At 46.0% G+C, this 144,179-nt stretch overlaps 1 long non-coding RNA gene across 1 annotated transcript; it reads right to left on the reverse strand.

The window, feature by feature from the left end:
* Window positions 35,585–97,037, reverse strand: LOC110256809. Its single transcript, XR_002338825.1, has 3 exons — window positions 96,541–97,037; window positions 42,814–42,969; window positions 35,585–36,579 (listed from the first exon to the last, which is right to left on the reverse strand). It is a non-coding gene; the product is annotated as an uncharacterized LOC110256809 (long non-coding RNA).

A 144,179-nucleotide genomic window follows, 5' to 3' on the forward strand; every position in this document is an offset into this window, starting at 1 on the left:
CCTTTCTCTCTTTCCCTCTTTCTTTTCCTTCCTTCCTTACTTCTTTGGCTTAAGAAAAGACCAGCTCCCCTAGACTGGGCATGTAATTTCTTTTTTCTTTTTTTAATATAATGATTTTTATTTTTGTCCTTATAGCTGGTTTACGGTGTTCTGTTAATTTTCTATTGTAAGGACATGTAATTTCTTTTCTTTTCTTTTTTGTTTTTTTGCCTTTTCTAGGGCCACTCCTGTGCCATATGGAGGTTCCCAGGCCAGTGGTTGAATTGAAGCTACAGCTGCCACCTATACCACAGCCACAGCAACACAGGATCCGAGCCACATCTGTGACCTACACCACAGCTCATGGCAGTGCCAGATCCTTAACCTACTGAGCAAGGTCAGGGATGGAACCCGCAACCTCATGGTTCCTAGTCGGATTCATTAACCACTGAGCCATGACAGGAACTCCTGTAATTTCTATTTTATCATGTCTTTCATTGTTTTCTCTTATCTCCCAGGTCCTAAGAGTAAATGTGGAATGTCACATATTGCCATGTGTATGCTGGTACATGTGTGTCTGTGCATGTGTGTGCATGTTTATTATTTAGTTATCATTAGTTTTATTATTTGTTATATTATGTGTTATATAATTATATTATTAGATTATCTAAATTGCTATATTAATGCTTTATTACACTGTTTTTAAAAACAGGAGAAAGCAAACCTTTTGCTTACTGATAATCAAATATTTAATGAAGAAACATGAAGCATATATCTAGTCTATTATTTAATGATTAGTAATATCTGTCACTGAATTAGAGGCTTCTGAAGCATATATCTAAATTAGGATGAGAGCTGTTATCACCTCTGCTCGGTTGCGGATAGAGTAGTTTCACATCTGGTCCTCATCATTTTTTTAAATTGATGTAAAATTGATATTTTACGTTATATTAGTTTAAGGTAGAACATAATGCTTTGATGTTTGTAATAGCTGACCCTGAATATGGGTTTGAACTGCATGGGTCCACTAATGCGAGACTTTTTTCTTTTCTTTTTAGGGCCACACCTGCTGCATATGGAAGTTCCCAGGCTAGGGGTCAAATCGGAGCTACAGTTGCCAGCCAACAACACCAGATCTGAGCTGCATCTGCAACCTACACCACAGCTCACGGCAATGCTGGATCCTTAATCCACTGATTGAGGCCAGGGATCAAACCTGTGTCCTCATGGTTACCAGTTGGGTTTGTTACCACTGAGCCATGATAGAAACTCCCCAGAGACCTTTTTCCAGAACATATACTATCGTATACATTTGTTTGCAATTCACAGTTGGGTGAATCTGCAGATGCAGAGCCTGCAGGTACAAAGTGCTGATTGTAGGACTTGAGCATAAGTGGATTTTGGCACCTGTGCAGGTCCTGGATCCAATCCCCTGGGGATCCTGAGGGATGGCTGTATACCGTGAAACCATCACCACAATAAATCCAGTCAACATCTGTCACCACCCATAGCTACAAAAGTTTTTTTTCTTCCCTTGTGATGAGGACTTTTAAGATCTACTCTCTTAGCAACTCTGCAGTACTCAATGCCGTGTTATGATTATGGCCATCAGGCTGGACCTTACCTCTCATCTGCCCATGACTGACTTACTTACAACGGCAGATTTGGCCTTTGACCCCCTTTCCCTTTCTTTACGTAGATCCAAGTTCCTAACCTTCACCCTTTCCTTCTCTCTAAAGAATTTTTTAACATTTCTTTCAAGGCTGGTCTACTGGCCACAGATTCCCTTCACTTTTGTTTGTCTGAGAAAGGCTTTATGGCCCTTTCCTTTCCTTTTTTTTTTTTTTTGCTTTTTAGGGCTGCACCCATGGCATATGCAGGTTCCCAGGCTAGGGGTCCAATTGGAGCTATAGATGCCAGCCTCCACCACAGCCACAGCAACTCCAGATCCGAGCCACACCTGTGACCTACACCACAGCTCACAGCAACACCAGATCCTTAACCCACTGAGCGAGGGCAGGGATTGAACACACGTCCTCATGGATGCTAGTTGGATTCATTTCTGCTACACCATGATGGGAACTCCCCCGTCTCCTTCACTTCTGAAGGATGATCTCACAGGGCACAAAATTCTAGGTTGGTGGTTTTTTCTCTCAACACTATATTTCAGTCCGCTCGCTTCTTCTTTGCATGTTTTTGAGGAGAAGTTGGATATAATCCTTATTTTTGCTCCATCACAGGTACGGTTTTCTTTGGTTACTTGCAGGATTTTTTTTTTCTTTATCTTTGATTATCTGTAGTTTGAAAATGATATGCCCTTGATGTCTTTTGGGCATTTTTCCTCCTTGGTGTTCCCTGAGCTTCCTGATTGTGATTTGGTGTCTGGTATTTATTTGGGTAAAATTCTTGGTCATTATTGCTTCAAATATTGCTTCTGAGGAGTTCTCGTTGTGGCTCAATGGTTAACGAATCCAACTAGGAACCGTGAGGTTGCGGGTTTGATCCCTGGCCTCACTCAGTGGGTTAAGGATCCGGTGTTGCCATGAGCTGTGGTGTAGGTTGCAGACGCAGCTCAGATCCTGCACTGCTGTGGCTGTGGCGTAGGCCGGCAGCTACAGCTCCGATTAGACCCCTAGCCTGGGAAAGTCCATATGCCATGGGTGCAGCCCTAGAAAAGGCAAAAACAAAAACAAAAAAATATTGCTTCTGTTTTTTTCTCTTTTTTCTTCTTTTGGTATTTCTGTGATTCATATGTTACTTTTTTTTTTTTCTTTTCTCCCTAGGGCCACACCCAAGGCATATGGAGATTCCCAGGCTTGGGGTTGAATCGGAGCTGTAGCTGCTGGCCTATGCCACAGCCACAGCAATGCCAGATCTGAACCACATCTGTGACCTACACCTCAGCTCACGGCAACACCGGATCTTTAACCCATTGAGCAAGGCCAGGGATTGAACCTATGTCCTCATGGATACTAGTCAGATTCGTTTCCACTGAGCCACAGTGGGAACTCTGTTACATCTTTTGTAGCTGTCCCACAGTCTTTTTTTTTTTTTTTTTTTTTTTTTTTTTTTGTCTGCACTTGTGGCATGTGGACATTCCTGGGTCAATGATTGAACCTGGGCCACAGGAGTGACCAGAGCCTCAGTGGTGACAGCCAGATCCTTAACACACTGTGCCAGGAGGGAATTCCCCACAGTTTTTCGATATTCTGTTTTTTTTTTTTTAATTGCAATCTTTTTTCTCTTTGATTTTCAGTGTTGGAAGTTCCTATTGTCATATCCTCAAGCTCAGGGATTCTTTCCTCAAGCTGTGTCCAATCTATTAATAAGCCCATCTCAGGCATTCTTCGTTTCTGTTATATGGTTCTTAATCTCTAGGATTTCATTTTGCTTCTCTCTTAGGATTTCCATCCCTGTGCTTACATGGCCACCAGTTCCTTCCTTCCTTTCTCACTCTCTTCCTCCTTCCTCCCTCCCTCTCCTTCCTCGCTTTTCTTTCCTCTCTCTTTCTTTCTTTCTCTCTTTCTCTTCCTTCCTTTCTTTCTTTCTTTCTTTTCTTTTCTCTTCCATCCTCCCTCCCTTCTTTCCTCCCTTTCTCTTCTTCTCTTTCTTCCATCCGAGTGGTATGAAGTGTATCTCACTATGGTCACCCCAGGTAATTTTAAGCACGTTCTTAGAAGAAGCCAAGTCCCCTAGAAGCTGCTTCTAGACATCTCCACCAGGGCCACCAGGACTCCCAGACCCGTTAAGACAGCAGAGGCTCATTTTGCAGAGGGGAGGTGAGGAAGCCCAGGTGGGCGTTGTCACCAGAACCATAGCCCTGGTTCCATCACAAATGAGTATGGGCTAACTTTCTGTTAGTTTCCTCATGGCATTTCTGCTTGTTACTACAACGTGGAAATACAGCTTTGTGGACATTCACCAAAGCTGAAGTCATCTTACTTTGCTTGGAGTCATCTTACTTTGAGGCTGTGGAGCTGAGGTAAAATCTACTTTGGGGGCCACCAGCCGACTCCCTCAAATGATTGATCAGTGAGCCTCTGAAGAAGCTAAAATCAGAGTCAGCAGGCCCCTGTGGTGACTGCTAGGGAAAGGCCTGCCTATTAGGACATTGTGGCCAGGGAATGGGACCTGAGTCCAAACTCATAAGACAGAGGCTGCAAGTGGCATCATGCTGCTTCTCCCTGGGTGTCTTCAGGTGGGGGGCCTTAGGTAGATGGGGGATGCTGTTGAAGGGGTAGGTTTTATTGGGTGGAGGTCAGCCAGTCTGGAATTCAAGAAGTTGGAGTCCACCAGCTAGGGCTTCTCGAAGTGTAACAAGCACGTGAATCACCAGGACTCTTGTTAAACTGCAGATTCTGATTCAGCAGAACTGGGGCGGGGCCTGAGAGTCTGCATCACTGAGAAGCCTTCGGGAGATGCTGACGCTGCTGGTCACTGATCCACATCTGAGTCATGAGGACCTGGGTGAAGTGAGGTGCTGCCTCACCCCCAAAGCCCTCAGCCCCTTGGGGGCTCCCCCTGTACCCACCTCCAGAGCTATTTCTGATAATTTTTTCTTGCAGCCCCACAGAAAAGCTTGGGATTGTGGTTTCTTCTGCAGATGAAGGATGGTTTTGTTTAACTGCATAAACCTTTCCCCGGAGGCCGGGGAATACACCTCACACAATCCCTGGTACCCCCTCGCACACTTAGGACCGTGCAGAGCCAGTGATGTGTTCTCAGTACTCTTTGTTGAAGGAATAATCCCAAAAGCCCTTCATCTGAGGTTAGACTTATTTATTTATTTATTGCTTTTGAAGGCTGCACTCAAGGCACATGGAAGTTAGGGGCTGAAGACGAGCTGCAGCTGCCGGCCTACACCACAGCCACAGCAATGCCAGATTCGAGCCACATCTGTGACCTACACCACAGCTCATGGCAACATCGGATCCTTAACCCACTGAGTGAGGCCAGGGATTGAACTGGCAACCTCATGGTTCCTAGTGTGATTTGTTTCCACTGCGCCACGATGGGAACTCCTGAGTTTAGACTTTAAGGTTCACAAGCCCCTCCGCATGCTTCATCCACTCTCCACTGCTTCCCTTCCAATGAAACAAACAGTTCCTCCTGGTCCATGTGCAGGACCTGGCTTTTCTTCTTCGCCATCACGGCAAACCCTGCAAAACTTACCTGCTTGCAAAGCAGACAAACTGATTGTGTGGAGCAGTGGTAAGTGTGTTGCCTGAGGTATCCGATGGCAAGACGGATCTGTCTCCGGGTCGCTGCCACTGCCCCCTGGAGGAGAGCGGGGACCAGCAGCAGGAGTGGGCATGCTCCTCACTGGGCCCCCCCAGTAGGGGCTGGCACTCAGTGACAGCATTTCTGAGCTCCAGTTCTTTGGGACCCCTCCCCTGCTCCAGCCACCCGGCCTGGGCCAGGGCCTTGTGGCACAGGTGACTGAAGGCCCTTGCCCTGCAGAGAACAGCTCTGAGTTCTGGATTCTGCTCCAGGCTCCATCGCCCCTGACCATGGCGCTGTGTGTGCCAGGCAGCCGCCCACGGAGGCTTGGTTTCCTCTTCTGCCACATGGGGCCCTGCTGCCTGCCCAGCTGGGCCCACGGGGCTGCAGGAAGCCCACACCAGCAGCTCGGTGTGAAAACGCTTTGAGTGTTGTGAAGAGACATACACGCCCCTGATCCATCAGGAGTTGATGTTGGGAAGCGGAATTGCTTTTTTGGTTTTTAAAGTTGGGTGTTGACCCAGCGGCATCTTCACAGGCATGATCGTTTCAGTGGCGCGTTTATTTGTCTTGCTGTGTGAAAAAAATAAGCCGCGACCCCTGCGGAAGCCACCAGCACATGCCTTCCAGGTCGGAAGGACTGATTTCCTCTGTCACCTGTCCATTTCCCAAGGGTTGGCACAAGTCGACCGATACCAGGATGGCAACTTCAAGTCAAAAGTTATCTTTTCCTTATTGTACTGAGGACACTTCATGCTTCCAGTGATTTACTCTTCTTTATAATTATAGATGAGATGATCCGAATGTCTGGGATGCAAGAATGTCTTGTGTTCCAGATTCTTAAATACGATTTATCCCCGTCACCAATTCAAACCTTTTCCTTGATAAGTTTCTATTCCTGTCTCCGAGATGGTACTTAGGGACTATGACGGGGCCCAGAGCCTCTACGGGGGCTATTAGAGTCACTGTGTACATATATAATTAAGGAATTTCAAAACACAAATTACCGCCTTTGGGGCCAATAGCCAGCGCAGTTACCATCTATCACGTCAGCCCTCGAGACGGCTCTGTGTGTTTGGTAAAGTAAATTAACATACTACAACTTTGCTTAAAGTAATGCTCAAATTTAAGATGTAGCAAGAAGCAGGAAAAAAACAAACAATCAAGGGATCCAGGGAGAATCAAAATCACATATTTAAATGAGGAGTAAATTTCCCTCCTGGCACCCTGCCTCACCTGTAGCTGTCAGACTCCTCTCTGAGTCCTTCTTGCCCTCCTTCTGTTTTCTGGCCAAACTTCTGCTGGATTTGCATCATCTCTGAGTAGACCCTGGGCTTGGAAGGGACCTTTGGAGCCTCATCTGTGTCACATATTTTAGCCTTTGGGAATGTATTACTGTAGACAATGGACTAGCATTTCAGAGTTTGGAAAACACTCATCCGTCTAGCAGCCGAAGACGAGCTGTCTCACATACCAGCCCGATGGGAGGCCTGCCTCTGACTTTTATGTCCAAGCTGGGACTGCTGGCCTCAAAAGCCTACTTCTGGTTTTGAAAGTTGGTCCCTTCCCAGCATTTATAACATTAAAAAAATTTTTTTTTCCTACCAATAAAACCATGTTCAGAACTACTATTAATGCTTTAAAACATACAATTGTTCTTTGGAGCCCAGTTAACAGAAGCAAATCCTCTAAAACAGATGTGTTTGCGGTCTGCTGTTGATGTGGACAAGGCACTAGCCATTTGGAGAGGTGAGAAGTTTCCCCATCTCCAAAGAAGAGGATGAAATGATGGTTCTTCACACACAAAAGCCAAACATGCACCACTGTTCTCCTTCCCAGCACTAATTACTGGTAATATTTTTTTAAATGACTGTTATTTTTTCCATTATAGCTGGTTTACAGTGCTCTGTCAATGTCTACTGTACAGCAAAGCGACCCAGTCACAGACACACACATTCTTTTTCTCACATTATCCTCCACCCTGTTCCATCACAAGTGACTAGATAGAGTTCCCTGTGCTATTCCGCAGGATCTCATTGCTTATCCACTCCAGATCCAATAGTTTGCATATATTAGCCCCAGACTCCCAGTCCATCCTACAACTACTGGTACTATTTTGATGCATGTCCTTTTTTTTTTTTTTTTTGTCTTTTTGCCATTTCTTGGGCCGCTCCTGTGGCATATGGAGGTTCCCAGGCTAGGGGTCGAATCAGAGCTGTATCTGCCGGCCACAGCCACAGCCACAGCAATGCGAGATCCGAACCGCATCTGCGACCTACATCACAGCTCACGGCAACGCCGGATCCTTAACCCACTGAGCAAGGCCAGGGATCGAACCCACAACCTCACGGTTCCTAGTCGGATTCGTTAACCACTGAGCCGCGACAGGAACTCCGATGCATGTCCTTTTAGACCTGCTTGGTGTACATTTTATATATAAAGATCAATCTATTAAAAGCAAATTGGATCTAATCCTTTTGCCCTTTTTTTCCTTGCTTATTCTACTTTGACCGCTTTTCCAAGTCAGTGGATATTTGAGCACATGATTTTTAATGGCTGCCAAAAATTCCCTCACTCAGCTGAGCCCCTGTTTCTGCGGTCTTTTCAATACTCATGAATTTAGGCTCTTCGTTTTTTTTTTTTTTTCTTTTTGCTGTTAAGTATGATGCTTCAGTGAGCGTCCTCCTACACGCAACTCTGGGCATGTGTACCGTAATTCGCTCAAGGTAAATTCTTAGAAATGGGGTTACTGTGTCAAAGGTTATGCCCATGGACATTGCCACTGCTTCTTCTTAAAAGCAGCATCTTCCTTGGTGGAAGAAGCAACCTGCTTCAAGACAACCCCGCTTCACTGGAAGGACTGAGGTAAAACATCTTGGCTGGAGGTGAGGTTGACCCTCCCCAGAGAGAACAGAAAATGACGAAGGGGAGTTCCCACTGCGGCGCAGCCGTACTAAACCCGACTCGTATCCATGAGGATGTTGGTTCTATCCCTGACTTCACTCGGTGGGTTAAGGATCTGGCATTGCCGTGAGCTGCAGTAGGTTGCAGATGCAGCTCAGATTTGGTGTGGCTGTGGCTGTGGTGTAGGTCGGCAGCTGCAGCTCTGATTCGACCCCTAGCCTGGGAACCTCCATATGCCACAAGTGTGGCCCTAAAAAGCCAGAAAAAAAAAAAAAAAAAAAAGAGAGAGAGAGAGAGAGAGAGAGAGAGAGAGAGAAAGGGTTCCAGAAGCCATAGCTCCCTGGACAAGCGCCTCTTACTTCCTCCCCAAACCACAGGAAATCCTCAGTGGGGAGGGGGCACAGCCAAGGTTCTCTATGTGTAAAAGATGATTCCGTCGAGATAGGGTAATGGGATTTGGAGCTTTGTAAAAGAAGTGGCTGTTGCATAGAACTGGCTGCAGTAGCACCGTGGCCAGAATCATGATCACAGCAGGCTCTAGATGCTTTGTGCAGTCAGGTTATAGAGTGTCAGGTTTTCACTGGGTAGAATTCTGCGGGTTATCAGCACCAGAAAGTGAGTGGTATATTGGCTGAAAGGTGTTTCTTTTCAGCTTATTAGAGGACATTTGGGTCCCCAGGTGTAATTCACGAGCTGGCTTTGACCATGTATTTCCTTATGGCTCTCATTTCAACAGGAGTCTAGGATTTCTGACGTCTCCAAACGTCTCCATAGCCACCCGTGTCTTATGGTAGCAGCTCCCTAATTTTTCTAAGGAGACTGCTATTTCCCAGTCTTAGTCTGCCTGGTGTTTATTGGGTTGGTTCTATCCTTGGGATCCAGGAGACGGCTCATCACCTAGACCAGATAATCAGAACAGGCTACCATACCTGACCAAGTTCACTGGCTCAGAATGAATCTTGGAACTTTTGTTTGAGCAACTGTTGAAAGGTGCTCCTTTTTTTTGCCTTTGAAGTTATAGCTGGGAGGCTATAGCCTGGGGTTGCTGGGAACCCTTGCTGAGGGTGCTGCCCCTTGAATTTGTGTGTGTGTGTGTGTGTGTGTGTGTATACATATATACATTTCCTTAAGGCAGTGTGCTTTGGATTCTGCTATTTATAAACAAGGTTCTTGACCTCCAATATGATACTAAGTTTCAAGTGAAATAAGAGCTCTAGATGGGATAATGCTGTCATGAAGCCTGTGTGGATGGCTAAGGTCCCCGGTTAGCACTGCAGGTGGATGAATGAATCCTAGCTCTTCCCTCCGGGACCATGTAGTGTAGGGCAGGACCACAAAGTCTCATGGACAGACAGTGCAGGATAGATGGTCGGGGAGGGGAAAGATCACATTCCTCCTGTGGATTGAGGACTGGATTCATAGAGGAAGTGACATTTATTTTTTTTTTTGGAAGTGATATTTCTAATGAGACTTGGAACATGACCAAGAATTTGACAGGTGGGATTTGCAGGGGATGACAGTTACTGCAAAGAACATAGCAAGAGCACCTGCTGACAGGGAAAGCAGACTGCTTCCACATTTAAGAAGACGTTAGGAGATAAAACTAGAAAAAAAGAGTTGGGGTCATGTTCTTTGGATCCTGACTTCTGGGCTGAGATTAAAATGTAATGATTTCCTATTCTGTGGTTGATGCGGAAGCTTGAATCTGATCAACCATCTCATGGAACAACTACAAAATCCACATAAAATTAAGTAAACACCTAAAACCTAAAAAAAAAACACATCTGTTTGAGAGCAGCATAAAGCTGTCGCAGTAGCCAGGATTCGAGTGGCAAAGATCTTAAAGTGAAGGGATTATTGAGGGTAGATCAACATTCTATATGTCACGTTTACTTCTGGGTACTTTATTGATATTTGGTTGTGATGAGGCTGAGGAGCTTGGTGGAAGGCACCTGCTAAGAGGCAGAGAAACTAGCAGGAACTATGGTAACATTGTAGGGCTGGGCAAGCAAAGACTGGAGTTTGGAGTTGTGTAGGCAGCCAGAACTTAAGGAATCAAGATTACGAAGAGAAGAGAAGTGAAAAGAAGTGAGCCGAGCTATTGATGTTTTTCACTTTTTAGCATTTAGCAAATCATAGTTATACAGGGTAAGGTGCTAAAAATTCAAGGAAAAAGTTGGAGTTCTCATTGCGGTGCAGTGGAAACGAATCTGACTAGGAACCATGAGGTTGCAGGTTTGATCCCTGGCCTCCCTCAGTGGGTTAAGGATGTGGTGTTGCCATGAGCTGTGGTGTAGATCACAGACACAGCTTGGATCCCACATTGCTGCAGCTTTGGTGTAGGCTGGCAGCTGTAGCTCTGATTCTAGCCTGGGAATCTCCATATGCAGCAGGTGTGGCCCTAAAAATCAAAGAAAAAAAATTCCCAAGTTATTGGCAGTTTATGGTACTGAGGAGACAAATATTTGTATTCCGGAGCCACTGAAAAAGAGGGGCCGTAGAAAGTACTTCAGCCTCTGAATTGGACACTTACAGGGCTACAGCTTTAGATGGGGTAAACTGGAGCTTTACAAAGTCTGTACTCCAAGTATGGAGGTTCCTTAAAAAATTAAATCTAGAGCTACCAATGATCCAGCAATCCCACTCCTGGGCCTATGTCTGGAGAAAATCATAGTTCAAAAAGATACATGCACCCCGATGTTCACTGTAGAATGATTTACAATAGCCAAGACATGGAAGCCACTTAAACATCCATCAACAGAGGAATGGATAAAGAAAATGTGGTCCATACATAAATACAATGGAATATTGCTCAGCCACAAAACGAACAAAATAATGACATTTGCAGCAATATGGATGGACCTAGAGATTATTACACTAAGTAAGTCAGAAAAAGACCAATATCATCTGATATCAGTTATATGTGGAACCTAATAAAAATAGTACCAATGAACTTACTTACAAAACAGAAACAGATTCATAGATTTCAAAACCAAACTTATGGTTACCAAAAGGGAAATGTGGGGTAGGGGAGGGGTTAATTGGAAGTCTGGGACAGACACATACACACACCAGTATGTGCGGAATGTATAACTAACAAGGACCTACTGTATGGCACAGGAAAATCTACTCAATGTCCTGTGATAACCTACAAGGGAAAAGGATCTCAAGAGGAGTGGATATATGTATATGCATGGCTGATTCATTTTGCTGTACACCGGAAGCTAACACCACACTGTAAATCAACTATACTCCAATACAATTTTTTTTAAAAAGACTGTACTCTGCCCTCAGGTTAGAAATGTCCCTGATTGCTTTAGCTGTTTGCCAGATGACAGGGTTGAATCTTCTGCAAAGGATGATATTATGCACACCTTCTGTTTCTTCATACATCATGTCTAGCTCTCTGTGGAAAATTAGTAGGCATACAAAGAAATAGGATCAGAAGAAGAAAAGTAGGTGATAGAAATAGACCCATGGGTAAACAAAATATTACAGTTTTCAGACATGAACTTTTACACATGCTTAAAAAAGATAAATTTCAGTTTTCTGAATCGAATCAGAAAAAGAATCAAATGAAAATTATAGAACTGACAAGCTAATAATTTAAATTAAGAAATCAATATATTTCATAGCAGGTTTTATATAACTAAAGATGAGATTAATAAACTGGCAGATAGGTCAGTAGAACAAATCCAGACCATAGCTTGAAGAGTTAAAGGATGGAAATTATTTTAAAAAACACAAGAGGGAAGTGAAATAGTGGTGAAGAGGTTTAACTTATGAATAGCTGAAGGGAAGAAGAGGGAGCATTGTCATAAATAATATATGTATTATTATGTAATAATATAATATGGCACATGGAGGTTCCTAGGCTAGTGTTGAATCAGAACCATAGCTGCTGGCTTATGCCACAGCCACAGCAACATCAGATCCGAGCCACATCTGTGATCTGTACTGCAGCTTGTGGCAACATTGGATCCTTTAACCCACTGAGCGAGGCCAGGGGTCAAACTCATATCCTCGTGGCTACTAGTCAAGTTCTTAACCCCTTGAGCCACAGTGGGAACTCCAGAGATAGTATTTGAAGAGATTTTGAATTTTCCAAAACTGATGAAATACTCTGGACCAGGCATTCAAGAAGATCAGCAAGCCCCAAGCAGGATGAACACAAAGAAAACTACCTTAGTTACATCATAGTAAAACTGCAGGAAAAGTTAGGAAGAAATCTTAAAACAGCTAGCAAAGTGATACTGCCTTCAAAAGATCAGTAATAAGACTGAAAGATGATTTCTCAATGCAAATGATGGCAGCCAAAAAACAATGGAATAATAATTTTTAAATGCTATAAGAAAATAAACTGTCATCCCAGAATTCTATACATAGAAAAAAAACTTTCAAAAGTAAGAGTGAAATAAAAATATTTCGAATCAAACAAAAGTAAAAAGTTAGCTGTCAAGACAGTGGCACTAAAAGAAATACTAAAGGAATTTCTTAAGGTACAGGGAAGATAATCCCAGATGGAAATATGGAAATACAGGAAAGAATGAAGAGCAGTGAAAAGATAAAATGTAAAGAAATAGTGACCGCATGAAACAATAATACTTTCTTTTGGGTTTAAGATATATGTAGAATTGAAGTGCATGTCTCCTGACAGCAACACGATAATAGGGAACTTTTTTTTTTCCCTTTTTTGGCCACCCCATGGCATATGGAGTTCCCAGGCCAGGGATCAGATCCAAGCCACAGATGTGACCTAAGCTGCAGCTGTAGCAACGCTGGATCCTTAACCCCCTGTGCTGGGCTGAGGATGGAACCTGTGCTGTGGTACTCCCAAGACACTGCTGATCCCATTGTGCCACAGCAGGAACTCCAATAGTAGGGAAGTTTAACATCTTACTGACATCAATGGATAGATCATCTAGACAGAAAGCTAACAAGGAAATATTACCCTTAAATGAAACACTGGACCAGCTGTACTTAATAGCTATATATTGAACAGTCCATCCAAAAGCAGGAGAGTAAGAATTCCTGTCGTGGTGCAGCAGAAACAAATCCAACTAGGAACTGTGAGGTTGTGGGTTCATCTTTGGCCTCACTCAGTGGGCCTCACTCAGTATTGCTGTGAACTGTGGTGTAGGTTACAGACATGGTTTGGATTCTGCATTGCTGTGGCTCTGGCATAGGTCGGCTCTGATTTGACCCCTAGCCATATGCCACAGGTGTGGCCCTAAAAAGAAAAAAAAAACACCACCAACAAAAGCAGCAGAGTATATATTCTTCTGAAATGTACATGGAACATTCTCAGGATAGACCATATATTGGGGCACAAAACAAGTCTCAATAAATTTAAGATATCAAGCATCTTTTCCTACCACAGCAGTATGAAACTAGAAATCAGCTACAAGAAGAAAGCTGTAAAAATTACAGATATTTAAAGACTAAACAACATTTACTGAACTATTGGGTCAATGAAGAAATCAGAGGAAAAATTAAAAAATGAAGCCCAAAATCAAGAGATGGAAGGAAACAGTAAAAAAAATCAAAGTAGAAGTAAATGAAATAGAGATGAAAAGGATAACAGAAAAGATCAAAGAAATTAAAGGCTGGTTCTTTGAAAGTATAAACAAAATTGGGGAGTTCCCATCATGGCGGAAACGAATCTGACTAGGAACCATGAGGTTGCAGGTTCCATCCCTGGCCTCACTCAGTGGGTTAAGGATCTGGCTTTGCTGTGAGCTGTGGTGTAGGCTCCAGACATGGCTTGGATCTGACATTGCTGTGGCTCTGGCATAGGCCAGTGGCTACAGCTCTGATTAGGCCCCTAGCCTGGGAACCTCCATATGCCACGGGTGCGGCCCTAAAAAGACAAAAAAAATCGACCAATCTTTAGCTAGACCTACTAACAAAAGTAGAGAAAAGACTCAAAAAAAAAAATCAGAAATGAAAGAGATGAAGTTACAACAGATACCACAGAAACACAAAGGATTGTTAAGAGACTGCTATGAACAGTTACACACTAACATACGTGGACAAACTAGAAGAAATGGATAAATTCTTAGAATCGTACAAGCTTCCAAGACCGAATCTTGATGAAATGGAAAACCTGAATAGACTGATCTCTATTAAGGAGATTGAAACAGTAATCAAAACCTCCCCCCAAACAAATGTCCAGGATCAGAAGGCGTGACTAGTGAATTCTATCAAACATTCAAAGAAGATTTGATACCTATGCTTCTGAAACGCTTCCAAAAAAAAATCACAGGAGAGGGAATGCTTTCTAACTTATTTTATAAGGCCAACATTACCCTGACACCAAAACCAGACAAAAAAAGGAAAACTAAAGGCTAAAAAAAGGAAAGTTAAAGGCCAGTGTGTCTGAGGAACACAGATGCAAAAATATTCAACGAAATATTACCAAACCTAATATAATATATTAAAAGGATCATACATCATGATCAAGTGGGATTTATTCCAGAGATGCAAGGATGGTTCAATATCCATGAATCAAACTGTGTGATACACCACACTAACAAAAAGACAGATAAAAATAATATGATCACCTCAATAGAGTCAGAAAAAGCATTTCACAAGATTCAATATCCATTATGATAAAAAAATCTCAATAAAACAGATATAGAAGGAACATACTCAACATAACATAGGTATCAGCAAAAGGATAAACAAATAGTCCAAAGGAAGATAATAGAATCTGGAAATAGACCCAGAGTGCCAGAGTGTAAGGTTAGCTATTTTTTTTTTTTTTTAAGACCTGCACCCATGGCATATGGAAGTTCCCAGGCTAGGGGTCTAATCAGAGCTACAGCTGCTGGCCCACACCACAGCCCCAGCAACACCAGATCTGAGCCACATCTGTGATCTACACCACAGCTCATTGCAATGCCAGATCCTTACCCGCTGAGAGCGAGGCCAGGGATCGAACTCGAATCCTCATGGATACTTGTCGGGTTCATTACTGAGCCACAAGGGGAACTCCAGATCAGCTGATTTATATCAAAGGTGAGTGGCACTGCAGTGCATTAGGGAAAGAATAACCTTCTCAACAAGTGGTACTGAATCAACTGGATAGCCACATGGAAAAAGTGAAACCTGATCCTATCGTCTACCATAAATAAAAAATAATTCCAGGTGGCTCATAGACCTAAATGTGAAAATTCAATTAATAAAACTTCTAAAAGAGTATGTAGAGAATATCTCCTTAATCTTTGGGCTCAGAAAAGATTTCTTTCTTTCTTTCTTTCTTTCTTTCTTTCTTTCTTTTTCTTTCTTTTTTTGTCTTTTTGCCTTTTCTAGTGCTGCATATGGAGGTTCCCAGGCTAGGGGTCTAATCGGAGCTGCAGCTGCTGGACTACACCACAGCTCATGGCAATGCTGGATCCTTAACCCACTGAGCAAGGCCAGGGCTCAAAACTGCAACCTCATGGTTTCTAGTCGGATTTGTTAACCACTGCGCCATGACGGGAACTCCAACATTTCTAAACTAGGACATCAAAAGCACTCTTTATAAAGGACAAAATTAATAAGTTGGGCTTATTATAATTAAGATTTTGTTCACCAAAAGACACCAATAATAAGGGAATAAGAAGCGTGCCTCAGAGTGGGAGACTATGTTTGCAATGATAATATTTGACTTAGGACTCATACCAGAATTACAAAAAAAATCCCATAAACCAATAAAATAGACAAATAACAAAATGGGCAAAAAATCTGAATAAGTGTTTTAGAAAAAAGAGTAACAAATACCCCAACGACTAATAAATATCTGAGAAGGTACTCAGCTTTCTTAATCACAAAGGAAATGGCTATTAAAGACACAGTTAAATACCTAATTGAATGTTTAAAATTAAAACAAACTGGAATGGAGTTCCCGTTGTGGCTCAGTGGTTAACGAATCTCACTGGGAGCCGTGAGGTTTCGGGTTTGATCCCTGGCCTTGCTCAGTGGGTTAAGGATCCAGCGTTGCCATGAGCTGTGGTGTTGGTCGCAGACACGGCTGGGATCCCGTGTTGCTGTGGCTCTGGCATAGGCCGGTGGCTACAGCTCCGATTCGACCCCTAGCCTGGGAACCTCCATACGCCGAGGGTGTGGCCCAAGAAATGGCAAAAAGACAGAAAAAAAAAATCAGAATGTGTTATGTATTGATTTGGTTGTGTGCTGCCTTTGTAAACATCCACTGAGCTGTGTACTTTTTGTTATTTGTATTACACATTTTTTTTTTTTTTTAAAGGCTGCACCCACGGCATATGGAAATTCCCAGGCTAGGGGTTGAATCGGAGCTACAGGTGCCGACCTACACCACAGCTATAGCAACTTGGGATCCGAGCTGTGTCTGCCACCTACACCACAGTTCATGGCAACGCTGGATCCCCGGCCCACTGAGTGAGGCCAGGGATCAAACCAACATCCTCATGGATACTAGTGGGATTTGTTTCCACTGCGCCAAGACAGGAACTCCCTATACTTCATTCTTATGAATGACCCATGTATGACCATGGGAAAACCATGTCTGATTCAGTGGTGGGGGGAGGGCAGGGTTGCTGCCAGGAGGGCAGGGTGAGGGCAGCAAGGAGCAGATTTACTGGTACTGCCCAAGAGACACAGGATCTGAATTTTTGCCTTATTTCTGCCCTTGGCTGCAGGATCTTAGCTAGTTGGGATGGTTTTCTGGGCCTCTCTTGGTCTGAATCACAGGTTCTCATGCATGGGGCTTCAAGGGTGGGCTTTGTAGGTCTGTAGATCCCTGGAAGCTGTGAGTTAGTGTGTATGTGCATTTTTCTGGGGAGGGCCAGAGCTTCTTACCAGATTCTTTGAGGTGTCTGCAACCTAAAAAGGTTTAGCGTCACACAAGTGATAATCTCCAAGGCACCTGGGGCTTTGCCTGCTGTGATTTTCTGGGCTGCGGGCAATCGGGCAGAGGGCACATCTTAGACTGGGTGGCGCCAGGTCGAAAGCAGGATGGGTTTAGAGCTGTCGGTGGCAAGTAGAGAGTGGGTGTGTAGGGGGCATTGGAAGGGAAGCTGAGACCCCTCTTCTATCCACAATCACGGGGTTGTGTCACCTCAGAGAACGTGCACGGAGGGGGCCGTGAGGGCTTCCTGTGTCAGAGATGAGTCAGCCTCTCTTCTTGGGCAAAACTGTTACAGTTATACCATTTCGCGTTTCCTGACAGCATCTGCGAAAGCCTGTGCAGTAAGGATTCCTAGTTTCTGTGATGTACAGCTCTGGGGGCACCAGGAGCTTGTCACAATGGATCACATCACTCATAAGCACCACGGACAGCAGGAGCTCTGAGCCTCCATCCCAAAAGGGCATCTTTTCTCTTAGGAAACAGGTCACACTTGCCATGAACATCAGGAAGAATTAGAAGCAAGTTGCTGAGGCCAGAACTTAGCCCGAGGATCCGCTGAACACTTGCCGTTTGCTTGAGACGTGAACTGATGCGATTTCTTTCGGGGGGTGGGTAGGCATATATCTTGTCGTTGGTGATAGATAAACACATTTTATTAACATTTTAGAAACTTTAGAGGGTTTCACATTTGCCTGTTTCAGGCGGTGATGTCTCTTATTCTTCTCTTTTTGCCATTTCTTGGACTGCACCCGCGGCATGTGGAGGTTCCCAGGCTAGGGGTCGAATCGGAGCCATAGCAACTCCAGATCCGAGCCGCGACTGCAACCTACCCCACAACTCACGGCAACGCTGGACCCTTAACCCACTGAGCAAGGCCAGGGATCGAACCAGCAACCTTTTGGTTCCTAGCCAGATTCGTTAAAAATTGAACCACAACGGAAACTACTGATTTCTTTTTTTTCTTTTTGGCTGTGCCCATGGTATGCGGAAGTTCCTGAGCCAGGGATTGAACTCAAGCTACAGTAGTGACAACGCCAGTTCCTGAACCTGCTAAGCCACAAGGGCATTCCTAATGTGGCCATCTCTAAGTGGAAACAGGTCCCCAGGGGGCCTGGGGAGAGGTCCAGCCCTCTTTCTGCAGTGAGTTCGGAGAGGGGGGGCCCCCACTGCCCTGGAGGCATCAGGCTGCAGCCAGGGTGACCCTCCTTGTCGGGGGAACTTTCACGCCCTCCTCTCTCTCACACGGCAAAGGGCATTCCATTGGGTTTTATTTTTTTATTTTTATTTTTTTGGAGTCTATTAATATTTTAATTTTTTTTATTTTTTATTTTTAAAAATTTATTTATTTTTTTTCTGCTGTACAGCATGGGGGCCAAGTCACACTTACATGTATCCATTGGGTTTTAGAAGGAGGAAAATGTTTCCAAGTGTTTGAACCCACCGCTCACTAAGCCCTCTTCATGACTGTAAACTTGAATCGTGGCTTCCTCGTCTGCAAAATGATACAGATGATTTGGCAGCGCAGACCTGTCAGGAGAACACGGTGCTTGGCCCCCAGGAACCATCAGCACGCAGCGCTGTTCCCATTATCCTAAAAAGCAGCATCAAACTGGGGCCTCCATACCAAGGACTGTGTGAGCCCAGAAGGGAGTCATTCTACAGGGGAACCCGCAAAGGCATCTGAGACGAGCTTTGAAAGATAAACAAGACTTCTCTTCCCTCTTTTTGGCCTTGCCTATGGCATGTGGAAGTTCCTGAGCCAGGGATCGAACCTGAGCTACTGCAGTGACAACGCCAGATCCTTAACCTGCTGCACCACTGGGGAACTCTGATAAAGAGAATTTTGATGGAAGACAGAAGGAAGAAAACGCATTTGGGCAGAAGGAAAAGTCTTGAGAAGAGACGCAGAAATGTGAGCAGACGTTGGCTATCTGGGGGAAAAGGGGCTGCCTGCTGGGGTCAGAGCTCATAGTGTCTGGAAGGATGCAAGGGGCGTGGGAACATTAAGGTCAGCTCACAGGAGGCCTCGGTTTGTTGGGCTAAGCGGGCATTTTGCGCGAGTTCCCAAATACACTCGTCTCTCGCCACCGCGGTCCTGTCTTGCTCGTGCACTAGTGGTATCTGGAGCTGGGGAAGAAGATTCCTCGGGCCCCTCGAGAGACCACGGCATCACTCCTCTGCTCCATTAGCCAATTTTACCCTAATGCTTAAGCAAAGGCTAAATTAGACTGTGAAGGTAAATATACACAGAGAAAGCCACAAAATTAAAAACATAAGGGAGGGATTGAGTTGTTCATCATATTGCAGCATTTCACAAAGAACAGGCTGAGTTTTCCATGAAACGATGACTCCAGCATATAAATTAATCTTTTGTATAGAAAGAAATGAAAGTCATTAAATGTCATTGTCTTATTTTAAAAGCAGCAATATCCTGCCTGATTGCAAGTGCTTAGAGGAGGATGATTAAACAGAAACCTTATCTTCACTGTTCCAAGGAGAAAATTGGAGAAAAGTTATCCAATTATGGATGATAAAGCAGAGGAAAAATTCCGGGGAGAGGCAAACGTGGGTGGGCAGGTTATAAAGAAGGTGCTTCCTTGGTACCGTGATCCCTCATGGTCAACACCCCGCGACGTGTTCAGCCACGAAAACCATCTCATTGCGTTACCATGCTGTCGGACACCAAAAGTATTTGCAAATTCTTTCTTTAACCCAGTTCCAGGTTCCTGTTACTGGCTAATGATGGCCTTTTTTTTTTTTTTTTTTTGCTTTTTAGGGCTGCACTCGTGGCATATGGAAGTTCCTAGGCTAGGGGTCGAATCAGAGCTACAGCGGCTGGCCTACACCACCGCCAGAGCAACACAGGATCCAAGCCGCATCTGTGACCAACACCATAGCTCATGGCAATGCGGGATCCTTAACCCACGGAGCAAGGCTAGGGCTCAAACCCGCATTCTCATGGATCCTAGTCGGATTCGTTTCGGCTGAGCAGCAATGGAACTTCAATGATGGCTATTTCGTTTCCTATCCCTAGAGAGGAAACTAAGGATGTTCGAATTGCCGTGGGAACGTGCGCACATTATTTATTGTCCCGGAAACTTAGTCTCCTGATCTGTAGGCATCACTGGTGGACTAGGGTTCTCACCCTCATGCTATTGACATTCTGGGCTGGATAATTCTTTGGGTCGGGGTGGCGGGGGAGGGGGGGAGCTTGCTGCCCTGTGCATTGTAGAATGTTTGGCAGCACCCCTGGTTAAGTCACGAGCACTGCCCCCCATTCCTGACCCTGTAACTGTGACATCCAAAAATGTCTCCAGACACTGCCAAATATCCCCAGGGAGACAAAGCCACCCCTGGTTGTGAACCACTTAAGTAGGCAGAGCATCTGGCTTTGCCCTTTGCAGAGTCCACACTCAACAGTAGCTATTATTGTCACTCGGGCAAGAGTGGCTTATTTTTATTGCTGCCGTCACAATCTTCAAACAGTTGCTGTCAAGCCTAATGTTACTGCTAAACATACCCAACGCATGATGACTTTGAAATTATCCCCAGACTTCTTTCCTTTTTATTTTTTTGGCCAAATCAAAGTGTTGAATGTCTAACTTGGAAATCACCATTCCGATAAAACAAGATTGTTTTCTTCCAAAGGAATAAATATTTGTCCTCAGTTTTAAATTAAAATTTGGACTCTTCTCCCAGTGAAGAAGGCGATGGGGGCAGGTACCACCTCTGATGTGGAGACACCGGAACCACACCTGGTAAAGAATTACTGAGCAATTCCTGCATAGCGGGTACCAGGCGGTATATGCAACTACTCCATGAGGATATGTTTTATTAGGTACAGTGATGTGAGTGCACATTTCAAATATTTATCAGCCTGATTACAGAGATAAGAAAGTGGGACCAAGGCCACACAGAAACATCCTGCAAAGACAGGGAGAGAACCATCTTTTCCAAGTGTTTACATCTGTCTAGCAAGTGGGGATTCTGTTTTCTGGAGGAATAAGGAATTTAACCTCAATTATTAGCTTTCTTTTCTTTTCTTTTTTTTTTTTTTTGTCTTTTTGCTATTTCTTTGGGCCGCTCCCGCGGCATATGGAGGTTCCCAGGCTAGGGGTCTAATCGGAGCTGGAGCCACTGGCCTATGCCAGAGGCACAACCACGCGGGATCCAAGTATGGCCCCATTTTGTGTTCTGGTGAACATATTTTTTGGGGGGGCACAATTCAACCTAGTAAAGCATGATTTTCCCACGTGGAGCTTTGTAAGGGTAGCTGGACGGCCAATCACCATCAGCACTGCAATAAGCACTAACTCTTTGCAAATGGGGGGGCGTCTTCCTCCCTCTGGCACCCTTCGGGTTTCCTCTCCAAGACAAGGGGCAATGGGCAAAAGGGTCAGAGAAGAACATTCCAGCGTCCCAGGTCCGTCTTTGGTCCATCTCCTCAGGAAGCTGCCAGTGTGAAGGAGGGATCAGCTGTTGCTTTCGGCTCCACTGGAAACATCAGCAAAGGCTCCCAAGGCCTGGCCGGGCGGTCAAAGGCTAGAGAGAATAAATGTTCTTCAAATTCAAGCGCTTCTACATTTGCCAGTGGTGGTCAACGGACCCATCAAGATAGAACCTTTGAAAGGTTAACCTTGAAACTAGGAATAGAAACAGGACTTGTAGTTTGTTTGTCCTGCGTTGAATGTCACTTGATGTTTTACCTGTGGCTGCGGAGGACTCTCTATAAGCATCTCTGTGTGGGCGGCTCTTCATGGGAACATCTCTCTGCTACATGAAGATCTTGGGATTTGCATGTGTAGAAGTGGAGGGATTTGAGCTGCATGAATTTTGTTTTATTTTGGGGGGCTATACCCAGGGCATATGGAAGTTCCTGGGCCGGGGAGCGAAAGGGAGTGGCAGCTGTAATCTGTGGCACTGCTGTACACTTCATCAACCACACCACAACAGGGACTCCTTTTTCAAAATTTTTTTTAATTTTAAAATTTTATTTTATTTATTTTTTATTAAAACACTTTCGTCTTTTTAGGGCCGCACCCACGGCATATGGAGGTTCCCAGGCTAGGGGTTGAATTGGAGCTATAGCTGCCGGCCTACACCACAGCCACAGCAACGCTGGATCTTTAACCCAATGAGCGAGGCCAGGAATCGAAACCACAACCTCATGGTTACTCGTTGGGTTCGTTAACCACTGAGCCATGTCGGGAACCCCCTAAAAATTTTTTTTTGAGCCACATGATTTTTGAGGTCCTTTCCAGCTGAGATATTTTCTGACACTGTACCAGTTAAATTAAAATGGAACTCTTCCCCTTTAGTCAGAAGCTTTCAATTTCTCTTCAGTCCGAAACTGGCTATCACTGTTTCACCTGCACCCCCTTCCATCCACCCACCCACCCATCCACACATCCAACCATCCATAATCCCCAGTTTATCTCTATTACGCGTCCTTGCCTCCCTTCCTTCCTCCCACCCCACTTCTCTCCTCCCCGTCAACCAACTCGCCATTTACCCATCCATCCGTCCACCCCTCCTCCAACCATCCGCCCCTCCCTTCCTCCCTCATTTAGGCTTCCTTCCTCCCTTCCTCGCTCCATCCATCCGTCCTCCGTGCAAACCTCCTTTGCTCCCTCCACCCGCCCGTCTCGTATACAGATGGAAGTCACGTACAGTGTGCCAGGCTCAGTGCGAGTCGCTTTGAGGATACAGCGATGAATGAGGCAGTTGAGCAGGGGTGGCCCCCGGTTTATATGACCTGCAGCTCATCCACCTTGGGGCGCCCTCTTTGAAGAACACAAACTCACAACCACAAGGCTGCTAGAGCCGTCTCACCGCCTCGGAAGGCGCCATGTGAGTGAGGAGCCCTGAAGCTTCGTTGGCTTCTTGGCCAATCCTCCCTTGCAGCTGTGCTCCCCGCTTTCTTAGTGCTCATACGGGTCCCCTGATGAAGGATGGGCCTCTCTATCCGGCAGAGATTTAGGTAAACCCGGCTTGAAGCCCTAAGGCCACGCCTGTGAGAATCGGGGGCCTTCTCCCTGGTTTCTGTCATCATGTCCCATCTGAATCTGCACGTCGGGTTTCCGTTTTGTCCCCCTCACCTGCACACAAGCTCCACCTCTCTCACTGGTCTCCACGAAAGATGCATTAGGTCCAAGGGCTTTAGAGGTTACTGAGCTGCCACGTGGCGCTCTGCACAGGCCCTGCCGGCTCCTGCACCAGCCTCCGTCCTGCCTCTTCGCTCTCTGCTCCGTCAGGTCTCACCTTCACGGGGCAGCTCGAGCCCGTCAGGCTCTGGGACCTCTGCTCCTCTTCCCGTTTGCCCATTTTTCCCAGGGAAGCTGGGAGTCTCCGGGGGGAAACGCACATGTCAGCTGCAGGAGAGTATTTCCTTCACCTCATTATGTCAAGATCGTCCATCAGGGCAACAAAAGGTGCGGAGAGGGGCGCCCTGCTTGGGGCTCCCCTTGGCTTCCCTTCCATGGGAATGGGGGCAATGCAGATGAAGCTGTGGGAACGAGAACTCCGTGGTGCTGAGGGCCTTCCCGGGGTTCGTGGGGAGCAGCTTTGAGAGCAACAAAAGGGCTTCTGGTTCCAGATGCTTCGAGTCCAGGGCACGAGCGCTCCTCACAGCCGCTCCTGGACGGCCCGAGGCTCCGTCATTCCTCAATGCCCACGGACCGCCAGCCCCCCGCCAAGGGTCTCATTCATCTGAGCTCCATTTCGCTGGTGTTTCATTTTGGTTTGTTTTTGCTTTTGTGCTGGAATCTTCCAACTCTGCTGGGGCAGGACTTCCCTCTTTGCTTTAAAGCACCCCATCATCCACAGGGCTGCGGGGCACATGGTCTGTGCGGCATTGTATAAATAACAGCAGAAATAACCGCAGAAACCGAACTCCTAAGCGGCTCTTTTCATCATCAAAGCATTTTGAAAATACGAACTAATTAAGAAACAAGACGGAATGCCATAGTTAATAAGCGTATTTTGAGCAAAGCAGCCACAGTGCTTCAGGGTGGGGAGTCCTTGGCGAGTCTGCAGATGCTTTGGGTGTATCTGGTCCAACGGCTGCTTGATGAGCTTTGAGAGTCAGGAGGGAGCATGCCCTGCCTGCCACTGGGCACAATCACTGATTCTCTCCACTGTACCCCAGTGGAACCCCTACACCTGCCTCTCCTGATTGGCCAGGGCATATTTTTTTCATCTCCTGAAGCAAAAGTTTGGAGGGCCCAAAGGCTGGCTCTAGGTTGCCCCCAAACCATATATCTCTCAGCCTGAAATTCACAAATGGTACAGCTTAAACTGACCAGGCCCCCAGGAGAGCTCAGCTGAGAGTAGACCTGCTTCTCCTCACCTGATTTACCTGCATCCCATCCCGTTATCTTTCAGACATGCCATCTGGATCAAACTCAAATGACTTCCAGGTGCCTGGAATGACTGTGACAGAAAGACACATGCATAGCTTTTGAGGCTACATGTGCAGGTCACCATGAGCCTATTACCAGAGAGGGGACGGACAGCTGACGGTCCTGCAGCTAGGACACGGAGGGAGGGGCTCCAGCCTCCCTGTGAAGACAGAGTCTAGTGCTTATTGTTTCATAATTTTTTTTTTTTTTTGGTCTTTTTAGGGCCACACCTGCAGCATATGGAAGTTCCCTGGCTAGGGGTCAAATCAGAGCTACAGCTGCTGGCCTACACCACAGCCACAGCAACACGGGATGCGAGCTATGTTTGTGACCTACACCACAGCTCACGGCAACATCAGATCCTCAACCCACTGAGCGAGGCCAGGGATCGGACCTGCATCCTCACGGATACTAGTCAGATTCGTTTCTGCTGGGCCATGACGGGAACTCCTCGTTTCATGATGATTGATTCTTATAATGAAGCCCTGTCCCCACGCCATCTGGTTTGTAAAAAATACACATAATTTGATCACAAAATAAATTAAAAACCCCCAAAATGCAGCCACCTAAAACTTCCCAGATTTACTGTGGGCGTTATCATATACAAGTCAAGAGATTAAAGGAACCATTAAACTATTTAGAAACATTCAACATCAGAATCTTTGTACTCTTAACTTTTCATAGTTAACTCCTCAAAAAGCACAACCTGTATTTTTAAAAAAGCATTTTCTCTGCAGGAATCTTATGAGTTACGCAAAAATCCATACAGTTTTTGTACTGCAGCCATTTATTTTTTATTTTTGGCTTTTTCTTTCTTTCTTTTTTTCTTTTTGTCTTTTCAGGGCCGCACCCGCGGCATACGGAGATTTCCAGGCTAGGGGTCCAATTGGAGCGGGATCCGAGCTGCGTCTGCAACCTACACCACAGCTCACGGCAACGCTGGCCCTTAACCCACTGAGCAAGGCCAGGGATTGAACCTGCCACCTCATGGTTTCTAGTCGGATTCATTTCCACTGCGCCACGACGGGAACTCCTGCAGCCATTCATTGATGTGGAGCTGTGCTCTGCCTCTCCAGGTGGGTCTTTCACGTCTTCCCCCAGCATACACTTCACTCAGTGAAACAAAATTCTGAACCCTGCTCCCCATGTCCGGGCTGCTCCTATGCAGGGCCTCACCCTTGCCCTGGCATCCAGCCAGAAGTCCACGGCCTTGGGGAAAAGGCCTTCCTGAGCTCCCAGACACCCTTGTTCCCTGCTCTCCACACCTGTCCTGGCAATGACCATGCCCCCTCGAGTGGGGTGACTTATACACACTCCAGTGGCTCTTTCTGGTCTGGGTACCTCCTGAAGGCAGAGCCAGAGCCTCCTTCTTGGTCGCTCTTGCCCCAGCACCTCCCACAGGGACCCAGGAAGGAGGCATCCTGGTGGGCACAGTGGGTCACATGGTCCCCGCCCCGGTTCTGCCTCTCCTTGTGGTCACCCACCCAGCTGGTTGTTCAGAGGCCTGGGGCCATTTGACTCACAGGTCCAGAGAGTGAGCTATTGTTTCCATGACAACCCCTTCACACGTGGGCATTGGAGGTCATGGCTGCACAAAGGACGGAGCAAGCCTGGAACACTGACATGTGTGTTTCCTGCGTCTGTAGCATCGCACAGTTTTGTTGCCATAACATCCGAAAGTGGATCTGCTGGTGTTCCCGCTAAATCAACTTTAGCTGTCTTCTGACCTCTAAATGCAGTCTTAAGAGGGTCTATTTATAACAATTTCTTATGTCTCTCTTTCTAGAAAATTGAAGCTTGGTCCTTTAAATAGCTTTTATTTTTTAAGAGTGTTTAAAAGGGATCAGAAAAGTGAAAATAGGATGACATCCCTCTGCCTTAGTGATATGAGTAAAGGGAAGAGATTTCTATCTTCTAAATGTTTCTGGATTTTCCTAATGAGAACCTATCACCTTGTGGAGCTGAGAGGAAGCAGGGCTCTCTGCCACTGCTGAAGGAAGACTCCCCGTTTATCTCTTACCAACCCTGCTTCGCACCCTCGCCCCCACCAGCTTCATACCTACTTGCCATTGGCATGTTCATCTTTGCCAAGCTGACCGTCAAAAAAATGGTACCCGTATAGTTTTTTTTTTTTTTTTTGTCTTTTTGCTATTTCTTGGGCCGCTCCCGCGGCATATGGAGGTTCCCAGGCTAGGGGTCTAATTGGAGCCATAGTCACCAGCCTACGCCAGAGCCAGAGCAACGCGGGATCCGAGCTGTGTCTGCGACCTACACCACCGGACACCGGAGCCACGTCTGTGACCTACACCAATGACAACGCCGGATCCTTAACCCACTGAGCAAGGCCAGGGATCGAACCCTCAGCGTCATGGTTCCTAGTCGGATTCGTTAACCACTGCGCCACCACGGGAACTCCCCCCGTATAGTTTTATCTCTGTAAAACAAGTCCGTTCTTCCTTCCTTCCTCTCTCCCTCCTTTCCTTCCTTCCCTTTATTTATTTATTTAGGCTGCACCTACAGCCTGCGGAAGTTCCTGGGCCAGGAAGTGAAACTGCCACAGCAGTGACAATGCCAGATCCTTCACCTGCTGTACTACCAGGGAACTCCCAAACAAGCACTTTCTTAAACTGCGGTGGCAGGGATCAGCTCTGAAAATTTCCTTTTCAAGCCAGTGCATGATGCTCCTACTTCCCCATGGGCTATTGGTTTTCTTCAAAAGAGGGAAATTGATGGCTGTACTTATAAATTTGGACGGCAGTTTTCAAGAGGAGATAAGTTATACACACCTCCTAAAAGTCTTCGGATCTGAAAATCAGCCTGGTTCTTGCCCATACTCACCTCTCTGTCCGTGGTCCCAGTTCCAGCAGCCTGAGCCCCCTTTTTTCTTTTTGAACATGCAGGCTCCTTTCTGTCTTTGGGGCTCTTTCTACCCCCTCAGTTCTCAGAACAGGGCAAGCCACTGAGCAGATACTCAGGAACTTTTTGCTAAGGGATGAGTGAATTCCACAAATTCTAGGGGAGCCCATGGGACACAGACAAGCAACCGTACTTAGGTGGCCGAGACGCGAGCCCAGCTCTTCCAGATGAAGTTCTAGGGTTAAGTGGCTCAACATCAAGGGCGTCTGCTTTCCCCTCTGAAAAGTGAACAATGGTACCAGGTCTGATGTGAAGTGTGATGGAACCAATGGCAAAAGGCCATGCCGAGGGGAGGCCCTGGTTACCCTCAGATAACTGAGTCCTAAGCCAAGAGCTAGAATTAAGATCTTTGGGGAAAATAAGGAGCAATTTGCCTAGAAGATAATATTTCATTTAAATTTTTTTAAAAAAGTGCCTTTTGGGATCAGTGACAGAATGAAAAGTAGTACTTAATCCTTGACATTCACTTTCTAGCAAAGCTGGGCTGGCTGAGGACAGGAAGTGTCTGTTGTGTGGGTTGAGGGTGGCCGTGGCTGTATCTCTGGGAGGGGAGGGGCACCGGGCACCTCCGTGTGGCCTGGCCAGCCTGGGGCAGCTTCGCTCCATCCACTGAGTGTCACTCTCTTTGCACCAGGAACTGTGCTGGGGACAGAGGGGGCTTGATCCTGGGCCTGGCTGGGCTCCTGCTGGCATGTGGGCTGTCCACATTTCTCTGGCATGTCTGCCAGCATCAGTGCCATTTGTCCAGGCGGGTGCTGTACAGGTGATGTATCACCCTGCATGGACGTAATGCCCACATTCCGATAGTGTCAGGTACCCAGCAGAAAAGGGGGGGCGGGGCGGACCCAGGGGATCGCAGGTGCTAAGTGGGTGGGGTGGGCAGGGCCTCGAGAGTAGTGAAAGAGATGAGAATATGGAAGCCACCAACGGTCTGTTAACACGAGGACGGGAAGCACCCTAACAAAGATGTAAACTACCAGGTCTTCATCCATCCACCCATCTGTCTATTCATGTGTCCATCCTGTGACCATGGCCTGAGTGCCTACTCTGTGCCGAGCGCCACATCCAACGCTGACACTAGAGAAACCAAGACTCCATCCTCATCTTTGAGACCGCAGAGCTCAGTGGACAGAGACAGCTGCCGATGTGAACTCGATGAAAATGACATCGAGCTCAAAGTCAGGGGAGACTGTGCTTGTTGGTGAGTGTGCTAATCCAGAGGATGTGGGGGAGTAGTGTCTTCGGGAAGGGCCCAGATGGGGATGAGCAGGATTCAGGTGGGTGGACGATGACGGAGGGAGCCAGGGAGGAAGAAGACGTGTGAGCAACGGCAGGAGGTGAGACCCCTTTGCGCACATTTGTGGGCTGGAGAGGAGCTGGGTTTCCCTGGAGGACAGGGTGGCCATAAAGCAGGACTGGGAGATAATGGCTTAGGCGCAAGTGGGGCCCACCAGGTGCTAAGCCCTTTGTATCCATGACAACACACGAGCCCCCATCTACCCCTATGAAGGGGAGCCATTCTGCCGCCTTCCCCCTGCTTTACAATGAGAGCACCGAGGCACCTGCCTGGGGCAAACAGCTGGTGAGATCCCAGGGGCGCTGAGATTTAAACCCAGGTGTGCGGACTGAACTGTTCTTCCCAAATTCATTGGTGAAGCCCTAACAGCCAGTAGGTTGGTCTGTGGAGAAGGGGCCTGTGGAAGGTAATTAGGGTTAGATGGGTTCATGAGGGTGGGGCCCCTTGATGGGATCTGTGCCCTTCTAGGAAGAGGAAGAACGAGCGACCTCTCTGTATCCAACATATACAGACATAGTACAAAGGCAAAGCCAGAGAGAGGCTCTCGCCAGGCACCTAATGAGCTACACCTTGATCCTTGATTTATTTCTAGCCTCCAGAACTGGGAGAAATAAAGGTGTATTGTGCCCCCCCCACGCTGTGGCCAACATGCCAGGTTTGTCTGCGTCTGCTGACTCCTCTCAACCAGTCTGGGGCCACCCCAGGTGCAGGCCCTCAACAGGTGCTTGCCACGCTCTGTCACCAATGCCCACTCGAGAGAGAGCCCTTCATCCTCCTCCCTGGGATGCACTTGGCTTTGGGTTCCTCTGGGCGCTTGGACCACCCCCAGACAAAGCTGAGTATTTCCTCATGGCAGAGCTGGGAAGCCAAGCCCAGGCTGCGCAGCTCAGCTCCTCCCCAGGAGCACACACCACTCTCAGAAAATCCTTTCTCCTTGTTACCTTCACGCCAAGGTTATCTACTCAAGTATGTACCGAGTAAATGAGGTTGTTTGGCTTATAGATACAAATAGATATGGCTTTTTTGACTTGCAAAATGAATTCCACCGTGACTGACTCAAACTTAAGTATGCTAATGCTCAATGAACCAGTTGTCTATTTATTTCTGTTTATGCCTGCAGACCCATTAGCAACTTTTTCTTGTTTTCTTTTAGAATATTAAACGGTTCCAACATATTCTAAAAATTAGTTGATTAGCTTGTTAGGGCACATTTTAACTGCTAGCTGCGCCGAACCAAAGGAGAAAATGAAGGTAATTTTGTTTGCAAGGAATGTATGATTCGGAGCTGACTGTTGAAAGATGTGCCATGTCGACGGAACGCGGGAGTGTAATATCTTAGTTTGCATCAATATGGAAATAACCACGCGCTTTGACAGACCTGATGCTGAAGGCATCACCCGCCTGCTCATTACGCATGCCGGCTCTGATTATGAGAAATAGTGTGTTTTCTTTTAAAGAGGAATCTGCATTATCAATCAGACCACACCAATTATTTCAGAAAGGGATCACGGTGAAACAGACGTGGGGGCTTTTCAGCCAGAAGAGCGCCTGATGGGCAGGCAGATCTTAAAGAAGGTGATATTTTTATTCCATGACAGGGGTTAGTATTAATTAGGAACACTAACGAAGTATTTTGTGCCGTGGCACCCAGACAACCTGCTTTCCCTGTTATCATCTGGATCTTTATTATTTTGTTTTAATGAGCCCTGTCTTAAATAATTTCAGTGCACTTCTAATGACAGCTCTCATCCAGCCCGATTTTCCCAGCACTCTTCCAACAGGGTTGTCATATCAGGGACATAAGGAAAAGAAGGGATTTGGGAAAAGAAAGACAACAGGGAAATCCTCGCCTGTGACGTGCAAAAGCAAACAGGTTTGAAAGCAAGACGATGCTCGTTGCAATGGGATGTGCTCCTGTGTGTGTGTGAGAGACAGAGATGGGGTTTAAAGACCACCTACCCGTTATTCTCATTCCAACCTTTCAGACAGGTTAGAGGAAAAGCCCAGGGGCCAGAGCAGAAGCTCGTGGCCGTCCTGAGGATGTGGCCACTGGAACTGCCACTCTGTATTGATCCCCGCTGGACTGCCAGCTGCGTGGGGAAGGGACCGAGCTTGCTCATGCCCAGAGGCATTCTTGGCAGGTTATTCCCAGACCTGATGCAAAGCTGGCACTCAGGAACTGTTTGCCAATTGAACGACTCGAAGGTATACTTGCAGAGCATGCAGAAAGCAGCACATGTTTTTCCCGAATAAAACACAATGAAAAACCAGTAAGAGGCATCGGTGACACTGATTAAATGTGCGGGAATCAGACGGACGCAGACACACTGAAATTGTGATATGGGGCACGTAACAGCACGTTTCGCATCCTGTTTCCTATGGAACAGGCGTGGGTGTGAATCAGCCACAACACGGGGAAGGTGTTGGCAGAAGATGGCATCTCAGCCCTGGCGGGTCATCGTCAGTAAATACTTGTTGAATGAACGAACCCGGGAAGAACAGTGCCCCTCTTGGTGCTTTAGCCCTGGCATTCCCAGCACGGGGGCGCGTTGACCGGAGTGGGTGTGACGCTGTGTTGCTCCAGCGGTGGAACTGCTGGGTGGTCTGGGGTGTGGATTTGCACAGACCTGCGTGTGCATTCCATCGGCCTCTAGGATGGCAGCAGAGAAAGCCCGGGAGAGACACATGCACTCACTGAGTCCCTTCCTCCGCGGGCACCGAGCCCTGGCCAGGCTCCCACCAGTGCTGCTTCTAATGCCACGGCTCGCCCTCCCACCCCGCTGTGTTCCACCCAGGACCTTCAGGCCTGAGAGGGCGCCCACCCATGAATCAGGGAGGCTCTTCTTCCCCGACTGGCTTGTGTGTGCAGGGAGATGCCTGGTTCCCGGAGGACTGCTGCCGCCTTTGACGGGGCCCAGGCCAGGGCGGCACCGGGAGGTAAGGCTGGTGGATCTGGATCTTGGCCAGCATCGGGAAGAAGCAGGGATTTGTTTGGGAAGAGCTGGAGCTGAGAGCTAGAGCCTGGTGTCCTTGTGGGGACCTAGTCCAACTGTCTCTACTTGTTCAAGCTTTCCCAGATGCATTTGTTCAAAACAGGGGGTCCTACAACCTGCATAGGAATGTGCTGGGTAAGGCTCTGTTTCTGCCCTCTGGGAACCTGCAGTCCAGTGGGAGGAATAAAACGTGATTTGTAATCTGAGTCAGAAATGATTGGTGTTTTGGAGAGGGCTGCCCCAGGGCCGCAAGGGTTCTGAGCATTGAGGGATTATAGGCAGCTGGGGGGTAATCCGAGGACTTCTTGGAAGAGGTGGCATTATGTTCCTTCAACAGCACGCATTTCCCGAGCCTATCTCTTAGGACTCCCTGCTTGTCATCGGCTCTGGGATATAAGGTCCCCGCTCTTATGGAGTGTGCGTAATAGCGGGGCTGAGGAGCAGAGACAGGCAATGAATGAGGCCACAAGTAAACAGAAGGACACTCTGTGGAGAGTGCTAAGTGCAGGGAAGGGAAATGGTTCTTGAAGAATGTGTGGAACTGGGTCCTTGGAGAAAAGAAGGGCAGGACACTCCAGACAGAGCGGAGTGAGGGGACAAGCAGGGCAGGAGCAGAGGGCCATGAAAGAGAGGCAAGACTGGAACTGGGAAGTGGGGCTGGAGCGAGCCTGAGTGCCAGGCTCACGACAGTGCGTCTTAGCAGCAAGCAGCGGGGAGCCGAGGCAGGTGGCCGCACAGGGGAGTGGTGTGATGAGGGCAGCAGTGGGTGGGATGGAAGGTTTGCGGTGAGGCAGGAAGTAAGGAGACCCCACTGGAGGGTGCCAAGACCCCCAGGGATGAAGGGGTGAGGGGATGAGAGGGGACCACCGGGGGCAGCATGGGGCCCCTGGAGTGGGGAGGGCAGGGTGGCCTGCAAATGCGTAAGGACTGGACAATGAAGGCAGGGCAGAGCGGGGTGCAGAGGGGGTCTGGGGGAGGTGGGGCCAAAGAGGAGGGAAGGCGAAGAAGCAGGGGATGGAGCCCTTAGCAATGGGCCCTGTCCCTCTTCCTCTTCTGACGTTACCAAGGCCTGTGGCCCCAGATGGAGAGGCCGTGACGGGCGGTAAACATTTCTCGAGGCACTAAGGCTGCAGGGCGCAGCTCCCCAGCCTCTGCCCCTTCCAGGGCCACCTGCGCCTGAAATCATGGCTTTTTAGGGGGAGGGGGTGGTTGCCAAATCCAGTAAATCAAAATACAGGATGCTCAGTTAAATGTGATTTTCAGAAAAACAGTGAATAATTTTGCAGTGTAAGTATATCCTAGACAATATTTGGCATATACTTAGACCAAAAAAAATAATTTGTTGTTTATACGAAATTTAAATTGAACTGAACATCCTGTATTTTATTTGGCAACCCTAACCTTGGAAAACAATCTCTATGAGGAAGCTGCCAGCCACGAGCTAAGAAGGAATGTTTCTGTGAGTGTGTGTGTGGGAGAGAGGTGCGTGGGGGTGGCAGGGGAGAGAAATTATGTCTAAGTTTTGGAATAGAAGCAGTGAAAATTCAGAGCAAGTTGGGCTTGAAGCTATCTCATCAGATGGATGCTGAACTGCTCCTCCCTGGCCAGCCCGACCAGTGGGGTGATTCTGCTTGCTGGACGGGGCGTCAGGTTGGTGGGCTGTGGCCGTGGCCATGGCCGTGGGATCCCTTGTTGATGGGCTGCTGGCCAGGCCAACAAGTGCCAGGAGCCTACTGGAGCTCTGCTGCGCTCCTAAACTGGGGGGAGTCGTCTTAAGAAAAAGGTGGATTGGCCTGCTCATTTCCTCCCTCAAAATTCAAAAAGGCAACAAAATTCAAAGAGGCCCAACCCGGGGTGAGGCAGAGACGGTCTTGGTCCAGACAGTGGGTGGGACAGGGAGAACGTGGACCTCAACGCCAGCCGGGCCTGGGCCTGAGGGCCCCCGCCCCCCACTCCGCACATCTCTGGCCTGGGACAAGCACTTGACCTTGGGTGCCTGTTTCCTCCTCTTAATGCTGAGGGAGCTGACCCAGAGCGGACAGATTGGGCCCGTGACTCAGGCCTCAGTGACCCTTAAGGCACCGCGTGTGCCGCCTGCTGCAGGTGCTTTGCCTGTTAACTCATTTAACTCTCACAGCGTCCTGTGGCTGTGATTATACCCGTTCGCGCACGAGGAAACTAAGGGAGAGCAGCGACCCTCTTTTCCCTTGGGGATTATGATCTGGCGGGAGGTACTGACACGCACCCGTTCCCGTGAATAGGAGCGGGCTGGGAAGCCCGTCCCAGGGCCACACGGGGTCCTGGGAGGAGAGGGGGCTTCACTTAGATTAGGGGTGGCAGGAAGGCTTCTTGGCAGTGGAGGATTTTACCAGGGGGCCCGGAGAGACCAAAAGGGTGTTACTGAGTGGAGAGGGAAGAGGGCGGTTTGCTTGGAGCATAAGGCAGGGGGGTGAGGGCGCGGGAGGAGCAGCGTCCTGCTGGGATGCAGCTGGGTACCGGCTGTGCGTGCCTGAGTGTGTGCATGGGTGTGTGTGCATGCATGTGCACACAAGTGTGTGTGTGTGTGTGTTGGGGATGGGGGCGGTGGAAAGCTCGGCCAAGCCCTTTGAGATTGATTCTGCAGAAAGCGGTCCTAGCTCCCAGGTGCAGACTCTAAACCTAAACCACCTCTTAACTCTCTATTACCAAATCCGTCCATCTTTTTAATAAGATGTTTCAATGGAAGTGAGAACCTGTCCTTTCCGATCACAGTGGACCATGGGACTTGACATTTAATGGACAACAGAGCCCAGGTCTGCAAGAGAAGGTGAGCAAGACGAGCACACATCCTTACAGAGCTGATGCTGTCAGGGGGGTGGACAGGTCTGGCGTCTGTTTCGGGGACTTTGTTGGTGTCTGGCTGAGTCTATCTATAGATACAACCCAACCGCTGCCCCCCAGCAATGGCTGGCAGGTGGCAGGACAGTGCGGGCAGGCTCTAGCTTCTCCAACAGTCTGCTGACACATCACTCCTGTGGAGTTTAGGGACATCTGTGGAAATGCATGGGCATTGCCCTCTGGGGTCTAAAGGAACGGCTCTGAGGGGCAGGTGGGTCCTTAGCTTTGGGGTGGTCACCGATCGGCAGAAGCCGCCAAATGGGGTGACCCTCATCAGCCAGCAGAGGGAGTGGGCACTGATGAGACAGGAGGAGGGAGAGAGGCTGGTAAAGGTTGGAGACCTAGGGAGGGGGCTCGTGAGGAGGGGGCCCTTCTAGGGGATGGGACTTGCTGCTCTGATCCGGGAGGAAAAGGCTTTATTGCAGCCTTCCCAGGATTTCTCAGCAGCCTCTAAGGACCCTGGGAAAAGGGAGGGAAAAAGTGGGTCAGCTGCAGGGCTCAGGTCATAAGTAACAGAAGTTAACTCTGGACTTCAAAGGACATTTACGGTGAATGTGTGAGAATCAATGGGAAGATGGGAGGCATGGCTCAGAACGAGGCGGGAACCCAGGACGCTTGCTGGGGATGGGGGGAGAGGAAGCGGACAGTGGAACAGCCTTGTGCTGGAAACGCCAGGATCCCCATTGTTCCCGGGCAACTGTCTCCCTCAGTGAGGGCTCAGCCTCAGAGCCTCACAGGAGCCACATATCTACCCGAGGCTCAGGGAAAGACAGCCTGCCTACAACCCTACAGGTGCAGTGAGTTCTCCCAGGAGACAGGGATGCTGCTAGAAAGGAGGGAGGGGTGGCCCTGAGCTGCCCCAGAGGCCACCAGCACTGAATACTTGGTTGTAGAGGCTGTGACCCACACCTGGTTCCCAGAATATTATCAGCAGGGTGACAGTGTGTCCTTTGCCCTGGTGGCTCTCATTGTATCCACCTGCCCCACACTGGCTGGTGGCCTGGGGCTCTGGGCCAGGCTGCCCAAGGGCCCCCATGTTGCAGAAGGCTCACGTCCTAGCCACAGCAAACCCACATCAAACAGGGGACAATTGTTCCCAAGTCTCTGCGGAAGCAAAGACAGAACCACGTTTCAGCAGCTTAAAAAACAAAATTCTTCTAGCACAAGCCATTATTCTACCAGGAATACCGTAATAAAAGCTGGGGAAATATGACACATTCTGATAGACCAAGCCAGGCAAAAATGACAAGCCATGTGACAAGATGGTATTTTGGGGGCTGGGGACAGAGTTAGAAATAATTACAGTATCAGGGAGCACAGCTTTCCCACCCCTCTCGCTGCGCTGCTGGGGTCTTGTGTGTGTAGATTGAGGAGAAAGAGGAATCATTTGACTCTAATTTCCAGCCTTGTTCCTCTAATGGTTCCTTGTGGAATGACATTAAATAATGATAATTATCACGGAACCCTGTGCTTGGAGCCACTCTTGTCAACGACAGCTGTGGCCTCTGGGGTTTGCCATTTCTCTCTGAGATTGGTTGGCGAGGCTGGTCTACAGATGTTTACACATCATTTCCTCCTAAACTTTGTAACAATCACTTGGGTAGGTGTCACCCGATGAACACAGACATCTCGAGTGTGGCTTTACAGTTCCAACAGTTTGGACTTTTCACAGTCATGGGAAACTGGAAGAGCCCAGATGAACACACCGCCGAGACGCCAATGGTCGTCCGTGACAATGTCATTCCTTCCTCTGCTCCACCCCATCGACTCTGTTCCAGGCAAACCCCTAGGACTGTTAGGGAAGCTCTGCTCTGCTGCAGGTGTGCAGCCTGGGGCTGACTGAGGACGCACGGTGAGCAGGACGTGTGTCTCCCCTCCAGAAGTTCTTAGAAAATGAAACCATTGGTCATACGAGCGTGGAAGGCATTCTAATCAAGACGTGCATGAGGGGCTTAGGAACGAGGGAGCAGACTCCCAAGCCAGCTTGGAGTGGACGGGAATCAAAGGCCAAGGACACCTGAGCTGGGAATCGAAGGGGCTTCGGCGTGAGCCAGGAAAGAAGTCTGCTCCACGCAGGGGGGCTTCAGGGGTCATGGCGTGGAGGCACGCAAGCAAACTGCAAATCTGGGGAGACATAAGGGTGACAGCATGGAGGCAACAAGACAGGACCCTATGTTTCACTTCAAAACAATTCTGCTTTTCCGATTGTTATGATAATAAATATACAAAGATAACGATGGTTAACTTGCCAGTGTTCCTATAGGTTCTCCTTCTCTGCCACGTCCTCCCTCCTCTCGCCCCTCCTCCTCTCCTTCTGTGGCTGTGCTTCCTGCTAATCACTTATCTCCAGCCTCTGGCTCCAGAGTTGGGATGAAATTGAATGTATAGTTTTAGACCCTTTGATCACTTGCCGGTTCCAGTATGAACATTTCTCTCATCATGAAAGAGTCTTCAGAGATATTGTTTTACTGACTTTTAATATTTTATCATATGGATGTGCCAACATTTTCTCAACCATGTCTCTCCTGTGGAACATTTAGTTTGTTTTCAGTATTTTTTTTTTTGCCTTATAAATAGCACTGCAATGAACACCAAAATAAGAACTTCTGTCCAGATTTCTAGTGATTTCTTGAGGATAAATTCCTAGAAGTCTAGACGTGGAATTAAAGGGTATGAATGTTTCTAAGGTTCCTGAGCCACATCCATAGTCGCTTTTTTTTTTAAAGACGTTTGCACTAACTTCCAGGTAAAGGTGGCAGATTGAACACAGTACTTTTGCCTCCTCTCCCCAACCCCAGAAAGGGGATTTTTTTTTTTTAAAAAGGCATCAACTTGCAAGAACACGAAAGGAGAGCAGCAGCTCAATCTGGGAATCTGGGGAGCAGATGGACAAGTGGTAGCTGCTTTAGCAGATCTGAGAAGACTGAATCCCCAGCTGGTGGTGGAAAAATCAGAAAACCAACTCAACGTGTGCAGCCAAATCCTCAAAATATGCAGGAGTAGGGGACACAATGAGTCTTAGGGAAGATCAACACTGTTCCAGAAGCAGTCAGATCCCTAGATCTGGCCCCCTACTCTGTTGACTGGGTGAAGAGTGAACCTCCCACCTCTCCACCTTGCATAAGTGTAGACATTACTGTCTGAGCAATTCTGCTTTGGTCCATCAGACACAGTTAGGATGTGAGTGCTTATGCCACCAGATGGGCGAAGTGAACCTACACAGGGTGGCTGCTGGGACCCCCAGTTCTTCTCTCCCCCAACTCCTGGAACACGGACAGCCAGGCTGGGTCCTCTAGGATGGAGACTGAAGGAATTTTCTTTAGGGAGTTTGTCCAGTGCTAGAGGAAAGACTGCAAAGATGCTAATGCAGATATTCCAGATGCACTTACAGGGAAGTTCATATTTAACCTTCTTTACCCACATATTCAGGGTTTCTAAACAGATTTTTAGTTCTTCATGTTTAAGCATGTGAAGGCAACCAAAGATTACCAGACATCTAAAGACAGAGGCCAAAGCAAATGCAGAAATACTGACCCCTACCTCACACCACACATAAAAACCAGTTTGGGATGAATCATAGATCTAAACGTGAAAGGTACAATTACAAAGCTCCCAGACAAAAACACAGAATATTGTCATGACTTTGAGGTAGGCAAAGCTTTCTTAACAGGGTACAGAAGAGCACTAATTATAACATAAAAGATTAATTAATTGGAGTTCGTTAAAATTTGGAACTTCTGCTCCTCAAAAGACATCAGTTAGAGAATGAAAAGTTAGAGTGTGAGAGTAGATTTTTGCAGCTCATACATTAGATAAAGCTTCTATCCAGATTATACAAAGAACTCATAAAATAATAATTAAAAGCCAATCAATAAAAAAGACTGCTTGGGAGTTCTTAGTGTGGTTCAGTGGATCAAGAACCTGACTAATATCCATGAGGATGTGGGCTCGATCCCTGGCCTTGCTCAGTGGGTTAGGGATCCAGCATTTGCCACAAGCTTTGGCCATACATTGTAGATCCAGCTTGGATCTGGCATTGCTGTGGCTGGAAATAAATAAGGACTGGGAGATAAAGTTGAGGAATTTCACAAAAATAGAGCAACAAGACTAACAGATGAAAAATTAAAAAAGAAAAAATTAGTATCCTGGTTTAAAAAGTAGGAAGAGAGGAAACATAAAGGAGAAAATAATAAGTAAACTAGTTTCCAGAACATTTCCCAAATGAAAGGACATATGTTTCAGATTGAAAGAACTGATGAACTTACTATGCATCAAAGTAGAGCCACATCACGAAATTTCAAGGCACTGAGGACAAACAAGCTATGAGCTGTCACAGAGAAAGAAAACAAACTCATTACAAGGAAACAATGTACATCCCCAGGGACAGGTATCCAACTGAAAGCAACCCGGAAGCTCAAAGATGGTGAGCAGTGCCTTCGAAATACGGCAAGAAAATGATTTCTGACCCCCTATTCTCCTCAGCCTGTCAACTGAATCTGAGAGTAGAATAAACTTATTTTTAGACTTTCATTTTAAAGTCTGAAAAACTTTACATCCCATACGCCCCTTTCTCAGGAAGCCACTGCAGTTTATATTTTACCAAAATAACAAAGTTAAAATAAAGGAAGATTGGGAGACAAGAACCTGGAGATGCACCAAGGATAGAGGTGAAAGGGCCCCCAAATGATGGTGAAGGATGAACCCTGCTCCTGCTGAGGACCAAGCATGGATGACAACAGAGCAGAGCAGCGTGAGGTGAGACAAGGATGCAGGTTTGTCACTACCATGATGTCTTCTGCTCCTTCACTATTTTTTTATTTTCTGCACAAATATATAATATAAATATATAAATTATATATATGTATATATGTATATGTATGTGTGTGTGTATATATATATATATATTTGCTTTGTAGGGCCGCATGTACAACATATGGAGGTTCCCAGGCTAGGGGTCAAATTGGAGCTGCAGCCACCAGCCTATACCACAACCACAGCAACACAGGATCCAAACTGCGTCTGCAACTTACACCGCAGCTCAGGGCAATGCCAGATCCCTAATGCACTGAGAGAGGCCAGGGATTGAACCTGCACCTCATGGTTCCCAGTCGGATTTGTTCCATGATGGGAACTCTTGCACTAAAAATTTTAAAAATTGTGGCTACACACACACACACACACACACAACCATAAAAGTTGCCATCCTAACCAGTTTCAAGTGTACAATTCAGTGGCATTGATTATCTTCGCAATCTTGTGCAATGCTTGTTGCTATCTATTTCCAAAATGTGCCATCACTCCAAATGGAAAATCTGTACCCGTTAGGCAGTGATAACATTTCTTCTCTCCTCTCCCCCACTGCCTGGTAACCTCCACTCTACTTTCTGTCTATGAATTGATTACTCTAGGTACCTCATATAAGTGGATTCATATACTATTAGTCCTTCTGTGTCTGGCTTACCTCATTTAGCATATTATTACACGTTTTACCATGTCATAGCATATGGACTTCATTTCTTTTGATGGCTGAATAATATTCCATTGTATGGATATTCTGTGTTTGTTGATTCCCATTCTTGTAAACCTGATGATGTCTGATGAATCTTTTTTGTTTGGCATCTTGGACCATCCCTGCTGCCCACATCAGCTCAGAACATTCACTGCATCTCACAGAGATGTCCTGCTCTGACCACTCTCTCTCTCTCTCTCTCCCTTTTTTTTTTTTTTTAATTGGCAGTACCTGTGGCATGTGGAAGTTCCAGGCTCTGGGATCGAAATTGCGTTACAGCAGCCACTTAGGCTGCTGCAGTGACAACACCGGATCCTTAACCCACTGTGTGCACCACAAGGGAACTCCTCTTTGACCTATCTTCCACGGCTCAGGGTAAGTCATGGTGAGCTCAGGGGCAGAAAACAGAGCAACCCACTCCCCTAGACCTGTTGCTGCTGGATCCCCAGTATGTGCCCACACCTACGCCCTGCCTATACTCCGACTGCGGTGAGCCCTGTCTCCATGAATGACACATAGCCTCTCTCTCACTGACATCCCCCAAGGGAATCTTAACAGTCCTCCTGGAGGCTGGAGCCAGACAATGAGCCAGAGACTTGTTCATCTTACCAGCTCTTGGGAGCCTTCCCATAAGGGCGAGAATACCGCCCTTCCAGAAGACAGTGAGCTCCATGCCTGCTACTCAGTTTTCATGTTAATTGCCATTAAATTCATTAACATCCAATTAGCTGTTGATAAAGCAAGAAAACTATTTGATTGAGGAAAAAAGGTTCCATTAGCCAGTGTCTCGTTTAAGAAAGGTGGCTATTCACTTCATAATACACCTTTTCAGCATTTGCTGATTTCATGTGAGACATAAAGGTGGTACTGTTTTATTTTTCTTTGTTTTGATTCTTGGTGAGACTGGCCAATTTTTCTTACGTGCATTAGTTTTTGTATTTATACTATGTTCTCTAGCCTGTGCATGTAACATTTTTCACATGGGAAGCAACTCAACTTTTCATACCAATGCCTGCTTGCTTATGTATTTTGCCCGCCCATTGGCCTACTTGTAAAATGGGCTTATACACCTGGACCCAATGATTGCCAGCAACTGCACAACGCTGGTTATCTGTAAAGTTGAAGTGGCCGAAGAAATTAATAAGCAAAATGAGATCTTGCTACAAAACCAGATGCAGCATTTGCTTTTCTTCTAATCATATCCACAGCGAGAGCAGGGGTTCATGAATGCCCAGTCTCTGTGCTCTGGTGGCTGCAACCTGTGTGCAGAGACAGAAGGGTCTCTGGGGATCCCAGGTGGGGGTCCCCGGGGGATATTTTAACCTCTTGGCCTATGGCCCTAGGTCTCGTGATTTGGGAAATATCCTGCTGAGAAATGCTCAAGATCGCATCCGACGGCATGTGACCAAAGTTACAGATGACCAATTTATAGCTTCACTTGCTTGTCTGCCAAGGGGTTAGATCTCCCAACGTGCCTTTTTTTCCAAACTGAATCCCTCAGTCATCACCACGTATCTTTAAAGTAAGAAAGTCATAGATATGGACACATCCCGTTGCTGTTAATGACCTTGAATGTAACTTAGGTGCCCAGTGGGGGAGGCTTAAGCCAGGTCCCATTTACTTGAAGGAATATTATACATTTGTCAGAATTAGTTTACTGGGAGTTTGTAATAAGATAGAGAAGTGCTTACAGCATGTGGGTGAATAAAAGGAAAACAGGGGATACCCCGCTTACTTTACTGTATTATCACAACCACAAAGAAATGATCCGTCCCAGAAAAAAAAAAAAAAATCTTAGAAATGCTGTGAAATGGTACACTGGTGGTTTCTGGGGGTGGAAATATAGGTAAGCACCCCCCATGCAGTTCCTTCCACGTCTAGTTTTCTTTAATGTGAAAATTACTGCTTTTACGATGAGGATCATTTATTAGAAATAAGTTTGTGTAGACGAATTATCCTGCATTCAGTAAAACCACCACGAGTGTTGACCGTTTTTTCTCCCAAGAGCTGCCTCAACACCCCGAGCCTAGTTCTATCTTCAATACCAGTTGTGCAGACATTCGAGAATACCACAACATGCTTCTATGTTGGTTTTAAAAACCAGCGTGGGTGAGTGTGCCCGACGCGCGGATTCTGTGACTCTGCGGGGAGGTGTGTGAATGAGGCCAGTCTTCCCAGAGGACTATCTGGCACCACTCGAGAGAAGCCCTGCGATTCTGCACATCCTTGGAGGGAGCAAGTCTACAAATAGGGATTTCTTCTACGGAAACCACCCTGGATGTTCAGAGCGTTATAAGGTTGTCCTTCATAACAGAGCTTATCATGATGAACAATTGGAAACAACAAAAGGAGGCTGGTTAAATAAATTATGCTACAGTCACGTCATGACATATTATGTTTCTGGAGAATATTGAATAGAAGGGAAAAATTTCCATAATATTGTTCTATGACATGAGCTGATTACAGAGTGGTATATATCACAGCATGATCCATTTTGTACTGAAATACACACGTGCTAATTAAAAATAATGGGAAAAAACAAAATTAGTAACTATTGCTCTGTTCCTAGATGGCAGAATTAGGGGTGATCACTTACATTTTTGCTGATATATATATATATATGTGTGTGTTTTTTTTTTTTCATTTTTGGCCGCCCTGCAGCATATGAATCTCTTGGGCCGGGAATCAGATCTGAGCCACAGTCGTGAATTAAGCCGCAGCAGAATCTTAACCCGCTGTGCTGGGCGGGGATCAAACCTGCACCCCCACATTCCCCAGATGCCGCTGATCCCACTGCACCACAGCGGGAGCTCCAATACATTTTTGTTGATCCAACAAATGCATCTTACCTGTCTTGCTCTATGAAGCAGCTTTGGTCAGTGGGGTGTGTCCTGGGTGAGGCGTGTGCTGAGTGAGGTCTGTTGAACGGGCTGGTAAGCTGCTCAGTGCATGGGGCCCCGGCCATGCTGAGAATCCTTCGGCGTCCACGGTGAACGGTCTAAACCCTGGGGAAGCAAGTGATACAGCTGAAGGGCCAGCGCCAAGGGGGCTTTTAGGTGGATCCCTGCTTAATAAAGGGTTTGGGGAAAACAAGTTTTGTCCTTGTTCTGGCCTTCTTAAAAGTAGTGTGGCCTGAAGACTCTTTCAAATCACATTTTTCCCCAGCAGTGGTCTATCCATTCATCAACCCACCCATCTAACCACCTGTTCATCTACCTACCCATCCATCTATCTACCCATCTACAAACCCAACCTCTCATTTATCCACTTATCCACCCATCCACCTATCTATCCATCCATCCAACCACCATCCATCAACCCATCTATCTGCCCAAATATCTACTCATCCACCCCAAACACCTATTCACTCTCTCACCTACCCATTTGTTCATCACCCATCTATCCACCCACGTGAATGCTTATCCACCCATGCAGCCATTCACTCGCCCGCAGTCCATCTATTCACTCACTCCTGCATCCACCCACGTATCCATGCCTGCATCCATCCAACTGCCCTTTTTGTTTCTTCATTTGCGCCAAAAACACTGACAGGGAATTACAACTTGCCAGTACTTGGTTGGTGCCAAGGTATAGGACACATCCCCCCCCTCAAAAAGTTCACAGTAGACGCCGTCTCCATCCCTCCCCCAGAGAAGGAGTGCTGGCAGCTTGGGGCAGCCTAGTAACCCAGTGGCAATCTTGGGACTGCCACCCAGACTCATGGAGGGGTGTAAGGAGAGCTTTGGCTGAGAGGGTGTGTGGGAACATGAGAAACAAACTTCCTGGAGGGGGGGGGGGAAGGATTTGGTTGTTTGCTCTGACACTAGACAGCAAAAAAGGACTTTGTTCTGGGATCTAGACTCCATTCCCTCAGACTTCCTGTGAGGTAGCCCGCAGGGTGGACAGGGCTGCAGCCCTATAGAGCCCTTTATGCCCAAACTCTTTTTCCTGGGCCCATGAACTGCACCATAGAGGCCAACGTGGTCTGTAGATCAGACGGCTCTTCCAAGAATGTTCTAGATAATGCTAGACCTCTAGGGCCTTAGTGTCCCTAGGAAGAGGGTCAGAACTCCTAAAACGACTGAAAGTGAATTACCAGCTAACTCTGTCCATGGGGCTCTGACAAGACTAAATTTAACTCAGAAAAATAAAGACGATGACGTTTAACGAGTTTTTGTTGCTATGGACTAAAATTCTACCACCTACACCTGGTTTTCAGGCATCTTTCTCTTTCTGATCTCAGGGAGTGATTCAAACAGAGACCTGGGCCAAAACCTATTGATGCTTCAAATTTTAGTAGATCTGCAAGATTCCTTTCCAAAGACGTGGCAGTTCACACTCCCACCAGCTTCCCTGTACCCTCGTCAGCACTGGAAGGCATCAACATTTTAAAAGTTTTGACTCTACGATGGGTTAAGAACATTATTCTCGTGTGCATTTCCCTGACCACTGATGGGGTTGGGCATCTTTTCACGTTTACTGTTGCTCTGCCTCTTTCCTTCTGTGACTTGCCTGTTGCAATTGCAGGTGATTTGCCCACAGACTCTCCCCATTCCTGGTACGTCCCTGGGAAACCTTTCTCAGTCATTACATCTGGAATTAGATGTGCAGTCCTCTGGCACCTGCGGTTAGCCCGGACCCTGACTGTAGCATTTGTTTTGTTTGGTCTTGCATGTGGGAAATTCATGAATCTGTCCACTTCTTGTTTCCTTTGTCTAAGGTTAGGAGGCTGTATCATATGTAGTGTTGGTCTGTGTGGTCCCCCCGCCAAACCCCAGGGTTGCACCCATGGTGTGTGGAAGTTCCCAGGCTAGGAGTCGAATCAGAGCTGCAGGTGCCAGCCTACACCACAGCCGCAGCAATACCAGATCTGAGCCGTGTTTGTAACCTACACCACAGCTCAGGTTAACATGGCTCCTTAACTCACTGAGCAAGGCCAGGGATCGAACCCACATCCTCATGGAAACTATTCAGGTTTGTAACCCACTGAGGCACAATAGGAACTCCCTCTGTGTTTGATGCCAGGCTGGATCCTTGATGGCAGAGTTCGTGACCTATTTAACTTTAGGGTTATCCCTTCCAGTATGTAGCTGAGACCTCTGAACTGAGGTCTCAAAGCATTCCCCCAGACATTATTTAAAAATCATAATTTTTTAAAAAGTACCTGTACGGTGGAGAAATTTAGCAGATGGTGTCCTACCTCAGTGATCAGTACCAATGTCACCAACAGAGGGACGAGCTTATACGAGTTCTTAGGACCCATTGTCCCTTGTGTCCTGCTTCTGCCCAATATGCCTGGCCCGAATGTAATGACTCATCCAACAAATTCCCCGTGAGGAACACGCTACAAAACAACTGGTCTGTTCTCTTTAAAACTGTCAGTGTCAAGAGGGGCAGACAAGCTGCAGAGCTGGTCCAGGTTAGTTAATGGAAACCAGAGCCACGACAGCTAATGTAACATATGCCCACAGGCCGGCTCCTGAGTCAGAAAAATGCTGCTTCAAAAGACATTCTTGGAACATTCTTGAGGATCTGGGTATAAACTTCATGAGAGTAGCATTGTGTCAAGGCCAATGATTCCACATTTAGTAATTATACTGTGGTTACATGAGAGATGGTCTTTGTCCTGACGAATCTATGCGGAAATATTTAAAGGTGACAGGTCATGGTTCTGCAACTTATTCTTAGTTCAGAAGAAAACCCATTACATACGAGAGAGGAAGGGAAAGGGGAGGGAGAAAGAGAGAGCACACACAGATGTGGCTAAATAGTAACTGATGAGCACGGTTGCGTAGGGCAAAGGGTATATGAGTGCTTAGCATTGTACTGTTGCAATATTTTGTTGTTGTTGTTGTTGTTGTTGTTGCTATTTCTTGGGCCGCTCCCACGGCATATGGAGGTTCCCAGGCTAGGGGTTGAATTGGAGCTGTAGCCACCGGCCTACGCCAGAGCCACAGCAACGCGGGATCCGAGCCACGTCTGCAACCTACACCACAGCTCACGGCAACGCCGGATCGTTAACCCACTGAGCAAGGGCAGGGACCGAACCCGCAACCTCATGGTTCCTAGTCGGATTCGTTAACCACTGCGCCACGACGGGAACTCCATGTTGCAATATTTTTTTAAGAATAGCTTTGGTATTTTCCAAAATAAAAGGTTATTTCTTATGCTGGGCCAGGAGAGCACCATCTTCTCAAGCTGTGTTGAAATCAAGTGTCTGTTCTGGAGGCTTCCAGGGTCAGGGGATTCTTTAGCACCTCTCAGAGCAGGTGGTCAGTGACATGCACGGAGGCTCACAGCTATGTCTTGGCATCAACTTTCATGCGTGTCGGAGGGAAAGAGCATGTGGGACACTTCCTAATACTTCTTGAATCTCATCTCCTGCTCTACCAACCCAGCGCTGATTTATCAAAACCCAACTCAAACACAAGGCTGTTGCTTAAAGAGAAGCAGACCCCTTGGCCATTTTCCAGGGGGTTTGTCAGCTCAGGGTGGGGTGTCAGCTGCCCCAACATGAGATGCGAGTGATGTACCGGTTCTGTTTTCCGTTACCCTCAGTAGATGTCTGTGCTCATCACGTGAACTGATCCCTCTCCTTGATGCTGAGTTTTGAGGCCATGATCCACAGAACGGCCTCGGCCTGCCAGACACGGAGCAGAATTAAGATTCATGAAAGAAGTGTGACTGCCAGGGGCACCCAGGTAACAGGTGTAAGGTAAGTCCAGAATCCACAGGCATCTCACCTTGGTATCAACTGGATCTTCAACTGGGAACACAGAGCACATTTGTGGTCACTTTTTCTTGGGTTTCTAGGGCTGTTTCTAGAGCTGAGAGCCTGAACTTACACCTTGAGAATGTTCAAGGAAACTGCTGTGGAGCGCTGCACTGCATTAAGAGGCCTTCTCCTTACAGTCAGGATGGCTGGGGATAAGGGGGTGGGGGGACAGGGCTGATGGGTGGGGCACCGTTTGGTGGGGCTGGGGCAGCTCATGCAGTGCTGAGGAGGGAGTGTCTGGGAGGCTGGGTTGGACTGAGGCAGAGAAGGAGTTGGTGGTGACAGCGAAGATATAGAGGTGGCAGGAAGTGTGCCTGGGCCGTGCTGCTAGGGGCCTGCACTGGCTCAGCTCAGGGGCCTTCTAGCTCCCCCAGGAGCAAAGAATGAATCTGAAGCAAGGGCTGGAAGCTGTAAAATATGAACTAGCATCCTTGGAGTTTCCACTGCAGCTTAGCGGAAATGAAGCTAACTAGCATCCATGAGGACGCAGGTTTGATCCCTGGCCTCGCTCAGTGGGTTAAGGACCTGGCGTTGCTGTGAGCTGCAGCGTAGGTCGCAGATGCAGCTCAGATCCCGAATTGCTGTGGCATAGGCTGGCAGCTGCAGCTCCCATTTGACCCCTAGCCTGGGAATCTCCATATGCCACAGGTGAGGCCCTAAAAAGAAAAAAATCCCAAGCTCCCCTTCTCCACTCACCATCATTTTAGAAAACAGCGGACTTTCCGCCATGAAAGTAGGAGGGACCAGCCCCCATAACGGAGGACAGTGCTGTACGAGGAATGCGGTTAATTTGGCAGGAATACGTGTCTTTACTTCTTCTTCTCACTGTGCTTTAACCCAAAGCAAACTTGGTGGAGTGGCAGCCACCCCAGAGCGTGTGGCTTCTGTGGGGCAATTAACCCAAAGGCCCAGTGATGGGCGCCTGGCAGCCCCGAGATCACCCTCCGGAGGGCCCTGGCCTTCTAATGAACGGGGACAGGGATGTCCACGTGGCTCCCTAACAAAGGGACCCAGGTGACTGCTGGACCTAACGTGGTGATTGGTTTGTGACTTTTACTCCCCATTTTAAGCAGAAGAATGAACAGCTGTAATTGCGTCCGGCGTCCTTTTTTCTGTATTTACCCTTCGACAGCGCCAGGCGAACACCTGCTCTTCCCGGGACCCCAGGCCAGGGCTTCCTTGTTGCCTCCCCCTCCCTGTCTGAGCCGACGTCTTCAGCCGAAATGGAAGAAGGGAGAAAAGAAGGGAGACCTTAAGGCTCCCCTGCGTCTCGATTCCGAGCTGAAGACGCTCCTGCCTCAGGGGACCGGAGTCACCGGGCCACAGATACTTCAAATTTCCGCCCCACCTCCTTTAAGTGGATGGTTGGGGTGTGGTGGGGTGACTCCCCTATACCCACTCCACCCTCTCACAAGGTGCAGCTGCAAGCAGTGTTGGGAACTGTCTCAGCCCAAGGTGCGGCTTCCCCTTGGCCGTGACCGGGGACTCAATTCTGGCCAACGAGACTAGAGTTGTTTTCCTGGCAGCTTCTGTGGAAGTTCTTCCCGACTTGGAAGAGGGCCCAGATTGCTTTTTCCTGCTGAAGGCGAACAAAGGATGCTCTGAATGCCGCAGCCAACTGTTCTAGAACCAGGAGCAAACCCCTGGAGGACGACGGAGTTGATGATGAAGATGGGAGACCCCAGATTTGGGGGATGCTGTTGCTGCCTGGTCAACCCTACCTGGTGTCACGTCTACCAGGAGTTTGGTGTCCCCTGAGCCCATGACTTCCAGTTTGTAGAGGGGTTTTGTTTCTCGCAGCCTACTGGATTCCAGACCCTACTTCTTTTCTCTTGTCGGGTAGGCACTCTCTGGCTTCTCAGGAATTCTCCCACCATCCCTTCCTGCATTCTCTGGGGTCTTGTTGTTCCAGAACTGTTGGAAAAAACTGATGAATGAATTGTCCCTTCTCCATCCTGTGTCTCCCAGTTTCTTCCTCTCCCCCATTTGGGTTGTCTGAGCACTGAATCTTCCAAGACCCAGTTCAATGTCATCTTCCTGACTCCTAAGAGGGGAGTTACACTCTCTTTATGCCTTCACTGTGCATGATTAAGGCGAGGAGACCAGCCAGGCAGCTTCTAAGGGATCAGCATCATTAGGAAACTGTTTCAACTGTGACAAGACCCGATACCAGTGGCTTAACAGAGAGCGGGTATCTCTCACTTATGTGAAGCCTGAGCAGGAATGTGGTTCTGCTCCATGAAGTCGTCAGGGTACAAACTCCTTCCCTCTGTGGCTCCACAGCCCCTGGTGTGTTGCCTTTGTCCATATGGTCCAAGGTGGCTGACCACCAGGTCCTCATCTTGACCAGCAGGAGGGGGCAAAGGGAAAGAGGAGCGCTTCTCCCGTCCCTTTAAGGTACACCCTCACTCCGGCTCACTCCCTATTGGTTAGAACTTAAATAACCTTAGCTCACTGAAAAGCCGTCTAGGAAATGTTGTCTTCATATGCTCGATGGTTGTGAGTCCAGCTAAAAGTTCCATCACAGTGAAAGGACCAGGGACTAGGCATAGGAGCTACTTGCATTTTCTGCAGCATATCACTGGCATCAGTCACAGATCGGCGCTAGTTAATGCATATATCCAGATGCAACCCCTTCCCTGACAGCTGAACTGCAACTTGGTCCCACTCCTGCTAATGGAGAAAGCAAGCCAGTGTCATGGAAAACCCCTCGCTAGTGTCAACTCATGGAGCACAAGCAAGGGGCAGAGCAACCTCCAGCCATACCTCTAGCTTCAGGCTCATCAGTGACACAGCAATCTTGGGACACCAAGATCATGACACCAGAGCAGGTCCTGGCATAGTCCTATTTACCGTGAATGAGGGGTTTCTTTCATTCCCTGCATCTTACACAGCCTAATATGTCCCTGTTCCTCTTTAACACTTGTCTGACTTGGCAAATCACAGAACACACAGAACGTACATTGTAGCAGCAGCAGCAGCAATGCCCTCCCTGCGGGCAGCACGGCCTGGAGAACGTCCAAATGCATTTGGAGTAAAAGCCTTGGGTGCTGTTTTCATCTTTATCCTTAGTGCAGTGAGGGACTGATGCTTTCCAGCCTGGGGCAGGGGGCGTCTCAAAAAATCGGCTGATGCCAAAGAAGCTATAACATTATGTTCAGTACCCGCAACAAAGAGCTTGTATCAACCATAAAAAGCCATGCTATCCTTTTGCTTTTGCTTTTTAGGGCTGTACCTGTGGCATATGGAAGTTCCCAGGCTGGGGGTTGAATCCACAGCCTCGTGGGATCTGAGCTGCATCTGTGACCTACACCACAGCTCACGGCAATGCCAGATCCCTGACTCACTGAGCAAGGCCAGGGATCAAACCTGCGTCCTCATGGGTACTAGTTGGATTTGTTTCTACTGTGCCACAATCGGAACTCTCAAGCGATGCTATTCTTATTAATAGAATTTCTTCTAGCCCTCTCTTACACAAATATATAAAACGTGATGCTCTGAAGGAGGGGCTGAGTAATGAGCCTGCTGCCAGGTAAGCCAAGTCTTTATTGGGCTCCGATAGACTCTGGGTTCCCATCACTTGTTAATAAATCTTCCTTGCTCCCCACGGACTCTTAAGATTTTTGACAAGAATGTGCCTAAGACCTGTCTCCCCAGATACTGGTGAAGCCTGGAGAAGGCAGAACACTGGTCCGGGCTGCTCGGTATTAGGGTCTGGATGAAGGCTTCTGGGGTCAAGTCAGTGGCAGCATCACTGCCTACAACACTCAGGCTTTGGAAATTCAGAGCCCACATGTGAATGCCAGGGGCTCTGAGAAGGACTGCTATAAATCACTCGGCTTAACTTGGTTCACTCTAGTGTGTGGAAAACATATAAAACTACCCTTTCTTGGGGTTACGGTTTGGCTCCTTTAATAAATTATTACTGTGATGTATTCTGAGCAGGAGGGAAGTCTTGAGACTCGTGCGAGCACCCTGGTGTCCAACACGCTCCACGTTCAGGGTTCACATTTTCTCAAATCATTTCGGGTTAAAAAAAATTCAGCACCCTTTTCTCACATGACACTTTTTTGAGGTCCCAGGGAGCCCACGATGGGAAATGCTGACCCACCAGGTGGGCCCCCCCATGAGACACGGCCCCCACGTGCATGCTCCGCACCAACATGAAGCAGCTGTCCTGAAGCATTGCCATAGCAACGCCATCTATCCTCTCGACACCTTCACTGGGTCCCCACTGCGCCCCAAGGAAGGTCCCCCTTCCTCTGCCATTCTCCCTGGATCCTCATCCTCTGGCCTGAGAGGCACCTTCTGAGCCAGGGAGCCCTTAACAAACTGCACGGGCTGTTGCTCAGAAGAGCCGGGGTGACGCCATTCTCTTCACCCTGCCTGATCCTGCTCTCTTGCCTCTAAGAAACAGACCATGAAGCTGAGGGGCGGCCCGCTGCCCCCTGCCTCCTCCTGCTCTACTGGGCTGTCTCGGCCTCTGCAGTTGTAGGGGCCAATTTGTTTCAGGCCTCTATAGACCTTGTGTTGTATTCAACACTCCACTTTTGGAAGCAGGGACTCTGCATCCTACGAGTTGCCTTCTGCAGCCCTTGGCCCAGGGTGCAGCCTTGCTAGATGGTGGTGGAATGAATGAATGAGGGAACACAACGGGCTCCGTCTTTGGAAGGTCCCAGATGCTAGGATATGGAGAGCGGGGTGGGAGAAAAATCTGGAAGGACCGCAAATGTTGTGTTTCGAGAAGACTTGGCTGCTGCGAGGGTTTTAGCCTAGGAAGCTGGAGAAATGGTGGCCCCTGCTTGGGAAAGAACCACCAGCAGGAGCACAGGAAGGGGCTGGAGCAGAGGGAGCAAGGCTACCTCTGGACTCAGTGTGATGGGACAACGGGCCAGACCCCCACCGCGAGGACGTACACCCCACCTACCAAAGCAGACCCAAGGGACCAGACGAGGGCTGCCAAAGGGACGTGGGGGCACCTCAAAGAAAGAAACATAAGGAGTTCCTGTTGTGGCTCAGGGTCAACAAACCCGGCTAGTATCCATGAGGATGCGGGTGTGATCCCTGGTCTCGATCGGTGGGTTATGGATCTGGCATTGCCGTGAGCACAGAACATAGATTTGCCATGGGATCCTGGGATTCCATGCCTAGCTGCACACCCCAAAGCACTGAAGCCGGTTTCAAACAAAAACTTGTACACCCATGTTCACTGTCGCACCATCCTGAGAGTGAAACGGCAGAAACCACCCAAATGTCCATCGAGAGATGACGTGGTCCGTTTGCGTGATGCGGTATTACTCAGCCGTCCACCTCGGATGAACCTGCAAAACATTCTGCTGCTCAGTGACAGAAGCCAGACACAGAAGGACACGTGGTGTGTGAGTCCGTTCATGTGACACATCCAGAGTTGGTGAATCCATCACGACAGAAAGTAGATTCGGGGCTGCTGGGGTGAGGGAGTCGGGAGAACGGAGTGACCGCTTAGCGAGCGTGGGGTCTGCTCTGCGAGGGTGAAGATGTGTTCTGGAGTTGGATAGAGTGGTTGGTTGCATGACACCGTGAGCATCCTGAATGCCACCAACTGTACGCTGTAACATGGTCCCCCCCACTCCTTTTGGGGGCCAGGCCTGCAGCATACAGAAGTTCCCAGGCCAGGGATCAAACCCACACCACAGCAGTGACAAGGCTGGATCCTTAACCTGCTAGACCACCAGGGAACTCCCATGGTCCCTTTTATGTTACGTGAATTTCACCGCAATACAAAAATAAAAGTAAATTAAAAGGGGGCGGAGTCTGGGAATTACGGCGCCTGTCAAGAGAGCAAGAGAAGAAGAGAAGTGACCAGGGCAGAAGAGGCGGCAGGGGACGAGCGAGGGAAGCACAGGTGTGGCTAGAGGAGGAGAAGGGGAACCTCGAGCTTCCTGTCCCAGGAGCTGGGGAGGAGGCAGGAGTGGGGAGCAGGCAGCCGGCAGTGCTTAGCGCAGTAAAGCAGGTAGCAGAAGAGAGGCTGTGCCCAGCAGGTCCCTTGGTTTACCTGCCCAACATCTTTACTGGGCTCCTGAGCCAGGCCAGGCGCTGAGCTGGTTACAGGGATTTGGGCACATTCTGAGGAAGGGACTTTCAAGCATGCTGGGGAGGGAAGCCAGGCCTTAGTCCTTTGGGTGGGGACATGCAGAGAAGCAGCAGAAGCACCAGCTGCAAAGGGACAGGAGGCTGGAGGTGGGTCTGGCTGGGCCTGCAGGGTCCATGAGCATGTTCATGCTAAGATGGTGCATTGGGGAGTTCCTACTGTGGCTCAGTGGCTTAGGAAGCTGACACAGCATCCATGAGGATGCGGGTTTGATCCCTGGCTTCACTCAGCGAGTTAAGGATCCGGCATTGCTGTGAGCTGTGGTGTAGGTCACAGGTGCGGGCTGGATCTGGCATTGCTGTGGTTGTGGTATAGGCTGGCAGCTGCAGCTCCGATTCAACCCCTAGCCTGGGAGCTTCCATATGACGTGGGTATGGCCATAAAAAGAAAAAAGAAAAGGGGGAAAAAAAAGATGGGGGAATCATTAGAGATGGAGGAGAAAATATCCCAAAAAGAGGAGAGACGGGGGTGGGGGGGGTGATGGGGGGTGCCTTGAATGAGGAGCAACCAGGGCCTCTGAACCGGCTTGCCCTGTCCCGTGGCCCCCCCTCGGGGGCTACAATTTTGGGTGAGGCCAGTGGCTGGCAATCCCAGCTCTGCTGATTCCCGACTGGAGGGGAGGCAGCCCTGAAGGACGAACTGAGCATCAAAGCTCTCCGCTGCTTTGAGCTCCTTGGGGGGATCTCATTACCATCTGCCAGGCCTGTGTTCTCTCCCTCCAACCTCCAACCCAGGGGGCACCTGGCAGTCTGCAACCATTTCTAATGGGGCACCGAGGCCCAAATCCAGCCCAAAGGACTGAAGAATGTCATGACAGTTTTGATGTATCTCTGTCCCCACGCTGCTGGCCAACGAGCACTGGCACGTGTGACTCCGCTCTGCCCAAAACGAATTCAGGGCTTACAAACGCAGGCCCTTTCCAAAGACCATCTGTTTACACTTCTGCTTAAGGAACCCCCTCTCCCGCAGCCCCCTAGGGCTGGAGTCAATAAATCCTGACAGGGAGAGATATTTTTTTTTGGCGGGCCTAGAAACGGAATGTTTTCCAAATGGGACATTATTGATATTAAAACTGACTTGAGCATCACGAGCCATCAAAGAAATGTACTAAATAGTATCTCCAGGAATGAAAGGGAAGTTGAAGATGCTGTCCACGAGCGTTGAATGGCAGCAACACTTGCCTTGATGGTAAAACTCGGTAAGAGAAATCCACGGATCCCGAGGCCCAAGCAAAACTCCTCAGGTGTATTCAGACTTAAATCCACTGAGGTCCCCCTGAAACAGCCGACAAAAAGCAAGCTGACTCAGGCAGCCCCAGCTCCACCTCCTTCTCCCAGCCTGTGGCCACCAGGCACACAAAAAAATTGGTGATGAGAGAAACGTGAGTAGGAGTCCCTGTCCTCAACCCCCACCCCAGGAACCGCATGTTATCTTGCAGAAGTTACTCAAACTCTCCAGGCTCAGTTTCTTCATTCACATCCTCCCCACAAGATTGGGAGAATGGTAAATGACAATAGTACTAGGACAGCAGGTTGACACATCTTACTTTTTCTTTTCTTGTTAGGGCTGCACCTCCGGCATATGGAGGTTCCCAGGCTAGGGGTTGAATCACAGCTGCAGCCTACAGCACAGCCACAGCGATGCAGGAGCTGAGCTGTGTCTGCAACCTACACCACAGCTCACGGACCCTCAACCACAGAGTGAGATCAGGGATCAAACCCGAATCCTCACAGATACTAGCTGGATTTGTTACCACTGAGCCACAACGGGAACTCCCATGATACGTCTTACTTTTATTTTCCCTTCTCGACAGTTCTGTGGCCCCCAGCATGGGTGTGGAGGATGAGAAGCATCAGTTTAACCTGCCTTCGCCGGGGTTGGTTTGCTCACTGCCTGTTTGCTGTCCCCAAGAATGTAACTTCCTCATATTGAACACTGCACAGAGTCGTGGGTATTTAATCAACATTTTGCGGAAGGCATGAGGATGGTATTCGATATAATTCAGGGAGTAACTTAAGTTAAGCAATGGCATAAATGTTTAAAGCCTCATTGAGGATGCAGCTGTAAATCTGCATTGACTGTGCTGCACGTTTTCTAGAACGTTACAAATGTCTGTACATCATCACAATGAAGAAGGACAGATCTCCCCCTGATGTGAAGGCGGGCACGATTTCCATTGCTCGTGGAGAGTGGAGTCTGTCTTGTCATCTTCAGGGGTTTCCGGGCCAGTCGAGGGGCTTCCACGGAAACAGAGGAGACTGTTTTCATGACCCCGGGCTAGGCAAAGATCTCTTTGTTTTTGGCTGTGTCCTTGGCATGTGGAAGTTCCCAAAGAGAGAGAAAAGTCTGAGCAAGACTCTAGTTGGCCTGACAGTGTCCATCTCTGAACAAACAACCGTGGCCAGGGGTAAGCCCAGGTGGGGTATGCCCATCTTGGGGCTCAGGTGGGTGTGAGGGAGTCAGACCAGCCCCCTGGCATCACAGGGAGGCAGGCCATCTAGGGGGTGAAAGGAAGGTGGCCCTGCAGTGGGAGATGAGGGGCAGGCAGAGGTTTAGTGCCATACAACACAGGTAAAACATCAAACAAGAGTTCTGGCTGCTACACAGACATTTGGAAGACAAACACACAGGAAGAGAAGGAGAAAAACTCAAGTTAAAAGGAAGAGGTCTTGTGTTATATTTAAGTCTTTAAGCCATTTTGAGTTTATTTTGTGCATGGTGTGAGGGTGTGTTCCAGTTTCATTCATTTGCATGCAGCTGGTCCAGGTTTCCCAGCAATACTTGCTGAAAAGACTGTCTTTTTCCCATTTTATGTTCTTGCCTCCTTTGTCAAAGATTAATTGATCATAGGTGTCTGGGTTTATTTCTGGGTTCTCTATTCTGCTTCATTGGTCTATATGTCTGTTTTGGTACCAGTACCACACTGTCTTGATGACTGTGGCTTTGTAATATTGCCTGAAGTCTGGGAGAGTGCTTGGTTTTTGGTCCTCAGGGTTGCTCTGGCAATTCTGGGTCTTTTGTGGTTCCATATAAATTTTGGGATTGCTTGTTCTAGTTCTGTGAAAAATGTCATGGGTAGTTTGATAGGGATTGCATTGAATCTGTAGATTGCTTTGGGTAGTATGGCCATTTTTACAATGTTAATTTTTCCAACCCAGGAGCATGGAATATCGTTCCATTTCTTTACATCTTCTTTAATTTCCTTGATTAAGGTTTTATAGTTCTCAGCATATAAGTCTTTTACCTCCTTGGTCAGGTGTGTTCCCAGGTATTTGATTTTTTTGGGTGCAATTTAAAAAGGTATGTTTGTATTCCTTTTCTAATATTTCATTGCTAGTATACAGAAATGTGACTGATTTCTGAATGTTAATCTTATATCCTGCTACTTTGCTGAATTTGTTGATCAGTTCAAGTAGCTTTTGCATGGAGTCCTTATGGTTTTTTATATATAGTATCATGTCACCTGCATACAGTGACAGTTTTACCTCTTCTCTTCCAATTTGGGTGCCTCTGATTTCTTTTGCTTGTCTGATTGCTGTGGCCAGGACTTCCAATACTATGTTGAATAACAGTGGTGAGAGTGGGCATCTTTGTCTTGTTCCAGATTTTAGTGGGAAGGCTATCAGCCTTTCTCCATTGAGTATTATATTTGCTGTGGGTTTGTCATAAATGGCTTTGATTATGTTAAGGTGTGTTCCCTCTATATCCACTTTGGTAAGAGTTTTTATCATGAATGGACGTTGGACTTTGTCAAATGCTTTTTCTGCATCTACTGAGACAAGATAACATCAAACGCCGGGAAGAGAACATAGGCAAAACATTCTCTGACATCAAGCTTACGAACGTTTTCTTAGGTCAGTCTCCCAAAGCAACAGAAATAAAAGCAAAAATAAACCAATGGGACCTCACCAAACTGACAAGTTTTTGCACAGCAAAGGAAACCAAAAAGAAAACAGAAAGACGACGTACAGAATGGAAGAAAATAGTTTCAAATGACGCAACTGATAAAGGCCTAATCTCTAAAATATACAAACAACTTATATAACTCAACAGCAAAAAAGCCAACAACCCAGTGGGAAAATGGGCAAAAGACCTGAATAGACATTTCTCCAAAGATATATAGATGGCCAACAAGCACATGAAAAAATGCTCAACATTGCTGATTCTTAGAGAAACGCAAATCAAAACTACTACAAGATACAACCTCATACAAATCAGAATGGCCATCATTAATAAGTCCACAAACAACAAAAGCTGGAGGGGGTGTGGAGAAAAGGGAACCCTCCTGCACTGTTGGTGGGAATGTAAGCTGGTACAGCCACCGTGGAAAACAGTATGGAGGTACCTTAGAAAACTATACATAGAACTACCATATGACCCAGCAATCCCACTCCTGGGCATACATCCGGACAAAACTTGCCTTAAAAAAGACACATGCACCCACATGTTCACTGCAGCACTATTCATAATAGCCGAGACATGGAAACAACCCAAATGTCCATCAGCAGACGATTGGATTAGAAGGTGTGGTATATATACACAATGGAATACTACTCAGCCATAAAAAAGAATGTCATAATGCCATTTGTAGCAACATGGATGGAACTAGAGACTCTCATACTAAGTGAAGCAAGTCAGAAAGAGAAAGACAAATACCACATGATATCACTTATATCTGGAATCTAATATATGGCACAAATGAACCTTTCCACAGAAAAGAAATACATGGACTTGGAGAACACACTTGTGGTTGCCAAGGGGGAGGGGCAGGGAGTGGGAAGGATTGGGAGCTTGGGGTTAAGAGATGCAGACTCTTGCCTTTAGAATGGATTAGCAATGAGATCCTGCTGTGTAGCACTGGGAACTATGTCTGGTCACTTATGATGGAGCAGGATAATGTGAGAAAAAAGAATGCATACATGTATGTGTAACTGGGTCACCATGCTATACAGTAGGAAGTTGACCGAACACTGTAAATCAGCTATAATGGAAAAAAATAAAAATTATACGGAATTTAAAAAAAAAGGAAGAGGTCATGTGACTAAAGGTGGAAAAAGGGAAGAAAGTTTCAGGTGAGGGTCTGGGTGTCAAGGAGCAGGGAACCCACGAGGACCCCTGGAGGCAGCTGGTGGATGGATGCCTGCATCCAACCCCGCCAGGCCACTGCATCCCACCTGCACCCCTGGCAGACCCACCGTGAGGGCGGCCTCGCCAAAGCCAGGATGAGGGTACTGGATTCAGGAGACGGCGAGGACTCAGGGGACTGGTGGGAGAGAACAAGAGCTGAGTGATGTGGTTGGGGGTTCTTTAACCTCTCAGCCTCTGATTCTTCATCTGGAAAATGAGAATTATATTTGCCTTGAAGGTTCTTGAAAAGACTAGAGATAATCTACCACTGAGCCAGGTGACTGTGAACAAGTTACTTCAACTTCCCTGTGGCTCAGTTTCGGAATCTACTGAGTGGGACAAGTAATAGCACCACCTCACGGGGGGGGGTCATAAGTATTTAATGAGAAAATCCCTGTAAACCAGAAGGAACAATGCCTGGAACACTGCCTGCATGTCACAACAATAATTATTCCAGCCCACAGTGATGGCACCCTCCCCTGACCCTTGGCGGCACCTTCAGCCCCTCCTCCGGCAGTTCCCACCTTGTGTGACAGGTGTGGTCCATGTCTGGCTTTCCACCCCATCCTCTGAGCTCTCTGAAGCTAGAAACCATCGTCTTCCTTTGGCCTTGGTGCTTTATGCATAGCAGGTGGGCTAGAACGCTGCACTAAAGACTTGCATGAACAGAAGCTCACTCTGATGATGAGACTGAGAAGATGCCTTTAAGATACTGGTAAACCGAGAAGATGCCTTTAAGATAGTGATAACTTAACAAGGGAATTTTTCATCCGAGAAAGCAGAGCTGTGCTCATGATCTATACATGATCACACGAATGAACTTCAGTAAGAACCACAGAACAGCAGGAAAAGAATTGAGTTGGAAAATGACGACTATTCCATCACATCATTTATGTACATGTTCAAAGGCACAAAGCGTTTTCTCTAAGTGGACAGGTCGGTGGAAGCCTAACGCAAGACTGCAAGGGTCAGAAAGAAATACAAAAAAATAAAAATAAAAAACAAAAATAAGAGTGTAAGGGTCAACGCAAGCCATAGGAATGCCTCCTCTTTGGAGGTGGGAGGGAGGGTCTGGATGGGTTGAGGGTCAAGGAGTTTAGCTTTACCCAGGACATTTTAATTTTGTAAAAAGGTCAGTGAGTTCATATGGGTTGCATAATCTTCAAAAATAATAAACATAGGCCAAAAAACCAAACAGAAGCAAATATGTCAAAATGTTAATAAGTGGTTAATTCTGGGCACTGGAATTATAGGTGGTAATTATTTCTATTTATTTATTATTTAATCTAGTTTTCTATTACCTTTTCTATTATTTATTATAAATTAATGTGTTAAATGAAAACAAATTACGTCTTATTAACCAATTATTTTTTTCCCACAAGTAAAATGGCACACCATACAAATTCAAAGTTACCAACGATTATACAAAGGAAGATCATTTTCCCACTCTGCCTCCAGCCACAGAGTTTTCAGGATGAAAAATTCCCATTGCCGACTTCTCCCTACAGTTAACCAACTGTTATTAGTTTCTTAAGAATCTTTCCAGAGAGAAAGTCCAAGTTGATGCATGTGTATCTTGTGCATAAATGGAAGCATTCGACATACTCTTTCCCATAACTTACTCTTTTAAACTCAACAGAGCTCCTTTTTCATTCTTTTTTTTTTTGTCTTTTGTCTTTTGTTGTTATTGTTGTTGTTATTTCTTGGGCCGCTCCCGCGGCATATGGAGATTCCCAGGCTAGGGGTTGAATCGGAGCTGTAGCCACCGGCCTACGCCAGAGCCACAGCAATGAGGGATCCGAGCCGCGTCTGCAACCTACACCACAGCTCACAGCAACGCCAGATCCTTAACCCACTGAGTGAGGCCAGGGATCGAACCCGCAACCTCATGGTTCCTAGTCAGATTCGTTAACCACTGCGCCACGACGGGAACTCCCTTTTTCGTTTTTAATGATTTTAATTTTTTTCCCTTACAGGTGGTTTACAGTGTTAACTTTCTACTGCACAGCAAGGTGACCCAGTCACACACACACATATATACATTCCTTTTTCTCACGTTATCCTCCATCCTGCTCCATCACAAGTGACCAGACATAGTTCCCAGTGCAATACACAGGATCTCATCGCTTATCCATCCCAAAGGCAATAGTTTACATGTACTAACCCCAAATTCCCAGGCCATCCCACTCCCTTCCCCTCCCCCTTCGCAACACAAGTCTGTTCTCCACATCCATGATTTAACAGAGCTTCTTGAAGACAGGTGCATCTCTGCACACAGAGATTCTTCACTCTTTAAAAAGAGATGGACAGTATTCCATCTTATGAAAGTACCATAATTTTTTTTAACCAGTTCCCTGTTGAAGAAGGTGGCGTTTGCTTCTAATTGTTTGCTATTACAAACTGTGTCTCTGCAAATATCATTGTCCATATACCTTTTTGCACATATGTGCAATCAATCTGGAGGGGCAATCAGTGCAGGCAGAGCTGCTAGGTCAAAGGGGATGGACATTTCCATTTTTGATTGATGTCACCAAATTGTCTTCCACAGACATGGTTCCAATCCAGAGTCTATCATCAGTGCATGAGAAACTGTTCAGTATCAATAGGAGAGGTGCAAAGCCTTTTACCTTAAAAAATTAAAATGTAGCAGAACAAGGAGTTCCTGTCGTGGCTCAGTAGTAAATGAAGCTGACAAGCATCCATGAGGACACAGCTTCCATCCCTGGCCTTGCTCAGTGGATTAAGGATCCAGGGTTGCCGTGAGCTGTGGTGTAGGCTGTAGATGCGGCTCAGATCCTGCACTGCTGTGGCTGTGGGGTAGGTAACAACAAATCGGTTGCTATAGCTCTGATTCAACCCCTAGCCTGGGAACCTCTATATGCCTCAAGTGTGGCTCTGAAAAGCAAAAAAAAAAAAAAAGAAAAAATTAGCAGAACGAAACTCAAACATGGCATACATTTTTTTTTTTTTTGAGTCCCAGGAATTGCAAAGGTCTGTAAGAATCATGCATATCTACTTTTAGAGTTGGCGAGTGTTAACAGGCAGAAGAGAGGGCATATTTAAGGCAGTTATTATGGATGATAATGAATTTTGTTCTTGTTGGGCTTGAGTCCACAACAAGTACCTGCACGGCTAAAATTTAACAGTATTTTAAAATCACTTTATGTGGCGTAACATAAACAGCCTATACTTCACTCAGTCCGTTAGTTTATTTTAAAAATCCTTCCCCCTCTTATAACTGCCGTGCTTAATATACCATATATTTTAATTATCCAATTTAGAAGGTTTGGGAAGACCTAAAAAAAAGTCATGCATCAGAACATTAACAACCTATTTACCAAAAATTTGTTTAAAACCAAAGGCCTAGAGGATGAATTTATCACATATATATTACACATATAATTTATTTCAGTGTTTGTTTCTGCTCCATTTCAAGCATCCTCATTGTCTAAACGGATGGATTTTTATTTTAATTAGTCTTAAATTCCAGGAGAGTGATCTTAATGTAGAAGACGTTGCCAGTTGACCAGTGATAAACTACGAGCCTAGTTCTGTCAAGATGAAGCTGACAGCGACACAATGGTCTCTGGAGACCCAGCTCTGGCCCCAGACTTGCTGACCAAATCAAGGCCATTAAGAATTTTTGCTTTGGAGTTCCTGTTGTGGCGCAGAGGAAACAAATCTGACTAGGAACCATGAGGTTGGGGGTTCCATCCCTGGCCTGGCTCAGTGGGTTGGGGATCTGGCATTGCCATGAGCTGTGGTGCAGGTTACATACATGGCTCGGATCCTGTGTTGCTGTGGCTCTGGCGTAGGCTGGCAGCTACAGCTCCGATTAGACCCCTAGTCTGGGAACCTCCACATGCCAAGAGAGTGGCCCCAGAAATCGCAAAAAGACAAAAAAAAAAAAAAAAAAGAAAAAGAAAAATTTTTGCTTTGGTAAGAAATGGGAAGAGTCTTGCATTTTCTTCAAAAGTGCCTTTTTTCTAAAAATAAAAAAAAACATGGAAAAAGATGCAAGTAAAAGGATAAAACATGTGCAAAATGGACACTGAAATTCCAGCAAGTCATTTTGTGAACGGCAACTAAGTGTAGACAGGTTTAGATGGAGACGCAAAAGAGCCAGAGCAGCTGACACAAAACTGTAAGAGAAGAAAGTCGGAAGGTATTACCTGACAGCAAGACTTCTTAGAATGCTACAGACTGTGGTATCGGTGAAAGAAGAGACAAGGAGATCAACAGAGGAGAAACAGATGGAGAAACAGACCCACATAAATAAAGCCAAGTAATCTCTGACAAAGAAGCGGAGGCAAACGCTAGAGAAAAGGCAGTCTTTTCAAGGAGTTCCCATTGTGGCTCAGTGGGTTAAGAACCTGACTAGTATCCATGAGGATGCGGGTTCAATGTCTAGCCTTGGTCAGTGGGTTAAAGAGCCTATGTTGCTGTGAGGGTGGTGTAGGTTGCAAACCTGTCTTGGATCTGGTGCGGCTGTGGTGTAGGCTGGCAGCTACGGCTCTGATTAGACCCCTAGCCTAAGAACCGCCATATGCCTCTGGTGTGGCCCTAAAAAAAAAAAAAAAAGATAGTCTTTTCAACAAATGGAGCTGGAACAACTGGACATCCATAGGCCCAAAGAAAAAAAAGAAAAGAAAAAGAATCTAGACATTTGCAGGGGATGGAAGCAGCTTCTTAGATGCTGAAAGGCAGAGAAGTTGGATGACACGCTAGGGTAGGGCGAGGACGTCTTTCCGGAAGATGCTAAGAGGAGCGAGGACATCTTTCCGGAAGATGCTAAGAAACCCTGACTAATTGGGCAGGTTGGCCTGCCCGCTAAGCCTGCGGAAGTTCTATAGCATTTCTGACCCTCTGTCGAGGCTGCCTCTGCTGCTCTTCCGTTACGGTGCCCAGGGGTGACGCAGAGCAATCAGAAGGTGTCTGGGTCTATTACACCTGACCAGGGGGCTTCTGCTCCAAGCAATAGGAGGGCCAAAGAAATACTTGTTGGCTTTTTCCAGACTTACCTAAACAGGCTTGTTAATGGTCGCTTCCTAAAAATACATTTCGCCTTTGCGTAGAGGAAAATCAATAATAATATCAGGTTTATGTGCAGGTCAGTTGGTTCAACACACTCAGCTTCTCTCATCTGCAGGTTTTAAAGGAAGCAATGAAGGAACATTATTTCTGACAATCCTGCGTGGGAAATGTCTTGACTGAGATTCTTGGACTTAATAAAAGATTTATGGTGGAAATTCTGCAAGTAATATCTTGTTAAAATAACTTCTGTGCTAACCTCAAGTGACAAGTGATTGCTCAAACTTGTTCCTATGGCTCCTGGGCCTTCTCTTTAATCTTTTATTAGTTCTGCTCTCCAAACTTGAAATACAAGGGACGACAATTGTTTTGGCCCATTATCTTTGATATGAGTGTCTCGTTGCTGTATTCAGAGATGTTTCCTTTTTCTGAATTACAAATGAAGTAAATGTCACCATTTAATGGTAATGGATGGCATTTAAATACACACAGAATGTTGCCTTGCTTAAAAGTCAAGACCCCTGTAAGCAATATTAAGTGATAGGCAGAGGGTGTTTTCTGGGACAGAGCAGACAGTGGATGAGTTCATGGCTCTGGTGGCGAAAGCCAGAAGCACCGGCTGCTGCTGGTGCTCCTGGAAATCTGTTGTACCAGGATCTTTATTGTTTTTTCGTTTGTTTTTTTTTCTGTCTTTTTAGGCCTGTGCTGGCAGCATAGGGAGGTTCCCAGGTTAGGGGTCGAAGTGGAGCTGCAGTCACTGGCCACAGCAATGTCGGATCCTTAACCCACCAGGCAGGGCCCGGCATCGAACCTGTGTCCTCATGGATACTGGTCAGATTCGTTCCCGCTGAGCCACAGCGGGACCTCCCAAGATCTTTATTGTTATAAAATGAATCATCAAGAGCAGCCCAGTGCGTGAGGAACAGAAGCCAGAATCACCCGGTGGTGGCAGACGTTTCATCCCAGATGTCCACACCAGGGACTGCATTGTGTCCCCACAAATTCAGATGTGGATGTCCTAACCCCCAAGTGATTCTGTTTGGAGGCGGGGCCTTTAAGTTAGTAATCCGGGTTAAATGAGGTCAAAGGCGTGAGCGCTTGCCCACTGCGACTGGTGACCGTACAAGGAGACACCAGGGCTGCGCAGAGAGCAGAAAAGCCTGCACCAACACAAGGAGAAGGTGGCCGACTGCAAGCCTGGGGGTGGGGAGCTCACTGGCACCAGGCCTGCGGCACCTTAGGCTTGGATCTCCAGCTCCCAGGACTCCGGGGAAATTCAGTCCCATTCCTTAAGCCACCCAGGGTGTGACACCTCGTTACGGCAGCCCTAGCAGAGCAACAGATCCACCCGACCAGGGGATCCCAGCCCCCCTGCAGCTCAGGCACGAGCACGCGGCCCCAGCTCCCGATCACAGAGACACAGACGTGGAGGAGAACCCTGCACCCCTCTCTTCTTTCTTTCCAGTGTTATCGAGTGAGGACGCGGACCTGGAGCTGCTGCAGGCACCTTCGGGCCCCCTGGGGGAAGGCCGAGAGGGTCTCCAGGGCGCGGCCCCAGAGCCCTGATGCCATGAAGCCACTCCAACCCTGGCACCCACGCATCCTTCCACTCTTGGAGATTTGAAAGAAATCAACTCTGCATCTAAGCCACTTCACTTGAATATACGAACCTGAGCTGAAATATGCCAAGGCGTGCTGTGATGAACAACAATAACAAGAACAACAACAAAGGAAGTCCGTTGAAAAGTCCCAGTCCCCCTGGTCCCACACCAGAGACGCTGTCTCACTCTGGAGAAGTCCAGCCCGCCTGAGTCATCAGAAAGGTGAATCTTCAGCCTGGAGGTTTCTCAGCGTTGACATTACCCGCTGAGTGCGTGCGGGCTTCCCGCATAACTGGCGTGGACCGACACCCCACCTTTCCCAGTTTTTCCCAAACGTGCCCCCTAAATATCATTCGAATTTGCCCCCTTCTGGTTTCCTCCATGAGCATCCAACCCACCACCTCACTTTTGGATAGTCCCTACGGCTGCCCTCTTGGGCTGAATTATTTATCTCGTATTTAAAAAAATTTTCAAATCAAAGTACCACACGTACATGGTCAGAAAAGAAAGTTGTGCAGGGAAACTGAAACGCAGTCTTGCTCCTCAGAAGAAAATCACTCAAACCATTAAATCACCATTTATTAACTTTATACCCCCCTTTTCCCTTCCCGTTTAATTATAACCATTCCTTTACTTTTTAAAAAATAGTTTGGACCCTGTACTTAATTCTCTACAGTCTGGTAGTTTCTTAAAAAGTTACACATAAATTTGCCATGTGTTCGAAGAGTAATTCACTCCCAAGAGAAACAAACACGTTTGTCCACAGCAAGACTGGCCTGAGCATGTCCACGGCAACACCATGCACAACAGCCACACGGTGGACACAACCCACATGCAGATCAGCTCATGAAGGGATAACCAAGCTGTACCATATGCCTACAAAAATATTACTCACCAAGAAAAAGGAATGAAGTACAGGCACAGGCGTCGTCAACATGGATAAACCTTAAAACATTAAGCCACGTGGAAGAAGCCAGACCCGAGAGACCACATGTTGTATATGACTCCACGTGTGCCCAATGCCCAGAAAAGGCACCTCTACGCGACTATTGGTGGCTGCCAAGAGCTGGGGGTAGGATCATGGGATAACTGCCAGTGGGCACGAAGGCTTCTCCTGAGGGGATGGAAGCGTTGCACGGCCTTGGGCATTTATTCACAGGCACTGAATTGTTCATTGAGAGAGTGAATTTGATGGTATGTAAATGATACCTCAAGAAAGCTGTTAAAATATTAAAAAATGACATAATGGTTTGCTTCCTGCTCCATCAAACAGAAGCAGTGCTGTTTCCTCCTGTGTGAGGTGACTGTCAGTACTCCATCTCCCACCTCCTCCGCCCCTCTTCAACTTTTTTTTTTTTTTTTTTTTGCTTTTTTTGCTTTTTTAGGGCTGCACCTGCAGCATATGGAGGTTCCCAGCCTAGGGGTCTAACTGAAGCTGCAACTGCTGGCCTGCACCACGGCCACAGCCACGTCAGATCTGAGCCGTGTCTGTGACCTATACCACAGCTCATGGCAACACCGGATCCTTAACCCACTGAGGGAGGCCAGGGATGGAACCCACCATCCTCAAGGAGGCTGCGTCACGCCCTTAGCCTGCTGAGCCACAGTGGGAACTCCCAGATTCTCTTAGTTGTAATGTGATGTCCTTTGTCTGATTTTGTTCTGGAAACCACAACACAGTCATCACGCCTCCTCAGGCTCCTCTTGGCTGTGACAGTTTCTCAGATGTTCCTTGTTTGGTGACCTGGACAGTTTTAGGGACGGGTCAGGGACTTTGCAGGGTGCCCCTCTATGGGAATGTGTCTGATGTTTTTCTCATGATCACCCTGGGTTCTGGGCTTTGGGGGAGGAAGATAGCAGAGGTAAGTGCCAGGCTGATCACATCCTAGCGAGGGGACAGACCCCCAGCGTGACTCTCACCGTCGATGTTGACCTTGACCGCCTGGCTGTGGTTGTGCCGTCAGGTTTCTCTGCTGTCAAGGGACTTCCCCAGCCCCCTGGCTGTCCTCTTTGGGAGGAAGTCACCATGAGCAGCCCACACCAAACAGTGGGAGTCAGGCTCTGCCTCACTGAAAGCAGAATATATCTACAGGTTGTCTGGGATTCTTCCGCGCACGGACTTTGTCGATCTGCCCCCATGTATTTATTTATTCAATCATTCATTTTTATTAGTATGGACTCGTGAATACAGCACAGGGTTTCAATCTCCCTAAATCTATGTCAAAACAGAGAAATGATGTTAAATCTCAATCCACAAACATTTACAGCAAAACTAGCTAACACCCGGTCGCCTCTATCCACCCCAAACCCCACAAGAGTGGGAGAAACACCAAGAGCCTTAAGACTTGCAGGTTAGCAGTGTCTGTGCAGGGGGTGGTGGAGCGGTGCCACTGAGACCCCAAATACAGGAGGGACTCGTGGCAAAGGCAGCGGGGGTGCTGCGCAGCAGCAGCTGGAACTGTGGCGGGGGTAGGGTGGCCCTCTCTCAATAAGTCAAGGGCAAGGGCCGGTGGTAAGAACTGAAAGGAGGGGTCCCAAACGAGGGAGAAAATGCTGGGCATATCACAAAGACTGCGCAAGACAGGAACAAGAGGAAAGAGGGAAAGAAAAATCCAGGGCAAAAGTAGGGAGAGAACAGAGGCAGGAAAGCCCAGAAAACAAGCCATGTTGTTTTGGGCGCCACAGACGGAAAGGGAAGAGGGAGCTCTGGGAGGCTGGGAAAGCTGTTTGGGAACGTTCCTCATTCTAAAAGTTCAGGAGAATCAGAGTTCCCATCGTGGCTCAGAGGTTAATGAATCCAACTAGGAACCGTGAGGTTGCAAGTTTGGTCCCTGGCATCACTCAGTGGGTTGAGGATCCCGCATTGCCGTGAGCTGTGGTGCAGGTTTCAGACACGGCTCAGATCTGGCGTTGCTGTGGCTATGGTGTAGACCAGCGACTACAGCTCCGATAAGACCCCTAGGCTGGGAACCTCCATATGCCTCAGGAGTGGCCCTAGAAAAGACGAAAAGACAATAAAAGTTCAGGAGAATCAATTTCCCATAAAAATGAGTATCAGGGAGTTCCTGCTGTGGCACAGTGGGTTAAGAACCTGACTGCAGCCGCTTAGATCGCTGCAGAGATGAAGGTTCAATCCCCAGCCTGGCGCAGTGTGTTAAAGGATCTGGCGTTGCCACAGCTATGGCTTGGATTCAAGCCTTGGCCCGGGAACTAGGCCGCAGGTGTGGGCGTAAAAAGAAAATGAGTAACAGAAAATTATCAAGGCCGTATTCTAAAATTATCATTATTATTTTTAAAAAGAGAGTATACAGAGCAGAATAACAGCCCTACAGAGCTCTGCAAGAAACGCATACTCAGGACCAGGTCAAAACTGCAACCCAAGGAAAGAAAGTGTGAGCCAAAGATTTTATATGGAGCGAGCAAAGCTAACTCACAGGCATAAGGAACATGGACAAATGCTATCATTGCTCCCATGAGCCCTTCCTAAGGAGCCCCCTGGGAGCAAGCCTCAGACACCCCCAATGATGGGATCAGCAAAGGGCTGGCGTCAAGTAAGCATTAAATACAGAGTTACCCACGGGCGGTAGACTCAGTGAGGGGTGCGAGGAGGTGCATCCTGAGCAGAATGGCCACGGCTGCTCTGACGACGCAGTAAAAGTGTCAAAATGGGGGAGGGGATTAAAAATATGTAATATTCTTAGCATACTGGTGGTGCCATTAATATTATCCCGGGGAGCTGTCTGTACAACTGGGATAAAACAAGTGATCAATCGTAGGACGTTCTAATTCTATCACTCCCTCTGACTTTGAAAACCGGGGGTTTCGGTGGGGAAGGAAGGAGCCCAAGTCACGCAGAAGAGGAAGTAACAGTAAGAATTCCTGAGTTTTCATATCTGGGTGCATTTGTGTGTTTCTTTTCTTGCCCTGTCTGCTGAAAAGATCTAGTTGCAATGACCAACTGTACTAGTCTCCAGGGCTGGCCTAACGAACTACCCCTGCCCGGGTGGCTGGGACGAGAGGAATTTCCTCTCGCACAGTTCTGGGGGCTGGAAGTCTGAGATGGGGGGTCGGAAGGGCGCTTCCTCCCCAGGACTCTCCCTGGCTTGTGGGTGGTTGTCTTCTCCCTGTGTAATCTCTTCCTGCCAGGGGACATTAGTTAGATTAGATTAGCATCCACGCCCATCACCGCACTGAAACATTTTTACCTCTCTAAGGACCTTCTCTCTCAACACAGTTACACACTGAGGTAGTGGGAATTAGGACGTCAGCAGACGGATTGACAGGGGAGACACAATTCAGCCCGTAACACCAACCCAGCCCAGCAGGGAGGGGTCTCTCTACTAGAGCCCAGGCTCTGGTCCTTCACACTAAAGACACAAGGCTTTTCAAAGAGGCTCCTGGGACGGCGGCGAAGTTGTTTCTTGACTGGGATGGTGGTTACAAGGTGCTTACTTTATAATAACTCACTGTCATCTGTTTTCTGATGTGCTTTTTATACATGCATCTTTTTTTTTTTTTTTTTTTTTTTTTTTTTGCTTTTTAGAGCTGTGCTTGCAACATGTGGAAGTTCCTTCCCAGGCTAGGGGTTGAATCAGAGCTACAGCTGCTGGCCTACCCCACAGCCACAGTAACGTGGAATCCAAGCCCTGTCTGCAACCTACACCTCAGGGCAACGCTGGATCCTTAACCCACTGAGCAAGGCCAGGGATCGAACCTGCATCCTCATCCTTATGGATACTAGTTGGATTCATTACTGCTGAGCCGCAATGGGAACTCCATATGTTTCGGTTTACAGCAATGCTATAGACTGAATGTCTGTATGCCTTTGACATTCATATGTAGAATCCTAACCCCCACGGTAACAGTATTAGGAGGCGGGGCCTTTGGGAGGTGATTAAGTCGTCAGGGTGGAGACCTCCTGACTGAGATTAGTGTCTTTCAGAGAGCTAGCCTGTGCCTTCTGCCACTAAGGACATGGGAGAAGATGCCAGCTATGAACCAGGTGGCAGGCCCTCACCAAACACTGAATCCTCCCACGCCTTGATCTTGGACTTCCCAGTCTCCAGACCTACGAGAAATAAATTTCTGTTGTTTATAATCCAAGTTCATGGAATCTAGTTATAGCAGCCCAAGCTATGAAAAGAACTGAGAGAATTATAAGCGGAAAAAATGGAATGACTAGCAAAATTGATCAAACCTGCAAAAAAAATAAGGAAAATGTAAAAGATGCAACACTTAATTTATTTATTTTTTAGGGCTGCACCTGAGGCATATGGCGATTCCCAGGCTAGGGGGCTAATCAGAGCTGTAGCCACCGGCCTACACCACAGCCACAGCAATGCCGTATCTGAGCCACGTCTGCGACCTACACCACAGCTCACGGCAACACCGGATCCCCAACCCACTGAGTGAGGCCAGGGATCGAACCCGCAACCTCATAGTTTCTAGTCAGGTTCGTTAACCACCGCGCCATGACAGGAACTCCAGACGCAATACTTTAAATAGTAAAGACAGAGATAAAATCAGGTATTACATCAGTCATCATATTAAATATGAACAAACTAAATTCTACCATTAAAGACAAAGGTTGTCATATTAGGTGTTTAAAACTAATGCCAGCCTAATACAATGTATATGTATTTAAAGGTAAGTGATTGAAAAAGATCTAAAATAATGAGATAAAATAATAAAGTGATACGGAGCAAATACAATAAAGAGGAAACCTGGACTATCAAAATCAGGTGAAGCACAATTTAAATCCATGCTGCCACGAATGGCAGAACTTCCTTTTTATGGCTAGATAATATTCCGTGTGTGTAGGACATTTTCCTTATTCATTTGTCGATAGACACTTGGGTGTTTTCATGTTTGGATATTGCAAATAACGCTGCAATGAACATGGGTCTGCAGATATCTCTTCATGATAGTGGTTTTTTTTTTTTTTTTTTTTTTTTTTGTCTTTTTAGGGCCACACCACGGCATATGGAGATTCCCAGGGTAGGGGTCCAACTGGAGCTGGAGCTGCTGGCCTACACCACAGCCACAGCAATGCCAGATCTGAGCTGCATCTGCAACCTACACCACAGCTTACGGCAACCCTGGATCCTTAACCCACTGAGTGATGCCAGGGATTGAACCTGCATCCTCATGGATACTAGTCAGATTCCTTTCTGCTGAGCCATGACAGGAATTCCCCTATGATAATGATTTTATTTCCTTCAGATATATATCCAGAAGTACAATCTCTGGATTATGTGGCAGTTCTATCTTTAGTTTTTTGAGGCACCTCCATATGGTGTTCCCTAGTGGTTGCACCAATTTACATTCCCATCAACAGCACCCAAGGGTTGCCCGTTTTCCACCTCCTTGCTAGAACTTACCTCTTGTCTTACTGATAACAGCCATCCTAACAGATGTGAGGTCATCTCTCACGGTGGATTTGATTTGCAGTTTCCTGGTTACTAGGGATGCTGAACATCTTTTCATGTACCTATTGGCCATTTGAATATTTTCTTTGGAAAAACATCCATTTGGGTTCTTTGTCCATTTTTTCCCCTTTTAAATTGAAGCATAGTCGATTTACAATGTTGTTTTAATTTCAGGTGTATAGAAAAGTAATTCAGTTATATATATATATATATATATATATCCAGTCCCATCTAGGTTATCATAGGATATTGAGATTTTTAAATCAAATTATTTTTTGCTGATTGAGTTATATATAATATATATAATATTTTGGATATTAACCCTTTGTCAGATGTATGGTTTACACATTTCCTCTCATTCTGTAGGTTGCCTTTTCATTTTGTCGATGGTTTCCTTTGCTGTGCAGAAGCTTTTTAGTTTGATGCAGCTCCACTTGTTTATTTTTGCTTTTATTGCTTGTGCTTTTGGCATCAAACTGATAAAATCGCTGCCAAGCCCAGTGTCAAGGAGCTCTTTCCTTATGTTTTATTCCAGGAATTTTATGGTCTTGCATTTAAGTCTTTAATCCATTTTGAGTGCATTTTTTGTGAGTGATACAAGATAAAGGTCCAGTTACATTCTTTAGCATGTAAATATCTAGTTTCCCCAACACCATTTATTGAAGAGACTACCTCTTCTTCATAGAATATTCCTTTTTCCCTTGTTAAGTCCTAATGGATCATATATGAGAAGGTTTATTTCTGGGCTCTCATTTCTCTTCCATTGGTCTATATGCCTGTGTTTATGCCAGTACCATACTGGTTTGATGATAATTCCTATAGCTTTGTAATATAGTTTGAAATCAGGATATGTGATACCTCTATGTTTGTTCTTCTTTTTCAGAAGTGCTTTGGATATTTGGGGTCTTTTGTGATTTCATGTAATGTTAGGGTTGTCTTCTATTTCTGAAAAAAAGATGTCACTGGAATTTTTACAGTGATAAAATCCTTAAAATTCCACAAAAGAGTAAGTATTATAGAGTAATCAAGAACATAGGAGAGAGAAGCCTAACAAGGGGAAGTTTGCCTTATCTGGTATCAGAACATACAATAAAGTTCTGCAGTAAAATAATATGGTATTTATACAGAATAGACAAATTGATCAGTGAAACAGAAGAGTGAATCTGAGATTAGAGCTGAGAGAGAATTTCAATCATGGTTAAAGTGATGGTTCACTCTGATGGGAAAATAAAATATTTAATAAATTTTGCTGCTATGACTCATCATACATCTAGGAGAAAATAAAAGCGAATTCTTATGTCTTACTTAATAAGAAATTACAGGTGTATCATGGAATTAAACATAAGAAGCAAAACCTAGCAGGTGCCATGTGTAATTTAGAAGTGAGGAAACATTCTTTACCAGGCTGAAAATTCAAAAGCTTCAAAAGAAAATATCAACATATTTGAGTACATAAAAATTGAAAACCTTTGTATGGTAAATGATATTATAAACAAAGTCAACCAACAATAGATATGAAAAAGCATGTAACAGTGAGGACAAAAGTTATTTCTATATATTACACACAAAGAGCTCTTACAAATTGACAATAAAAAGCTAAAAGAAGCAATCCAAGAGAAAAACAGGTAATCTGAATGGGGAGTTCATGAACCAGAAAGTCCAGCAAACATACAAAAACCAGTGGTAAGGGAATTACAAATTAAAGTGTCATTATGATATTGTTTAAACCTGCCAGAATGTTTAAAATTAAAATGTGATCCATGTAAAAGAAACTGTCACCCTTTTTACATGTGTATGTATATATGTAAATGTGTACACATATGTGCATATTTAATCTGCATATGATTTTATGAGTATGGAGAATTAAGAAAGACATCATTTGAGATTGTGAGCATAGGTTACTTGGTGTTGAAGAGTGGACAGAAGTGGGAAGAAAAAGGAGGAGAAAAGCGAATCAAACAAGAAAGGTAAACAAAAAATAAGACATTCTAAAAAGCACTGATGATATGAGTATATTATTTATGCATTTATGTGTAGTTATGTATGTGAACATACTTTTTTGTTTTTTGGTCTTTTTGCCATTTCTTGGGCTGCTCCCGTGGCACATGGAGGTTCCCAGGCTGGGGGTCAAATCGGAGCTGTAACCACCGGTCTACGCCAGAGCCACAGCAACGCGGGATCTACGCTGCATCTGCAACCTACACCACAGCTCACAGCAACGCCAGATCCTTAACCCACTGAGTGAGGCCAGGGATCGAACCCGCAACCTCACGGTTCCTAGTCGGATTCGTTAACCACTGCACCACGACGGGAACTCCTGAACATACTTTTTTTTTAACAAAGACCTTTCCTTCATAATCTTGAAGCCACCGGTTTATTGTTTCCCCCTCCATTTTACTATAAATTTGAAACACATATAGAAAATTGGAAATAACAGTACAATAAACACCTGGCTATCCTTTGCCTAGATTCAATCATTGATAACTGCTTGATGTGTTTATCTGTAAGCTGTGGACCTGTCTGTAGAATGTGTATATCAGTCAGTATTCACCAGCACACATTTATTTTCTGAACCATCTGAAGGTAAGTTGCAGGCATAATGGTACTTCATCCCTAAATACTTCAGTATGTAACTCCTAAAAGCCAGGTCATTGCCCCCATGTAACCACAATACTATTATCACACCTAAGAAAATTAACACACATTTCACAATGTCATACAATATCTACTCCATATTCAGTTTTCCTAGTTGTCCCAAAATCATAATATGTTCATTTTCTTTTTTTGAACCAGGGTCCAATAAAGTTTTAGGCATTGCACTGTATTGTCATTCCTTTTCAGGTTAAGTCTAGATTTTTTTCCCCCAAGATATCCATCTTTGGAAGAGTCCTGGTTAGCTATTTAGTTCAATGTCTCTGCAGAACTTGGGTTAATATTCCCTGGTCTCATTTCACTACATCATATCTCCAGAGTTGCCTGGAACAGAGCATAGGCCTTGGGTCAAAGCTACAGACTGCACTAAATTCTCTATTTTTGGCGTCTATTTCTCTGTCCCACCCTCCATCATGCACATATCCCATTCTTGGGCATCCAGGGTCCTTTGGAGGTGGGCCAGCCTTTCCTGCTCCAGGGCTCTCAAGCCTCAGTGCTGTGCTCCTTGTGTAGCTCAGTCAGCTGGACCCCAGCAGTCACCACCTGGCCATCTGTTCTCTCCCTCCATCAATTTTGTTCTAGTCCAGGCTCAGCAGAGGCAAAGGCTAACAAGCCACCCCTTTATGAGGAAGTGCAGCCCAGGTACCAGGAGAGTGGCACAGGGATGAGGATGTGCCTGCCTGGTCTCACAGGACCATCTTGTGAAGGGTCTGATGGCTTCCACCCTCCGCTGGCCGAAACTTTATCCCATGAGACACTGACACCCCACACTTCCGGGTGGCATGGGTGTGGGCGCCCGAGGGGTCCGGTAGTATCCCACGCCTCAGCATCGGTAGGGAAGACGTGCTGCCTGCAGAAGCGGATCTAGGCCCTCCCAGTGCTGGCTGGTGCCGGTGTGTCTAGAACCAGGGTGCCTGAGGGGACTCCCACGCACGCTCTGGTGGATGGTCTGCCTCTCAGCCTCCTTGCCATCCTTCTTCTTCGGTGGTGTTTACTGTGATGTAGAGGCAGCAACAGGAGCGGGAAGACAAATGCAGAGTCGGTCCTTCACCACCAAGTGAGCGTTCCTGAACTATGAAGATGTGAACTTGGTACTGGGCTGGGGAGTGCCAAGCCACTGGCTTTCGGAGGAAAAAGCCCTGATTTGGGGCATGTGCCTATGCCGGTGGTGTAAATACTGCTCCCATGGCCAATGTCGGGCACACTGTGTAATGTCCTGAGTGCAGAGCTGGGAAGAGACGCACCCTGCCTAGCTCCCATGGGCCGGGGCCAGCTGGACCCAGCACTCTCTGTGTGACAACAAGGAATGACGGACAAAGTAAGTGTGGGAGGTCTGCTCCCCCGTCAAGATGTAAGAAGCAGAAAAATGAGCAACAAATAGAATCAAAAGAGAAGTCTTCCACGACCCTTTTTATACAACAAATAACAACTTACAAATGAAATACTGGAAAATAGCTGTTCCTATGATGGGAACTACTTATATTTCTCAGCTATGCCTGACTTTTTTTGGGGGGGGGGTTATTTCCAAATTCAAGTAAAATATCAGTAACAGCAACAACAACGACGGAGAGTTGGAGGAGGCTGCAAGGACAAAGTATATGCTCCATGCCGAGCCCAGGGGGCCACACCAAGCAGACCTATAGGATCTGATCTCCACTCCCACCCGAACTACTACAGAAATTCCAAAGGGCCCAGCCTTTCCAGCAACACCTGACCTCAGAGAACTCAGGCCCACACACTTAACTCTCATGACCTATTTCCCAGCAAAGGGATTTTCTTTGGTGACACCCATCCATATCTCCAGCTCAGCTTTCCTGGGCTCCCGTCTAGACAAATTCAGTAAAAATCTCCTTATGATTCTAGCCTTCCTCCAGGGTTGAGAATCACAGCTCCAGGAGAACAAACACAAAGTGACTTCATGGCGATGGCTGCCTTTTGGTGAGTCCTCCAGAGGCATCACTGAAAACTCAAAGCTCACCTGTCAAGGAAATGCTTCTAGTGGCCTCGGTCGTCACTAGAAGACCATGGAGGAGATGCTCTGAGGTTGCCCCACGTGCCGGTGCCCACACTGGATCCTGACGGCCCAGAGTCGTGGCACACCATGCAGGGGCTGGTGCGCCTCACCCCCGTTCTGTGGAGTCTAATACGCAGCTCCTGGAAGGTGGTTGGCAATCACCCAGATGCTTACAGGGTGGTGTGCAGGGAAGCTTGCTGCTCTTCTAAGACCCGGCTGGATGGAGAAGCTCGGAAGTCCAGGAAGGTCTCAGGGGCTCAGAGACTGCTTCCCCGGAACTCAGGCAGCCGACTCACTCTCAGCCCACTCACACAGGGCTGATGTTCGCACCCATGCTTTTTTTTTTTTTTTTTTTTTCCCTCTTCTCTTTCTAGGGCTGCAACCATGGCATACGGAGGTTGAATGGGAGCTGTAGCTGCTGGTCTAGGCCACAGCCACAGCAACGCGGGATCTGGGCTGCCTCTGCAACTTACACCACAGCTCATGGCGACACCAGATCCTTAACCTACTAAGTGAGGCCAGGGATTGAACCCGCGTCCTCATGGATGCTAGCCGGGTTCTTTAATCGCTGAGCCATGATGGGAACACCTTCACATCGCTGCTTTTGCTGCGCCGTGTTTCAGGATCTGGCACCCGCGTCCACTCCGATCTACCAATGATGCTTTTCCTTAATGGATTTTGATCCCATTTACTCAGAGTTTGCTTTTCTCGATCAAAGAGGCGCCCCGCTTGCAGCCTGATCTCAGTAGCACCAGCATCACTTCCGTGGCCCTTCTACAGGCGGCCTAGTCTCGGTCCCAGAGGCTCAGTTTTACACACATGCAGGTGGGTAAGTGCTGTCCAGTCTGATCTCACTGCTGAGACACACTGTTTCTCTGTCGGAAGTAACAGAAAACCCAGCGAGGAGTGACTTAAACAAAAGAATACTGATTACCTCACGCATCAGGAATTCTGGAGGTAGAATTCCGGTTCAGGCTGGGTTAATTCAGCAGCTCAGATATTATCAGAGAGCCAGGTTCCTTCTACTTTCCACTCTGTCATAATCCCCCTGTTGCCTGTTTTTCCCAGGCTTGTCCCCTGATGTTACAAGGAGGTACCCCGGTGCCCAGCTCCTTGGGCAGACACAGGACGTGCATGGCACAGGAAGAGCCTTCCTCTCTTGTGGGTTTCCTTTTATCATCTTTTATCATTCTTTTTGACAGATCTTGCTCTGGAGCTTTCTAGAAGTTTCCCTTAATATCTTAACAGGCCAGAACCGTGTCACACACCCACTCCTAACTAATCATTGGCAAAGAGAAAGCATTTACTGTGAACGATTTATTTTTTTTTATTTTATTTTTATTTTTTTTGTCTTTTTGTCTTTTTGCCATTTCTTGGCCGCTCCCGCGGCATATGGAGGTTCCCAGGCTAGGGGTTCGATCGGAGCTGTAGCCACCGGCCTACACCAGAGCCACAGCAACACGGGATCCGAGCCATGTCTGCAACCTACACCACAGCTCACGGCAACGCCGGATCGTTAACCCACTGAGCAAGGGCAGGGACTGAACCCACAACCTCATGGTTCCTAGTCGGATTCGTTAACCACTGCGCCACGACGGGAACTCCTGTGAATGATTTAAACTCACACTTAACCTTCTGAGCTGAAGACCTGAAGGTCACTGACATCTCAGAGTGAAGAAAACTGGGGTTCGTTAGCAAAGTAAGTGGGGAGACAGGGTTGTAGGGCAAGCGCCTAACCACATCTATGAGCCTCACACGTTTTGATCACAACAGTGAACTTAAGGAACATGATTATTTTGCACATGGCAGGATGCTCCACATCGCTAATTATTAGACAGGCAAAGGGACCCCCTTACAGCAGCCAGAATGGCCATCATCAAAAAGTCTACAATCACAAATGCTGGAGAGGGTGTGGAGAAAAGGGAACCCTCCTACACTGTTGGTGGGACTATACCTGGTTTAACCACTATGGAGAACAGTATGGGTGTTCCCTAAAAAATTAAAAAATAGAAGTTCCTGTTGTGGCACAGAGGAAATGAATCTGACTAGGAACCATGGGGTGCAGGTTGGATCCCTGGCCTCGCTCAGTGGGTTAAGGATCTGGCATTGCTGTGAGCTGTGGTGCAGGTTATAGACAAGGCTCGGATCTGGTGTTGCTGTGGCTGTGGTGTACGCCAGCAGCTGTAGCTAGGATAGACCCTTAGCCTGGGAACCTCCATACGCTGGAGGTGCGGCCCTAAAAAGTTAAAAAAGACAACAACAAAAAAACCCTAAAAAATAGAGTTACCATATGATTCTGGAATCCTACTCCTGGGCACATATCCAGAAAAGACAAAAATTCTAATTCAAAAAGATACCCGCACCCCAATATTCATAGCACCACTATTCACAAAAGCCAAGACATGGAAGCAACCTAAGTGTCCATCAACAGATGAATGAATAATGATGATGTGGTACATATGGGTAATGGAATATTACTCAGCCATAAAAAGAATGAAATAGAGCCATTTGCAGCAATATGAATAGACCTGGAGATTATCAGACAAAGTGGGGTCAGACTTAGAAAGACAAACATTACATAATATCACTTATATGTGGAATCTAAAAAATAACACAAATCAACTTATTTAGAAAACAGAAACAGACTCACAAGGAAAACAAACTTATGATTGCCGGGAGGGGGGAGGGATAATCTAGGGGCGTGGGATTAACGGGATTATCGTTTATTAAAACAAATAATAAGGATGTATTGTATTCCACAAAGAACTGTATTCAATGTTTTATAATAACCTATGATGGAAAAGAATCTGAGGCTGTATACCAGAAACTAACAATATTGTAAATCAATTATAAAGATACAATTTACTATTAAAAAAAATGCCTATCCTCATTCCCAGGAATTTTCTTGAGATCTTCATTTCCTGTATGATACACTGCTGACTCCTAGGGCACCCAAAGAAATCTTTATTTGCCCCGACCTTTCACTGGGTTCATAGACTCTCTCTCTCTCTTTTTTTTTTTTTTTTGCCATTTCTTGGGCCACTCCCGCGGCATATGGAGGTTCCCAGGCTAGGGGTCTAATCGGAGCTGTAGCTGTCGGCCTACGCCAGAGCCACAGCAACGCGGGATCCGAGCCGCGTCTGCCACCTACCCCACAGCTCACGGCAACGCCGGATCTTTAACCCACTGAGCAAGGGCAGGGATCGAACCCGCAACCTCATGGTTCCTAGTTGGATTCCTTAACCACTGGGCCACAACGGGAACTCTTTTTTTTTTTTTTTGGGTTCATAGACTCAAAGCGAAGGCACTGCCCCGTGGAACTCTGAGGTCGGGTCACTGTCTTTTAGCATCTGGCATGTCTGGCGAGAAGCGTCACGCCAGACTCTCATGCCTATCGGGGGACAACGTTCTGTTCTCTCTGCAACAGTTCTGAATTTCCTCTTTGCCTCTGCAGGTCTGAAATGCACCCACATATCCAGACGTGGCCCTTCTTTCATGCACCTCCTTGGGCACTTGGTGGGCCCTTATCCTCCGGACAGTCACTTTCACATCCGTTTTTATTTTCTCTGTTTCTGGAAGTCTAATCAAACAAATATTTTACCTTCGATCATATATGTTTCGTCACCTTTTCTAATTTTCTAACTGCTTGGGTCTGCTGTAAAGTATCTGAGATTTCCTTGGCTGAGCTTCTAGATCAGGAGTCAGCAAACTACAGCCCAAGGGGCAACTTTGGTCTACTGCTTGGTTTTGGATGGCTCTCAGGCTAAGAATGGATTCAATATTTTTAAATTGTAGAGAAAAAGAAAAATATTTCGAGGCAGGGGAAAAGTGAACAAAATTCAAATTTCCGACTTCATAAATAAAGTTTTATTGACACACAGCCTTGCCCACTCGTTTACATGTTGTCTGACTGCTTTGGGCTACCAAGGCAGAGTTAAGTGGTGGTGATAGAGATGGTGTGGCTTGCAGCGCCTAAAACATTAACTATTTGGTCCTTTTCAGAGCAAGTTTCCGATTAAGATGACCAGCCTGGGCTTTAGCCATGCTCCTCCTACTGTTCGGGTGGTCCCGTGAATTTTTCTGTAATGGTATTTTTATTTTCTAAGAACTTTATTTCTCTGGTATTCTTTTATCAGATGGATCAGCTATTTTATTAGGGCTTAACATTCATTTTTATTTTAAGAAAGCTTTTCACGCAAGTACAAGATAGAGCACAAAGTGTAAAACTCAATAAATTTTCACAAAGTGAATATATCCATTTACCAACCAAAAGATAAAGAAAAACAAAATTAGGAGCATCTCAAAAGCTTCCTTTGTACCCCCATAGAGATTTCCCACCAAAAGGGAACCGCTCTTCTGACTTTTAACCTGGTTTTGAACTTCTTATGAAAAGAACCATTTGGTATGTGTTTTTTTGTGTGTCTGGTTCCTTTCACTTAGTATTATGTTGGTGAAATTCACTTTGTACACACAGCCATCCTTTGTTCATTTGCATTTCTAAGCATTATTCTATTATATGACTATATCATAGTTCACTTAATTCTGCCAAAATTGTTTCCAACTTTGGGCTGTTAAAAATAGTACTGCTGGAGTTCCCGTCGTGGCTCAGTGGAAATGAATCTGACTAGTATCCATGAGGACACGGGTTCCATCCCTGGTCTTGCTCAGTGGGTTAAGGAACTGGCGTTGCTGTGAGCTGTGGTGTAGGTCGCTGGTGCAGCTCGGATCGGGTGTTGCCGTGGCTGTGGTGGAGGCCAGCAGCTGTAGCTATGATTCAACCCCTAGCCTGGAAATTTCCATATGCTGCAGATGTGGCCCTATAAAAACCAAAAAAAAAAAAAAAAAAAAAAAAGCACTGCTATGAACATTCTTGCACATGTTTTAAGGAACACATTGTATACATTTCTGTTAAGTGGGGGATAAGCTGCTGAGTCATAGAATATTCAGCCATGGTGGATCCTGTCAAATTCCCACCCGCGCTGTAAGAAAGATCCAGATCCCACCTTCACCAGCACTTGGTGGTACTAGTCTTTTTAATTTATATCACTCTGGTGGATATGTATTAATCTCCATCCTAGTTTTAACTGTATTTCCCTCGTGACTAATGAGTTTGGAAAATTTCCGTATGTTTCTGGGCCATTTGGGTAGCTTCTTTTTGTGAAGTTTCTGCTCAAGTCTCTTGCCCAATTTTCTATGGATTGTGCCTTTTTCTGACTGATTCATAGGAATTCTTCATATGGAAATGGTGTCTTTCTGACCTCCTCACAGCTTGCCTTTTTTTTATACCCTCAATGGTGTTTTTTTCTTTTTTAAAAAATTAATTTATTTATGTTCTATTGAGGTGTAGTTAGTTTACAAGGTTGTGATAATTTCTGCTGTACAACAAAGTGATTCAGTTACGCATGTACACACGTCCATTCTTTTTCAGAGTCTTTCCCACAGAGATTATCACAGAATATTGGGTAGAGTTCTCTGTGCTGTATAGCAAGTTCCCACTGGCTAATCAATGGTGTTTTTTTTTCTAATGACCAGAAGTCCTTAGTTTTTAGTGGTCTAACCTAATTTTTATCAATTAATTTATTTTGGGCTGTACCTAGGGCACGCTGAAGTTTATAGGCTAGTGACTGAACCTGTGTCACAGCAGGGATCTGAGCCACAGCAATGATAATGCTGGATACTTAACCACTAGGCTACCAGGGAGCTTCATAACTTAATTTTTGAATTAAAAATCTTTAAAAATGTTCCTTAAAGGTTAGCACTTTTTTTGGTTTGTTTGTCTCTTCAGAGCTGCATCCATGGCATATGGAAGTTCCCAAGTGAGGGGGCAAGCTGGAGCTGCAGGTGCTTTGCCTACACACAGTGGCAGCAATGTGAGATCCTGAGCCATGTCTGTGACCTACACCACAGCTGATGGCAATGCTGGACCCTTAACCCACTGTTCGAGGCCAGGGATTGAACCACATCCTCATGGATACTAGCGGGGTTCTTAACCCACTGAGCCGCAGTGGGAACTCCAAGGTTAGCACTTTTAATGTTATGCTTAAGAAATCTCAGCCTACTCTATTTTTTTTTCTAAAAGCTTTTTTACCTTCCCTTTCACAAACCGATCTTCAATTAACCTGAAATTAATTTTGTAACTGATGTGAGGTGGTGGTTATGATGCATTTTTCCGACACGGAGAACCAAGCTACTCAGCTTCATTTACTGAGAGGACCATCTTCTGCTGCACCGATGCATCTCCTCCGTCATAAGTGCAGTGCTTTACCTGCGTGGGTCCTGCCTTCTGCTCCACTGCCATTTGCCTATCACTGCACCAGCACTGCACTGCTTTCATTGCTGCAGCTTTGAAGAAATCTTGACGTCTGGTAGTGCAAGCCCTCTGCCTTTGCTCTTCAAGACTGTTCTGGTTCTTCGTCTTCATTTCTGGGGTCTTTTTGTCCTTTTTAGGGCCACACCCATGGCATATGGAGGTTCCCAGGTTAGGGGTATAATCAGAGCTGTAGCCACCAGCCTACGCCACAGCCACAGCCACACGGGATCTGAGCAGCGTCTGCAACCTACACCACAGCTCACAGCAACGCTGGATCCTTAACCCACTGAGCACGGCCAGGGATTGAACCCGAAACCTCATGGTTCCTAGTCGGATTCGTTTCCGCTGCACCATGACAGGAACTCCTGTTTTGGTTTTTCTTGACCCTTATCATTTCCTCATGAAATTCAGAGGGAACTTCTCAGTTTACATGCACCTTATAAATGTCTGAATCTCTCCCGGGATTGCAGTGAGCCTATAACTCCATGTGGGAAGACGTTACACCTTTATCCTATTGACTCTTCAAGCCCATGAGAGTGGCCCTCCTCTCTTTCTTCCCTCAGGTCTTCTTTCACACCCACTGATACTGTTTGCCTTTCGTGGTGTGTATAGATTTTGTACCATCTTTTGCTAAACTTATTCCTGGATATTTTGTTTTCTGATGTTGTTGTAACTGTTATTACTTCTGAGTTTCCTAGGTGTTTGTTGCTGGTGCAACCAATTCCTGTATCTTGACCTTATATCCAGTGACCTTAAATTCACTTAGCTGTTATCATCTTTTACGTTTCTAAGATTTTGACCCGTCTGTGAATAATGGCAGTTTTGTTATTTTCTTTCTCTATCCTTAAACTTCTTTTCCTTGACTTATTGCATCTCTTAGTGCAACGCTGAGGAAAAGGAATACTGGGCAATTTTGTCTCATTTCTAAACTCAAGGGAGGGAAAGATTTTAACATTTCATCTTTAAATTATGATGTTTGTTCTAGTTTTTTTTTTTTTTTTTTTTGGTTGGTACTCTTTCAGTTTAAAGAGGTTTCCTACTATTCTAATTTTTGTGATGAGTGGATGTTGAATTTTATTAAATGCTTGTTCTGCATCTACTGAGATGATTATATAATTTGATAATGTGGTACATTATTTTGATTGAACTTAGAATGTTAAACAACTTTGCATTCTTAGAATAAACTCTACTTAATGATGCATTATCTTTATCATTGAATTTGATACAGTTGGATTAATATCTACCATTAGACATTAATGTGTCTAACAGTTTTCTGTTCTAACAGTTTCCATTTGTTGCCCTTGTTCTTTGTTCCTCTTTTGGGGGGGAGGGCTTTTTTTATTTTTATTTTTTTCTTTTTCGGTTGTCCCGCTGCACATGGAGTTTCTGGGTCAGGGATCAGATCCAAGCTACAGTTGTGACCTAAGCCACAACTGTGGCAACACCAGGTCCTTAACCCCCTGTGCCAGGCTGGGGATCAAACCTGCATCCCAATACTTCCAAGACGCTGCCAATCCCATTGTGCCACAGCAGGAACTCCTCCAGGGGTGGCTTTTAACTTTATTATTATTTTTTCCTGTGTGTTCAAGTATTTTATTTTTTTCAATTTTTAATAAATTTTTTAAAGATACTTCTCATTTACAGAGATTACAAATTACAAAATATTGGTTATATTCCTTGTATTGTACAATACATTACAACTAATAGTTTGTATCAGCCACTCTCCTATCCCTCTATTATCCCTCTCCCCTGCATTGGTAACCACTAGTTTTTTCTCTAGATTCATGTGTTTGCTTTTTTATTTTTATTTTGCCACATCCACAGCATGCGGAAGCTCCTGGGCCAGGGATTGAACCCATGCCACGGCAGTGACCTGAGCCACTGAAGTGACTGTTGGACCCTTAACCCGCTAGCCACACAGAAACTCCTGCTTATTTTTTGTTATATTCAATAGTTTGTTGTTTTAGATTCCTCGTGTAAGTAATATCATACTGTATTTGTCTTTCTCTGTATGACTTATTTAGCTTAGCTTAATGCTCTTCAAGTCCATCCATACTGCTGCAAACGGCAATTTTTCTTTTTTATGGCTGAGTAGTATTCCATTGTGTATATGTATATTTCTTCTTTGTTTCAGTTTTTGTTTTCCATTCTTTTTCTGCTTTTTGTTATTTTAGTTGAACATTTTATAAGATTCCACTTTTCTGCTTTCTTAGCATGTCAGTTATACTTTTTTCCACATTTTTTTAAAAGGTAGCCCCTAGAATTTGCAGTATATACTTAAACTGAATTCAGTCCATTCATTTATTTATTTTAATGGCTGCACCCATAGTAAATGGAAGTTCCCGGGCCAGGGCTTGAATCTGAGCTGGATCCTTTAACCCACTGTGCTGGGCTGGGGACCAAACCCATGTACCCACAGCAAACTGAGCCACTGCAGTCCGATCCTTAATACATTGTGCCACAGTGGAAACTCCTCAGCCCACATTTAAATAACAGTATATCATTTCACTGGTTGTTTGAGAATCTTATAATAACAAAATAATCCTAATTCCTCTCTTCTAGCCTTTGTATCATTCTGTCATGCATTTCAGTTTTATGTAAAGATACATTATATAGATGATTTTACATATATATGATATATATCTAAGCACACACAATTGAATACATTGTGCCATTATTTTGAACAAACTGCTATTTTTTGGCTAAATTAAGAATAAGGAAAGTGGGCATAGAGGGAACCTACCTCAACATAATAAAGGCCATATATGACAAATGCACAGACAACATCATTCTCAGTGGTGAAAAGCTGGAAGAATTCCCACTAAGATCAGGAACAAGACAAGGATGTCTGCTCTTGCCACTACCATTCAACTCTCGACATTCAATTCTGAAGTCCTAGCCATGGCAATTGGAGAACAAAAAGAAATAAAAGGAATCCATATTGGAAAAGAAGAAGTAAAACTATCACTGTTTGCAGGTGACATACTATACCCAGAAAATCCTAAAGACACTACCAGAAAACAGAGCTCATTCAGGCTAGGGGTCTAATCGGAGCTGTAGCTGCCAGCCTACGCCAGAGCCACAGCAACGCGGGATCTGAGCCGCGTCTGCAACCTACACCACAGTTCACAGCAACGCCGGATCATTAACCCACTGAGCAAGAGCAGGGACCGAACCCGCAACCTCATGGTTCCTAGTCGGATTCGTTAACCACTGCGCCACGACGGGAACTCCAAAAAGAAATAAAAGGAATCCATATTGGAAAAGAAGAAGTAAAACTATCACTGTTTGCAGGTGACATACTATACCCAGAAAATCCTAAAGACACTACCAGAAAACAGAGCTCATCAAAATATTTGGTAAGGTTGCAGGATACAAAATTAATACACGGAAATTGATTACATGTCTATATACTAACAATGAAAGATTAGAAAGAGAAATTAGGGAAACAATCCCATTTACCATCAAAAAGAATAGAACATCAAAAAGAAAAAATAAAGCATCAAAAAGAATAAAACACCTACTTAAAGAGACAAAAGACCTGTACTTGAAAACTGTAAGATGCTGGTGAAAGAAATCCAAGATGACACAGACAGATGGAAAGATATACTATGATCTTGGATTGGAAGAATAAATATTGTCAAAACGACTATACCACCAAAGGCAATCTACAGATTCAATGCAATGCCTATCAAATTACCAAATTTACCAATAGCTGAAGCCATCCTGAGAAAGAAAAGTGGAGCTGGAGAAACCAGGCTCCCTGACTTCAGACTATACTACAAAGCTCCAGTCAACAAAACAGTATGGTAATGGCACAAAACAGAAATATAGATCAGTGGAACAGGATAGAAAGCCCAGAATTAAACCCATGCACCTACAGACAACTGATCTATGACAAAGGAGGCAAGAATATACAATAGAGAAAAGACAATCTCTTCAGTAAGTGGTGCTGGGAAAACTGGATGGCTACATGTTAAAGAATGCAATTAGAACACTCCCTAACACCTTACACAAAAATAAACTCAAAATGGATTAAAGACCTAAATGTAAGACCAGATACTATTAAACTCTTAGAGGAAAACACAGACTGAAAACACTTGACATAAACTATAGCAATATCTTTTCAGATCCACTTCCTAGAGTAATGACAATAAAAACAAAAATAAACAAATGGGACCTAATTAAACTTAAAAGTTTTTTGCATAGCAAAGGAAACCCTAAGCAAAACAAAAAGACAACCTACAGAATAGGGGGAGAAAATATTTGCAAATGAAGCCACTGACAAGGGATTAATCTCCAAAATATATAAATACCTCCTGCAGCTCAATACCAAAAAAAAACCCTCAAAAAATGGGCAGAATATCTAAACAGACAATTTTCCAAAGAAGACATGCAGATAGCCAAAAAATATATGAAAAGATGTTCAGCATCACTGATTATTAGAGAAATGCAAATCAAAATTACTATGAGGTACCACCTTATACCAGCTGGAACGGCCATCATCAAAAAGTCTACAAACAATATATGTTGGGGAGGGTATGGAGGAAAGGGAACCTTCTTACGCTGTCAGTGGGAATGTAAACTGGTGAAACCATTATGGAAAATAGTATGGTGATTCCTCAAAAAACTAAAAATAGAATTACCATTTGATCCAGCAATCCCACTCCTGGGCATCTATCCCGAGAAAACCATGACTCTAAAAGATACAGGTACACCAGTTTTCATTGCAGCACTATATATAAGAGCCAAAACATGGAAGCAACCTAAATGTCCATTGAGGAGTGGACAAAGAAGATGTAGTACTTCTACACAATGGTATATTACTCAGCCATAAAAAGGAAAGAAATAATGGCATTTGCAGCAACATGGATGGACCTAGAAATTATCATGCTAAGTTAGTCAGACAGTGAGACATGAATGTCACATGCTATCATTTATATGTGGAATCCAAAAAGGATACAATGAACTTATTTGCAGAATAGAAACTGAGCACAGACTTTGAAAAACCTATGGTTATGAAAGGAGACAGGTTGCAGGGGGAGGGATGGGCTGGAGGTTTTGGAATGGAAATGTTGTAAAATTCGGTTGTGATGATGGTTGTACAACTATAAATATAATAAAATTCATTGAGTTAAAAAAAATAAGGAAAATACAGAGTTCCCATCATGGCTCAGAGGAAATGAACCCAACTAGTATCTACGAGGATGTGGGTTCAATCCCTGTCTCTTCTTGGTGGGTTAAGGATCTGGCTTTGACACAGCGATGGTGTAAGTCACAGACACAGACCGAATCTGGCATTGCTGTGGCTGTGGTGTAGGCTGGCAGTTGCAGCTCCAATTTGACCTGTAGCCTGGGAACTTCCATACGCTGCACCTGCAGCCCTAAAAGAAAAGAATAACAAAAATAAGTTTTTACTTGTTCTTCACTTATTCCCTCTTTGATATTCTTCTTTTCTTAATGAAGTTCCGAGTTTCTAACTAACCTATATACTTTTTCTTCTCTTTAAAGATCTACTTTTAGTACTTTTTTGCAAGGCAGGACTACTGCAATAAATTCCCTTGACTTTTGTTTGTCTGAAGCCATTATTTCTCCTTCACAGGATACAGAATTCCAGGCTGATGGTTTTTCTCTCTCAACATTTTAAATATTTCACCCCACTCTCTTCTTGTTTGCATGATTTCTGAAGAGAAGTTGGATATAATTCTTATCTTTGTTCCTCTACAGGTAAGGTTCTTTTCCCCCTCTGACTTATTGCAGGATTTTTAAATCTTTTCTATAGTTTGAAGATGAGATGCTTAAACGTAGGTTTTTGGGTATTTACCAAGCTTGGTGTTCTCTGAGCTTCTTGGATCTGTGGTTTAGGATCTGATATTTATTTAAGGAAATTCTCAGTCATTTTTGCTTCAAACACTTATTCTGTTTCTTCTTGTCTCTTCTGGTGCTCCCATTACACACATATTATACCTTTTGTAGTTGTCCCGCTGTTCTTGGATATCGTCTTTCGTACATTCTGCTTTTAATTATCTGGGGACTCTACAGATAGATCCTCTAGCTCAGAGGTTCTTTCCTCAGCTGTGTCCAGTCTACTAGTCAGCCTATCCAAGGCATTCTTCATTTCTGTTACAGTTTCTGTTACAGTGTTCTTGATCTCTAGCATTTCTTTCTTAGGATTTCCATCTCTCTGCTTGCATGGCCATCTGTTCTTGCCTGCTGTCTGCTTTATCCATTAGAGCCTTTAGCATATTAATCAGAATAGTTTTAAATGCCCAGCCTGATCATGCCAACATCCCTGCCATGTCTGCTTTGATGCTTTCTCTCCAAATTGTGTTTGCCTTTTAGTATGCCTTATAATTTTTTGTATTTTTTTAAACTATAGTTGATTTACAGTGTTGTACCAATGTCTGCGGTTCAGCAAAGTGACCCAGTTTTATTTATACATATATATGTACACACACACATATACATTTTTTTCATATCATCCCCCTTCATGTTCTAGCCCAAGAGACTGGACACAGTTCCCTGTGCTATACAGCAGGATAGTATGCCTTGTAATTTTTAATTGAACATGTATTGGGTAAAAGGAATTGCTGAACATGGGCCTTTAGTAATGTGGTGGTGAGATATGAGGGGAGAGGAAGTGTTTTATTGTCCTCTGAGCCTCCAGCAATCCGTGAGTTATGATTCAGGTTTTCTTACCCTGACACTGGTTCCCTTGGTGGTTTCTGCTCTGAGTTCCTGCTCGGGTAAGCCATGACGTGCTGTATTTGCCTGTCTTTGTCTCCAATCTTGAGGGCAGAGGTTTGCCCTGAGTCACCCCTTCTCTTATGGATCCCAGAAGACTTGTTGATTTTTCATTCTATTCAAATTTTTACTTATTGTTGGGATAGAGCGGCCACTTCCAAACTCTTGACATACAGAACCAGAAGCTGGATGTTACCACTGAATTTGATTCATTCACATTTTTTTAGGTCTTTTGCATCTATGTTGATGAAGGATATTGACCTGTGATTTCCATTCCTAGCTAACTGTGGATTCTAACACAGCCTGCTTACACTAGTGTTTCTTTTCTTTCTTTCTTTTCTTTTCTTTTGTCTTTTTGCCTTTTCTAGGGCTGCTTCCCATAGTATATGGAGGTTCCCAGGCTAGGGGTTGAATCGGAGCTGTAGCCACCGGCCTATGCCACAGCCACAGCAATGCGGGATCCGAGCCACATCTGTGACCTACACCACAGCTCACGGCAACACCAGATCCTTAACCCACTGAGCAAGGCCAGGGATCGAACCTGCAACCTTATGGTTCCTAGTCAGATTCGTTAACTACTGTGCCACAACGGGAATGCCACACAAGTGTTTCTCAGAGGGAGACCTGCCCATGTATAAACCCCACGTATTTGATTCTGGGGAGAACACCTAACCTTCTGGAAGACCAGTCAGTATGTGTTTAAGCCCACCCAAGTCTTCCATGTACCGGTAAATTGTCAGCAACCATTGGTGGGTCAGGCCCCAAACAGTATTCACTACTGGTTCTTCTATTTACCTCACACTTGGCACCCAATATATTAGCAATTCCTATTGGTGGTACCTCCACACGTATTCAAAAGTCAAAGCACTTCTCGTATCTTCACTGCCACATGCTGTCCTTGCCACTGTCTTCCTTTGCCTGGATTACTGTAACTGTCTCTGAACTCATCTCCTGGCCTCACTCCTGCCTTCTGCCCCCATAATCCATCCTACACTCAGACACCAGAGAAATCTTTTAAAATATGTATCTAATGATGTCAGTTATCCGCTTTTATTCATCCACTGGGTTTCTGTTGCAACTAGAATAAAATCCAGCCTTGTTATGGGGTTTCAAATAGGAGGCAGCCTTTGTCTACCTTGTAAATCTAATTTCCTCCTCCTATGTCTCTTATTACTAGGATCCAAGCTTCTAAATACTCAAATGACCAGATGTTATTCTCTTTATAGCCTCAGCTGTATACAACCATATGAGTTTGTGCCCTGGTTATTTTCTGCCTGTCTTTCCCCACTCCCCGAGAGCTGGACATTGCTGACGGCCCACCCCGGCACTCTGGACGGTGCCTGATCCTAGAGGGTGCTGGAGGCATGTCTGTTGATAATCTGTTCTGTGTAACCATCAACATAGTTCCAACTGCCACTTATTTTCCAGAGTTTTCTCAAACCCTCTGCGTGGCTGCAAATGCCCTTTCTGGTTTTCCAAGACTACTTTTTCAAAGCTTAAAAAATATTCCTCTTTTTCATTTCAATTGAACCTTGCAAGGAAAGAGAGACAGATGTGTGTAGTTACCCTGGCCATGATTTCAGTGGTTTCAGTCCTCGTGGTCACATGGTTTTCTCTGGCACTATTTAAAGTATTTATGCATTTCGCTAGTTATTGAGAGCTTACTGTGAACCAGGCACTTGGACCATTCTGGGGAAACAAAACAAAGATTCCTGCCCTTGAAGCTAGGAAGACTGACAATAAATAATTAACATACAAAGAAAAAAACTATATAGTACGTCAGAAGATGATAAGTCATATGGAAAAAAGAATTAGAACAGGCTGAGGGGGCTGGAGGTAGTGGGCAGAGGTGAAAGCAAGGTTGCAGTATTTGCTAAGGGCATCAGGGAAGTAAAAAGGTGAAATTTGAGCAAAGACTTGAAGGGGGAGAGAGTTAACCAAGTAGGTATCTGGAAGAAGAGTGTCCAGGCAGAAGGAATATGAGGCTTTAAGGTGGGAGCCTGTCTGGAGTGTTTGAGGAACAAAGGAGCTGATGTGATAGGCACAGAACAAAGGGGAGAGAGATGATAGAAACACACAGGGCTGTTGCTATAGACTGAATGTGAGTGTCCCTTCAAATTCCTATGTTGGGATCCTGAACCCTAATTGATGTTAATAGAAAGTGGAGCTTTGGAGTTCCCATCTTGGCTCAATGGTTAATGAATCTGACTAGGAGCCATGAGGTTGCAGGTTCGATCCCTGGCCTTGCTCAGTAGGTTAAGGATCTGGCATCGCCGTGAGCTGTGGTGTAGGTTGCAGACACGGCTCGGATCCTGCTTTGCTGTGGCTCTGGCATAGGCTGGTGGCTACAGCTCCGATTGGACCCCTAGCCTGGGAACCTTCATATGCCACAGGAGCGGCCCAAGAAATGGCAAAAAGACAAAAAAAAAAAAAAAGTGGAGCTTTTAGGAGGTGATTAGGTCATGAGGATGGGGCCACCTTGATGGGATTAGTGCCCTCAGAAGAGAGACCCTGGAGAGCTCCCACGTCCCCTGGGAGGAGAGAGCCAGAAGATGACTATCCATGAGCCAGAAAGTGGGTTATCACAGAATCTACTGACACCTTGATCTGGGACTTCCAGTCTCCAGAACTGTGAGAAATAAATCTCTGCTCTTTAAGCCACCCAGTCTGTGATATTCTGTTAGAGCAACCAGAATGGACTGAGTGAGACAGGAGCCACTGGAGGGTTCTGAGCAGAGGACCACTATGATCTAAGTTATATTTTGAGAGGCCTTCTCTGGTGCTGTGTTGAAGGAGACTCTAGGGGGGCAAAGATGAGAACAGAAGATCCATTTGGAGGCTTGGGTACTGTTCCTGCCTGCCATTTTCATAGCGTCATGACAATGGAGGTGGGAAGATGTGATCAGATTCTGGAAATGCATATTGCTCATATTTTCCAATATGTTTACAAACATTTTTAAAATACAAAAGCAGCCTTTTAAAAAGTATCTTTTTTTAAAAAAAGAAAACAAATAAAAATTATCTTTTTTCTTCAAAAAATGGGTCACATTTTCCCTTTGGATGTTGAGTAATTTTGGATTGTACATATTGAGAATGTTGTGTTGTGGAGACACTGGGTTTCATTAAACTCCTTTGAAGAGTACATTTTCTTTTGCTTTTTACAGCCACATCCATGGCATATGGAAGTTTCCAGAACTCCCAGGCTAGGGGACAGATCAGAGTAGCAGCTGCTGGCCTGCACCTCAGCCACAGCCATGCATGATCTGAGCTGTGTCTGCGACCCACACCACAGCTCATGGTGACACCAGATCCCTGACCCACTGAGCAAGGCCAGGGATCAAACCTGCATCCTTATGGATACTGGTCAGAATCGTTTCCGTGCACCACAGTGGGAACTCCCAAAGAGTACCATGTTTTTGTAAGCAGGCCCTCAGCCTGGCTGGATTCCAAGTGTAACTGCCTGCCCCGCGGTGGACAGCTGCTCAAATATCACTGCAGTTCTTTCAGCCTCAGCTGGGCCTCTCGAATCTGCCTTCTCATGTGTGGTTTGGCATCAGCCAGGGTTCTGGGTTGAGTTTACATCTAGAATTTGGGGCTTCATTTTTATGATTCCCTCCAATCTTTCTCCTCTCATTTTCTATCAGATATAATCACCCTCAACTCTCCTAGTTCTTCAAATGGGAAAGACGAGAGGTTTTCTACTGGATTTTAACTGCTCCATAGGGTGTACATTGGAGCTCTCCCTTGGATAACACCCATCAATAGAGGGAAAGTCGCCCAGGGTCCCCCCCTCCTCCTAGGTGTTCCCTCTCTTCCAGAATCTGTCTGCTCTGGGTTGCTCTCCAGTGCTTTTCGATAAAAGAAAAAATATATATATATACATAAGAAATATATATATACACACATAAGAAATATACTTTTTTCTTTTTTTTTTTTTTTTTTAGGGCTGCACCTGTGGCACCTGGAAGTTCCTGGGCTAAGGGTAGCATCAGAGCTGCAGCTACCAGTCCATGCCACAGCAACATGGGACCTCATCTGTGTTGGGCACGCCAGATCTATAACACACTGAGCGAGTCCAGGAAATGGAACCTGCCTCCTCAGGGATACTGTGCTGAGTTCTTAACCCACTGAGCCACAATGGGAATGCCTAATTTTATTTTTATATTTTATTATCTGCACAAGTCTATTTGATTGGAACTTCTCAGCAGTAACCATAACTGGATGTATTTTGAAGTTAGAATGTGGGGATTGAGAGAAATGTTTTCCTCCAAGGAGTTTCAACTAGAAATCTGTAAGATGGATTCAGTACCAATTGAACTAGGGAAGACTGGGCATAATGCAGATTTGGGAGGGAAGATCAGAAGTTTGGTTTTGGACATGTTGAGTCTGAGATGTCTGCAGAGTTGGCCATTAGATGTGCAAGTTCTGAGTTGAGGATATACAGCTGGACTAGAAGCATGTATATTTTTGAGATTTTCAGCAAACAAATTTTATTTAAAATCATGGGACTGCATGAGATAATTGAGAGAGTGAGTGTGGACACAGCAGAGACCATCAAGGACAGACCTCTGGGCTCCAACATCAATTTGGGAGAAGAACCAGCAAAAGACTAAGAAAAAGCAATGAGTATGGGAGGGAAACCAAGAGAGACAGAGTGGTATCCTGCAAGCCATACAAAGAAAATGTATCACAGAGGAGGAAATGCTTCTAAGAGGTCAAGTAGGATGGGTACTGAGAACTGGTTTAGTCGCATGGAGGTCATTGCTGGTCCTGATGAGAGCCTTTTTGATGGAGTGCTGGTGGTGAACACCTGACTCCAGTGGGTTTCAAAATTAGAGATTAGGATTAGGGGTATTCAAGGGTTTATTTAGAAGTGGTTCATCAGGAGTGTATTGTAAGGATGAGGGCATTTTCAGGGCGGTGCTTAAAAGCACATGATGCTTGGAATTATTAGGGTAAAAGGGAAGCCAGATGAGACCCAAAGGTAAAAGTGCAATTAGCCTCCAGGTTCTTAAAGTGTGGAAGAAACTATCAGGTGGGATGAAGCAGGTCAGGAGGAGGGAAGGTGAGAGCAGTCAGAGTGGTACCCTGCCATTTGGTGTGATGAAAAGTTCTGGAATGTAGCCGTGGGAGAGGACACTAAAGGTGGATGGAGGTGAGTGGAGCCGAGGGAGCAGAGAAGTCCTAAAGCCTGAGATGGACAAGCACGAATGCAGATGAGCAAGTTCATCCACAGGTTGGAAAGGTCTGGGGTGGAGAGAAAGACTGGAACCAGTTGTCAGCACTGGATGAGCATGGGGATAAGAAGGTGACAGTGAGAGGACATGGGATGGGCTGGTACAGCTGGTGGTGAGAGACCCACAAGAGCGTTCATGGAGGTAAAAGAGTGATGGCTTTGAAGTCTTACCCCACATCCTTGTCCCTGTGATGTTGGCACATGGGGCATGAACATGCCCAAGAGATCAGAACTTGGGGGTTGGCAAGGCTTTGGCTTTATTACTCTTATGAACATTAGGGGGATTATTTGTGTCCATCATTTGAGCCTTCAATAAAACAGTCAACACCAATTACTTTGCAGTCCCAGAGCTGTTACTACTTGGCATTCTGCACTCATAATATTCTGTCCAAATTGATTGTTCAGGGTTTTGTTTTACTTAACTTCTCAGGGTTAGTGGTGAGCCAACACACAAAAGTGTTCCCTCCACAAAGCCTTCTCCAGCTTCTAAGCACTTCTATCTCCCACTCCTTCCCTGTCCCTCCCCTGGGGCTCAGCAGCCTTTGACCCTAAGTCCTTCTGAACATCCCAGCCTCAGCTGAGTGCCATTGTCCTGGATGATTTCCACCCCCACCTCCCCCCCCCGTTCCTTATCTCTTTATTTCATCACCCTCTGCTTTTCCATCACAGAAGACTCCAATTCGTAACCAATTTACTGATATGCTTAGTTTTAAAATAATCGCTTCCCTTGATTAGAACATTGTTTCTCCAGGAACAATGTCTTATTCGCCACCGTCTTTCCACTATCAACCACAGCGCAGGCATCTATCTTTGCAGGTAATAGTATCTCCGTTTCACAAAGACAAAAATGAAAGAAAAGGTGGTGAAGCCTGGATGCCAGCCCGGGTCACCGTACCCCCCTATTTGCATAATCCCTCCTGGAATGAGGGAGTGACTTATTCTCTAATTCATCCTGGTGGGTTAAAATGTCCACAAATTCTTCATCACACTGAGAAGTGGTACATCTATCCCGCTCCTCTGCTCCCGGCTGGTCCCGAATTGAGGACGAGGATGCTACAGAAGCGAAGCCGTGCACCTGTTCTGGGCTGGGCCTCCCCAGGGACTGGTGACCCTGACTCCTCCCTCCTGGAACACTTCTCTTGGGTGTCAGAACTACCACAGGAGAACGACCACACTTCTGGAGAGACCGCATAGCAAGACCATGTGGGGAGCAAGGTGGCTCAGCGGTTCCAGCATTTCAGTAGAGCCTCTGGATGATGCCAGCCCCAGGTGCCACTCGGCTGCAACTTCAGGAGATCTCAGGTGAAACCAACAGAAGAACCTCCTGGCTGAGCCTGTTAGCCCACAGCACCACGAGAGAACGTGGCTGTTGTTTAAGCAGGGTGAGGACTGGGGTGAGGCAAGAAGACTGGTAGGGCACTAAATATAAGGAGGTGCCCATCCTGTGCCTGCTGGACCTCAAAAATGAACATCCGCTTAAACCCGGTGCCGTAGGGGTTCACTCACTCACTTAGTCCTGGACCCTGGTTTTCAGCCATTCGGTTTGGGTGGTTTTCACCCAGCCCTAGAGAATTGAGACACTTGTACCTGGCACAGAGCAGGTGCTCAGAGAGCCACGGTAATTGGATCAATTACATTAGAATTCACTACTTCCAAATAAGGTAATTTCCATAGGAATCCCTGGTCCTGAATATTTTTGTTTGTTTTTTATCTTTTTGCCTTTTCTAGTGCTGCACCTGCAGCAAAAGGGGGTTCCCAGGCTAGGGGTCTAATCAGGGCTGTAGCTGCGGGCCTACACCACAGCTCACAGCAACAGCAGATCCTTAACCCACTGAAAGAGGCCAGGAATGGAAGCCGAAACCTCATGGTTCCTAGTCGGATTCGATAACCATTGAGCCACAACGGGAACTCCCTGAATATTTTTTGTCCAACCTTCTTTGGTACATCATTCTTTATTTCCGCACGTCTTTCCCTATTGTTCTAAACTCTGTCATTTTCTCTACTTCAGGAAACTTTCTTTTTTGGCCGTGCCCATGGCACGTGGAAGTTCCCAGGCCAGAGACTGAACCCGTGCCACAGCAGTGACAACAATAGATCCTTAACCTGCTAAGCCACCAGGGAACTCCCTCAGCAGACACTTCTGAGCATCTGCTTGGGGCTCAGCCCTGTCCAAGGCGCTCAGGGAAGTGTGGGGAGAGGGACAGGGAGCCAATAAGCAAGATGTGGTCCCCCGCTTCCAGGAGCTGAGCCCAGCACAAGGCAGCTCACTGTGGATGGCGGGAGCTGAGCGGGGGCGGGGGAAGATGTGGGGGGAGCTAGTCTGCACGAGCCTGAAGGATGATCAGGGTTCTGACTGGCAGCAACGAGGGGCCAGGGCAGAAAGATCACCTCGTGCACAGCGGTGATCTTGTCATTGGAGACACTCAAAGAGCAAGAGGACACTGTTTTGTCCTTCTGTTCTCCGGTTGCAGCCCCTCCCCCACCTTGTTGGAAGGAACTAGTAGAAAGGGTGTTTACGGAGGTCTTACCTCCATGGTCCTTCGGGCTGGCTCCAGGGCCGCTGCCCTTCTGGGCAGGACCGTGATGGTTTCCGGTCAAGGCTGGCAGCGAGGTCTCCGCGGCCCCCGTTCCACTCCATCGTCCTTTCAATGCAATGACCTCAACAGTCTTGAAGCTTGTGCTTTTATTTTCAGATGTTCTTTAAAACCCAACTCATTCCGAGCAAACTCGGGAAAGCCTGTGGGTGTTCAAGGCCAGGGGCCACGCGGACGGCAGGGCCATTTTAATGTAACTTTACACTCAGCACGTGGACTGTCTGCAGAAAAGCACGGCTAAGTGTTTTCAGAGCGTTCTTCTCTGCCGGTTCAACATTTCCCTTCTGTTCTGCGAACACGGTTAATTTGCAGAATGAACGCCCTTTCCTCGTGGACAGCATCCGGATAAATTCCCGTCCAAACCTCCAAAGAAAGAGCCCGGAACGCTCCAGGCCCTGGGCTGCAATGGACTCTTGTGGGGGCGGAACAGGGCGGGGCGAGGCGGGGAGGGGGCGGGGCGAGGCGGGGAAGCGGGGCGGGGAGAAGCTGGTGGGTTCAGCATCTGGCAAGAAGGTAGCAGGTCCCTGTTGCCTGGGGCAGCGGGGAGGAAAGGGCAGTGCAGGCTGTGTGGGGTTAGGGAAAAGGTCAAGAGAACCCCCTTAAACCACTGTGTCCCACTGGGGGTCTCAGGTTCTCTGGGAAAGAATCCCTGAGCCCTGGGACTCACGGCATCGACGGGCCGATGGAAAATCCCAGGACTGCCTCTGCTGTTCCTAATGTAAATGTGATCATGTCAATCGCACCTCTTCACTTTTATGTTGACAAAAACATCCCTTCTTTGATGGAATGTCCAATCGAGGTGTGTCCCGCAGGGCTGACTGTGGACCTGGCTGGCTGCCCCTCCCCACTCTCGGATCTGGGCGGAGTGGTCAGTGGTGTATTTCTTAGGTGGCAGGGGCCTGGCAGGTGATGCAAATAAAGGCCTGGTGGAGGGCAGGCCCGTGGCCAAGCCAGGCCCTGGCTGCCTGTGAAGGGAGGCAGGGCTCGGCAGATCTGCCTGTGGGAGACACGCCCAGCGTCCTACTTGGTCAGATCTTTTTTGTTGTTTGTTTAGGGCGGCACCCGCGGCATATGGAGGTTCCCAGGCTAGGGGCTGAATCAGACCTACAGTTGCCAGCCTACACCACAGTCGCAGCAACATCAGATCCTTAACCCACTGAGTGAGGCCTGGGATCTGACCTGCAACCTCACGTTTACAAGTCAGATTCATTTCTGCTCCACCACAACAGGAACTCCTACTTGGTCAGATCTTCGGAGAAAATGGACATCTGGATTTTCCTTGAAATTGGCAGAAGAACGCTGACAGACAAACCCTGTCTGTGGTCCCCGGTTGGACAGGGGCTGGGGGAGGGGTGGACTTTGGCCTCTCGTTTCTCAAGCCACTGGCTGTGGGACCCTGGCCAAGTCACTTCCTACTTGGGTCTCGTTTTCCCCATCTGGAGAGTCATGGGGCTGGAACCTTCCATCTCCAAAGAGTGGTTCAGCTTTAGGATTTTGAACCCCTCACACACAGTGTGACAAATATCCTACTAGGTGGTCAGTAAATTGACGTGGAATTAATACAAGAGTGAATTCTCCATCTGGCCTTTTTGCAACGATAACCTCAGGATAAAGTCTTAGACAAGCTCCTCCTCTTTCTTAGCGAATCCTCTGTTGTTTTCTAAAATCTTCATTTAATGCTGTTGGCCCTCCACTTTGCAGTTTCGTTTTTCTATGAAAACTTAGCTTTCGGAAAATCAGACCCCCCAGGCCTCTCTGCCCATCTCTGGTAGAAGAGCTTGGGGTCGGGTAGCCACCTTCCCCTTGGCAAAGCTCCCGGGCTGGTCCTGCTGTGCTCCCGAGATCAAGGGCCACTGATGCGAAGGCCACACCCTCCCATGTCAGATGGGTGAGCTAAGAGAGCTGGGCTCCCCTGAAGGAGCAGCCCCAGGGCCAAGCAGGACTCTGGGTCTGTGGGGTGCCTTTAGCAGCTCCATAGCCAGAAGGGAAATCACGGATGCGCTTCATCTGCGACGACAGAAGGCCAGGTGACCGCCCCAAGCGCAGCCTGTCCAGGTGGACTGCACGGCGCTGGCACGTGCTCCTAACGGATTCCTTACCTGTGCAAATGAAGTCAGCCCGAATGAAACAGGCCCCCGAAGGCGGGGCAGCTTAAGATGCGTTCTCCGGGGCGTGTGGAATCACAGAATTTTTCAACGGAAGGGATCTTAGGAAAAAAAGACAACCAGAAAAAGAGACTAACTGACAACGTGGCCCCCGCTCGCCTGAGAGCTCCAGTTCACACGCTGCTCAGCTTAAATGAGGCACCGCGGTAGCACTTGACTGACGAGCGAAGACAGGTGGGGAAGGTGATTCCCCCAAGATCATGTCACGTCCAAGTGGTAGAGCCTGGACTCAACTCAGGATTATCTGGCTCCAAAGTCCTCATTCCTCCCGAGGAGTCTGGCGATAACCTGCCTGACAGGTGACTAGATCTGAGCTCGAGGCCATGGCTGAGGATGGAGTGTGTTGCGATGCTCCTGCCCCAGGTGTTTGCCATGTCAGGATGTGGCCAGCTGGAATTCATTGGCACTGCATCCAGCTCTGGGTGATGCCAGGTTGGTGGGCAGGTCCCCAAGCACTGGGTATAGAAACCCTAGTGCCCCCTGCCCCCTCTTCATGGCATCCTCAACCCCAAGAGACTCTGGTTTTTTCCTTCTTCTTCTCAGGTCCACACCTGCGGCATTGGAAGTTTCTGGGCTAGGGGTTGAAGTGAAGCTACATCTGCAGCCTATGCTACAGCTACAGCAACACCAGTTCCAAGTTGCATCTGCAACCTACACTGCAGCTTGCAGCAATGCTGGCTCCTTAACCCACTGAGCGAGGCTAGGGATTGAACCTGCATCCTCACGGACACTATGTTGGGTTCTCAATCTGCTGAGCCACAACAGAAACTCCTGTTTTTTTGTTTTTGTTTTTAATTGAAATATAGCTGATTTACAATGCTGTGATAATTTCTGCACTACAGCAGCAAGTGACCCAAGAGTCACTTTGGATCAAACCAAGCCACAGTCATCTCCAAAAGAAGCCACTGGAATGGTTATCAGAGGTCACCCTGCACATGGCTTGGACACAAAAGCTTGTGGGCGGTGGTCCATGCATAGGGTCCGGCGCACAGAACCCCTTCTTGGTTCATGGCCCCGGTCCTCTCGTCCCCCCATGGGGTGCTGGCAGGCTGTGGTCCAGGGATTCCACCCAGGGCCACACCAGGGCAGTAGCGTGGGGGTGACCCAGTTCCTGGTCACCGGCCTTTTCCCTCTGCCATCTCCCTTGACCTGGGAGGTTTCTGTGAGCTTCACAGCGTCCTCGGATTTGTTTCAACCTGGTTTGTTCTCCCGCCGCTGAGCCACCTGTCAGCCAACACCTCCCGCACCAGATGGCCGCCCCCTCCTGCCCTCCATGCAGTCCAGCCAAGCCCAGGCCGGGCATGGACAGAAGAGGTCCTGAGTGGCTGTGGCCAAGGTCAAAATGTCCATCTGGACGCAGGTATCAGCAGAGCGGAGGCGCTGCCACAGAAGCGACTTTGGCAGAGAGAGGTTCCTCTCGGCTCCCTGTCAGCCTTGCTTCAAATTCAAACCCTGGGCTGGGAGGCTGCGCTTCCTTGGCAGGCAGGCAGCCCTCCTGGAGAATGCCTTAGAAAGGCCTCCTCGCTCGGGGGATCTGCTTTCAGGAACCACCGGGGGCACAGCAGCCCAGTCCTTTGCCATGGGGAAGCTCGACTGCAGATGGCTCCCCGCGCTGCCTGTGCAGGGCCTGCGAGGCCTGGTGCTCCAAGTCCATGGTCAACCAGCCCTTCCTCCCGCCTCCCCCACAGCTCCCCCCACCCCTCCTGGAAGAGCCTTGGATTCTGAACTTTTTTCAGTGCCATCCCTCCCAAAGACATCCTTTTAGCTCTTCAATTTGACCTCATGCTGTGAGTCAGTCGAATGAAAACAGGAGGCAGTATGATTGTACCAAATTGTTTACAAAATAGAAAACTGAAGAGGAAACTGTGCTTTGTTTTCTGAACAGTGAGAAAGCTAAATGGACCTACTTCTTTGCAATTCTCTTATCTGTCTGTGTGTACATAAGAAGGCCATTGAGCTGGCCTTGCAAGAAGCTTATTTTTACTTTCAACCAGACCCCTGCTCCCCGTCAAATCTCACTGGTAGGTAATACATTCTGCCCTAAAAAAACAAAACAAAACAAAAAACCCCCCACTGCATTCTGAGTTTCCAAACCAGCCTAACATATCTCATTTCTTATTCTAAACAATTGAACAAACATTTGTCTTTGGGGCCAAGATGTCAGTGTGAAAAAAAAAACAAACCCCACCTCCAAGCCTGGGCAAGGCTGAGTATATGCGTTAGCTTATAAATACACAGCATTCATGCTTTTTCCTTAGTCTTTTATTTTTTCCCCAAGGTGGACCTTCAGGAAGTCATTTTTGTTTTCATTTCAGTGTGGCCTACGCTGGATTCATCTTCTCAAAATGGTACCAGAAATATCAATTTCCCCAGTGACTGGTAAAATGGAACCCGTAAGAATGATCATTTTCTTTTCTGAGAGACACGTTTGAACAGGGCAATCTTATTTATACTAAGTCTGCCTGGAATGGCGCGTGGATTTGGGGTAAGCGATTCAATGTTGGACCGACAGTTCCACCGCACTTGAGACAAACACCCATGTGGTTGGAACACGACTGCTGGCCGTCAGATCACTGTTCTGCCATCAGCATCCCCCTCGTTGCCATCTTTTCCATTTGCTTCTTTATGGATGGGCAAGCCACCTGACAGTAGCCGCCTGGACCAAGCTGGCGCTGCAGTTTTGCCATTGCCGCTCGGCTGTCATCTGATGCCTGCCGTCACTTGCCAGCCTCATTTACACACTGCCAATTCTAGGGGGAAAATCAGATCTCATTTGCGCACCGTTTTATCTTGCTTATTTTACACACACAGATGTGAGTGCCTTTCTCTCTAGATTACATAAGTATTTAAGCTTTCATCCCAACTGTCTTTAAGCACTTACCACAACAAACAACCAAATAGACAACCCCCACAGCGCCAGAAATACCTTTTCGTGGGCCTCGTTCTTCAAAGGCTCTCAAAAATAGAGTGCGATGAAATACAGCAAGAGGACTCTTGGTGCAGGTTACAACGAAGTCACCCCAAATTACCCAAGTGTCTCTCTGAACTCTTGCGTATATTCTGAAAGCGTGTGCTGAGAAGCGGTGGGTGGAATGAGTCTTCTATATTCGTAGTTTTGGCTCCTCCAAATGAAATATTAATAATATTACTACTGCTACCTTTGGCAATGTACGAAGCTTTCAGTAATCCATTGTGCTTACAAAAATGTTTGTGCTCACTGCAGGTTTGCAGAAGCACGATGGATGTGACATAGTAGGTGTGTATTCCCCATGCTCGTAAATTGATCCGGGAGTTGGAAACCCTTGAGGATAATTCATTCACCCCAATGAAGGCCTGCCAGGAGATGTGAGGAAAGTGCTGTGTCAGCAGAACCTTCCTCCCATGAGTCAGAACGCAGTTATTCATTTTGGCCGGATGATCTCAGAGGCAAGTGACTTACTGTTGATGTCCAGGCCATCAGTGGGTGCATTTTGGAGATTAATCCCTTGTCAGTGGCTTCATTTGCAAATATTTTCTCCCATTCTGTGGGTTGTCTTTTTGTTTTGTTTATGGTTTCCTTTGCTGTACAAAAACTTTGAGGTTTAATTAGGTCCCGCTTGTTTATTTTTGTTTTTGTTGTTGTTGCGCTAGGAAGTAGATCTGAGGAGACATTGCTGCGGTTTATGTCAGAGAATGTTTGGCCCATGCTGTCCTCTAGGAGCCTTATTGTATCTGGTCTTACATTTAGGTCTTTAATCCATTTGAGTCAATTTTTGTGAAGAGTGGTAGAGAGTGGTCTAATTTCGTGCTTTTGCGTGTAGCTGTCCAGTTTTCCCAGCACCACTTACTTGAAGAGACTGTCTTTCCTCCATTGTATATCCTTCTTCCTTTGTCATAGATTCATTGAGTCAACAGGTTAAAGAAGCCACTTTATGAATGCAAAGAACAGTTCAAGCGCACACCATGTCAGTCTGATGATGTTGGCGGTTATTCTGATGGGCTTTGTAGGAGGGCTGCACGTCGTTTTGGAGTTTAGAGTCAGGAGGAACCCCACTGAGATGGAGAAGATGAGTCAGCTCGGGCTGCTATAATAAATACCCTAGACTAGGGGTTGGGGGGGTTGGGGCTTAAATAACAGACACATTTCTCAGAGTTCTAGAGCTGGAAGTCCAATATCAGGGTTCTAGCATGGTCAGGTGCTGGGGAAGGTCCCCTGCCTGGCTGGTTGATAGTCACCTTCTTGTATCCTCATGTGGCAGAGACCATGTGGTAAGTATTTTCGGTCTTGTGGGCCATACAGTCTTGCAGCACTGATTCCAATCAAGAGGGTCCATCGTTATGACCTAATTATTTCCCCAAAGCTCAACCTCCAGATACCATTACATCAGCGGTTAGGGCTTCAACCTGTGGATTGTAAGGAGACACATTCGGTCCATAATAGAAAGGGATGATTACAGATGGCTTTTTGGGAGGGAGACTAAGAGGATGGCTGATGAAGGACCAGCAGGGGGATGAGCAGTGTAGAAGCAGCCACTCCAACAGGCTTTGGTGGCTTAAGGCAGTTAGAATTTTCCGCTACCTCATCTGCCCTGTTGAGGGTCCTTTGGAAATTTAAACTGCCCTATGCTCCATGTCCCTCATCTCGCCACGCCCCAAGGTTACATAGCTAGAGTTTTTGGTTCTAGGTCTAAAACCAAGGGGAAAGATGTGGTTCACAGTGAGTTTAAGCCCTAAGGAGACTAGAAGGAGAGGGTTCTGTGAGCAGAGGGCATCAGGAGGGCAGGTCTGCCATTGTCTTAGGCTGCTTGACCTGAGAAGCTTGGCAAATGGAAGCTCTTTGGGTAGAACCATCTACTGGCACCTCTTTAGTACGTAAGTCGCCAGGATGTATGAGAAGAGAAATCTTCGGATAAAACACCTAGTCACTGACAGCATCGTTATTTTCGCCGATGGATGAGGTGTCCTTGGGAAGGAGTTTCCTTCTCTCTAAGAAGACTTGCGTCTCCAGGATCACCTTGGGGCTTGTGCAGAGAAAAGGCACCACACAGAATTCTGGGCTCAGGAGCTGTTTCCCTCTGTGCATCCCTGGGGTCTTGAGACCCAACAGCTCCTGGCCCCTGGGTCCTTGCTATTTCCCTGGCTCCCAGTCCTACAACCGGAGGGGGCTCGGCAGACTTTTCCCAGAAAGGACCAGATAGTAAATAGTTTCAGTTTTGCAGGCCATCTGGTCTCACAGAACCTGGCTCAGTTCCCCTGTCGCTGCGTGAAAGTAGCCATAGACTATAGGTAAAAAAGGGGCGTGGCTCTGTGTCAATAAAACTTTATTTACAAAACTAGGAAGCGGGCAGGATTTGGCTCCCCGCTGTGGTTTGCTGAGTCCTGCCCTAGATGATGTTGGTTGGTCAGCTGGCTCTGGCGAGAAATCTTTCATTTGTTTGACAGATGTTTACTGTGCATCTGCTCTGTACCAGAAGCAGTTCTAGGTATTTGGGGTATATCAGTGAACAACAGTTCCTACAACTCTGTGCTCTTAGAACTTACATCTTGGTTGGGGAGACACACAAGACCCCACCGTCACGGTTCCCCTTTATACACATACTCCCCACCTTCTTCACCCCAACCAGAGATGCTCTGTGCTCCCGTGACCCACCTGGGCTGCCTCAATGCACTCTTGTTTCCAACTTCCTCCCATTGGGTCCAGCCCATGAAAGGCACAGGCAAGAAGGGTTTTTATTCCTCCAGCTCCTCAAGTATCTAGCCCATTATCCCTATTTGGGTAGATATCTGTATCAGGTTGCACACATATGTATATTTCTATGTAACATAATTGTTCTCAAGAGAACCTATGGAAACCCAGTAGGATAGTGGTTGAAGTATGGAGTCAGACAGGCTTGGGTATTATTTAAAGTTAAGAGTATGGATTCAGACCGACTTGGGCAACTTCTTGGAGCTTCTGCTTTCTCATGTGTAAAATGAAAATAATAATAAACTGCCAACCTCAGAAGGTTTCCATGAGTACTAAATGTGCTAAGTGCTTGGCCCAGTGCCTGTACATAGAGAAGCCTCAGCGAATGATACGGGGTGGTCGATACATAGCACATGGTGTGCTGTGGGTCAAGTTGGTGGTTACTTTAAATGTGGTGGCTCACCATGACCACTGCCTTTTGTGCCTTGGCTACAGCAGACCTAAGGGCAGGTATGTGGAGAGAGATTCAGCTGGCTCTGGTACAAATGTGTCTTTTTTTTTGTCTTTTTGCCATTTCTTGGGCCGCTCCCGCAGCATATGGAGGTTCCCAGGTTAGGGGTCAAATCGGAGCTGTAGCTGCCGGCCCACGCCAGAGCCACAGCAACGAGTGATCCGAGCCACGTCTGCGACTTACACCACAGCTCACGGCAACGCCGGATCGTCAACCCACTGAGCAAGGGCAGGGATCGAACCCGCAACCTCATGATTCCCAGTCGGATTCGTTAACCACTGCGCCACGACGGGAACTCCTACAAATGTCTTATATTGACCCATGAGGGGGCCATTAGGAGACCCCCAACCCGTCACCTCCCACCACCACTACCTCAAAAAACCCAACCAACCAAACAAAACCCAACAGTTCCCACAGCTACCAACTCTGAGACAACAACTCTCATCTTGAGTCCTCCTGTTAACTTCTGGGTGGGTGACAAAGGACTATTTACGAAGGGAATAGTGTCATACTTTATGGGCAAAGAAAAGTGGCGTGAGTGAGAATATCTGTGGATTTCTGGGCAGTGGCCACTGACTTGGGCGCCTGGGATTAGAAGGTCAGAGACAAGGTGGTGGTGTCGAGGCACATGTGTGACAAACGTGGTGTGGCGATGTTTATATCACATATTAATGCTTCCTGGAGAGCATCTACCATAAAGAGCTGAACAACCAAGTAGGCAGGATGACTCAGACAGGTGCCATTAACCGGACTTCATCACTGGCCATGCAGTAGTGACAACATAGGCATAGGAGTGGAGGGGCCATGATGGTGGAGGTGGAGGCTATACATGGACTCAGCACTGTGGACTCCCACTTACCGGGGTCGGTCTAGCTATGGTTGCCTCTGAATGTCTACCCTGCAGCTGCAGAGACCCAGGCCAAACCTTTGCTATGGCACCATTCCTCGAAGAGGCCAACTGGTCGCTTGGTGGCACATCAAAGTCATTGGGCCCTTGCATTCTGGGATGGCCAGTGGCTCATCCTCCATGGGATAAGATACCTGTTCCAGGTATGGGCTTACCTTTTCTGCCACAGAAGCTCAAGCCAGCCCCATTAACTGGTGGTTTATGGAGTGCCTGATCTGTAGGTATGAAATCCCATGTACCACAGCATTCAAGCGGGGGCCCACTTCTTAGTGAGGGAAGCGTGGGACTGAGCCCCTGACCATGGGATCCACTGCTTGCATCCTATTCTGTACCACCCGGAAGCAGCTGGCCTCAGTGAATGCAGGGACAGCTTTCTAAAGGATGTCGCCTTCTTGAAAGGCTGCTGTACCAGCCTTCAGGCCACAGGATGTGCCTTAAATAAGAGACCCCTTTATGGCCGGCCCTGCTGCAGGAGAAAGCATGTTTCCAGGATCTAAGGAGTGGGAGCGGGTGTAGCCCTGTTGACCATCATGCCCAGTGACTGCCTGGGGGATTTTGTACTTCCCGTCTTCACAGCTCTGGACTCTGGTAATCTGCCAAATACCACCTTGGTCAGGGAACCAAGGTTACCCTCAATGGTGATGTGGTACTGACAGCACATACCCTTGAAATGATGTGATGAGAACGACACTTTCCTTCCGTCAAAACACACACCGAAGTCTAAGATGAGAAACCATTGGGCAAATTCCAATAGAGCGACATCCTACAAGATCCTTGACCTAGTACTTCTTAAAACTGTCAAGGTCAACAGAACAAGGCAAGTCTAAGAAATGATCACAACTCAGAAGAGCCTAAGGGGACAAGATGTGGTATCCCGGAACAACGAAAGGGCATTAGGGAAAAACCAAGGCGATGTGAGTAACTGTTTTGAAGAATTTAGTTATCATTCAAAACAATGCGCTTTTCTTTAGTTAATAATACTGTATGAGCATTGGTTTATTAATTGCGATAAGTGGGCCATATTAATGAAAGACATCGACACAGGGAAAACGGGGTGTGGGTCTCAGGAAGGCTTTGACCTATTTTCACAATTGTTCTGTAAATTTAAAACAAAGTTTATTAAAAGAAAGTTTTTGCTTTTTGAGGGAACCCACTCTTGCTAGGGGACACAGCAAGGGGCTCACTGCGCCAGAAGCTTCAGCTGCTGGGAACTTCAGACTCCTTGTGCCAGGGACCAGCAGATGAGGAACTGCCATCTTGGCAAAGCAAGTGCTGATCAGCAAAAGAAAGGGCATTTCCTTTCCTGTCCTTTTTCGGTGACGTTTGGGAATTTTTGTGCTGTAGTGTGAACATCCTGCTTTCTGGGTCTCTGCTGCCCTTACTTTCCATTTCCAGCTGACCCAGGTCAGAGGACACTGGCTCTCCAGCCAGATCTCAGGACCCCGTAGAATCAGTTTTGCCAACTTTTGTACAGGTCACCATGTCTTGGGAGCCAAAACACTTAAAAAAAACCTCAGTGTTTCAAACTCACTTTCCTTGCCAAACAATGTTATCTTTGTGAGATATTCCCAGGGTGCCCCTAAGAGCCTGTTTAATAAATAATAATAAGTTCTGTTGAATCTAGAATGGAACTTAGCAGGGTGTTAGGTGAGAGGCAGTAGAGCTTGGAGTCAGGTGCAAGTCCCATGCCTGGCTCTGCCACTTACGACGACCTAACATCTCTGAGCCTCACCTTCCCTGTAAATCAAATGAGGACACACACCGGTTTCACAATCTCTGTAAGTATTAAGCAAGATGATCAGTCTAGAGGGCACGTGACACATCACTTTCTTTTTCCTCTTTAAACGGAATTCTAATTCCCCCTTAAATGGAATTATAATTCCCCCTTTTCGCCATGCCGGCAGGAAACACCAGGTTAGTAATTGCTAAGGGTGCTTCCCTTCCTTAAATCTCTGACAGTTTCGCGGTGCCAAGAAAGCCAAGAGAAGAGTCTTTCCAGTCTCCCTTTCTCGTGGAACTGCAAGAACCTTTAAGCGCAGGGGCCTGCCCGGGGTGGCGGCCGCCTCCCCGTTTGCCATTTGTTCCTTCGTTTGTTCATTCATTCAGCAAAGGTGGTTACCAACTGCATGTCATACGTCAGACACATTTCTAGGCAGGCTAAGAAGTGGGAAAGGGATGGAGTGGAGTGGACCACGGGGCCACGCCCAGCTCCCCGTTAGGGACAAAGCACTTACCCCTGCAGCTGCAGGAGGAGCTGGCTCTGGATGCTCAGTGTGTCGTACTCAGGCCTCTCCTTGGCAAAAGGTGTTGCCTTTCCTGGGAGTCTCTCCCTCTTAAGAGTAGCATACATCCAGAGTGTGCTTGGTCACTGTGGGGGTACAAAGGTCTGGGCCTCCTGCATCCACTCTGAAGGGCTGCCCTCTTCTTCTTGTGAAGTTACGTATCAATTCCACAGAAGGGTAGATTAGGAATAAACGCTCTCCACCTGGTATCTGAACAACTCCACTGAACGCTTTTCCAGGACCCCTCTTGAGTGTGCAGTCTGCTTCCAGCCACGACCTCAGTCAGTGCACTGGCTTCAGAACGTTACACCTGCAGAATTCTGAAGAGCTGGCTTTCTTGCCTTCTGGTATCTGTTTTTGGAGATGACAAGTCTGATGCCAAAATCCAATTCTTGTTCCTTTATAGGTATTTTTTGGTCTCTCTGGAAGCCATTAGGCTCTTTTGTTAATTCCTGCTATGAAATTTTACAAAAATATATTATATCCACTAGGGATACTGTTAGCGCTAAGTAAAACTGCCTCCCCCTAAAAAAAAAAATAATAAAAAAAAGCAATTAACAATGGCTTAGGAAATACACTTAAGAGGTAGCCGGTCCCAGGTTAGAGACACCGATCCAGTGGTATCACAAAGGGCCCTTTCTATCTATCCTGCTTTACAAAGGATGGAAGGAAAGGAACCTTCTCATCCCTGTGCCTGTCACTTCATGGCTGAGAGACAGCTTCCTAGTCTCTCTAACGCATGCCTGTATTTCTTCCATGGGATGTTTCTAACACTTAGGCGGTGTTGTTTAATGATGATTCTCATACAAAGTTATAACATTTGGGTGTTTTTCACAATATATAGGCTCTTTCATGGTTAATAAGTTAAAAAAGGAAAGAAACTTAAATAATGCAAAAAAAAAAAAAAAAAAAAAAAAGAGAGAGAGAGACAGCTTCCACATTCCACCCTTGCACTAAGCAGAGGAAAATCACTTCTCTTTATGAGGCTCCGGGTCTGGTTATGAAAGAACAGCCCCACTCCATCCCCAAGACACGGCCTCAACATCTCTGGCCAGAGTCTGGTCACATGTTGACCCCTGGACACCTGCTATGGTCTGAATGTTTGTGTCCCCACAAATTCATGTTGAATCCTAACTCCCAAGATGATTAGGATGTGATTAGGTATCAGCAGATGGGGCCTTTGGCAGGTGGCTAGCTCATGAGGGTGGAGCTCTCACGAAGGAGACTGGCGCCCTTAGAAAAGACCGCCCACGGAGCTCCACCACGCCTCCCACCACTGAGGACACAGCAGCAAGCCGGCCATCTGCAGCCTGGAAGAGGGCCTTCAACAGAACCCGGTCATGCTGCCACCCTGATCTTGGACTTCCAGCCTTGGGAACTGTGCCAAATAAATGTTCGTTGCTTATAACCCACCAAAGTCTGTGATATTTTGTTACAGCAGCCTGAATGAAGGCAACACTCATTGGTGAAAGAGAATGTAATTTATTAGAGTTGGTTAAGACCAATTAGAATTCACTCCCTGAGGCTTGGGTCACTGCTGTGGCATGGGTTTGATCCCTGGCCCGGAAACTTCCACATGCCATGGGCGCCACACAGAAAGAAAGAGAAAGAAAGGGAGGAAGAAAGGAAAGAAGGATAAAGATGCCTGCTTGAGGGCCTGAGGCTTTGTTTGGGGTTTGCTGACCTGCAGGTGTAGTGTTCCTTAGGCCCGAGAGTCAGCTTCCAGGATGAGATGGCCCCACGTGCCAGAGTGAGTGCTGCCTTTGGGCCAAGAGCACGCTCACCAGCCGCCCTTGAGTTTTAGGGAATAAACTGATTGAGTGGAGAGCTCTCTGTTTTCCTTCCCTTAGGTAACAATGCCTGGCAGACCCCTGAGGGGTCTGACCGGAAGGGGTTTGTGAGCATGCAGAGTAGAGAGACATCGTTAACGAGAGCCTGTTTTCAGCCCCACCTCTCTCTGCCGCCCCCTGGAGGTCTGCACCTTTCAAGTCTCAAGACTGGGAACCTCTGCCAACGCAACTCTCCTGCTCACCACTCACGCCCAGGTTCGGCCCCTCTCTGTGTACCCAGGACCCTCCCATCCCCCTTACAGCATCTAGGAATTTGTTTAAATTACTTATTCTCCAACGGTTCTCTTTAGTTCCCTTTACGGGTGTGGGATCCTACATTTAAAAATTTTTTCAATGTTATTTTAATGGAGTCTCAAGAGAAAGGAGAAAGACAGGGCTCACTCTTGACCTGGAAAGCTACTGTGGAGGTTTCCTGTTTGTTTTTGTTTTTTTGGTTGTTGTTTCTTTTTTGTTTGTTTGTTTTTTTGTCTTTTATCCTTTTAGGGCCACACCCGTAGCATACGGAGGTTCCCAGGCTAGGGGTCCAATCAGAGCTATAGCCGCCAGCCTACGCCACAGCCACAGCAACGCCAGATCCGAGCTGCGTCTGTGACCTACACCACAGCTCACGGCAACACCAGATCCCTAACCCACTGATCGAGGCCAGGGATCAAACCCGCAACCTCATGGTTCCTAGTTGGATTTGTTTCTGCTGCGCCACAACGGAAACTCCCGGTGTTTTTGGATAGCTTCATTGCTTAAAGTTTTTTAAAAAAGTTTAAAATTGTGGCAAAATACACACAGCATGAAATTTACCATCCTAACCATTTTTAAGTGTGTGGTAGTGGTAAGTATCTTTACATTGTGCAATCATCCCCACCATGTCTCTCCTGACCTCTTTTCATCTTCCAAAACTGCACGTCCATACGCCTCAAACAACTCCCATTCCCTCCTCCCACTCCTTGGAAACCACTGCTCTACTTTCCGTCTCTAAGTATTTGTCCACTCTAGGTGCCGCACATAAGTGGAATCATACTGTCATCATCTCTTTGTAACAGGCTTATTTCACTTCGCGTAATGTTCTCAAGATGCACCTGTGTTTTCGCATTTGTCACAATCTCTTCCTTTTTAAGGCTCCATAATATTCTGTTTCGTGTACGTATCACATGCATCCATTTATCCATCAATGGACACTTGGGTTGCATCTACCTTTCTGGCCCTCGTGAAGAATGCTGTTGTGAACACGGGTGTGCACATACTGTTGAGGTTTGAAAGGGCTGCTCTGCAGGAGGTCCCCATCGGTCAGCTCCAAATGAGATGTAATTTGTGCCCGTTTCCCATTGCCCTGGGATGGGATCACACTGTCATCTACGTAATATGCCAGTGTACAGAGTTCTACTCAATGCATCTCTTCTAGGGGGTGGGCCATGCGGATGGCATTATGTCTACACTACAGCTGAAGAGTTTGAGCTACCGAGAGGCTAAGTGACTTGCCCAAGCCCGTGAGAGCTACAAGGACAACTACTGAATAATCCTGTCGGCCTGAAAGACGTGGTCGAAGTGTTGTTTTCGCATAGACCCTGTGGTGGGGTGACGACGTCGACGCAGCCATAGAATGATTATCTCTAATCTAGTAAATTTAATGCAGCTTTTCCCAACTGATGAGACAGGTTGACATCGTAAAAAAGAAATCTGTCTGAAGCTCTGCCAGCTAAGATAAGACAGAATATCAGATATGATTTAACTACTGAAATTACAGAGATTCATTTCTCTCCATTTTTCACGGAGAGGAGCAAGGTAAACGCTCTTGGGTTGTTGGCGCCATCTCCATTTGTACATTTCCTTCTCAACACGAGCATTATGTTGTTTATTCATCTGTTAATGACAGCTGATTATCAAACCATAAATATACGTGTTGGATCTAATGGTTTGTGAATGTTAAGCATCAGACAGTAATATTTGTGGATATTCAGAGAACTCTACGGCTCCATCCCAATCACTAGCTTGTCAGTTTTCTGCAGAATTATCTGATTCTTTGTGCTGTCAGCCAAATCATGTGTTAGGCAGAAAGCAGATTTTTTTCCCCCCATTATTGCTATTTTTTTCTTCCTGTCAGTAAACAGATTAAAAAAAGAAAGAAACATAACTCTCTTGTGTAATCTAGGCTACAGATATCACATTTTTTCCATTTCTTTTGGAAAACAGCAAATGTGATTTCTTAAGGCTTTTCATTTTCAAATCATTTCAGGAACGTTAGCAAATACATATGCACTTGGTATTTTCTGCACTGTAGATTGGAGAAAAATAACAACTATGAAGATGCTAACGTTCAAATTAAAGAGCCTTCATCCTCCAGCCCTAAAGTCCCATGGCACTTATTTAAAATTAAAAAATATTTAGCCACTAGCGGTTTGCTCCTTGAATGCCAAGATACATTTGTTTATTTTCTAAGCAAAGCCAGAGTAGCCCAGTGTTTAAGCTCTGACAGTATGCTAATGTGCGCTGGTGAAAGACACCGTTCCCCAGGGGGTAACCAGGAGCCTCTGAGAACTTTCCTTAAAATGTCTTCATTCTTCCCTTCGCCCAGCAAGCAGTGATTAAGCTCCTACCACTACTGCCAGGTTTGCAGGTGGCCCTGGGGAAATAGGAAGTGTCGGTGCTGGAGGTCCTTGAGCCTGGTGGGATGGCAGAGAGGAAAGGGCTTGATCAGAATCCTGTATTTACCCGCAAGGGCACAGCCTCCAACTGGCCCCCTCACCAAACCATGCTTCAGCAGGGATGGCAGTATACAGCCCAAGAAGCTGGGGGTTGACTGCTTTACCCACAGCTGGCTCAAGACACAGAGGGGTAGCCCCCCAGGACACCTCTGGTTTATTTCCATTTCTTGTCCTCCCCCGACCCTTTTCAACTGGGTTTCTACTCCACACACTCCACCCATGAGCTTTTCTAATCTTCCACCACATTCGCTGCTATTCTGGACCCTACTGACCTCTAAGTCTTGCCTTCCCTCCCCTTAAACTGCCGTGTTTTCTTGTTATCTCTCTGATCTCCCCCCCCAACCCCCGCCCCGGGGCCCTTGCTCTTTTTTTCTCTTTTTCAAATAGTGGATTTTCACAAAGTCTCTGCTCATTTATCCTCTCACAATAGCGTTCTTCGAGCACCTCTCCAAATCCACCTTGTTCTTTAGGCATCACGAATGTCCATCTTCCTGGCCTCAATTATCACCCTCCCTTTGATGACTCCAAATGGACATCTGTGTTATTTTCATATCCAGACTTTCAGCTGGAGTCTTCAACCAAATAGCCAGCTTGGATGTTTGCCCTCAATTCAGTCTCTTATGTTACACACATCATCTTTCCTCTAAACCAACTTCCCTACTAGAATTTCCCTCCCACCCCCCCACCCCGCCGGTCAGTAACACATTTTCTCAATTATCTACAAAGGAAATATTAGAGTCAAATCTACTTTTTTCTTTTCTTGAACTGCTTTTTCATGTACTTATACCATTTTTATTGACTCTTCTTTCAAAACGTTTCTGACCAGAAAAGCATTCGATTAAGTCATGAAAGACAACAGCAATTTTAAAAACCTGTAAAATAAATGAAAGAAACCGATAAACTTACAAAGCAGCATATATAGTACGATCCCAGTGTTATTCCAGTTGTTTGTGTCTCTCTCTCACCTGCCCACTGAATCTGTCTACAAATGTGCGTTAAAATGGACTGAAAGAATGTTCAGAAAAGGTTGACGTAGCTGACGCTCAGTAATGGGATGATGAGCGAGTTTCTTTTGTATGTTTCATTTCCCCTTGGTTATTTCTTTGACTTTCGATGCCCAGAATAGGATTAATTATAAGCCTGAGTTCATGATACACACTCACAATTGGTCCCTTTTATTTACCCCTTTGTTTGCTTATTTGAATAATTACGTGATGACTGCAGTCAGCATCTATCGCCCACCGTCTAACCCAAGCGCTTGAACAAGAATATAAGCTTACATTTCTTGGGTCCTGCACCCCCCCCCAATGTCTCCTGGGTCCTACCCGCAAGGCCTAAGGGACCCCACTGTCCATATCCTGCCCGACACCTAAGATGTCAGTTTTCTTGGTTTTGCCAACTGGATGGGAATAAAATAGCATCGTGTTATGGTCTTGATGTGCGTTTCCTTAGTATTAATGAAACTGAACATCTCTTCATATATTTATAGGTTGTTTCTGTTTACTCCCCTGTGAACTTACAGGCTTGTGTCTTTTCCACTTTTCAACGAGGTTGTTTTTGTCATATTGATTTGTAGGAATAGGACAATAACGCCACCGCTATTCGGTACTGTCCCGGAGGTTCCCATCAAGGAATAACAATGACGTGAAAAATACAAACATTAGGATTGGAAAGGAAGAACTATATGACTGTCATGATTTGTAGATGTTACTACTGAGTACATAGAAAACCCCAAAGAGTCTACAAATTTTTGGAATTGAGGGTGACTTTAGCAAGGGGGTTGAGTAGGAAATATGAAAGCAATAGACAAATGCCAGTGGCATTTCTATACGTCAGCAGTAAAGTTAGAAAATGTAATATCACAGCCATCATTATAACAGCAGAATAATACAACATAGTACCTTCACTTACATCTGTAAAAGATGCAAGACGAAATCTTAAAAACAGAAAATTCTTCAACAAGACATATCTGCGGGAACTATGTAAATTGACAGAAATTTTATGTTCATGGATAGAATTTCCATTCCTCCCCCCACCAACCCAGTCTGATCTGCAGAATCAGCACAACTCTATTCTGCGTTTTCCGTGAAACTTGACAAGCTTATTCTATGTATATGGAGCAGTAAGAGCAGCAGGACTATGAACAGTTAGGACACTTCAGAAGAGAAGACAGGAATATTTGCCCTAGCAGATCTAACGTCTTATTTTAAACATATGGTAATTAAGACAGTGACATCAGTGCAGGGAGGCGTTAAGTTGTGAAGGGAACAGAACAGAGACCAAGAACAGACCCTTGCATGTGAGGAACTTCAAAAAAACCAGAGGGGCCGGAGAAATTCCTGGGGAAAGAGTGACTACGCCATGAAGGAAGTTGAAAAGTTGGCTATTCAGATGAAAACTCAAACTGAGTCTTTGTAAACTTCAAAAAAAAATTAAAGTCTTAACTGTCAAAAGTGAAACTTCAAAATATAGGTGAATATCATTCCGATCTAGAACCAGGATGTACTTCTTAAGCAAAACCCAAACAATCAGAGTAGGGGAGATTGTTAAATTTGACTAACTGAAAATGAAAGTCTTCTTTCTCCTCCTCCTCTTCCCCCAATCCCTCTCCTTTCTCATCAAAACGCTTTGAGAAAAGTGAAATGGAAAGCCAACAAACGGAAGATATCTTCAGAAGAGATAAATGATAAAGTACGAATGTCAAGAAAATATGAAAAACTCCTATAAATCCTTTAAAAAAGATATCAACCCAATAGAAATGTTTTTATATTTGCATAGCAAAACTGTTATTCTTGTGTGATAAAAATGCATATTCTAATGATATTACCAAAAATAAAAGAGAAAATTAAAAGAGGATGTCTTATCTCTGAGCATATGCTTTCTCTTCACTTGGATATTCTTTACTATCTTCCTTAAAAGGCTTTTTAATGTTTTTCATGTTTAGATCATACACATTTCTAGCAGATTTCCCTTTAAAGATAAAACTTTAAAAAGGCCAAATGTTGGAGTTCCTGTTGTGGCTCAGTGGAAATGAATCGGACTAGTATCCATGAGGATGTGGGTTTAATCCCTGGCCTCGCTCAGTGGGTCTGGGATCCAACATTGCTGTGTGCTGGGGTGTAGGTCGCAGAGGCAGCCTGGATCTGGCGTTGCTGTGGCTAATGGTGTAGGCTGGCAGCTGTAGCTCCAATTCGATCCCTAGCCTAGGAACTTCCATATGCCATGGGAGAGGCCCTAAAAAGCAAAAAAAAAAGACCAAGACCAAATGTTAAAAAAATTAATGTCGAAATAGTTCTTCCTGCCCAATAAGAACAGTACTCAGCACAATAGAAAAATAAGCTAAGGCTGAGAGCTTGATGAAAGAAAATACAAATGGAGAATAAACATAAAAATGCTTTTTCTTACTAGCAATCAAAATAAATAAAACAATGAAATAACATTTTTCCATTTCTGAAGATGCTAAGGATGACTATGCTCAAATGCGGGAGACAGTCATTCTCATCGACTGAAGCTGGGCGTGTAGAAAATTCGACATTTCTGGGAAGCAGTTTGTTAGTATGTATCAAAAAACTTTAAAATGGTCATACTTTTTACCAAGTGACTCAACTTTTAAAATCCATGCTGAAAACAATTAGAAATTTCAAAGTCTACAAGGAACAATGTTTACTATATCATGATTTATAACAGGACAAGACTGGAAACAAAAACGAAATACAAAAAATAAAATTGGAAGGACTATCATAAAAACAAGTATTTTTCATGTTCAAACAAGCTCACAAATTCATATAAAATTAAACAAACGCATGGTATCAATTTTTTTTTTCCAGGGGTTGGTCTTTTTTAAATTATTTATTTATTTTTTAAAATTCCTCAATGAATTTATTACATTTATAGTTGTACAATGATCATCACAATCCAATTTTTTAGGATTTCCATCCCACAACCCCAACGTATCCCCCCACCCCCCAAACTGTCTCCTTTGGAAACCATAAGTTTTTCAAAGTCTGTGAGTCAGCATCTGTTCTGTAAAGAAGTTCCGTCTGTCCTTTTTTCAGATTCCACATGTCAGTGTAAGCATGACACCACAATGTTGGTGTCTCATTGTGTGGCTGACCTCACTTAGCATGATAATTTCCAGGTCCATCCACGCTGCTAAAAATGCCAGTATTTCATTCCTTTTAATGGCTGAGTCATATTCCATTGGTGTATATGGACCACACCTTCTTGATCCACTCCTCTGTCGATGGACATTTAGGTTGTTTCCATATCTTGGCTATTGCAAATAGTGCTGCAATGAACATCAGAGTTCATGTGTCTTTGCAAGTCATGGTTTTCTCTGGATAGATGCCCAGGAGTGGGATTGCTGGATCAAAGGGTAGTTCTATGTTTAGTTTTCTGAGGCATCTCCATACTGCTTTCCACAGTGGTTGCACCAATTTACAATCCCACCAACAGTGTACTAGGGTTCCTTTTTCTCCACACCCTCTCCAGCACTTAGTGTTTGTAGACTTTTTGATGATGGCCATTCTGGCTGGTGTAAGGTGGTACCTCAGAGTGGTTTTGATTTGCATTTCTCTAAGAATGAGCGATGTTGAACATCTTTTCATGTGTTTTTTGGCCTTACGTATGGTACCAATTTTTTCCCCCATGACATTAAAAAGATTGATAAGGCTAAGTGATAGGAAAGACATGATGAATCTGGCTATATCACTCACACTGGGTATGAGTTCAATAACATGGCGTTTTTGGTGGGAAATCTGGCAGTAGTAATTAAAATTTAAATATATAAATCCAGCAATTTTACATTTGAAAATTTCCCTATAGATATGTTTGTCTAGGAGCACAAAGACTTCTTAAAAACAATTTTCACCACACTGTAATTTGAAACACTCTAAATGTCTATCAGTAGATGACTAGTTAAATGGCAGTGGATGCATATGATGAAATACAGTATCAGTCACCCTTATACAATGAGATAAAATACATGGGCTGAGATGAAAAGTATCAAAGATACATTAATAAGAGAAGAAAGGGTTGTCTTAATGTGAGTTTCCCTGGAAGGAGAGCCTGAGACAAGGATGTGGGTGCATGTATTTTACTTGGGATGAGGTCCCAGGAAGTAAGAGGAGCAGGGCGAGCGAGACGGGGAGAAGGAAAAGCAGAAGGGGCACATCATCACATAACACAGGCAGCAGGGGCGTGATTCAAAAGAAGAGTATGGAATCGTTCCAGAATTATCCCGATCGCAAGACGGGCGACAGAGTCTCTGGGAGGAAAGATGAAAAGATGGGTGGCACAGGTGAGAGGAGTTGGCTCTCACGCAGACCTGCCCATGTCAATCAGGTCTGAAATCAGAGTTGGTCCAGGGGCTGTGATCTAGGGTACCAGAGGAGTCCACTACGGACTGATTCAATCTGGTTAAGAGAAAGAGTTGACATATACATAAAGTCATGCACGAGAAGGCATCAGATTAATGGATGCCTTCTACTCCCTTGGTGAAACACGGACCATGCTGTGTCAGAACACTTGAGACTGGTGGGTTACTCTCTAGAGCAGAGGTTCTCAAATGGGAGGAAGCATCAAAATCGCCTGGAAGGTTTGTTAAAGCACAGAGTTCTGGGCTCCGTCCCAAGGTGCCTAATTTAATAGGTCTGGGGTGGGCTGGAGAATTCGCAGTTCTTACAAGTTCTCGGGTGATGGCAGTACGGCTGGTCTAGAAATTCCTCATCTAGAACGCCTGTGCATTTCCCCACCATCTGGGTTGTGTGATTACCCAGGTCTATAGTGTTAGTTCCCCAACCTGTTTAGCTCAGTCGTCCTTGTTACTGTCACCAGGTAATTTAATTAAATGTTGAATGACCTGATTAAATGTGAAGAGGTAGAGAAAATACATGTGTCTGTAGAATGCGAGCTGAATGCTATTGAAAAGATTCAACACAGTTGAGTCACTGAAAAATTGCTACAGGAATTCCCGTCGTGGCACAGCAGAAACGAATCCGACTAGGAACCATGAGGTTTCAGGTTCAATCCCTGGCCTCGCTCAGTAGATTAAGGATCTGGCATTGCCATGAGCTGTGGTGTAGGTCGCAGCCACGGCTCAGATCTGGCATTGCTGTGGCTGTGGTGTAGGCTGGCAGCAACAGGTCTGACTAGACCCCTAGCCTGGGAACCTCCACATGCTGCGGGTGCAGCCCTAGAAAGGACAAAAGACACACACACAAAATTGCTACAGAATTAGGAGTGGTCAAGACAATGGCTGAAGAATCACAATAATTGAAAATTATCAATTTTCAATCTGGAATATTATTCAAAAAGATTATTTGCAAATAGCTTTTAGTTCTTGCTCCATTAAAAGTATCTCAAAATAAAAATGTATGCCAGTATATTAACAGTGTGATCTATGTAAAAAGTACATCTGAAATGTCCCTGCGGACTTTACACCCAGAGAAGAGGTCTTGCACTTATAGTAGAATGTCGTCAAATACATACATATTTATTTGGTTTAATTTAAATATAAAGTTTATGGAAATTATGAATTTTTTCTGATTCTCTACTTGCACTATTTTGATCAACTGACTTTTCAGAATCCAAGTGAATGAGAGAACGTCCATAGCTTCCACTATGAATCTTTCTGTCCTAAAGCAGTTTTTTCCCCAGCCAGGAAGGTAGAAACTAGGAATTCTACTGAGGATCCCTCAATGGCCTAAAAAGTAATTTGCTACTCAAAATGTCAACTTAATATATTAAAGTACACAAAATTGTACATTTTATACATGGCTGCCCATTTACTTGAATCATTACCCTGCCCCCAAGTACACAAACAGAATAAAATGAAACCCCTGGTGTAGTTTTCCAGGGCTCTCTCAGACCTGATCAACATCTGTCCAATTCCCTGTCTCTTCTTCTCTTCACTTACCTTGAATCACACGAGTCACCTTTCCTGAGTGTGCAACATGTGCCTTTTTTACGAGCTCTTTCTTTTGGTTGGTCATCTAGAGACTCCTATTTATCTCTCAAAACCCAGCCCAAATGACCCATCCCTGGGAAGTCTTCCCAAACTCCCTCCTTTATTCTAATAGCTCTTTGTGCATGGTTTTTGGTAGTACTGATCAAGACTCTTTGGAGTTTTTTTTTTTTGTTTGTTTGTTTGTTTGTTTGTTTGTTTGTTTTTGCTTTGGTTTCTGTGGAACCTGTAGAATCTTAGCTTTCAATGTCTAGGACATTCATAGTCTTTCACCACATTTTCACTTTACTACTTTGCCATAGATTCATTCCTGTTCTGACACTTGGAATGGGCTCAGTAACACTGTTGAAAAGTGAATGGGCACTTATCACCTCTTGTCTTTTTGATACTTCTTACTCAACCACTTGTAGCTGTAAAGACTTGTGATTTAAATACCTGAAGTATAATATATATTGTCTTGAGTTACAACACTCACTCTTTTAATGCTTAGCAATTTCTTCTTGTATTCATAAATAAAGCCCATTTCTCTTCTAAAAACTGTCTCAAAAACTGGAGTGAAACTCACATTGTTGAATAGATAAATAGCTTGATTTAATATGACAGCCTCACTATCTTACAGATTCATCAGTGAGACTTCTTAACTGAGACAACACGTGCTCCTCAGTTTCCTCAGCTGTAAAATGGTGCAATAATAGAACTGGCATCCAGGGTCACGGGCAATTTAGAGAGGTTATTTACATGAGGGATCAGAACACAGAGGATACCCAAAGAATGAACTGATTATACTTTTGATAAATTGAGTTTAAAAATTGGAGTTCTCTGGTGGTGCAGTGGGTTAAGGACTTGGCGTTGTCAGGGCAGTGGCTTGGATTGCTGCTGTGGCGTGAGGTTCGATCCCTGGCCCAGGAACTTCCACATGCTGCGGGTTTAAAAAAAAAGAAACTCTAGCTATAGAGGCCAGAGCTAACCATATGCGTATCCTAAACCCAGGAATCCCACTCCTAGGTCTTTACCTGACAGAAAAGCTCACATAGATGCTTTAAAAGACACACCAAGAATGCTGACACCATCTGTAATCATAACAGTCCCAAACTGGAAACATCCACATGTCAGCATTAGATTAGATAGGTCCACTGTGTTACATTCACACAACAGACTACTACACGGCAAGGAGAACACTGAACTGCAACGGAAAAATAATGGTTCAGTCTCATCAGCACAACCTCAGGGAAAGAAATCAGGTGCAAAAGAGCAGCCACAGTGCATCCAAGGGAGACGAACTTCAACCACAAACGGCTCCATGGTGATGGGGATGGTGAGTGGTCGTCGTTGGGTGCAGACACTGGGTGGGATCTGGAGGGGCTCTGGGCTCCTGTGATGGCCTCGATCTTCAACCAGGTGGGGGGTCTGGGTGTGCTCACTTTGTCAAACTTCACAGAGCTGTTTATGACCAGTGCACTTTTCTGTATGACGTCACACTCCAATAAGAAGCTTTATTAAAAAGATAAAAGGCAAAACCGGCCGAGTGAGGGAAGGATGGATTTGACAAAACAGGGACGAGGAATTCTCCATGTTTGAGTCTGTAGCAGAGATGCAGGGAAGCAGGAGCTCCCTGGTGGCTCAGAGGGTTAAGGATCTGGCTTTGTCACTGCTGTGGCTCTGGCTACAACTATGGCGTGGGTCCATTCCCTGGCCTGGGGATTTCCACGTGCTGTGAGCACAGCCCACTCCCCTCCAAAAAAAAAAAGTTGCTGGGAGAGTTCCCGTCATGATGCAGTGGGTTAAGAACCCGACTGAGGTAGCTCCAGTACCTGAAGAGGCTCAGGTTCAATTCCCAGCCCAGCATACTGGGTTAAAGGATCTGACTGTGCTGCAGCTGTGATCTTTGCCGAAGCTGCCTCATGGATTCAGTCCCTGGCCTGGGAACTTCTATATTCTGCAGTTGTGGCCATGAAAAAAAAAAAAAAAGAAAAAAAAAAAAAGGCAGGGAAGCAATTAAGGGAACCATCAATAACAAATCACCAACCCTCTACATGGATCTAGGGATGAAAAACAAAACCTCTGACGGGAACCACTTGTTTTCTTTTCTGGATGACACAGCAAAAATGCTTGTCACCAGATGAGACAGGAGGGTAGCCATCTGGAAGGATAAATAATAGTCTAAACTTAACACTGTACATCAGGATAAATTCTAAATGAATCAAAGATTTAGATGCAAAGTAGGAAAACCTTCATTTTCTACAAGAGAATTCCTTTTTTTTTTTTCTTTTTTAGGGCCAAACTTGCTGCATATGGAAGTTCCTAGGCTAGGGGCTGAGTCAGAGCTGCAGCTGCCAGCCACAGCCTCAGCCACAGCCACCTGGGATCCAAGCCGCATCTGCGACCTACACCACAGCTCATGGCAATGCCGGATCCTTTACCCACTGAGCAAGGCCAGGGATCGAACCCTCATCCTCGTGGATACTAGTCAGATGCTGCACCACAACGGCAACTCCCCACCTATCCTCTTTTCAAGGACACGGAGTGTTGGACTTCATGCAACGCGCACTTCCTGAGGGAATAACTGAGTGAACAAGGCTTTGTGTCTCTACCTTTTGGCAAGAACTTGCGCGGAGCAGCCGGTGGGGTAAGAGGCTATTAAGATGCAAGGCGCATGTGGCCGGTGGACCGGCTTGGTGAGTGGCTCTCCTTTAATTAAAGAGAACGTGAGGTGAAGCCGTTGTCTGCAAGTTACAGACTTTGAGGAATTGTCTCAATAAAGGAGAACTTCATTTGGCCTTCGGTAGAAGCCAATCAATAAATTAGCTGGCTGCGGGCAGGGACGTGAAGGGAGAGAGAATGAGGGTCAGGCGAGGGATCCGTGTGAAAACAGGCTGGCGGGGCAGGGTCAGGCGCTGGGGGCGCACAGAGCACTTCGCAAGGGTAACAAAGTAAAAGGAAGGGACCGCTGCCCCACCTGAGCGGGCATTTCCCCATCGATGAACTAGCCACTTGGTTGGCGGTGCTCAGCCTTGGCAGGGGCAGACAGGGAGAAAGGGGGCCTGTGGTCCCAGCCCTGGACATCGATGTCCTGCGTGGGGTTGCTTCCTCAGGAGCGAGGGGAGAGCCACCAGAGAGCCGTCGTCTTGGAGGAGATGGCCCGGGCCCCGTAATTCTGCTCTGAGCGGTTGCTGATGATGCTACGCGGTTCCGTCCGCGGGGTGTCCTGGCGGAGCCCCCCCGCCCCTCCGCCCCCAGCCCCCACTCTCTGCTCAGGCTGGGCGCCGAGGATGCGCTCCATCACCTGGAGGCGGGCGGGCAGGGTGGTGCGGGCGAGGGCTCCCCGCTGGCCTTGAAAAGCCTGAGTCACAGTGACAGCCTTCTTCCCATCATCGCTCACCTTCCCTGCTGCATTACCGTTATTTAGCATCCATCCGCCGTCCCTAAAGCACTTCCCTGGGTTTGTTGGTTATTTCTCACTCTCCTGAGGCTGGCTGTTCTCATCCGCTGTCTGCAGGAGGGGAGAGACGAAGGACTCTGTCGAGAGATGAAGGACTCAGTCCCAGCCACCCCCCTTCCCTCCGAAGGACCCTCCCACCCTGGAGGTGGCACCTGTCAGGTGAGTGTGGCAGGGATGGAAATACCGGCCCTGGCTTCTGGCCCTCTCTCCCCCACTGTTCCATTTTATGACTGCGGGCAAATCTTTCAGGCTCTTTTGTGTGTCCTGAGCTATAAAATGAACAAATTACGGTGGCCCCTGCTTTCCCATAGCGATGTCAGGCCGCATCTTTGGTTTTTCCCTAATGTAACAAATTGGAAAGACCAAATCAGGACGGAAGTTCACTGTGTTCCGAAGAAGGGCACATCTCCACACCCTCCACCTCACCTGCACCCTTGCCGGAAGCCCCCCAGCCACTTCCTGAATTCATTTCACCTCCTGTCCCTCTGCTTGAAACTCTCCAGTGGCCCTCATCTCATGCAGGATCAAAGAGGTCCCCAGAGTGGCCTGGGCCCCCCACGGATTTGCCCCCCCCCACCTCTTACCGCAGGGCTTCCTCACCCCCTTCGTGGCCCCTCCCTCTCTCCTGCTTCCCATACACACCTAGGTGACCCCTCTTTGTAGACACCTGTGCTGTGCACCTGACTCAGCACTTGCTGGTTCCCTCATCTCCCAGGCTTGGCTCAGATGTCACCCTCTCTCTGGGAGGGCTTTCCTGACTGTCTGAGGGACCCCTGTCTTATTTCCTCCATTGCACTTACACCAGCTGATATGCTTGGCACCTCGCCTGTGGGTTTGCTTGTGTTGGTCTCCCCAGGCCAGACTGTGAGCCCCTCGCGGGCAAGGACTTCACTGCTTTCCCCCCTTCAGCACTTTGAGCGCCTTCATCAGCATCTGGCACGTAGTCCACAGTAAATGTGTACTGAGTGTGGCTTGATTGTAGCAATTTAACATTACGTGGTAAACATTTGTATTACAACTTGCAAAATGCAAAGCCCCACAGCATCCTTGTATTTTCAGGTACTGCAGGCACATTACTCGGTGACAAATTCGGATGCATGAAGATGATCACGTCCCATACACTGGGAGTTCACTTCTCTCCAAAGCCCCAATTCCACCTGAGTTCGGAACCTTTCACTCTGCCAGCACAGGGAACCCAGCACGTTCACCCCGTCCCTTCCACCTCTGCGGCTGGCTCCTGGGGACCTGCCCCTGGCCTGCTGTGTCCTCTCTGGCTGGGTGAGGTGGTGGAAGTGGCAGTCTTCTCCTGACTTGCCTCCCTCCCATTCAGCTCTCCTGGGTGCTCGTCCCGGGGAAGGGCCACACGCTCCTGTCCGTGCCAGGCTGAAGAGGGCACCTGCAGCCTCGCCTGGAGGCCCCCACCATCTTTTGCCCTCCACTCAAACATGAGGTGCTAAGTAATACACTTACTGCTGCAAACGAAAATTTTACAGACAAAAATCGTAAGGTCCTGGGTCCCCAAAATGGATTTTTCCAAAGCTGCTAAAAATATACAATCATCCCATTATTTCATAGAGAAATACTTTTACGTTAAGTAAATGATATGTATTTGTGTATACGTGGATTATAAAGACATGTTTTGGGGTTTTTTCCCTCCTTTTTTTGAACAAATTTCATTGACTGATTTCATTGACTGAGAGAGGTTGGGTTAGAAATTCTCTTTAATTGCCAGAAAAGTCTTCCTGCATTTCTCCGGTTGTTAAATGCACATATTTATACTGGTAGTGGCAGCTTAACACATTTGGAAGGTGCCAAAATTTGGTCTTCCAATAGGTACAATAAGCTAGTTTCTCATTTTAAGGATTATGACAAATTAAGGTTATTTTTTTTTTTTTTTCTTATTTGGCTGCCCCTGCAGCATATGGGAATTCCTGAGCCAGGGATCAAATCTGAGCAACAGCTGCAACCTATGCCACAGCTGCAGCAAGATCCTTAACCCACTGCACCGGGCTGGTGCTTCCATAGAGACAAGCCAGATTATAACCCACTGCAGCACAGTGGGGACTCCTTAAGGTCCCTTTTTAGGTTGTAAAAGTACAAAGACTGGCAAACAGCATCAAAAGTGAATGTTTATTTTCCTAGTTTTCCCTGTATCTCTCCCTCTTCTTCTTTACCCATTCAATCGCTTGCGAAGTCATTCATTGGACAGATATTTATTGAGCAGCTACTATGTCCCAGGGGCTTCTGCTGACACAGAGTCTACCCTCAAGGAGCCATCACAGAGGAGGAAGTGGGGGCTTGGGAGGCTTCCCACAGAGAAGACCCTCGAGGTGGGCTTTGAAGGAGATGGTCAGGTGAGAGACGGCGAAGGGTGAGACCCTTGCTTCAATCTCCAAAATCTACTCCTGCCCCTGCTGTGTGACAAGCCCCTGGGTTTTGAACGATTTGCTGTGGTTTTATTACTCTGTGCTCACACCTTCTATGCCATCCCTTTGATAAACTCTCCTGGGTAAAGTAATTAAAGTCTGCCCCTTTTGTTTCCTGCCAAGCCCCTGACTGATGCGGTGGTGTAGGAGGTTGTCTGATTGCTTCGTCCAGGCTTTGAGCCGAAATCAAAGTGTGTGTCGCGTCTGCATGAGGTGAGGGATCGTGGTGGGCACCTTGGGTTCTCCTGATGGCACTGGATAGAATGGAAGCTAGACTGAGAAGCCCCCGGGGTGAGAAGCAGAGAGGAGGAGGAGAGGGCCCTCGAAGGTGGGTCCCAGTCCCCAGTGACTCCAAAGGGAGGCGGGGAAGGGGCCTGAGAGTTCAAGCCAAGGGCTGGTGCCTGGCGAGGAGTTTCAGGTGAGCTGAAGAGAAGATGAGCCAGTTCCAAGCCCTGGGGCCCTGGCCTGGGTAGGTCATCTGCACCATGCTTCCCAGTGCCCTGTGAAACTGACGCTACAGCCGTCTGATGACGGGGTCTTCCACCCCTCTGCCCAAGAGGACACTATGGTGGATTTTTTTTTTTTAAAGATCAGAATAATTGGAAACAACCAAATGTTCAATCACTGGGGACAGGTTTAGTGTGTTTAGTGAAATATTATCTAGGCCCTAAAGATGACAGTTATGAAGATAATAGATAAACATGGAGACTGTTTCGGTATGTATGTTGAAAAATAAATAAAACGGTCTGTCTACTCTGCTTACAGCCATGTAAAAAGAATGTATATTGATAAGAACTGGAAGGAAATTTGTAAAAAATACAAACAACTTTGAGATTAAGGTGATTGTATTTGTTAAGGCAACACAGGTAGTCGTAAAAGAGAAAGTCCGAAACCCCAGCGGTTTAATGCACTAGAGGTGGATTTTTGCTCACAGCAAGTCCAGTACAGGTACTCAGGTCCTGGGGCTGCTTTCGACTCATGGCTTTGTGATGACTTAGTGAGAAAGTGGCTGTTGCAAGCCAGGAAGAGAGTGCTCAGGAGAAACCAACCTGCTGATACCTTGATCTTGGACTTCCAGCCTCCAGAATTGTGAGAAAATAAATTTGTTTAAACACCCAGTCTGGGGAGTTCCCGTCGTGGCGCGGTGGCTAATGAATCCAACTAGGAACCACGAGGTTAACCCACCTGAGAAAGGTCCCTGGCCTTGCTCAGTGGGTTAAGGACCCGCGTTGCCGTGAGCTGAGGTGTAGGTTGCAGACACGGCTTGGATCCTGCGTTGCTGTGGCTGTGGTATAGGCCGGCAGCTGTAGCTCCTATTTGACCCCTAACCTGGGAACCTCCATAGGCCGCGGGAGCGGCCCAAGAAAAGGCAAAGACACAAAAAAATAAAAAATAAAAAAAAATAAACTACCCAGTCTGTGCTATTTTGTTACGACACCCTGAGCAGACCCCTCCCCTACTAACTTCTTAGCAAGACTACTGTCCCTTCAAAGCTCAAGTAAGACACCATCCTCTCTGAGAATCCCATCCCTACCCCAAACATCACTGAATGTCTCTCCCTGGGCTCCCCAGGTCCTGATGTTACTCTGCCCATACTGCTTGTGGAGCTTTATCAAGAAGGCGAGCTCCACAGCAGGAGGGGCTGTATCTTGTACCTCCATGCGCCTGGCACAGAGTCTGTCACGCAGGGAACACTCAGTAAATAGATGGCTAGCAAGGAGTGAAGACAGGATACAAAAAGATTCGAATGGAAACAAATGAAATAGAGAATATAAAAACAGAGAAAGTCAATGAAAACCAGTAAGATAAAAAATCTGAAAAATCTTTAGACTGATCAGAAAAAAGAGAGGACTCGATAAAAGCGGGATCGAGAGAGGGGACACTGCTGCTAAATACAAAGGATGATACTGTCATACTATGAATAAGTGCGCACCGACAAACCAGAGAACCTAGATAAAATGCGCAAGTTCCTATAAAGACAGCAATTATCAAAACTGACTCAGGAAGAAAGAGAACATCTGAATAGAAGTAAAGAGATTGAATTAGCAATCAAAAGGCTTTCCACCAAGAAAAACCCTGGACCAGATGGCTTCACTGGTTATTTCTACCAAATCTTAAAGAAGGATTAACATTAATTCTTTACTAAATTTTCTGAACATAGAAGAAGGGGGACTATTGTCCAAATCTTTTTTTTTTTTTGTCTGTCTTTTTGCCATTTCTAGGGCCGCTCTGATGGCATATGGAAGTTCCTAGGCTAGGTCGAATCAGAGCTGTAGCCACCGGCCTACGCCAGAGCCACAGCAACGTGGGATTCGAGCCGCGTCTGCAACGTACACCACAGCGCATGGCAATGCCGGATCCTTGACCCACTGAGCAAGGCCAGGGATCGAACCCGCAACCTTATGGCTCCTAGTTGGATTCGTTAACCACTGCGCCATGACGGGAACTCCCAAATCATTCTAGAGGTATTTCTCTAATAGCAAAATCAGACAAAGACATCCCAAGAAAAAATTACACACCAATATCCCCTTTAAATACAGGTACAAAAGTTCTCAACAAAATACTAGTAAACAGAATCCATCAACATATGAAAAGGATTATATTCCATGTCCAATGGGATTTGTTTTGCTTTGTTTTGTTTTTTGTCGCATCCACAACATGTGGAAGTTCCCTGGGGCCAGGGTTCAATCCTGCACGACAGCAGTGACCCAAGTTGCTGCAATGACAATGCCAGATCCTTAACCCACTGCACCACAAGAGAACTCCCACGTGGGATTTATCTTAGGAATGAAAAGTTGGCTCAATATGTGAAAAATCAATGTAAAACACCCTATTAATGGAATAAAGGCCAAACCCCATGATCATCTCCATTGATGAAGACAGACCCTGTACCCAAATCCCATCTCGGCCACTTGCTGACTTTGTTGTCTTGAGCAAATGCCTTGACAACTCTGAGTAATGGAATAAAGGCCAAACCCCATGATCATCTCCATTGATGAAGACAGACCCTGTACCCAAATCCCATCTCGGCCACTTGCTGACTTTGTTGTCTTGAGCAAATGCCTTGACAACTCTGAGCCGCACTCTCCTGAAGAGTAAAGAATTAAATCACTATAACCAGCATAATCAGTAGATGCGAATAATTCTTACTGCCGAATGAGAGAGATTCCAATTCAGAAGACCAGAAGTAGGCTCAGGTATGTGGATATGCCTTTGATTAAGAAGTTTTAGTTGAGGAATTCCTGTTGTGGTGCAGCAAAAATGAATCCAACTAGAACCCATGAGGATGAGGGTTCAATCCCTGGCCTGGCTCAGTGGGTTAAGGATCTGGTGCTGCCTTGAGCTGTGGTATAGGTCACAAATGCAGCTGGGATCCTGCACATTGCTGGGGCTGTGGTGTAGGCCAGCAGCTGTGGCTCCAATTCGACCCCTTACCTGGGAACTTCCATATGCTGCAGGTGCAGCCCTAAAAAGCAAAGAAACGAAAAACAACAGAATTTAGGTGAAAAGAAAATATATGCACTAAAGTACAAAATTACAAAGACATATATGATAAAAGTCCTCTTCTTGTGGCGAACAGTTTCAGACATTTTTTGTGGCATGAACATTTTCCCCTTCCCCTGGGAGCCACATTTGCGAGGGCTGATATTCATTAACAGGTGCGAAACATCCTGGCACATAGTAGGTGTTCAAAGAATTTTAGTCCCTCTTCTCTGTGTACATTCTTTGCGCCTCTGGTGTGATGTTTGTGGTGCTCATTATTATTCACGTTGTTGTGAACTGGACACTTTGTCTCTTGCACTAGCGTGTGAACTCCTTTGGAGGAGGGCCCATGTCTTCTGACACTTTCATGCTCACCACGGGACCTGAATAGCAATTGTGTAGATTTGCTTTTAAAAAATACATTGTTGAGACCATATTAGAACTGATTAGCTAAATAAACAATTTGTTCTTTTAAATTGTAAGTTTTTTTTGGTAAGGTTATAATCTAGCAAAAATGCACTAGAATCACTCGATGCTTTTTTCCTCGGTGGCACTTAATTCAAAATGATGGTAGTGCTTGGGCAGAGTACAGTTACAGCGAATAGCATAGCACTGAGTGCACAGTAGGTGCTTAAACAACTGTTGAATTCACTGAATAGTGGCGTGATATGGACTGTTATTGACGGGAGAACAAAGGAACACACAGAACCTGTATAGGACGTGAAAGATGCTAGTGTCATGATGAGCAATGAGGTCTTACCTATACCAAATGTGTTTTGGAGACAAAAACAAAAGGTTATTTTGAAGGCAATCCATTTTGTTTAATTTTAACATGGCCACATTTATGCCAAGCGATTAGCATTTTCTTGTTAGCTAAGCAACTGTGATATGGCTAAAATATTTGGCAAAAAGCTGATTTTAGAAGTCGGATGTTGTGCCAACCTTGCTAAATGATCTAGATATAATTCTTAAACCACCCAGCCACTTCACAATTGTTTAAATGGGCCATAATAGCTTTTCATCCAAAGAATGATATTTTCCTTGGTGAAAAGAAAGATATTTAAAGTACTGAAGATAATGTTGAATATTAGAAGAAAAGAAACACATTTGAGGCATTTGTAAGGTAGAGATATTGGATATTTAAGAAAAATCACTCCCTGGAGGAATCTGCCACTGTGGTTTTCCCAAGACCGGGAGCTAGGAATGAGGTCCTGGTTTGCTGCTCGCCCAGGCCATGCTCCACAGGGTTGCAAGTAAAATTGAAGAGCCTGTACGGCTCAGCCCGAAATTCATTTTTATTTTGATTTTGCCTTTTCATGTCAATTAGAGACTCTTTGTTAAAATGATGACATAATTTTCGCAGAACTATGTCATCGCAGATGGAGGAGAGAAAGCCTCTTAAATGTGACTAATGCACTCGCAAATTCCTGCCCAGAGCACGGTTTCTCAAGGGGGCCTTCTGCCTACCATCTTTTCAAAGTGCAAGGGAGAGAGATGCAAATGCCCAAGAGACAGAAGCCAGGCGTGCGGCTGAGATGGGGGATAAAGGCCTTGTTCAAAGAGGCGACAGAGGCTGCAGGAACGAAAGCGTCCTGTCCTTTGCCTTCTCCACGCTCGGTTCCTATCTTGTGATAAGGTTACACTGAATGGGGCTGGCATCCTTCAAGGTTACTGTTCCAGAAAATATTTGCAAATAATTTGACGTGCTGTCAGCTAGCAGGCTGCAGTGAATTCTTATAATTCAACATACTAATGTGGGTTTTCGTGCCCTAAGCTATAAATAAGTTGGATATGCAAAAGTTTCTGTAATGTTTATTTAATAACAATATTTAAAAAATAAATCTTGAGTATTCCATTGCGCCCTGATGGAAGTCTTCCCCTCTGATGGCTGTCCGTGACCTCAGGCGGTTTCTTCCTTCCTTCGTCTCATTTGATACATCACTAAAGAAACATGCTTGCTTTTCTTTTCAGGCTTTTGGAAGTAGCACTCCGATGCTTCTGCCTACATGCCCCCCATCCAAGTCTCTGCTTGTAAATAACTGAACTCAGTTCAAGTTGAATAATCCCAGCAGGATGGCGCCTCGGCAGGGCCCTGGGCTGGGGCCACAGGAAGTTGAAGCAGGCAACTTGAACCCTGGCCCTGGAGCTCCAGGCTCATCAAAGACAGATCATATCACAACCTCAGTGACCCTGGACTCTTGAGACCTCAGAAGGGACTCACTGATGGATTTGGGGAGGAGGTGACCCTGAGCAGTACCTGGAAGATGTAAATGAGATTTCACCAGGTGGCAGGAGGCAGGCTGAGGGCAGAAACACTTGACTGCACAAAATAGTGAAGCAGAAAGAGTGTGGTTCATTTATGCAAGACAAATTGTAGCGGCCATTATTCTAAGGGTTTTTTTTTTTTTTTTTTTTTTTGGTCTTTTTGTCTTTTTAGGGCCACACCGGCGGCATACGGAGGTTCCCAGGCTAGGGGTCGAATAGAAGCTGTAGCTCTAGCCTACAGCGGAGCCACAGCAACACCAGATCCGCACCACATCTGCGACCACAGCTCATAGCAACGCCAGATCCTTAACCCACTGAAGGAGACCAGGGATTGAACCTTCAACCTCATGGTTCCTAGTTGGATTCGTTTCCACTGCGCCACGATGAGAACCCCTATTCTAAGTATTTAGAATGAGATCGTTTAAACCATGCATCAGCCAAGTGTATCTGCGTGCCAGGGAACAGGATCCGGGGCACTGAAAGCCATTGGTCCGAGTGGGGGCGCTCTTGCGAGGGCCCTTGGCTGCCCGCCCTCCGTCTGGGGTTGCCGTCATTGGTCCCACGCGAGTCTGGCAATGCTAAAGTGATGCTCGCGCTTAGCTGGCGCATGTGTACCCCAGCATGCCCCACACCCTCATCAAAGTTGGAGTGGCGGACACTGTGGGGTGGCAGAGGCAGGAGGGGGGCGCACCTCTGTTGTTCACATTGTCCCCAGGGCTGTTTCTGGAGCCAGGGCGGGTCCTGCCTTTGGGGAAATTGGCTGTGGGCACAGAGGTGGCCAGGGCACAGGGTGCAGTTGGGGAAGGGCAGGTCAGGACCCCTTCCCCCGCCCGCCACCTTTCGGTGGGAGGCGTGGCTTCTCAAGCCACTGTGTCTATTTTCTGAAAAAATGCCACACAACATACCCATTTACAGTGCACAGTTCAATGGTTTGTACTCACAGAGCTGGGTCCCCACCACCACAATCAATTTTTGACCATTTTTTATTACCTCCCTAAGAAGCCCCACACTGCTCCCCGCGCTCCCTCCCATGCTTCTCCATCTCTCCATTCTCCCAGTCACAGGCAACTCCTAACCTACTTTGTCTTCACAGATTTGCCCATTCTGAACATTTCATATATGCGGGATCACACTACGTGGTCCACGTGTTGGCATCTTTCCGCATAAGGTTTTCTAGCTGCATTCATGCTGTAGCTATAACCTTCTTAGGTATGTGACACACGGTAGGTGCTGACACATACATTTTGAATGAAATAACATGCAAATTACAGTAGCTGTGGGACAGTCACAGCCCTGGCCTTGCTGTGTGAAGACCTGAGTTTCTTCCCAGCCACCATCTTGCTCTATGACCTTGGGCTCTTATTCCGTGTCACTTCAGCCCTCATCTCCACTGCCAGCAAATTGGTCTCTGGTTCATGAAGACTTGCATGATGCGGGGGTTGTACATTATTGTGTAAATCTTAACGCCACATCTACATTTAGGAAACTATTGTGAATAGAGCAGTTAAAGAATACAAAACAATTTCAGCCTCCAGTACCAAGCAATAGTCAACACCTTAGCAGTGCAGGTAACAATTTTACTAATACCTTTTCCCCTTCCCCACAATAAAATACACAGGTAAAGGAAAGGTTAAACCAGCCTTGAAAATATTTTTGTTGCTTTTTGAGCATACACAATTTGGTGGGAGAGAATTTACTCATTATAGCTATATTCTACTAAGCAGAAATATATCTACAACTATGATTTCTTTTTATATTTTAAGTATGTAGACTGGCTTCTTTTTTCTCAAGCAAAGTCATAATTGTATTTATTTTAAATTTATATCCTGTCTGCTTCAAAAAGGAATTTGAGGCAGCCAGGAAAATCATAAGCTATAAAATGAGCAAGCTCCATTTTATACTAATAAAATAAAAGTTAGGATCTCATCAGTGAAACAACTTCTCTTTGTGCTGCACTGTGTGCAAATATTTGGATTACTAAAGTGAATTTATGAAGCAATTACTTTTAATGCTATAAGAGGAAATTAAGTACTCATTGATTCTTGATTTATAAGCTAGAGCAAAAGATCATGAAAAAGCAAATATAACTTAATTAAATGTCCCTTGGCTTTGCTACTCTTGAGGTCTTCACTCATAAAGTTAGTAAAACAAACCATTCCTAGAACATAAATGTATATTGGTTCTTCCAGTTGGGAAGGCAAATAATTTACTGGTTAAATATATTCAGCAAAGTTAACCCAAGTGAGAGATTTTCCCAGTGTCCTCCGGGGCTTGAAGAGATAAAAGCTATTGTAGTTTTAAGGAAACCATTGTCCTGGGAATATAGGCACTAACTTGCTGTAAAAAGGAGTAAACAAAAGGGCATCTCATTTTTTTTTCCTATTAGAAAATATATTTTAATATGCTCACAAAATAGGCTATAGATCTGTGAAAGAAATGGAGCTTTATAGTCTATTCATTGGCTATACTCTTGTGGTGATTCACTGCTGACAGTGAACACATTAACCTGGGATAATTTAATTGAATCTTCTAGGAACGTTGCTGTTTTTCTACTCTGAAGTGTAAATGATTTTTAAAAATTGGGTTCTAAAGTGTAACACTTCAAGTGATGTATACAGCAAATCAAAGAGCCAGTGCAAGTCTGCTTTTGTGCTCCATGAGTTATTGATTAGAACAGAAATAATAAAGAAAGGAAAAATCAGAGAAAGAAAAAAGCCAGAGCCTCGGAAGAGTGTCAGATGGAAATAAGATCCACTGGCTGAGGCGTGCGGGCTGGGAGGGAGCCCCTCTTACATCTGTTTCCTCCGTCTCTGCTGTGATAAGTGGAGTCAAGGTTCAGCTTCCCATCTAGGTGAGGAAAGGGAGGATTTATCCAAATTAGTTGTAAATGAGCATGAACATTAAGAATTTTGAAGTTTCTCATGGACAATAAAGGTCTTGAGAAAGTCTCTTCTTCACCATTGCGACAGATTAGAATCTTGTCCTCAAGATGGAGGTTTGAGAAGGACAGTAGCAGGAAAACTGGCTTTTTGGATTCTAGCCAGGAAGTGTCAGGTTAACAGTTATGAAAAATGGAATATGCTGACTCCGACAAGAGGAAATTACCACCAGCAGGGCCTGGAATTTAGAGGCACTTTTAGAGGAAGTGCTGATGGGCTGGCCAGCTTTCTCTTGGGTTGGTCTTGTGATCGGGCAAACACATAGGTCTAGCCGTCAGCTGGCATCAGAGGGTTCTGCAGTGACAGATGCTTTCCATCCTATAACTGAGTCTGTGACCCTGGTCTCACTGGCATTATGTTCTGACCACAGGTACCAACTGGTCCAGATTTGCATACTGGCTACACTAAGAAATACACTATGAATATAAGAAAGTCAAGATGCAAAGATGTATCAGTTTGCCAGGGCAGCCACAACAAGTACTGCAGACTGGGTGGCTTAACGGGCAGAAGTTTATTTTCTCACGATTCTGGAGGCTGGAAGTCTGGGATCAAGGTGTCTGCAGGGGTGGGGTCTCCTGAGGCCTCGGTCCTGGGCTTTCGGGGGGCCATGTTCTCCCTGGGTCTTCAGCTGGTCCTCCCTCTGTGTGTGTGACATCCTAATCTCTTCTTAGAAGGACATCCGATGGGTTGGATTAGAGCCCATCCCAATGACCTCATTTTAACTTCATTATCTCTTTAAAGATTCTGTCTTCAAACAGAGTCACATTCTGAGGTCCTGGGGTTAGGACCACAACATATCAATTTGCGGGGTGGGGCGGGGGGGAACACAACTTACCCATAATAGAAGACAAGGCTGGAGTTGACACATAGTTCATGACAAAGAATAAAATGAGCAGTCTTGTTTTGCTTACACTGTTTTTGGGGTCCATTTCCGTAACTGGTGGGCTGGTGAAGGATGGGCAAACAACTCTGAGAGATAAGAAACCTGATTTGTGGCATTTGCTGGTTTCCATGGTGTAAATATTCCCAACATGGCCAATGTCCCGCATAGTGAAGGGACCTCACGGGACGGGGATTTGAGAGGAAGTCTGCAGAGTCACCCCCCTGAGCAGGTATAACCCGGCTCCAGAACACCACTGATTTCAGGAACCAAGACAGAAAAGTAAAGGGGAAGAAACCGAAGCTCCGTTTTTGTAATCTGAGGAGGTTTAAAAATGCTGATTAAAATAAATTATCTATAATTTTCATTTTGCTCTTATTTTCTTGTTAACGGTAAGAATGTTATAGAAATAGAAAGAAAGAGTGAGGGATGGGTGAAAAAAGATTACAATTTTTAAAAATGTTAACAGCTCCCATTTCTGGTCATGTGGCAGACTAGGAATCCTGAGACACACACCCACACCCACTCCACTCCACACATCCCTTTTAAGAATCCCAGTGACAAAAAACATAGGGCACGGAAGCAGGTTGGCTTTCTACTTGAGAGCACTTGTTGAGCAAGATAACCTTGAACTTTGATTTTCATAGCTCCATGAGAACAGGGGACAAAGCTCAAGATCTATGTAAGGATGGGGTCCAAGAGAAGACTCCTTGCTGGCATCCTAAAGTAGGAGTTCTTTTTTTTGTCTTTTTGCCATTTCTTGGGCTGCTCCGGTGGCATATGGAGGTTCCCAGGCTAGGGGGCTAATCAGAGCTATAGCTGCCGACATATGCCAGAGCCACAGCAACGCAGGATCCGAGCCGCGTCTGCAACCTATACCACAGCTCACGGCAACGCCAGATCCTTAATCCACTGAGCAAGGCCAGGGATCGAACCTGCAACCTCATGGTTCCTAGTCGGATTCGTTAACCACTGCGCCACGACGGGAACTCCAGGAGTTCTTTCTCAACTGAGGGTGATTTTACCTACCAAGGCACATTGGGCAAACTCTGGAGATAGGTTTGATTGTTATGGCTGGACAGCTGCTATTGGTACCTACTGGCAGAAGCCAGGGATGCTGCTAAACGCCCTGCAATGCGCAGGGACAACCTCCCACAACAAAGAAGTATCTGGTGCAAAATGTCAATAGTGTCAAGGTCGAGAAACCCTGCTCTGAAAGCTTTACCTCATCAGAATAAGAGTAAACTAGAAATTAAACCGCCTTTCTCCTAGGCCCCAAAATGTGAGCAAAATTATGTTTTTGAGCAGTAGTGCTGGGGTGGTACACCTCCGTGAGAATTCATAAGCACAAGCTGCCCCCATATAGATTAGCCCCTCAAATTCCTTCCAATCAAGGCTGATTTCTCCCATTTACCTGAGGCTAATTTAAAGTGGTTACAGATCTGCTGTCCTCCCAGGCGCTTTGCAGAAGCAAAGCTCCTCTCTCATCTCTTGGCAAATCCACCAACAGCCTGGGCCTCCAATAACTCACACATACAAATTTTGGAGAAATAGACACATAGTAAAGGACACAAGAAAGGAATTTATCCATAGTGAATGCCAGCAGAGAGAGAGAAGAGAATCAGCTTCCCAAAGACGTTGGTTGTGAAATTAACACCTAAAGGATACAAAATAAGGGTAGATAAATGTTTAAGGAAAAAAATGAGAGAAAATATGATTAAAGACAAGAGATTATAAATAATGACAAAGCAGGTATGAAGAAACAGACGGAACTTTAAAAATGAAAAACAGAATGATTAGTATTAAAATCCAAGAGAGGCGTTCCCGTTGTGGCTCAGTGGAAATGAATCCGAGGAACCAGTAGGCTGCAGGTTCGATCCCTGGCCTTGCTCAGTGGGTTAAGGATCTGACGTTGCTGTGGGCTGTGGTGTAGGTTGCAGATATGGCTTGGATCTGACATTGCTGTGGCTGTGGTGTAGGCCGGCGGCTACAGCTCGGATTAGACCCCCAGCCTGGGAGCCTCCATATGCTGCGGGTGCGGCCCTAAAAAGACAAGAGACAAAAGACAAAAAAAAAAAAAAAAAGAAGAGAAGAGAGAGAGAGAGCGAGAGAGCGGGAACTAAGAGTGAAGAAAGTATCTGTAGTTTAACAGGCATGGACGGAATAAAACAATATTAACACCCCCCCCACCCCCAGCATTGAAAAAAGATAAATAAGAACACATAAAACAGCACTAATGTCTGGAGGGGGTGATCAGAATTAAAGTGTTGTTAAGTCTTGTATTGTCTGAGAAAAGAGTAAGGACAGTCGTTAATTATACATTTTGGTAAATTAAGTGCCCGTGTTAAAATCTCTAGGGTAACGATCAAAATAATAAAAATGGGATTCATACTTGCTAAACTAATACAGGGGAAAAAGGGAAGAACCCATGTATAAAAAGTTTAAAAACAAAACTAAAATATACTGTGTTTAGGGATACAAATGCACAATAAAATTATTAAAAAATAAGAACTATAAATACAGAAGTCAGGACCATGGTCCCTTGGCAGGAGTCAGAAGATTGGGGTGGAGCATTCGGGGGGAGGGGGCACTGATTTTAAACATCATTGAATTTTTTTTTTTTTGTTTACATGCTTTTTTATCTTTTCCATTATAGTTGGTTTACAAAAGTCTGTTGACTTCTACCATAACAGCAAAGTGACCCAGTCACACATATGCATACCTTCTTTTTCTCACATTATCCTCCATCATGTTCCATCATAGGTGACTAGATATAGTTCCCTGTGCTGTATGAATTTTTTTTTCTTAAACTGGGTAGTGGGTACACGATCCCTGAATAGTTGTTAATAACAGCAATAATTTTTTGTATCTACTCAAACATGATTACAGTTTTTCAGAAGAAAAGGAAAAATATCCTCCCAAACATTTCCACTTTTTTTTTTGGCCTGTTATTGCTGCACCTGCGGCATGTGGCGGTTCCCAGGCTAGGGGCTGAATCAGAGCTGCAGCCATGAGCATCCCATGGATCCTAGTCGGCTTTGTTACCACTGAGCCATGACAACAACTCTTTTTTTTTCCCCCCACTTTCTGTAAACACTACTCATTCTCAGGAGTCAGGCATCTGTGTAAACAGCTCTGCTCTCTCCCCTAAGCCCCTTGTGGGCAGACAGGACCTCTCCCAGTCCCTGTCAACTCCTCACTCAGCACGCCGGCACGCAGGAGGAGTTCAGCACGTGCTGTTGCGTTGCCGCTTAGATAAGAGAAGCCAGAACTATCAGCAGGATGACCATGCTTTCACGTTAAGGGGACACTATTAGTCATCAAATTATTTTTACAAAGGTCTTCATAGCAAGGCTTAAATAGTGCTTTCATCTCTTTAGGGGGCTGCGCTGATTTGGGTTCCCCCAGAAGGAGATCCTGAGATCAGGACTCAAGGGATAAGTAGTTTATTTGGGAGGTAATCCCAGGAAATACTGGCAGAGGCGTGGGGAAGTGAGCTGGGGACGGGAAGGAAGATAAAAAGCAGGATTTATGGAGCCAGTCACTGGGGTGGGTTTAGTCCCTCTGTGACCTTTTAGTAGGAAGGGAGCAGCAAGCCTCTGTGTTAACCCAACACCAGGGCTTGGCACCTGGGCATTTATATCACCTGCCACATCACCAGGTGACGCTGCTTCTCGAGCACTCCCTTTTCAAAACTCCTGACTTGTCTGGTGCACAGCCCAGGCCTCTCCCCGACTGGGATAAAGCCCTTTGGCGGAGAGTTGCAGTGATCCAGCTAAGCCTCCTTCGGCTTGTAGAGGTGAAACCGGGACACCTCCGGAATCCACTAGAGCATGAGAGGCCTGTGGGTAGGAAGCGGCAATATGGGAGCATAGGCAGAAGTGGTAGAACTTAGCTTTGAGGAATTAAGTTAGAGAAAAGAAGCCCTGAGATAGTAAAAACGTTTGGGGAAAGAACAGGAGGGCAACTGCAATAAGTAAATATGGGCTCAGTGGCAGTAAGTGGCCAGGGGTGCACAGATGTATAGCTTGGACGGTGACGGCTGTGACAGTAACTGGGACTTGTCTGGACACAGTGGTAGAGAATTAGGCGCATTACAAGCGTGAGCAATCTACACATGGCAAGGGTAAAAAGATCAACAGGGAGCACTGGAGTTACCCTGGAAAAAGGCTAAGCTGCTCACGCAGGGCAGATGTGAGGAGAGATGATTTAGGCGTTTTGTTCCAAAGGGGCAAACCAGTGCATGGGGGTTCATTTCCGCAGGACATAGGCAACTATGTAGGAACATACTAATTCAGATAGACAAAGAAATGGCAAGCAGAATTTTAAAAAGCAGATGACAGTATGAACATCAACTAAAGAAGACTTCAAGGTAAGAGGCACTGAGTCAGGCGATTGTTAGGAAGGCAGTGAATGACGGGCCATTTGTTGTTTGCTCTTCTGGAATCTGTTTCGCCAGTATTATCCCAGTTCCCTCCCCCCTGAGCAGTTTATCAGTTTTCCATTATTAGCCGTGTGTCTTAAGGTGGGAATGGCCTACTTTCAGGTGGGGGATGGGCCCCCATAGAATAGACATTCCCAGAAAGCAGAAAGAGGGAGAGAAACCAGACTTTGGCAGCATCCTTACCCTGCCCTGATGGGCACCGAAGCCAGTGCTGTGGCACAAGCTTTTGCAAAAAGAAAGCCCCCTACATCGCCAGGTCAACCAGCAAGGAGAGAGGCAGCAAAGACCTCAAACCTGTCACCAGGCCGGAGGGTGAGTCCAGGCTTCAGGGTGAAATTTAAGGAGGGGGGCAGAAGCTGATTGGCTAGTCTCAAATCAGTCTGTGTAAGCTACTCCCACCGCTGGAAGCCAGATTTTCCTTATCGGAGGACTTCCCTGCCATCTCTCTTCATACAGGTTTCCAGTGGCAACATTTCCATTCCTCCAATTCCCTAGACTGAAGATTCTCGGTTTCAGGATCGTCCTGGAGACGGCCGCTGCCTCTTGCACATGCGCAGTGCTGTCTCTGTGAAATAACTCCAGGTTTGATTAGGCAACCACCTGCTTTAAGGATGAAAAACCAGTTTAAGCTGGTCAATGTTTTATGTGCTGTTTTAGCATCATTTGGGGCTGCTAGACCAAGCCTCTCGTTTTTGATTTGTTACAAGAACCAGTACATTCCATTTATTGTTTTAAAAAGTTCTAGTTGGGTTTTCTTTTTATTTATTTATTTTTTATTTTTCGTCTTTTTGCCATTTCTTGGGCCGCTCCCACGGCATGTGGAGGTTCCCAGGCTGGGGTCTAATTGGAGCTGTAGCTGCCAGCCTATGCCACAGCCACAGCATCGCGGGATTCGAGCCGCGTCTGCGACCTACACCACAGCTCATGGCAACGCCGGATCCTTAACCCACTGAGCAAGGCCAGGGATCGAACCTGCAACCTACTGGTTCCTAGTCGGATTCGTTAACCACCGCGCCACAACGGGAACTCCCTAGTTGGGTTTTCTATCACTTGCAATATAAACAGTTTTTATTAATACAAAGAGTATAGGATACAATTAAGATAAACTTGTCATAATCTTTATCAACTAAATAAAACCTGAAATAAATATATAAAGAAAAACTCAAGAAATGCAGGCGTGGAGTTCTTGTTGTGGCTCACCAGGAACAAACCCAATTACTATCCATGAAGATGCGGTTCGATCCCTGGCCCTGCTCAATGGGTTAAGGATCCGGTGTTGCCGTGAGCTGCAGTGTGGGTCTCAGAGGTGGCTTGGATCTGGCATGGCTATGGCTGTGGCCAGCAGCTGCAGCTCCAATTTAACCCCTGGCCTGGGAACTTCCATATGCCACAGGTGTGTCCTTAAAAAAAAAAAAAAAAGAAAGAAAGAAAGAAAAAGAAAAAGGTAATGAAGGAGAAATAAACTGCAATGGAAGTCTTTAAAACTCCTCTTTAGGAAACAAAAGTGAGCATGTGGAAACGTGAATAGTATAATTAACAAGGCAGATCTAATAGACGTATTAACTTTACACAGTATATACCTTTGCAGGTGCCATTTATGGATTTTTTTACAATTAAACTGCAACAAAACTTAATGTGTCCCCTAAAGAAAAAGTACCATAGTCTCTGCCAAATATTCTGGGAGCTGAGAACAAAGATGGACAAGAAACAACCCCCCCCCACCACCACCCAACCTCTAAGCCAAACAAGAACCCTCCTTTCCAACCCATTTTTTGAATCAAAAAGGAACTAGACTTGTAACTATAAAATATCTGGGAAATAACTACAGTAAAAATATGACTTTAAAACCTTTGAGATACAGCTGCAGTTGGACTCTAAGGGCATTTTCTATTAAGCACTTTATTAAATAAAAATATATATATTGGTACAACCACTATGAAAATAGTATGGAGGTACCTTAGAAAACTATACATAGAACTACCATATGACCCAGCAATCCTTGGTAAAACTTTCCTTGAAAAAGACACATGCATCCACATATTCATTGAAGAACTATTCACAGTAGCCAGGACTTGGAAACAATCTACATGTCCATCGATAGATGAATGGATTAAGAAGATGTGGTATATATACACAAAGGAATACTACTGAGCCATAAAAAAGAACAAAATAATGCCATTTGTAGCAACATGGATGGAACTAGAGACTCTCATACCAAGTGAAGCAAGTCAGAAAGAGAAAGACAAATACCATATGATATCACTTATATCTGGAATCTAATATATGGCACAAATGAACCTTTCCATAGAAAAGAAACTTGTGGACTTGGAGAACAGACTTATGGTTGTCGAGGGGGAGGGAGTGAGATGGACTGGGAGCTTGGGGTTAATAGATGCAAACTATTGCCTTTGGAGTGGATAAGCAATGAGATCCTGTTGTGTAGCACTGGGAACTATATTTAGTCACTTATGATGGAGCATGCTAACATGAGAAAAAAGAATGTATACATGTATGTGTAACTGGGTGACCTTGCTGTACAGCAGAACATTGACAGAACACTGTAAACCAGCAGCAGTGGGAAAAGAAGTCATTAAAAAAATACATACATATATAAAACTCAAGTATCCAGGTCAAGTAATAAAAAGAATCTATACTTTTTGCTCCATTTTGTTGTGAATCTGAAACTGCTTTAAAAAGCCAAAATCTATTAAATAAAGATTTTGTAAGTCTTAGGAAAATGGAAGTAAAAAAAGACATAAAATTAAATATTGATAAATTATAAAACAATATTGTTACTGACTAGGGTTCTTGGCCTTCTTAATCAATAAAAGTTGACAAGAGGCCAGACAGGAAATTCAGGCAAGGCTTTATGGGGCTCCTGCTGCAGCAGCAGAGAGTGAAAACAATAACAGTTTCCCTTGCTCCCTCCCTGACGGGGGATAAGCTGGTTCCTTATATGGGGTGAGAACTGGGCTGGGTCTCAGGGTCTGGCTGGAGGGGCGGCTTAATGGTCTGCCCAGCCCTTTAGTGGTGTTGGGTGTAGGGGGCATGCACAGTACCTTGGGGATCAATGCTTTTGCTCCTGGCTCCTCAGAACTGGCAGTTGGGCTTTTGGTCTTCTTTGGATCTTGTTGCCCATAATTTGCCCCAACTGCGCATGCACAGCTATTTTGAGTCCCTTATAGTTTCTTGGTGTTTTGTTGCTCCAGGAGATGTTTGTCCAGGTACAGGGAGGGCAGCAAAGTGTCCCAGATCCCAGGTGCCAGCCTATCTCACTATCACTGACAAAAAACACAAGAGATAGTTCTTGCGAGGTGGGGGGTCAATGCATTGTATTCATCTACTAACTAGCTTCGTCAAAAACTAGGAGAGAAAGCCCATGTGTACAAAACTAGGAATCACAAGGGGAAATGAAACATAAACCTTTGAAGGATTCTAAGATAATACTTTGCTTAATTTTATGCTTCTCTACTTACACATAAGAATGAAATAAATGATTTCTGAGGACAATTCCCAAGTCCCCAATCAATGGAAAGACAGAAAATCTAAATGGGCTGAAAACCAACAAGAGGGCTGAGGAAGTAGTTTCAAAGTTGTAGCCTACAAGTTTCCAGCCCCGGAGGGTTTCATGGGCCACTCACTCAGATCTTCAAGATAATTCCTACACTTTGTTAGCAATTTCGGTGCACAGAGAAACAAGAAAAACCTCTAAAATCTGGTTAGGAAGCCAGAATTTGTAAAAGAGAGCCTGCAACAAATCAACCAGCCAACCAACAGACAAACAGGACAATTTCACGCAATACCCGGATAAAAATCAGAATCTTCCGTTGAAGTATAAAGTCTGTGGGATATTAAAGGATTTATGACCAAGAGTTCTCAGCAGAAGAGCAAAGACGGTTCAATACTATGAAATCTAGTAATATATCCCACCATGTATTGTCAGTAGAAACCCAAAATTCACTAGATACATTTTGATTGCCACTCTATTTTTAAAAAGCCCATGGTAAAATAGAAATAAATGGCTGTTTCCTAGATATAATTTTATGTGTGGGTATTTTATAACACAAAACAGCCCCCTGGGCATATATCTGGAGAAAACCATAATTTGAAAAGATACATGTACCTCAATGTTCATTGTAACACTATTTACAATAGCCAAGACATGGAAGCAACCTAAATGTCCATCAACAGAGAAATGGATAAAGGAGATATGGTAAATATATATACAACAGAATACTACCCAGCCATAAGAAAGAAAATGAAATACTGCCATTTGCAGCAATAGGGATGGACCTAGACGTGATCATATTAAGTGAAATAAATCAAAGACAAATATGATATCACTTATATGTGAAATCTGATAAAATGATACAAAAATACTTCTTTACAAAAGAAAAACAGATTCAGATTTTGAGATCAAACGTATGGTTACCAAAGGGGAAATGAGGGGACTAAATCAGCAGTTTGGGGTTGACATATACGTACTACTATATATAAAACAGGTAACTAACAAGGACCTACTGCATGGCACAGGGAAATCTACTCAATTTTCTGTAATAACCTATATGGGAAAAGAATCTGAAAAACAATTGATATATATGTATGTATAACTGAATCAATTTGCTGTACACCTGAAACTAACACAACATTGTAAATC

Source organism: Sus scrofa, chromosome 14 (assembly GCF_000003025.6).
Source record: "Sus scrofa isolate TJ Tabasco breed Duroc chromosome 14, Sscrofa11.1, whole genome shotgun sequence".
NCBI lineage: Eukaryota > Metazoa > Chordata > Mammalia > Artiodactyla > Suidae > Sus > Sus scrofa.